We start from the raw sequence: 122438 nt of genomic DNA on the forward strand, positions 1-122438 counted from the left end.
GGCACTGCCTCCTGCCTGCCCTGGCACAGGGGGCTGCTCCTCGCCCCATCCCCGGGCATCCCCCGGCCCCGAGCAGCAGAGACCGGCCGGCTCTGCCAGGCGCAGGGCAGCCGGGGCCGCGGCCGGGCAGGGAGGCAGCCCGGGGCGTCCCGCAGCCCCACGACAACTGGAGGCGGGTTTTATTGTTTAACATTCCTGGTATTTTCTGTCAGGGCTGAACCAATTGTCCTTAATCCACCAGGCTCTGCTGGCCAAACAAGTGTGGCTGAGCCACCGGCATCCTGTCCCCACGAACAGGCCCCTTTTGTGAGGGGGATTTAGCGTGTAGCCCAGTAAATCCCGCTGGTTTCCTGAGGCAGCGTTCCCACACACCACACACGCACCCCCCTCGCCTGCCCCCCAGCCCAGCCGGGCCCTGGCGTCGCTCCCCAGCCCGGCCGTGCCCGTGGGCACCCTGCCTGCCCCAGCCCCGGGGCCAGAACCTGCCCACCCGGGGGCTGTGGGTCGCCCTCCAGCCAGGGTTCCCCCGGCGTGTTGCTGGGACGTGTCTGTGGGTCCCCGTGGATGTCAGCGAGGCTGAGGAGCTTCACGGCCACCTCCCAGCGCTGCTGGTCCGGGGTGGGGGGGATGCTGAGTCGTGGGGGAGATGGCTCTGGTCCTGGGGGAGATTCTGTGATCCCGGGGGACGTGCCAAGTCCTGGGGGGATGCCAAGTCCTGAGGGAGACGCTGAGTCCTGGGGAGATGCTGAATCCTTGGGGGATGCTGAGTCCTGGGAGAGACGGCTCCGGTCTCGGGGGAGGGGAATGCTGAGTTCTGGGGGGGTGCTGCGGCCCTGGGAGAGATGCTGTAGTCCTTATGGGGATTATGAGTCCTGGGGGAGACACAGTGCCCCAAGGGCCAGGACAGGGCTGGTTCCTCATTCCAGCCCCTGGGATGTGGCTTCCAGCCCCTTGCCCGGAGATGCCTTCACTTAACTACTCTGTTGTGGGGCCAGGAGCTGCTGTCGCCTTCCTTTTCTCCCCAAAACAAAGGCAAGGGGATTTTATCTCCGGGGAGAATCTGGCTTTTGTAAGATGCAGAAAGCCTCTGCCCCCGGGCAGGGAGGGATGAGGTTGGGGGGCTGGAAGGCACCAGGCTCCTGCCTCCCCCACCTGGCACTGCCCCTCTGACTGCTCCTGCCTGCCCGTACCCCGTGTCCTACGCCCTGCACGCCGTGTCCTTGTCCCATACCTGTGCCCCATGTGCACCACCGGTGCCCAGGCAGCAAAGGGGAGGGTCCCCATGGGCAATGCGGGCAGGGAAAGGGGGCCCACGGGCACCCACACGTGGGAGCACCCTGTGCTGCTTCCCGGGCGCAGGCTGAGGCAGGGCCCTGTCCTCTCCCACAGAGGGATCCCAACACCGGCAGGTCCCGCATCCCTGGTCGCTGCACACACACACATGCAGGCACACACACACATGCAAGCACACACACACATAGACACAGGCACACACACGCGTGCAGGCACACACACACATGCAGGCACACACATAGACGCAGGCACACACACACACATGCAGGCACACACATAGACGCAGGCACACACACACACATGCAGGCACACACACACATAGACGCAGGCACACACACACACATGCATGCAGGCACACACACACATGCAGGCACACACATAGACGCAGGCACACACACACACATGCAAGCACACACACACATAGACACAGGCACACACACGCGTGCAGGCACACACACACATGCAGGCACACACACACATAGACGCAGGCACACACACACACATGCATGCAGGCACACACACACATGCAGGCACACACATAGACGCAGGCACACACACACACATAGACACAGGCACACACACACATAGACGCAGGCACACACACACACATAGACACAGGCACACACACACATAGACGCAGGCACACACACACACATAGACACAGGCACACACACACACATGCAGGCACACACACACATAGACGCAGGCACACACATAGACGCAGGCACACACCCCCCCCCCATATCCGGACAGTCCCCCCACCCAGGCACAAGCCCCTGCACACCCACCCTGCTGTGCACAGACACACTCGCACCGCTCTGCAGGCACACACGCCCCTCCGCACACACACCTCGCCCCCCCCACCCACCCACGCACAGAAACGCTCCCCCACCCCACGCATGCATCCACCCCCCCATGCACACACGCTACATCCCGCACGCAACCCCCCCGCACATGCATACACCCCCCCACATCCCCCTTCCACGCACGCACATCCCCATGCACGTGTACAACACCCCCCCCCGCCCCCTCCGTCCCCATTCACACGGGGGCAGCCACGCACCCCCATGCATCCTCCCTGACGCACCCCCCCCGCCACGCACCTCCCTTCATGCACCCTCAGGCTCCCTCCCAGCCCCGGGCAGGCCAAGCTGGGGGTCCCAGCGAGGGCGGGCGGGGGGGCTGCCCCGCCGCAGCCCCCTCTGCAGCCCGCAGCCCCCTGCGCTCGCCCGGCCGTGGCCGGCAGCAGGCGGGCGAGCGGCGGGGGAAGCCGGGCTGCGAGCCCCATCTCCTGGCCAGCGGCAGCAGCGCCGTGCGGGGCGTGCGGGACCGGGACAGGACGGGTAGTGTGTGTCGTCCCCCCCGCTCGCTCCCCCGCTGTACATCCACGCCTTTTGGGCCGGTGACAGTGGCCTTCGCGGCAGGCCAGCCCTGGGACCGTGTTGGAGGGGTGACAAACGGCTGGGGGGGGTATCCTGGCTCCGTTCTCCATCCCATCGCCCTCACGGATGGATGGGGCTGGGAGCGGGGCAGGGCGGGGGGTTCGGGATGCAAAGCTGAGCCATGTCCCGGTGGGGATCCCGCTCGTACCCGCTCAGGGTGATGGGGACCAGCATGGGGAGGGCACCCCATGGGCGCAGGAGCCCGGTGAACCTCGGCCCTCCTTGGGTGGATGGAGCGAAGCCCAGAGGGGGCGCAGCCTCGCTGCCCAGGGCTGGGGCCCTGCACACCCCCTCGGCTGGGGACGGGGGGACGGGGGGGCCAGCATGTCTGCCCGAGGGCTGGGGAGCAGGGAAGTCCCCAAGACTGGCTGCAGCACCCAGCCGGGCACCCTGGACCCCGGGGACCATCCCCGTGCTGCACATGGCTGCTGGGGTGACAGGTCTCCAGGCAGCCCCAGCCCAGTGACAGCTCTTCCACACAGAGCCGAGGATGTGGTGGCTCCTGTCCCCAGCAGCTTGTGGTGGGGGTCCTGCCCCCCACCCACTGCCTTTGCGTGCCCCCGTGCTGCTCCCGTCCTGCCTGTCCTTGGGGCTGCCCCCTCAAGGTTTTGGGGGAGCGGTAGGACAAGGGGGGCTGCGAGGTGGGAGACCAGGGAGGCTGGGGTCACCCCAGCACGGGGAGCAGACCCCCGCGCCAGGCACACCGGCGCAGCGAGGAGGACCCCGTGGCTGCCTGCCTGCGAGCACGGAGCCGCGGGCACGGCCCTGCCGGTGCTGCGGGCGCGGAGCCGGGCTGAGCCCCGCCGGCTGCCCCGGTGGTTCTCCGCCGCTCCATCCCCTGCGGTCTCAAGCCCCGCAAGCCGCTTCCCGGCGGGAAAGGGGCCCCCGGCAAACCCTCCGGGCAGGATGCTCTCCTCTGCTCTCCTCTCCTCTCCTCCTCTGCTTCCTTCCTCTCCCCCGGCCGGGCCAGCCCCCCCCTGCCCGCCGCAGCTCCTTAACCCTTTCGCCCACGCTCCCGGCCATGCGCCAGCCCCACGGCCACGGCTCCCACCCGGCCCTTTGTGCAGGGCCCCGGTGCTGCTCCCCGGGGCTGTGCTCCCCCCGGGTCCCCCGGCATCTTCCCGTGCCCCCTGCCGTGCCCAAGTGCCTGCCGGGGGTTGGACAGCCGCGGCTGGGGGCCACTTGCAGCGAGCTCAGCCTGCCCATGGCTCCCGTGGGACCTGCGTGGGCCACGGCTTCCTCCACGTTGGGATCTGGGGCTCCCCACTGCTGGCTGTGACCCCCCCATCTCCCCCGGGGAGAGCGAGTGGCAGCCCCCGGCGCGGGGCCATGTTCTCTCCTGCATCACTGTGGTGGCGGGGAGCGGCCATGGCGGGAGCCGGGGCTGTGCATCGGGGGGGGCCATGAATTGGGTGACGGGGAGAGGGGGGACGGGGCTGCTCCCACGGGGGGATGGAGCCGGGCTGTGCACGGGGACCAGGGCCTCCAGAGGGAGCCCGCAGCGCCGTGCGGCTCCGCAGCCACCGGCCTGACCAATTCCGGAGGCCCCGGCATGCTTTGGGAAGACAGGCTTGGCCGGGGGGGCGAGCGCGGCCATGGGGTGGGGGGCTCGCAGGCGAAGCCCGGCAAGCGGGGAGGACACTCTGGGAGGCCACCGGTCGCCCGTGCTCCCTGCCAGAGCCCGCAGACAAAGCCCTGCGCGGCAGCGGCAGGGCCGGCCCGTGCTGCCCGCCATGCCGCACATCCGGGCGGGAGCGCGGCGGCGGCCGGGGTGCCATTTGCCTGCTCTTCTGCCGGAAGAGAAGGGCCGGGGAAGGGCCCTTCCTGTGGGCGCTCTCCGCGGCGCGGGGAGAGGTGACACAGCAGACGGGGAGTGCATCTGAGGGCATCCCGCCACCCCCGCCGTGCTCCTCCCTACGCCAGTAACCACAAGGCACTGGGATGTGCTGGGGGAGACACTGGGATGGGGACATGCCTGGGGGTGCCCCCAGCCACCTGGGCACCGCTGCCCACCAGTGTCCCATGGGGCTGTGTCGCGCCACGTGCCCACAAAGAGAGGGCTCAGCCCCTGGCGGGTGGCAGCCAGGGGGGGACCAGGCTGGGCATGGGGCCAGTGCCCAGGCTGGGATGTGCCCTGTCTGGCAGCCCTGCCTCTCCCTGCCCCGCCAGCATAAGGGGGCAAATCAGCAGAGCGAGGGGGGCTGGTGACAGTCAGGGACCACGTTGGGGACAGTCCTAAACCTCTCCCCGTGACAACCCTTCCTCGCTGGGTCTTGATGCCAGGCGATGGGGAGACTTGGGGCGCTCCCGCCCTGTGCAGGGCCCTGCCTGCCCCCGGGGGGGGGCGGTTATAAATAAACCATTAGCTTTATTTTGGGAACGTGGCGGAAACGTGTGTGGCAGGTTGCTCCAAGGAGGAAAGTTGGCTGCCGGGCCCCCGCCTGGGTGTGCCGGGGTGTGGCCGCTGCAGCCGGAGTCAATCCCTGGGAGATGGGCTGTGCCAGAGGTATTTCCCCGTTTTGGGGGGAACAGGGTGAGACCCCAGCCACGCCAGGTGCTGCCCCATCTCTGGGCGGGCGGGGAGGACCGCATGGACGTGAGGCCTCGGTGCCGAGTTCATACAGCGCCGGCCGTGGCGTGTCCCCAGCTCCCACGTGTCACCGCAGCACGTGGGCACTGGGCAAGATGGCCCATGGTGTGTCGGGCGCCACTGGCCGAGCCAGGGGCTGGGACCTCGGAGGTGCAAACATGTCAGGAGTAAAACCTCCGAGCGTGGTGCTTCCTGACGGGTCACCCCACCCTCCGTGGGTGTGCTGGAGCGGCGCGAGAACAAACATGGCAGCCTCTCCACGCTGGCGGCACACCAGCGCAGGGGATGACGGGTCGGGGAACCGCGGTGCGGCCCCTCTGGGGGGGACACTGGGGGAGGAATGGTTGCCCCATCGCCGGCTGCAAGACAGGGCAGGGAGGAGGCAGGGCTGCCCGCCGGCCGGGTCCCGCTCCCCACCGAGGTGCCACCTGCCCGCCGCTCCATGATGGAGTTTTCGGCAGACGCTTTTCCAGCGGGACAACGAGGGCCGGGCGCTGCCTGAGTGTGCAGAGAGGCTGCACCGGGGCCCCGGTGCGGGGGGGGACACACACCGCGGCCGGGAGCTCCCGCACGGCCGTGCCGGGGGGGGGGGTTAGAAACAAAGGGCAGCGGCGGGCGGGGGGAGCGGGTCGGCCCGGGCAGCGCCGCGCCGAGCCCCGCGGCGGCACCCAGCTCCCCGGGGGGCGGCCGGTCCTTGCCCGCCCCCCCCCTCCCGCCCCGGCCCGGGCAGCACCGCCCCGGTGCCACATCCCCGCGCTGCCCCGGCCGCTGCCCCCCGCCCGGCCGCCCCCGCCCCGTGCCTGCCCAGCCGTGCCGGTGCGGCGGCGGCGTGGCGCGGCGCCCGGACCCGCGCGGTTGGCGGCGGAGACCCCGGCCCCCATCTGGAGGTAGCGGCGGAGCCGCCGCCCGCCGCGGGGCCGCCGGCCGGCCGAGCCCGCGAGGGGGGGGAGCGGGGGGGGCGCCGATGGCGGCCCGGCCCGGCGGAGCGGGCGGGCGGCGGGGCCGGCCGCGCGCCGCTCGGCGGCGGGAGGGCGGGCGGGAGCGCGGCGCTCGCTGTCCGGGAGCGGCGGAGCCCGGCGAGGACAACCAGGCCGCGGGCAGCCGGGCGCCGCTCCCCGGCGGGCGAGGCTCGGCGAGGCACGGCACGGCACGGCGCGGCACGGCGGGGCCCCGCGGAGGGCGACTGCCCGGCCCGCCGGTGCGCGGGAGGGCGGCGGGGGAGCGCGGCCGGGGCGCCGGGCCCGGCGGACAATGGCAGGGGGTAACCCGGGCCAGGCGGGGGCGGGCGGCGGCCCGCGACCCCCGCCGCGTTGACTGCCCGCTGGGACCGGGGCCGGGACACGGGGACCGGGGCCGAGCGGGCGGTCCGCGCCGCCGGGCAGGAGCCGCCGCCCGCCCGCCGGCTGCCCCGCCGGGGCGCAGGGCCCGGCCGACTCCATTTTGTTGGCGCCCGCTCCGCCGCCGCTCGCAGGCCCGCGGCCTGCCCGCCGGCCCCGCGGCCGACGAGGCGGGGGGGCGGGGGGGGGAGAGCATCGGGGCCCGCAGGTGAGGCCCGACCGGGCTGCCCCGTCCTGACCCGCCCCATCCCGGGCCCGTCCCGGCGGGGCCGCCCGGTGCCCCCCACCGCCGCCGCCGCCTAAGATGGAGGTGGGGGCGGCGGGGCCGGGCCGCCATGTGCGTCGGGCCGGGCCGGGCCGGACCGGGCCGGTCGGCGGGAGGGGGGGAGCGGGGCCGCGGCGGGGCAGGCCGGTGGCGGCGGGGCGCACCGGGGGGGGGCAGCACTGAGCGCCCCCCTCCCCCACCCCCCCGGGGCAGGCAGAGCGCGGAGGAGGGGGGGGGCACCCGCCGGGGGGGGGGGGGGGGCGAGGGGGGGCCGCGCGGGCGCGCGCTGATTGGCCGCCGCCGAACCCCAAGAGCGGTGCGGCGGAGCGGTGGGGGGAGCGCGCGCGCGCGCAGGCGCGGGGCGCGCGCCGGCGGGATGGCGGCGTCGGGCGCGCGCATGCGGGGGAGGGAGGAGGGAGGCGGCGGAGGAGCAGCGCTGGCGGGGCCTGGCCGGGCCGGGTCGGCGCGTCTCCTTCTCGGTCCGCACCGGGGGCAGGCGGCGAGCCGGCCGCGGCGGCCGCAGGTGAGCGGCCTCCCCTCGCCCCTTCCCGCAGGGTGGCGGCGGCGGCCGGAGAAGCGGGCGGCCCGAGGCTGGCCGGGCCGGGCGGCGGGCTGCGGCCTGGGCCTAAGCGCGACGGCGGTGGCGGCGGCGGCCCCGGCGGAGCCGAGCGGGCCCCCCGGGCGCGGCTGCCATTTTGCGGCGGCCGGGCTGACCCCATTGTGCTGTGCCCGCAGGTGGATGCCCGCCGCCCGGCATGGAGCAGGCCTGCGAAGTGAGCCGGCGCAGCTGCCTCGTCCCCTTCGGCACCTCGCTGGCGGCCGCCGAGGCCAAGGGCGTCCCCTTCGGCGAGGGCCGCGGCCCCGAGCCGCCCGCCATGCAGCTGGCCGCCGCCAAGCCTGTCTACGGCCAGGACCCCTCGTCCTGCTACATCCCGCTGCGCCGGCTGCAGGACCTGGCCTCCATGATCAACGCCGAGTACCTCGGCGGCGCTGCCGACGGCGCTGAGGCCCTGCCCGACCCCGGCTCGCCGCCCCCCCGCCTCCCCGCCGCGCAGGACCCGGCGGCCGGCGCCGACGGAGCCGGCCCGGCGGCCGACGCGCCCCGTGGGGCCCTGGCCTTTCCCCTGCTCCTGCGGGACGGCGGAGAGGAGGCGGCGGAGGAGGAGGAGGAGGACGAGGAGGAGGAGGAGGAGGGCGCCGAGACGCCGGAGGAGGAGGAGGAGGACGAGGAGGAGGAGGAGGCGGCGGCCGAGGCCGGTTCGCGGAGCCGCGGCCGCCCCGGGCCGCAGCAGGGCCCCGCCAGCCCGCCGCCGCCCCGCTTGCAGCCGGCCGAGCCGGTGCCGACGACGGTGCGGGACGGCGATCCCGGGGAGAAGCCGGAGCCTTCCGCCACCGCCGCGGCGGCGGCCCTGCAGCTCGTAAGCACCGGCGGGGCGGGGGGGTGGGGTGGGAGGGAGACGGGGACGGGCGACACGCCGGGCGGGGGGCCGCTGCCATTTTGCGGCGGAGGCCGGCGAGGCGAAGCGCGGCGGGGTCGGGCCGGGCGGCCTCGCAGCCGGCACCCTGGCGGGCGGGCAGCCATCTTGCCGAGGGGACCCTGCCGGGGCGCGGAGCGGGGGGGCGGACGGCCCCGGCTCTGCCCCGCCGGCTGTCAGCGGCCTCCGCCGACCGGCCCTGCCCCGCCGCCGCCGCTCCCGCCTCTCCCCGCACCATCCCTCCGCCCGGGAACAGCGCAGCGCTGCCAAGTTGCGGTGGAGTTTTTGGGGTTGTTTCCCCCCTCCCCGTTACAAGCTTTTTTTTTTTTTTTTTCCTTCTTTCCCCCCCCCCGGAAAGGCGGGGGGGAAGATAAGGGCCGGAGCGGAGCTTTCCCCTCGCCTGCCTGCGCCGGCTTTAACGCTGTCAGACGGCTCTTTGTCTGGCCCGGCCTGAGGTACCCGGGCTGTGAGAGACTTTGGCTGTGTCATGGCCTGACAGACCTCACGGGCAGCAAACCTTGCCTGTTATTCAGGATGACTTTTTTTTTTTTTTCTTTCTAATTTACGCTCACAAATTCCTTTAGTTTGTTTTCTAATATGCTTAATAAGAAGCAAAGCTCATTGAACTTCTAGAGTTCTGGAAGGAGATAGATGCGTTCAACTTTTTTTTTGTACAATGTCCTTTTGAATGCAAGTATAATTTTTGGATGGTTTTCAGCGTGACTTCTTATTTGCAGATATGTATGTATATTTCCTGTAGCGTAGCTCTTCAGTATTTTTTTATCAATTTTTTAAATATGCTTTTGCAAACTTAAGGTGCCTTGCTGGAGGATGCTCTGGGTTTTAAGTGTTACTCGATGCAGGGTGTGAAAATTAACTCACGTGACAGCACTGACACCAAAACCATGTTGCTCTCTCTTAATTTCAGTAGAGCCGCTGTTGCCGGACAGATGCTGCTGGTGCATCTTGGGGAGCTACTGGTGCAGCACTTGGGGAGAAATACCGGCTTTCACCCGTGTCCAGTTGTGCTCTGGGAGCTGGTGGAGCACTTGTTACAGAGTGCCCGTGGAAGGGGTGATTTCAGGAAGATGCTGACAGCAGCTTAATTTGTTTGTGGCACTGTTAGGCTCAGCTCTGGATCGTGGCTCCTCTCAAGTGTTTCTTGGGAAGAATCCGTCTCCTTATGGAGACTCAGTCTTTAGCCTTTGGGGGTAAGGCTGTTGGTCTGAGGTTTGTGCATATACTTAGCTTTGTTTTGCAGAGCAAAGCAGGGATCTCTCAGCAGACATGTGCTCGGTGATGCGGTTGTGGGAGGGTCTCACTTTGTAAACAGAAGCTGGCGGAGGTACTTTCACAACACTTGCCTCTGCTATCAGTGGCTTTTACGATGTGCTCTACGGAACTGCAGCTTGTATGGTGACAAAACTCTCTTAGTGATTGAGCCTGTTATTTGAATATGCAACAAGGGGTTGACTTTTCAGTACAACTGCCTTCCTGTCTGCCATAGTATGACAGTGACCTTGCTGGTGGCTCAAAAGCATAGCTGCGTTCAGAAAAAAAAAACAGAGAAGAAACGCATTTTTTGGACAGCCTGGGATCCTTCTCTCCTTGAGGCTTGCTCTCTTCCTTTCGTAAGTAAGCGTGGGTTGTCTGAGTGGTCCTTCATTTTAGCCCGGCTGCCTATTGGGTGTGAAGAGATAGGGATTTTTCTCTGCCATGTCACCAATGAGACAATTAAGATCTTTTAATTGTTGAACATGACGTAGTAGCTAGAAATAACGAGGCTTGCTCCTCAGGTCCTGTGTTCATGTAGGCATTTTAATTGCTGTCTCATTTGTATTTGGGGAATCAACCTTTTTGAGGGCATACTAAAACTTAAACAAAAAAAAATCCTAAAACATCAACCACAAACCCCTGGGAGTTCTGCACTGCTATTTTTAGGGTGGCTTGTCATAGCTGGACTACCCTTTTGGATAATCCCTTTTACCTAGCCTGATGGTGGAGCTCCTCCACCTTAAAGCAAGACTTTCTCGGAGCTTCTGTTCTTGAAGCTCACAGCTTTGAGTATGCCCGCTGCTGCTCGAACTTCCTGTTTCGCCAAGAGGAAAGCGTGCGTGTTTCTTGCACCTCTGTGTCTGCCCCTTGCAAGTTTTGAATTTTTCCCTGGATCATTGCGAACTCTTTGAAAAGGCTGATTTCCGAAATGTCAAGAGTGCTTCCAGCAGAAGGGACAGCATTTGGTTTTGTCTTTACTAGGATGCAAAGTCTGGCATTTAAGTAACGCCTGTGGGTAGGAGGGGTATTGTTTTGCATGGGGATTTGTTAATAGCCCTGGCATCCGTTTTACTCGAGACATTGCCCCAAAGGGTGGAGGGCTTGCTCAGGTGGCATTCAGTTGTAAAGAGGGATATGCATATTCTGAAGTGAAGTTATTTTAAGTGTTGAGTTAATCTTAGTTAAGGTTGACCCGAAGCTTTCCGTGCTCCCAACAGCTCCTGCCAGATTTTGTGTTGGAGAGAAAGAAACTACAGCAGTGTTCGCTGGGTCTTGTTTCTGCTCCAGAAGTGACGATACGGTGACTGCTGGCAGCTGGTGGCTTACATCCTCGTGCACATTGCGTTAATGTTGGGTTATCACTATTTAAATTAAAAGCAATGGTTGTTTTGCAATTTCACTGTTTGTTCTGTATGGTCCTGACACGAGCTTGTCTTTAGCACTTTCCCAGCCTTGCAGGCTGTATCGGACACTGTTTTCTGGAGTTGGAGGCAGAAATGGGCCCAGGCTCCAGTGCTGGGCAGGGCACGTGCAGCCACATGAGGTCTGAGCAGCGTCGATCTTGCTTGAACTTGGTTGCCAAAGAATTGGAGCAGGTGGACGTGTTTCTGACAGAACTCTTGTGCTGAAGTTTTGCTTTTTACATAACTTCGGGTGCCGTATTACTTGGCTTTTGCTTTGCCAGTTACTGATTTTTTTATTATTTTTTTTTAATTGCTACCCACAAAGTACGTTAGATTCATTTGGTTTGCGGAGTTGAGCACTCAGAAGCTGAGAGTTCTTGTATTCAAGTACATGTGTGCCAGTCTTGCTGCATGTATGTTACGCAGCGTGTGTTCCTGGGTTATGCATTCATGAGCTATTTTTTCCACGGGACCCTGATGGCTTCAGGCTGCAGGATGTGCAGAGCTCGCGTGAGGCACTTGCTCAATGTTGCTTTTCATTCTTCTCATACTATTTCCTTGTTATCCAGCTCCGCGCTGTAGGAGTGTGATGTTCGGGTAATGGCAGTGAGGACAGGAGGCGCAGGGAAATCCAGAGCCAGATCTTTCATCACTAGGGATGGCTGCTTCCAGTGGCTGGATGTGAGGAACGGGTAGGACCTATGCATAGGGCTCCTGGAAGGTTTTTGGTTTACCGGAACCACACCATATGCGATATATTAAAAGTACGGAAGGCCAGCAAAGCCCTCTATCTAAGCCTAGAATTAATCCATGTTGAATTTCAGAGTTCTGTTGCATCTTGCAGCTGTGGGAGAGTATTCTCGTTACAAAAAGTGTTAATCTCCCTGGGTGAGAGTTACCCTGGTTCTTCATTTATCAACTGACTTGTCTAGTGCTATTTCTTCTAAAAATAAAATAAAGGAACCAGCGCCACGTGATACTTGCTACTCCTGTAAACATTTTTGAAAGAATCTGCTACTACAGACTGTTGATTTGAGGTGTAACTAACTACTGGTAACGTTATATCCCTGAGATACAATAGGCATGGCTGTGGTGTGTTTGAGCAGGGAACATAAATTTCCTCGGTCAGTTGACATCTTCCTGGTGGGGAGATGAATTCCGTTTGGCTGTCTGCGCTTCTGCGGGCACCGTCTCCTTCTACGTGCACCTGGTGAGAACAGGCTCTGCGCAGACTGCTGTCCCTGTGCGTCTGATCTCGCACACGCTCCTCCCTGCCACTGAGATTTACACTGTTTGGAAGACCTTATTTCTTCTCAGAAAGGAGCACGTAGCTGGATCTCGCCTGGCAGTGCAGTCTGCTGGCGTCCACTGGGCCCCTCTACTGAAGTGCATTCATGTCTCGAGCAGATCTAAACTTAGCCGCGAAGGACTTCAGCCGTGGTGGGAATCCAGAAGAAGGGATATTTCCACGGTTAGGGCGCTGTCCTGGGCTGTGTTACTGCTCGGCCGTAAATTTTTGCGGCCCTTAATGACTTTTAGTGCTTTCATGATGTGGTGGCGCTGCATCGCCTCTTCGTCGTGGTGTGAGTGGGTGGGTGTTAAGATGCTGTCACAGCAGGACAGTGTGTCCGAGGTGTGAGGAGCAGCTCGCTTTGAGTGACAGCAGGGTTTTTTTAACAGTCTGTAGGATTTAGAGTTCTGCACAGTGGGCTGGATCCTGGAAATAATTTATTCTAGCATTTGCTCTCTCGTTTCATTTGTATTTGTGTTTGCTCTCTTGTTTCAGTTGTATTTGTTCTCTAGTCTAGTATTGCTGGTCAGGTGCGAAATACCTGTTCGTGTGTATGATGTTACAGAAAATAATGTGGTTTCTCTAGTAAATATGGATGTTCTGGGTATCTGTCGTGCAGAGTCAAACTTGAATGATTGATGCCTTTGCAGTTCACGTGGGGCCACGCAGCTCTTTGAAGCTGAAAATGTCTGTGTGCAAATAGCAAAACCAGACGTATTTTCTTGCAGATTGGACAGTCTCAAAGGTGAGGTTTTGCTTAATATAATGGCAGAAACCTCTATGTAATTTCTGCTTTCTATATTTAAACCTTTTTTTTTTTTTTTAAAGTCTGGGTAAGAGAGACTTTGTTCAAGCGATGTCCTTGTTAACATACTGTCCGCAGTCATAAATACTTCACATCTCTAGTGAAGGCTGTTGCCAGAGGAGTGTAGACTTCACTCAGCTATTCAGCAGTGAAGTTCTGCTCCATGCAGGTGGCATGCTTAGCACATCGCCTGCTACTGCTACAGGAAAAAATGGCCAACAGTAGCAGCAAAATTGGCTTTTACAGGTGCCTTTTTAGGATGCGTGCTGCCTCTCAAGGCCTGCCACCTCTGCTAACTGTGTTTACTTGCTTTTGATTTCTTTTGTAAAAAGGCGTCTCCCAGAACTCGAACCATTTTTCCTAACAAATCTTGTATTGTTGAGAGTACAATGACTCTAGTTCTGCTGTTACAGCTGCTTCTAAGCCCTTGCCCAAATCGGCGGTAGTGGCTCGGTTTGAAGCTGTAGCAGAAGTGTGTTACTTCAGGGCAACGTAGTTCTGTTTTGCCTGAAGTCGTGGATTTGTTGATTGCCTCTCGCAGTATGGCAGCTTCCCACTGCACCTCGCTGCGCCCCGTTCCCAGAAGTGGGCTTAAACTATGTGATGCGTAACAATTATTAGTTTGGGGTTTTTTAATTTCCCGATGTTAACTGAACAAATCTGTCGCTCACTGAAGAGGTGTCAACTCTGAATATGATTAATAAGCTACTTGAGCTGCAAGGAAAAAAAAAAGTATTTTCTGAGTTATAATTGAGACTATTTCTTAAAAGGACATTCGTAACTCAAAAATCAGCATTACGGGTGACGATCAACTTTCAGTCTAGTTACTTAGAATATACTTCTGCTTTTCTTGCCTGGGACTGAGAGCTTCTTATATATAGTAATTTTGATTGTTTTTTCAGTTATTTGCTCTGACATTTAGACAGGCACAGGGAATAGAAACACCTGAAGAAAGAAACTCAGCCCTAGTGGGACGAAGGGGGGGAGCTTGTCCTGAGAGATTAAAAAAGAATAATAATCATCAAGTTACTGCCATTTTTAATAGCAGAAAAATACGACCTATGTTTTGTTCTGTCTGCACAGAGCCATCTGTGCTGTGCAATGCAGTCTTTGCTCAGTAAAATGGGAGTTAAATCCTTTATGGTGGTTAAGGCAGTGCCAGGATTTCCAAGTTAATGGGTGGAAAAGGTCTGTAAGAGAGTCTGCTTTGAATTAGAGCAGCAGTTTTCAACCTCTGTTGATTTGCGGACCCCTAAACACTTCCCAGGTGCAGACTCTTGTCTAGTGAATTTAGACCTATCAACAATAGCCTCGCTTGCTTTCATGTAACTTCATGGCATCCGAGTATTTTTCTGCGGCCGTGGGTTTGCAGGCTGAGCTCCAGAACAGGTTGCAAATGTTAGTTGCGGTGTCTGCCCTGGGTGAATTTTGGGTTGAGTCAAAACTGAGGTTGTGTTTGTGCTGTGGGTCCCTGATTTGCTGCTGTCCTGTGTTACAAGTTGATAAAAGTTGCCCTTTGCTTTGCTGAGATAGTCACTGGAAGTTTAAATGTTACTTTCGGGTGTGTTGGAGTGAGTGCTGCGTTAGGGGTTAAGGTCACGGTGATGTTGGGAACTGCAGGGTGTGGTGACATCAAAGACGTGGCTTGGTGCTAGTGCACAGGGTTTGGGGTTTTTTGGTGTGCTGTGGGACAGGACTGTGGCCATCCCACTGCTCTGTGGGGAGGTCAGAGTCGGGCGCACATAGCGTGTCCTGTGCTGCTTAGGTTTGGAGATGCTGGAGCGTGGCTCTTGCAGTTGAGCCTGGGGACTTCAGGGTCTCCTTGCTAAGTTTGCAAGGTTTGCCGGTGGTGTGGGAGCAGGGTGCCAGCAGGAGCGTTCCTGAGGACACGTGCAGGGCATAGGTGTGTGTTTGGGCTCCTGCAGGAACATGCCACACTTCTCCCAGCAGGCAGCTGCAGCAAGGGAGCCGGGTGGTAGCAGGAGGGAGTTTGTCATGCCTGCAGAGTTGTGGTGCCGTGCAGAGGCAGAGTGGGAGGTGGAGAGTTGTGTGTCCCGCTGGTTCAGTCCTGGGTAGCAGCACGGGCCTTGCTTTGGTTGATCTGAGCGGGTGCTCCTGACTCCAGTGGCCGGGAGAGGGCACGAGGCTGCCCTGTGTTGGAGGCAGAGGCTGACAGCCCTGGCAGATGCCAGCTAAAGTTCTCTGTTCTTGTTAAATTAGAAATCTGGTTTCAGTGTGCCTACTCGCAGGAGCTTTGCAGCAGTGATAAAGATGGACGTGGTGCGCGTCCATCTCTCACGTGTCCAGAAGCATTGATGAAGTCAGGAGGAGTTTCAGCAGTGTGCTTTGCCTCTACTGAAGGATGGAAAAGCACTCGTTAAAGTTGACATGCCGACTTTCTGTGGTTACCAGTAAGGTTGCACCAGTATTTATCTTACCCGGGTCTTTGGAAGAATGGCAAGAAGAAATTGGGAGAAAAGTCCTTGTGTATTACCTCTCTTTCCCAGCACTTGTGAGGGCGGGCTGGCCCTGGCCGGGCACCTTCGCTTTTGTCTCGAGCACAGCCCGAGCGGCAGGTTTGTACTAAGTTCACCCACTCAGCTGATTGCCTGGTTTGGTTGTAGCCTCGTCAGTGATGGAGCTGCACGATCCACAAATGAATGTGGCTTGTCCGGCAGCCCCTGGCACCCCCCTGCTGCCTCTTTGGGGCTGAGCTGCTGCCGTGGCTCTGTGGGAAGGCAGCAAGTCCGGAGGTGGAAGGGGCAGCGCTTGGGATGTGCCTGGCGTCGGGAGGGGAGTGGTTCGGGAGTGCTGCCGGTAAGGAGCAGCAGGCAGGGTTGCCAAGCAGAGCTTTGTTTATGTGAGTTCTTGATGGGGAACTTGTTCTGTGGGTTACGTACGGTGTTGGACAGCTGTGAGTGCTGCTGGAGATGGCACATTCGCGCTGCTGTGGTCTTCAGAAAAAAAAAGCAGTTTTATGGGTAATAAATTAGCAGTGTAACTTGTATTAATTTTCAGACACTCATCAGAACTAATGCGCTGGGGACTCATTTTTCATTTTCAGACATGCAGAATTTGACTTTTTTTGTGTGAGAAACCAGAAGTCTCGAGTTGGATAGAGCAATCCAACGGAGCATCGCATACTAGCCAAAGGACCGGGGTGCCTTTTGGTTTGGTGTTTTTTAGGGAAAAGCGAACAGAGAATTCTTTGCACAGCAGTATCTCGGCACACTGGAGACCACGTACCTCTTGTTTTGGAGAGTGTATTCATGACTTCCCTCGCACTGTCGGTGGTAAGATAGAAACCTGCCTGTTGCCTAATGTGAGAAGGGCGAGGAGCAGGGTTGTTATCTCCCTTTTAATAGTTCCTCCGCTTGCCCTGATGTTACTGTGGTGTTTGGTTTTCTCAAGCACCTGTTCAGACTTCTCACTGTTCTGGCTAGCGTGGCGACTGCCCACGGATTTCTAAGTAGCAGTAGTGAAAGAAGTCAGATTCCTCCTAATTTTGGTTGTCCCTTCTCTCGTGGCATGTGAGTGAATACGTTTAGGAAGCTGGATTCACAGCGTAAAGGTAAGGAAGCCTCTCTGAAGCATAAATTTGCAGGACCTGATGATTTAAGCATGAACCTTCCTCAGGGCATGGCTCGAAGTGTGGATATCAAGAAATAAATAAACACAAGATAAGTTTATTGCACTGCTAGTGTTCAAAAATTCTGATTTAATTTTTAGTAGGGATTCAGCAAAAGCAGTTGAAAATTTAAATGCAAATTAAAACTTAACTTTATGTGAACAGAACATTTATAATTTTTGTTTGTTTTGGAAAAAATAGTTCAGTTGGGCAGGGGGGATTTGCATGCTGAATACCACCTCATTTTCAGGAGGTTATGGTCCTGTGTAAGTGGCGTCTTTGCATTTGGACTAACAAAGTGGGATTGTATCTTTTTCTGTGGGTGAATCATAATTTCTGCAGAAGATTAAATTTGCCAGCCCTGGTTGAATGTTGGTTGCTTTTAAAGAAGCCCATGGAATTAAAAAAGCCCCAACAACCAAACCAAAGCAACCAACAAGCAAATGTTAATAGTTACCCATTGAATTCAACCCAAACTCTCGATTTTTAGCTGTTGAGGTTCTAATACGGCATTTGCTCTGCACTGCGTGTACATGCTGTTCTCTGGTGCCACTTCATTCTGGTTACAGCTTAAGCTGGAATGGATACAGTTTACATATATAAATTAGAATAGCCGAGTTTCATTTTGCGCAGTTTGAATCTGTTTTTCATCTAATGGATTTAGAAACTTCGTTTCCGAAAATGAACGTTGCATTTATCAGATGGCTTACTTGTGAACAATTTGTTTGATAATATAAAGGAGCACAAAAGTAAGGCTGAAAAGGGGAAAGATCTGATGACCTGGTTTCAGATGGGGTTTTTTTTTGCTAGTTCTCTGACATGAGAGGATAATTGTTGATATTTGTCCTTTGTGAGACTTAACAATGTTGTGGTAATGCCTGCGGTTCCTCTCTTGCTTGAAAAAAAATAGTGCTGATTAAAAGAGACAGATTTAAAGAGAACTTGATTTGTCATTTAAAATGTATGCAGATAAGCAAGCGTGAGAGTTTTTCCCTCCGCGTCAGGCTGCGGGCAGTTTGAAGTCTTCTGCGTGTTTGTGGATTTCTCTCCACTGGGGATCCGTGTGAGATCGTACCCCTTCTCTCCCGCTTCCTCCTCCTGCCTTCCCCAAATCGTGCTGTCAGGTGCGTTTCTGGTTATTAGGATGCTGAAGTGCCAAAGCTTTCTGTCACACTGCTGTTCTGTCCGATCCATAAGGAAAATGATCTCCATTAAGAAAGCAATGAAACAGAGATGCTCTTAACCAGTTACCTAGATAACTGAGCCTTTGGTCTTCTCACATCAGTCCATTCTTTGTTTAAAATCCGTACATTTATAACTCCTGAACTTGATACAGATGCTTCAGGACGTATGAATTACCCAATGCAGTGCAGTCAGCTCTCTTTATTTTAACCTTTCACGGTAGTTCGTACGTACGTAGCACCCTTTGCATTTGTAGGCTGCCGCAGCCTGGAAAAGGGTACTAAAAACTAGCCAAAGACAACAAATATCCACAGACATGTAGATAACAGAAGTTTGGCTTGTATCATAATCTCTGCTGTATTTTTTGCTAGTGAATATTTAATTAGTGAGTATTTAGCACTTCTGTGTGATAATGGTCCCAGATAAGAGGTACTGTACTTTTTCAGACACGAATGTAGGTCAGACGCCTGTTTGCTTTTTGCTGCAGTGCTGAAGCCGAAGGAAGGCTGGAGCCGTGGGGTGACAAAGACCGTGTCCCCTGGTCCCCAGCAGCGCTGGCTGCCTGTGGTTTCCAGCAGGCTTCTCAGACTCCTCTGTTTGACTTGCAGCCTGCCATGAAGTTAAGTGCCAGCGTCGTCATTATTCTGGTGAGGGGGGTGGTGGTTTCAGCTGATACGCCGTGCAGGTGTTGTGGTTTGGGTGGGTTTTTTACATACTTACTCCAGTTGGGCAGGGATTTATTCCTCTAAGTTTTCTCGTAGCGGAGCACAGGGCTGCCGCTCTGCCTGCACGAGCGCAGGTTCAGCATCGCGGCCTCTCTCGGTAAAGGCTTAAAGCTCTTATGCTTTGTAATACTACTTTATATGGAGGAAACTTTGATTGATGACCTCTTTTTGCTTGCCTTCAAATACTTCTTAAACTATGAAGTAGATACAATTTAATTTTCTTTCCATTTAATGTTTTTCAACCAATTTGGTTCTGCTTTCAGAAAAGCTCCTTTAAAACAAGAATCTTTGCTAATGAGAATTTATTTTTTGGCTTTCATCGCAAGCAGTTATTAATTTCAGTTCTTGACTTTGCTTCAGTGTTGTTCTTCATTTCATCTCCTTTTTATCTTTCCATTCACAGGCAAAGATTATTTCCCAATTCCTGTCTTCTTCCCTTCTATCTGTATGTGTTCATTTCTCAGTGTGTGAGCGTTGGAGCTGAGTGAAATGATGAGCAGCGGATCGCTTGGACTTCTTTCCATCCTCCCATTCGTAAGAGCAGGACAGTGGTAGGAGTCGTACTTTTAACTATCTCTGACTGTCAGCAGCAGTCGCTGTACCAGAGGTGCAGCCCTTGCTGCTTCACTTCACGGGAGTTAAAGGATCTGGACCCCCCAGTGACAGGGGCTGTGTGAACTCAGGACAGAAGGATAAGACTGAGGTCGAAGCTCCTCTGCTTTGTCGTAAGTTAACTCCATAAGGTTGAACTTCAGCTGGAGGGAAGCACCATCTCAAGAAAACTCTTGGAATAGCTTGCCCTTCCAGGCTAGTTCTGAGAGTGCTTATTTTTAATAGAAAAAAGTTGCTGCCCCTTCTGTGCAAGGGCAGAGGGTGAATAACCGGTGTGTGATGTGAAATGGGCAGGAGTTGGGAGTGTCATGTCCTAGGCGTGGTGCATCTGTGACACCAACCATGTGGCTCGTTGTGTTAATAGATACTACTTCAAGCAGAGTGTTTGGCCCAGGCTAATCCAGGTGCCTGAAAACGTCATCTCTCTCTCAAGTTTGCTTTGTTAGATTCCCGCCCCCTCCCCCCCGCCCCGTATGAAAAGCTGCTGGTCTTCAGCCATATCTGGGGTGGGTTAGTGCCTCTTAGGAATTGGATGAACTCCTTGTCATCTCATCTTGTTCAGGAAAAGACTAACGATCCTTGAACTTTAAGGGAAAAAAGGTGGTGGTGGGGAAGGCAGTGGACTGACCCCCCCCCGGGCTTCCAGTTCTAACTAGTAAGAAGTAGGTATTGGGAGCAGCTTGTTTGTAATCCTGGGGGTAGGTGGGCTGCAGAGAGAAGTGTGAGAGTTGCTGCCCCAGGAACGAGAAGGTTTGAAGAAAGCAGCGGGAGCGTATGGGGCAGAACTGTTGCTGCTGTCTGCGCTGGCTCGTGTGCAGGTTGTGACTTACCTGACAGCTGCTCCTGGGGTGAGATCTGCTCATGAGATATCCCAAGATATGCCGAGATATCCCATGCTCCTGCTGCAGGGCCCTGGGCAGGTATCTGCTGTGCTTCTGCCTTCCCACTCAGCGGAAAGGGCTGTTGGTGTCATTGTTTATACTCTATTGTTTAATTATCATTTGGATGTGCTGCCTCCTTTTATTTTCTTCCTTGGCTTTGATTCTGTCCGCTTCTTGCCTGCAACAGGCTTGGCAGGATCTTTTTCCATTATTCCTGGTGGTCAGTGGCTTCCTTCTTTCTTTCCTCCATCCTTCTCACACACAAATCTCTTCTGCTGCCCCAGCCTCTCCCCAAAAGCGTGTTCTGTCCCTTGCTTCATTGAATAATTTCATGTTTATAATTAAGTCAGGAATAAACTATAATAGGGCTGTTTTGGCCAAGCATTTCTGTGACGGCTTTCCAAAGCAGGTCTGAATTTGAAGTGTGCAGGGCCACGATGGCTGCAGCTCAGTGCGTAGACTCTGGACAGCTAGGCTCTTTGGGTACCAGATACTGAAAATCTTGGTCTGTAACAATATATATATCTGCCCCTTTGTGCACGGTTTCATTTTACTATGGCTCTCCCAAGATGGTTGAGTCCCGCGTCGTGCTGTTGGGGCGCACGGGGTGGCTGCAGCCGTGCCACGCTGCGCTGGAGACGACGGTGCTGCTCTGGCTGTTACACAGAGATGAGCGGTGCCGCAGGAAAGGTGCCCCCCGTGGCTACCAGCACACGTGTGTGTCTTTGTTGACTTGCACTTTGTGCCACTTCTTCCAGCAACGTTAATGGTTTGAACAGCAGCTTCAGGTGACACAGCCGAGAGTGGTTACTGCATAAGTGTTACTTTGTCACTTTTTAATGATGTGGTTATTTTAAAGGGAAGAAGATTGGTGAGAGACAGTTGAGGACTGATAGTGTGTACAGTAATAAAATCACATAGAAATAGAAGCTTTTTTTGCTTGATATGTTTCATATTTGCCTGATGGTGAGAGTTTCAGGCGGGCAGGGATACTTGCTTTCTGTTAGAAAGCCTCTTTTCACGTGAAGATGAGCACTGACTTTTGGTATTTCACTGAGCGAGCTGCAGACTGCTGTGTTTGGCAAATTCGGGAGGTGGCTTTCAAAGTAGAAGTGTTTGTGTTCTGATGCTGAACCTTGGCTTGTGAACCCTTTGTCAGGCATCAGTGGTCATTGGTGGAGAGGGTTTGATTAAAAACATCCACAACATACACTCTGGTTCTCTCCAAAAATAGCTCAAAGTGATCTGAAACGCTGTGTATTGTCTAGAGTTTAGGCTGTAGCTTGTCCCATCTGAACAGCAAATTAGTGCCAAACGGTTGGTAACAGAGCAGACAGCACTCATTCCTTTCAGGAAAACATCTAACAATGCAAAAAATGTGGTGTTGCTCACCGACGGAGCAAGGCAGAGTCTTCCCTTCCTCACTGAACCAGTCTCTTACCTGCGTTGAATTCCTTCAGTGTATCTCCACTGGAATTTCAATGCGGTACCTCCCTGGTGTGCAGTGGCTTGCAAGTTTTCTTGCTGTTTAAACACTTGAACATTTCCATGCTCTGTAGGTAAACAGTACTCTGACCACGTGTAGAGACTACATCTGAAGTTAGTTGTGTTTTAAAAAAAAACAAAACAAACCCCAAACAAACAAAAAACCAGCTTATTGCAGGGCTGAATTTTTGGCCACTGGGATATATTAGCAGCTTGATCTTGGCATAGTAAGTGTTAATTGTAATAGGAATGAAATTTGTTGTATTCTGACCCAAGAAAGTAATGCTTTGGGGCCGTAATTCTGGCATTACGCAGCAGAGTTTAGAGGAAGAGACTTGCTGTACCTGGAAATGATAATTGCTGCTTTCACTCCTCTGCTGGTGTTTTGGTTTTTTAATGTGAAGGCATCTCTGGCCGGGTGGTGGGGTTTTGGGCGGAGTGGAGAGAAAATAGTGCGAGGCAGTGACCTGCTGCAGGGTGTCCTGTCGCAGGGCTTTTCCTGGGGGCATCAGAACACAGCGATTCCTGATCTGCCTCTTCCACTCTGGTGGGTGACGATGGGGCCAAGATCTGCCTGCTGGTGCTGGGGAAGGGGGAGAGCAAACTGGGGAGGAATGAGAATAGCTGCGGAAAGAGAGGTAGCTGTTTAAGCATTGTCTGAATAGCTTTTTGAAAGCCACAGTTTTCATCAGGCGTCTGTGTGGGGTATTAGAGGGTGACAAAGAGTTGATTTAAATGCAGACTTGCCTCTAGGCAGGGGTTGTGGGTGTCCCTCAGGTGGATCGGTGTGAATGGCTTTGGCAAATCTCCAGCATAGTTTTACTGCTCCGTCCAGCTGACTGCTCAGCTGACTGCGCTCAGGTTCCCCTTGGCAGTAGGATGCACACATGGTGTGTGTACTACGTGCTGCCTTTGAGGTAATTAGTTATGATATACATATGCCCCTTAAAGCCTAGGGTTGAAAAATGTGTTTAAAAAAAAAAAAAAAGAGGCAAAAGCCACATTTACAAGAAGAACATAAGCTGGAAATGGACCAAAAAAAAAAAAAAGGGGGGGGTTTGCATCTGAAAGTGCATCTGCATTTTAAAAGCACCAGCAAAGGCAGCGCCTCTGGTTCCCGAGCTCCCGGATGCTGTTTTTGTTGCGGAAAGCCCGTGGAGGTGGCCCGGAGGCTCAGCAGGGCAGCGGCAGAGCGAGGGTCTGCAGCCCCTGCCTGGTGCTCCTGCATGTTCCCGAGCTCCTGCTCAGCGATAAGTTATTGCGTGGCTTTTGATGACTGAGTGAGAAGAATTTCAGCAATGTAGTCTGTAACGTCATTACCTGTTTTTTTTTTCCTGTAACAGAGGAGTTTATCCTTTTGTATTTTCTTTAACCACATGAAGAAAAGCCATAAAACTCAACCTGAAGCGGAATATACCTTTTACTAGAGAGGTCTGTTGGGTTTTAGTTGCTAGGATGTTGAACTGTGAATTGCAAGAGACGTGCCTCGGGAAAGGTGGTGAGCAGGACAGAGAAGTGAAGTGAGAAGGTGCGTGTTTGTGCTATGACAGCTTTAATGAGGAGCATATTGCTGATGCTTATTGGCAAGAATAATACCTGCAGCACTTCTTAGAGCTCTTAAAATGCTGAACCCGCCTGCGACAAGTGGTTGGCTGGTGCTGGTAAACAGGCAGGACAACCCCACAGCCGGGCACGGGGACTCCTGTGTCCTGTGAAAACCTATTGTACTCCCTCTTGGCTCAATTAGTCACGACGCCGGTAAGCTGCTGAATCCTCTTCTTGGCAGAGGTCCTGCTGGTAGCACACTGCCAGAGAGCGTGCATACTTAGCAAACAACGCGGGATCCGCTCTTCAATAGCGAGGCAGAAATGACATTAGGCAGCGTTAGGGTTTTGTGCGTTGAAAGATTTTGACATTCTTGTGATCGCCGCGCGGGCCTGGGAAGCGGGGTGCGTTCGGGTGTCTGTTTCCGCAGAGTCGATACTTGTGAGTGGGTTCTGGAGACAGGCGAAGTCTGTGTGTCTGTCCGTCTCCCAGAGGCGGGATGACTGCTGTTGTGCTCCCCATCTCCTGCTCTGTAGTTTTGGGGCAGAGCAATGGCAGTTCTGCTCATATAAACTAAAAATTAGGACATCAGTTGTTGGGGTTTTTTGGGTTTTTTTCTGATTGTACATGCCGTCGGTTTCAAATACTTTGATGAAGCTTTTTCCTGAGCACATCTGAGAAGCAGGGAAGTTTTTACCTTGTACATACTAACTTTTTTTTTCTCACTTGATAAATGCTTAATTTGCGGCTCTCAACACCTTCTTCCAGTCAGGAATATTTTGTTGTCTCTTACTACTACTTTTTGGTATACTGCAACCTTTGAAATGAACAAATTGGTGTTAGTGAAGTAATGGGGGCTAGTAGTGACCCAAAATATTTATCTGCTCAAATGCATGAAGCTTGAGTGCAGTCATTTACCAGAGGTCATGTTCCTTACTAAAAAAAAAAAACAACCAAAAAACACACAAAACCCCCCTCAAATCCCGGTTTATTGTTTTGTTCTTTACAAAGAATGGGGAGAACCATTGTGTTCTTTGAAGGTGTAGGAGCCACTAAGTAAAATCAGGACTTGCTTTTTAATGTAAATGTCTCTGGTGGCCAGATGTAATCTGCACACAGGGGGGAGGCAAATCTCTTTTAAAAGCATCTGGAGCTTTAGTGATTTCTTGTGTTCTGATTTTTCCCCAAAGATCCGAGCCAAGAAGAAACCTACTCCAGTGAAGTATGAAGTTGGGGATCTTGTTTGGGCCAAGTTCAACAGACGCCCATGGTGGCCATGCACAATTTGTCATGACCCAGTGCTGGACTGTCACTCAAAAATGAAAGGTACTGTATCTCCTCAGACCACAAAGTGGAGGCGTTGTGTATGGCAGGGTGCTGCAGTTTTTAATGAATTTAAAAAACATTTCTGGCCCTTGAAAGGTATGAAGAAATAGACTGTACTGTGGAAGACCTGGACCTATAAAGTAGACCTAGATCCAGGGAGGTGACAGGAGGAAGACAGGGCTGAGGCTGATGGAAGTGGCACAGGTAGCTGTTAGACATGTAGGCTTTCTTCCCAGAGCACAGGGAGGATGAGTAGTTGGGCTGAGCTCAGGGCGGTGCAGAAGAAAGAGCAGCCCCTTGAAAAAGGGATGCAGTGAAAGGGCAGAGAAAAAAAGAGTTGGATGAGGGAGATGAGGACGCAGAGGTGCAACAGGTGGGCAAGCAGAGCTGGGAAGCCTGGAGTGTGAGGACATGGAGGGTCGTCCAGGCTTGGAGAACAGGAGGCTGGAGAGGCTGAGAGGTGGGGTGTGGGCTAGCCCAGTGTAGCTGTTGAGTGCCTGAAGGTGTGGTGGAAATGTGTGAGAGGAAGTGAGATTTACTGTTTCTTTTTGGTCTTGTTTGGCACAAGGAAGCAAGGGGCTGTTTATGGGGAAATATTGGAAAAATGTGGAGATGGAGCCATGTATGTGAAAGTTTAGGGCATAGTGTGTCAGAGACAAAGAGCCAGCTGAGTCTGAGGGGAAGAGACGAGGGAAATAAGACAGAGCTGTGCATGCATGAACGTAGGGGAGAGCCAGGAATAGAGAGTCTTACAAACTTAAGGCAGGGAAGTGTAGGTGAGCGATGGAGAGAACAGTGCTTGTTTGGAAATTGCAGCTCATTTGAAGGCTCTCACAGTGCTTTTAGGATAATACTAGCTGCCATGAGGAGACTGCCACAAATAGAAAGGGTTGGTTGTTTGTTCCTGGATTCCCCTTCTGATTCTTTTTGTTCTGTAGGCAACTGGAAACCCCTTGAACCGGTGCCCTCTGCCACTGACAGCTCTGTAGACTGGTGAGGTTGCCACTCACTGATGTATTTCTCTCCAGTCTTTGTGGCCCTTGCCAGCCTAAGAACCAAGTGCTGAGAGCGAGTAGACTTTTTTCCACGTGGTCATCAACTCGGAGCCTTCTGCTGTTTCTCTAGAGACATGAAGTACCTTTTCCTGCATTGTGCTTACGTCACCCCCAAGTCTGGTTGCTGTAGTCATCCTACTTGCTATTTCTCCTCCTTCCCCTTCATTCTTTAGAAGGCGTTCATCCCGATTCTAGGTAATACTGAGTGTGCTGTTTTAAATAGTCCCTTTTGAGCTCTCACATTCCTATTGAAGGTGTTGCCAGAAGATATGCCAGACGTATATTCTCCCCCCCACCCCCCATGAAATTTTGGACAGGATTTAATGTATATAGCTGTCCAGTAATCTCCTATTAGCCTGTGTATGGTGATTATGATGATTTCTCATAAAGGAATTCTGCAGGGAGGAAACATGCTATTGACAAATTCCAGCAAGGTCTGATCTCCAGCTACGTGATAGACTCCCCCTCCCATCGTGTTTTATCTGTGTTCAAACCAATAGAGCTCTGGGGAAAATTTCATTTTCCAGTTGTGGTTGTATGTAATCTGCTCATCTCCGCTCCCCGATGCCGAGGTGGCGGAGCGGCTGGGTCTGAACTCTGGTGCTTGTGTGCCAGGGGAGCTGCTGGGGCTCTGTGTGCACAGTAGGAAGCATGGTCCTCCTGGCTTGGCTCTCCTGTTGCCAAGGGAACGAGCCCTTCAAAACAAGGCAGGTCGCTTCAAACTCATCACTTGTGCAAAAACCTCTTCTCGTGGGTTTGAGGCATGGTGTTTTGTTTAAAGCAGTTTTCCTTTTCCTGGCAAACTGTTGACTTGAAGACTTTTGGAGCTGGAAGATTGAGGCTCAGTGCCTTGAGTCCCAGTACTGCGATTGGGATGGATGAAGTCTGTCATCTTTGCCCTTCGTTTGATGTTGCCGTGGTCACCTGGGACCACCTCTCCGTGGTCTTGATCACAACGTCAGTGTTGGCAGCGCTAAATGCCAGGCTGCCGCACTGTGCTGGCACTCTTGGAAGAGGCAGCACAAGCCAACTGGGCTCTGACGTCTCGTCTCGGCTGCGTGTTCAGAGGGTGAAGGTGTTCCCAGGAGAACATGAAGCACACAGCGCAGTGAAAGGCAGGGAGTTTATATCCCTTGTTCAAGCCTCGTTTGCTCTGTTCTAATGCCTGTAACCTGTCTTTTTTTCACCAGCACACCCAGTACTGGTTCAGTTCTAATTGTACCGTGTGTGTTCAGCGTTCTTGCACAGAAAGCACCTTTGAAAATTCTTTGATTGTGCCCTTATGACTGAGTTTCTTTTGCTCTGCACCTTCGTGCCCAAAGTATGGAGATAATCATTACAACTAACACTTTGTCATCTTGCACCAGTCATTGTAGAGTGTGTGTGCTTGTGTATACGTACTTCAATGCTGCTGTTAATATTTTATGTCCTAAATAAGAGTTTGTTCAGTAACAGAGCATTGAACAAGATGCGTTATATTGTGGTGGGTGAGATTTGACCTGTGTGAGTAACTCCTATGCAGAAGGGTGCCGTTTCTGGGTGTTGCTGGCACACTGTTGCCTTTTCCCAATGGTCAAGTGAACTGGACTGTTCAGTCATAACTGGGGAGTAGCAAAGAAGAAATGTCCAGCCGAGTATGTTGTGTGTCTCAAGGAAAACAAATATTTGGATATTTTCTGCCTTTTTTTTTTTGTGTAGCCAAACTGTAGTCTTTGCTTTAGGGAGATGACCCATCTTAGACCTGTTAATCAGTTGTTTGTAAGAAAAAAAATATATATTCAGAAACAGAGAATAGCAACACAGAACATAGACAGCAGAGATCAAAGGAGCCTCTCTTAGTACTGACTAGAAATCCCCAGAACTGGCGTTCATGTGGGAATGTTATTAAGCAAAAAGTACTGGCAGATTGTTACTGCTTTCTGCGATTCTTTTTACGTGTCTTTATTCTGTTACATGCAAGGGGTTAATTTTGTTAAATTTCTCAAAATAGTTTCCAATCGGAGACCGTACCGAGAGTACTATGTGGATGCCTTAGGAGAACCTTCAGAGAAAACCTGGGTTGCTGGGAAAGCTATTGTCCTCTTTGAAGGAAGACATCAGTTTGAAGAGCTGCCTGTTCTTCGGAGAAGAGGAAAGCAAAAGGAAAAAGGCTACAAACATAAGGTGAAAGATCTGTTTTCTCTAGTGTGTTTTTTGATTCTTTGAAACTGCTCAGTGCAAAGTATTCCTTTATGCCTGGAATTGCACTCTGACAGCTTTCTTCTGTGGCAGTGACTGCAGCAACGGGGCCAGGGAAGTGGTTCTTCGCATCCTTACAACAAGCATAGTTCATAAGCTGCCAGGAGTTTCTGGGCTTTCTTTTATGTTGGGGTGTGGCCTGCTGCTTTTATTGCCCTAGACAGCTCTGAGAGGCAGAGGAGTCAGGTGTGAGATCTCTTCGGCGGCGCAGCCCTCTCCTGATGTCTATTACAGCGCTTCTAAATAGCTTCCTGTGCTCTCTGGCAGCCTCTTTTGGCTGATCTGAAGCAGAGGTGGAGTTGCACGCTTCACTAGATCACTGACTGAGATAAAGCAGGGGGGTTTTTAGCCCTGCTTCAGTAATTCTCTTTATAGAAACCTGTTAGGACTTATAATTTGACTTGGAAAACGCGTTGTCAGGGAGCCTGTGGGAGTGAGTTTTGTGGCTCGTCGCGTCATCTCCGTTTCCAAACATAACAGCCCTGAGCAGTTGTAGCCAGTATAATGTAATGTGACACGGGGGTCTGGTCTGTGTCTTAAGAAAGGGGACTGGAGAAATTAACTCTTTAGAATTGCTCAAATGAAGAAGTACGGAGGCCACTGCGTTACTGGAGGAGAGCAGACGGTCACACTAGGCGATGGTGTCTGGTTTTTCTTTTTCCAGTAGGTTTATTAGCAGTTATGTACTTTACCTGTGTTAGTGCAAAGCCATCGGATTAAACGTGCTCTTGCAGATGTGAGTCCCTGGGTGTAATGCTTCATTCGGTTTTCCAAGCCATGTTCATTATCTTCCTGAAGAACTTCTCTCCTTGGGTGTCCAGCCCCTAACAACTAGTTACATCTCCCACGGAAGTGCTGCACAGCACCTCATCCTATATGTCAGTGGAGGTGCCAGTGTGGCTGCAGTAGAGGGGAATCAAATGTTTTTTTCTTGCATAAATGTTCCGGTTTACATCCCTGGAAGCCAAGACCTGATGCGAGGCTGAGAGTATTTGGCTGGTTTGCTGTGAGGCTCCACAAAACATTTTTAACATGCTGAGATTTTGTTGGTGTGGTTTACTTTTTAAAGGAAAAGTGTCAGAAATTTGAGTTGTTCCTCCTGCCTTGGAGTTGGGTTTGATTTTTAGGAGCAGTTGTGAAGCCTTTGATTTGCTGTTGTGCAGCCAAAAACTGCACATGCAGGTAAGAAACAAGTTACTTTCTCATTTTAGATGTTAGCAGAGGTTCCTGTCCAGTACGCGTTTTTTGTTTTATATTGAAGGTACAGAGTTAAAGCTGGGAGACTTCTCAGTAATGGATGGCTTGAATTTGATAATAAGAGTACACTTTAGATGCGTGCGTATCTCATGTTTGTACTAACGTGAGTTGTTGGAGAGGGAAGACTGAATCGTGCTCTGGATTCAAAGGGGCGCAGGGAGAATCAAGAACAAGCAAAGCAAACATGTCTGCTCAATATTTTGGGGAAAATGATGCTGCATTTGCCTTGAGAGGCTTGTTGGCTGTCGCTTTGCGTTTTTGTGCCAGGGATCCATACCATATGCATTCCCTTTTACAGGCTGTTGTGTTCAGGGTGTGCTGGGATGCCAGGACATCTGGTTCCTGGGAAACCTGTGCTTGCAGGGACCTTTTTGCTGCTTTGGGAATGCACAGGGATTTTTATTAGGCTCAGCAGGAGTTCAGAGTACTTACCCAGGGGCAGTGTTTTCTGTGTCCGCTAGGCACAGTCTCTGGGAATCCCTGTGATTTGTCTTTAAGAGGCAAAGTGCAAGACTGTCACTCTGTTCTGCACCTTGAGCACCTCGGTCTCACTTCTGTTTTGTTGGTTACACACTCAAATTTGTTCTTTCTCTTTTTTTTTTTGTCTCCTCCAAATTCAAGGTTCCTCAGAGATTTATGGCTAAATGGGAAGTCAGTGTTGGACAGGCAGAAGACATTCTTCTCGGGGGGCCAGAGGATCAAAAGTGCAGCCAGAACTCCAGTGAGCTGGACAGCGAGAAGGAAGTACAGTCGGAATACTATGCCAATGGCCCTGGAGCAGAAAGGGACAGGCAGCTGAACGGCTGCTTTAAATCCTTGGCGTTTGACTCCAGACACCCGGCCAGTGAAAAAGGAAAATTGCACATTAAGCCACATATGAAAAAAAGCTCTGACAGCAGAAAAAGGACTAGAGTAAAAAAGAGTGGCGCAAGAGGGGAAGCATCTAGGGGAGAACTCAAAGAAAAAACGCCAGAGAGCATAGTTAGAAACATGATTGTTGGGGACCTACCAGATAAACACGCATCTCATGAACTTCGCCGGATTGCCAGCAGCCTAACAGCATCCAGTAGCACCAGGGAAAACCATTTGCTTTCCTCCTTTGGAGAAAGACGTTTTGAAAAGACACCTTTGAAACCAGACTATGAGAATTGTAAAAGTGATGCTCTGAAGAACACTCTCCAAGGGGATTTGTTTTCCAGCGCATCTTTAGAGAGAGAGAAGAGCTCCCTGGGCATTTTGTGCAGTTCCAAATTACAAATACACTATTCTGCATCCGATGCTGGTATTGAGAAAAAGCAAACTGAATCAGATTCATCCTCTTCCCTCTCAGACGGTGGGAACAGCGATGTAGATACCATGGACCAAAGTTCAGAGAGAGCCTCTAGTGCTCTTGAAGTTAGTGATTCTTCAGATAAAGTGGAGAAGGAATTTCCTATGACGTCAAGTGGAAACATTAAGCTTTCCATGTATCTTTCTCAGAAGAGCAACAGAAGGGCCAGGAAGAAGTCATACAGAGATCGCAAACCTCTGGGAGGTTCAGTAACCAGCAGACTTGATGCTGAATTTGCAGATGGGGAGCTTGAAGTAGGCTTCTCTGATGCTGAGATGTCATTGACAGCTCTTGAGTGTTCTTCAGATGTGAGAAATGACAATCTTTCCTTAGCAAACAAGCACACTACTCCCCAAAGTGTTTCCAAGGACAGCTCCTGGCCTGCTGTTGCAAATCAAGCGATCTTAAAACCGAAAAGCATGAAACTGCCCCGAACCAGGAGTATCAAATGCAAACATAAAGAAAAAGTTGCTGGGTTGGAGCCTTCCCTTGCAGAAGAGGAGGGTGGTGTGAATCGCTGCTCTTCTGATACCAAAGGTTTCTCTGGCCTTCAGAGAGATTCTCTTCAGAGAAGCGGAAAAGTTGACGGTCAGAAACTGTTAAACAACATGCATGAGAAAACCAGGGATTCTGCCGAAATAGAAACGGCTGTGGTGAAACACGTCTTGTCAGAGCTGAAGGAACTGTCTTACCGGTCCATGAATGATGATGCTACTGACTCTACCGCTCCAAAGGCCACAGTACCTTTACTCTTCTCTTCTGCCTCTGGTCACGGTCGTTTGCCTATTGAGCCAGATTACAAATTCAGCACCTTGTTAATGATGTTGAAGGATATGCATGACAGTAAGACAAAAGAGCAGCAACTGATGACTGGTCAAAATATAGTCCCGTTTCGAAATACCAGCACAGCTGATGGTTCTGGAAGCAATTCTGCGAGTGATCTGAAGTCCTTGTCTATTGTAGGTCCCCCATATAAACTAGAAAAAAATGGAGATTGTGTCCAGGAAACAGTAAATCCAAACTCCGCTATAAGCAACTCCTCATTTTCACGCAATCCTCCAACCAAGTTGATGGGGATTGGTACTAGTAAAAGGGAGCCTGCGAGTACTGCTGTTTCTGGGACAAACGGCACAAATTGCGTGCCCAAACGCAACTGTTCAAAATCTAAGCAGTCATCAAAGCTTGGAGATAAAACAGTTTCAAACAGAAAGGACTTAAAACCAGGAGGGCCAAGTAAGTTGCTAAGTCGGTTATCCAGAGATTCAGGAGAACGTGCATTCCGTGTTCACGGTTTGGTTACCAGTCCTCTAGGTAATGAAGCAGAAGATACTGAGAGGAAAGAGTCTGTTGATTTAACAGAACATTCAACTGATGAAGACTCTGCCTGTTTATCTGATGACAATTTAGATCGTATTGGAAGGAGACCTGAAGCTGGTAGAAATATTGAGAGCTGCACTTCTGCTGAAAATGGGGAGAGTCCAGACTTGGATTCAGAGGCAAATAGTGAGAGCTCTCTTGGTGATGAGTCTAATGATATAAATCACGTAGCACCCAAAAAGCGGTGGCAGCGTTTTAACCAAAGCAGTGCTAGATCTAATAAGCACATCAGTAGATCTAGGGATCAAGGAAACTTGGAGAGTGCCTTTGGCCTGAATTCTCGTGGCTTTTCACTGAAGGGAAATGAGTGCTTGGGACGTAGGCATTCCCCTCATTCAAAGGTGCTTGAGGGAGACCTGACAGATCAGGACTGTGAGAATCACTTAGACTTAGTTGAGAAGCGTTTGAATGTGTGTGGTAAGCCAAACAACAGTGTGATGGACTCAGAAACAGAGCTTGGCAACTTTGCTCCCCAGTCTGAATTCTCTGCACAAGGTAAGGGAGCTGGACTTGCGCCAGAGTGTGTATTTGTATACGTCTTGTACTTTTTCATTTAAAGCATAAGTTGGGGCTGTTTGACAACATGGAGATGTGTACCTCTGAGCTGAAGAAAGCGTGATACCTTTTGGGTTCTCTGTGAGCACAGAGCACAGAGGAGGAGGAGCAGTTATGGGATTTTGCTTAGCTTTTTGGTCAGAAAGTTTAAATACATCACAGGTCATGAGTTCCTCCGCAATGAAAAGTAAAATAAGCATCCTTCTGAGTTTGGGATTTTTTTCTTTTTTTTTTTTTTTAAACTTAACACCTTCATAATGTGTTGCTTAGAGCCACGTGCTTGGTGTTAGCTGGATAGATCAGCACTAGAAAGCTGTGGGAAACAGCCTCAATGGCTGCTTTTTTTTTTTTTTTTTTTCCTATTGCTGTTTGATGTTGAGTTTGTCTTTTGGTTTGTTCTGTAGGATTTCAGCAAGACAATGCATTGGGTTTTTTTGCGTTTTAGCGTGGAATTTTATTAGCTGCTAATAAGGAATTGGGGAATCCCACAGATCTAATTTCCAGCTGTGGTGTGGCTGCCTGAGGGGTGAAGGGAGAGCAGAAAAGGGGGACGCTGCCAGGGAGGCTGGGCTGGAGGTGGGTCTGGAAGGTGGCGGGCAGAAGTAAGGCAGCAGCATCACTAGAAGGGAAATGATCGAGGAAGGAGGAGTCTTCTGCGGACCAAAGGCCAGACAACCCTGCCTCTCCCAAAGAGATGGGGATGTTTGGTTAAAGTCAAAAAAAAAAAAAAGTACATGTGTGTGTAGGGAATAGGTCTGGCAGAACCACGCTCGACATATGCCATCCTCAGGCTTCTGCAAAGAATCCGGGGAAGCAAACCTGAATGATAACAACAAAATGGGTTTTTTACATAGATTTCACCAAACTAAAGTGCTCTAATGTATTGCAATGTAACAATTTAATATAACTTGACAGAATTTTGAACCTATCTGCATAAGGGTAAGGGAGCTGGACTTGCGCCAGAGTGTGTATTTGTATACATTTTGTACTTTTTCATTTAAAGCATAAGTTGGGGCTGTTTGACAACTTACCTCAGTGTGCATCTTGGTGTGTACAGTTTGCTGTTAGGGGTTGCTGGAGGTTGCCTGCCTCTGTATGTGTGAAAAAGGCAGCTCTGGGCTTAGTGGCCATAGGACCTGCCCAAGGCGAGTCACAGCAGGCACAGAAAGCAAGCCCAGGGGGTGTAAAGCACAGGGTAAAAGTTCTGGTTTGAAATCATGACAAGCTGAATCATTCACTGACTCCTCTGGCTGTAGCTGCGTGTTTTTGAGGACTTAAGCCTTCACAGCGGAGGTGAGAGGATGCTCATTGCTCTGGGGCTGTCGGGGCTCTGCGGCAGGAGCGTCGCAGTGCTGGAGGGGGCAAGTTCCTCATTTGCACTAAGATCAGCCAGTTCTCGTGGCTTCGTGGTAGTTTTTGCACTTGAAGCATCCCTGTATGTTACTGTGTAAGATGTAGATGCAAGCCTACAGAGAGAGCTAGAGAAGAAGAGCTGCTAAGAGGTAGTAATGTTAAGAGGGGAGAAGCGGCAGAGGAAGGCAGCAGGCTCCTGGGCAAGGCGGCATCGGTGGAGAGGAGCACAGCGCTGCTTGGTACTGCGCGCAGGGATGCAGCGAGGGCCTGGTTTGGTCGTAGAAGTGGCAGATCAGAAACCGCAGTGTAATCTAATTCCCCTGCCCTAAGCAGCACGTGAGCCTTGAAGTGCACCTGAAGCTTATCAATATGAACGTGCGATGGGGAGGCGCCGGAGCCCCTGCGCTATGAGGAGGAGCGGTCTGGCCGCTGTTGGACCCCCAGCACGCTGGCGGTAGCGAGTAAACCTCTAATGCTGTGAAGAGCCCATTTGTGGAAACCAGCCTTCCTTTTCCATCAGGCGAGGGCAATTACATGGAAAGTAGGATGATGCTGGAAGTTAGACTGGCTGCAGCTTACAGAAGGGGAGGGGTTGCCTCTGCCAGTGCTTCGAGAAGACGCGGCTAATCCTCGTCCGCAGCAGGCAGAGTACCAGTGTAAGAGATCACAACAGACTGCTGTCACAACTGTGTAATTTCCACTAAACTCAAACTATGTAAAGTCTTCATCGTAGTTGAATGGCAACATTTGGCACATTTTTGCTACTAACTTTGTGGTGCGAGTTAGAGCAAATAAGCCAGAAGTGAAGATCGGTGGAATTTGCTGACTTAAAATGTTTTTATAGCTAATAGTTTCATCAGGTACGTGATTTGTCACTGCCCATCAGACTGCATATGGGATTCTTGTATGGGGTTTGTTTTGGGGGAAAAAAAATGCAGTTAAGCCAGCCCTTCTGGCACACGCTGTGCTCTGCTGCGTGGCTGCGGGGCTCTAAAGAGTTGCCCGGTGAGGATGCTCAGCCTGGAACTGGCCGTGCGCTAAGTGTGCGTTTCACCCAGACACCTGTGCAGAGCGTTAATAGAGGCTGAAAATAGCTGTGTTTGAGAAAGTTGTTCCTTTCTTCTCTTTTGGCCAAGTTTGACGTTTTCGTGCTTGTTTAACCACAAAGCCACAATAAAGTGTAGCAATCTTGTCCAACATCCCTGTTCTGAAGTGCTGCACTGGAATGTTTTGTTATAAAATGTTTCCGTTTTAAAGAAGAAAAAGCCACCTCCTACACATGAAAAGAAGCAAAGAGAATATCTGCTATTTGTTCCTAAACTTCCAAGAGACCACAAATGTTTTTGTGACAGGGAGAAATCTTTTGACAATATTATTTAATAATTTTGAAAACTAATAAAGGGGAAAATTCAGCAGTATTCTGGGAAGTGAGAAAAAGAGTTAAACTGGCATCATCTTGCTTTTGCAGCTTGCCGAGCAGAGGTGACTTAGGGCATCAGGGCTCTTCTTTTGTGGCTTGCCAGGTGTTGGGGTGTTACAGCCTGGGTGGATAGGTTTAGATCGAGGAAATACCTGTTACTGGGTTTCCCCTGCGACGCTGCAGCGTTGTGCAAACAGAGACATCTGAGCCCTGAAGAGCGCGCAGTCGCTGGCGAGGACCGTTCGCTCCCTGGTCTCATTGTGGAATCTATTGTCGGGAAGCAAAGGCAATAAATGGACTTGGAGCAGCAGATGGGGAACACAAAGCTCCTGTAGTATATACAAAAACATACCAGGGAGGAGGGAAGGGAAGGAGTTAGGCTTTTATGTGTTACTCGCGGAACTAGTGACTGAACCGTGTTATGGGAAAACAGTGTTTTCCTGTGCACCTGTACTAAAACCAGAGGAGTCTGGGTTAAAGCAAAAGTAGCATGATGAGTCTTGAGTTGCTTGTGGACTTAGGTTTTGGTAAAAGTACTGCAAGAAGGTTAGATGTAGTTTGTCTACGGACACGTTGGGTCGGATTGCGGGAACCTCTCAGTCAGGTATCCAGTGTTTTTTTGATTTCTTATCTGAACTGTTTGAAGTCCCTTAGGTCCTTAAAAATCCCACCTGACATGGGAGGATTGTGGAAAATAGGAAGCTCAAAAATTATAAGGCTGTATCAAAGAGAAAGAAATATCAGGGCTCTTCCCACATGGAGCCTCTGGAAGAGAAGGCAGGAGCAACTGTTACCTACGGATCATGAGTAGAATTTTGTCTTGTGATCGTCTCAGAAACACAGTCTTGAAGCTGCTTTCCTTTTTCTTAGTACATTCAGAGAGGAAACGCCTTAGAAAGCCAAGTAAACGGCTTCTGGAATATGCAGAAGAATATGATCACTTATTTGCACCCAAGAAAAAATCAAAGAAAGGCCAGGAGCAATTGCAAAAGGTGGGTGAAGGCTGATGTGCTCTTCAGGTTATTACTCTGGGGCTCTGGTCTGTGTGCTTCTGACGTGTTCTTGCTGCGTGCGGTGCTGTGCAGGATGAATGTTTTCACCAACGTGTTTCGCTGTGCTAGGTGAATTCTGTGGTGAGGTCTGAATTTGAAGGAGGTCTTCCTGCACAATGCAGTCCTGAGAGAGACACCCAGCGGGGACAGAGTTCTTTGGTTTCAACTCCATCTTCAGCCAAAGAGTCCCCTCCCGTCCTTGAAGCAGAGTGCTCCTTTTCAGAACTAGGATCCCGTCCCACTGATCAACTTCTAGAAGGACCATCAGATTTTCCAGAGCTGGTGCTGTCTTCCTCGGATGTTTCTGAAGTTTCTGCTTCTCCAGATGCAGATGAGAGATTCCTGAAATCGGGTAAGTGGGAGGTTGTGTGATTCTGCTGCCGTAAGTGACCGTGTTAGAAGTTCAGTGGAAATGGTTGCTTTGGTCAGAGTGAAAAGGTTAGTAGCTGTTGCCTGGTTAGTTTGTTTTTGCGTTACTTCGTTCAGTGACCGTTCCTGGTGCTGGGAAGGGAGAGGGGGCAGGTGCAGTGAGTGACCCAGTGAGCTGATGATCACACTTAGGCTTTTAGCTTTCTGTACTGTATGATGGTCCTCCTTAGGTCCTGGCACCCTTTTGTCCAAATGAAGAAGGTCGCAACTCCTTCTCTGAGCCCTTGCTGTCTGTGCTTGCAAACGGTGGCGTTCCTTTAGCTTGAAGGTCTCTTGCTGCTGTTAAAACCCTTTGGAGGAACATTGCTGTGCTGCGGTTGATGCGCAAGGTCTAATCCGCATAGCTCCTTGGTGGCCTTTTGCGCTCCTGGTGAGCTCGGGGGATTGTAACACACAGATCCCTCTGGAAAAACTTTTTTTACTTGGAGGCTCTAAGCATCTCTAGAAATTGTCAGAGGCTTGTACTAGCAGCAAGCCACGGCCTTAACTTTCAGTAAGGCACAGTATACAAAGAGCGAGGGTGGTCTGACAGGCCCTGCCCCTTTCCAGCAGGGTCGGTATCGGGGTCTGCTTTGCAGTGCATTCATTCTCTGGTGGCGGCTAAAGACATGCCCAGGGTTAAAGCCCTGATGGTCTGGCTGTGCTAATTTGGAGGGAACACTGTTCCCGTTCTAAAGGGCTTATGGTCAAAAAAATTAAACCGAGCAGGCAGAGAGGTGTGGTTACTGGGAGGTGAGTTAGTCTGTTATGTTTGAGGGTAGAGGGATTGCCTTTGGGGGCTTGTGGGCGTCAGATGGAAACGGAAAGTTGGAGAGGATTAAAGGAGGAAAAACCAGGGGATGTGAACCCGAGGTTGGAGATGCAGGAGAACAGTACCGGGCCCAGCAGTGGGAGCAAACGTGCAGTATGCAGAGGTTGCACAGCTGTTCCCCCTCCCGAGAAAACTCACCTCTTGCTGAAGCACACAGAGACCAAGCTGTGGGCAGAGGCTTGCCTTGAGAGCGATGCCATGTTGTCCCTCCATTAGGTGTCTGCGTAAGCAGTGCCTGCGGAGGCGGCTGTCACAGAAAGGACACAGCCAAGGCTGATAAAGCAAGCCGATGAACAGGGTAGAACGGGTAGCTGTTCTCTGGAGTGTCTTGCACTTGTAACATCATCATTTCCTTGTTGGTTTAAGTTTATACTGTTTCCAAAATTAGTGTGAATGAGCCCAGGTCTAGCAGCTTGTTGCCTGCTGAGTGCCAGCAAAAAGCTTGAGTAGGAAATGGTGCAGGTTACAGCTAGTTTGTTTGGGGTGTCTTTTCCCAGGTAGTTTTAACCAGGAGTGTGTCCTTTAGCCTGTTTACTACGTGCGGCACGAATGCTGGCGTGGGAGTGGAAGCAGGGCTGTGTGTGTCGGTGGTAGGACTGGCTTATGCAGATCAAAGTGGTTGGGAAATTACGATCTGAACGGCACTGCCAAGATGTGTTACCTCCTGGCGTTAACTTCATAGACTGTCTTCTGTGGGTAGATTTTTATATTAAATATTGAGGTATGCCTGAAGGTCATGGCGGACAGAGGTCTGTTTTTGTGAAAGTTGTACAGAAACAGGTAATTGGCATCTCTGCCCGAGGAGCTTATGATCCCAAAGACAAGGTGAAGCAAATTGATTGTTTTGTACTGCTGGCTGGTGTTTGCTTAGTGGTCTTAGTCTGGTTGAAGAGAATAAAACCCCTGTTTAATACAAAGAGTTTCATTGCAGGAAACTTCGAAAGCAAGCGTCAAAGGAAGCCCACTAAAAAGCTCTTGGAATCCAATGATTTGGACACTGCCTTTATGCCAAAGAAGGAGGAGTGGACTCCCCCAAAGAAGGTACTTTCCTTCCAGCTCTTTTGAAAGCCAGATGGAAAATGAGCCCAGACAGCAGACCATGCTGGATGAGACGCACAATGCAGTGGGATGTGGGTTGGGTTTATTTGGCTGTGGCCCAGGAGCGAAGGTCCACCCTTCCCAAAGGTGCTGGTTGCTGTGTTATGATGAAGAAATCTGCTGCATACAGATGTGTTCCCCACCCCTCCCCACTTGTAATGGGGGATTGGATAGTTTTGGCTGGACAATCTCCTCTCTTCATTGATTTATATGGAAAAGGGAGTCATCTGGATGCTGGCTGGGAAGGCGTGAGCAGAAGTGTTCTGCGCAGAGGCTTTCTGTCACTGTGATGTTGCATTGTAGCTTGAGCTTGAACCTGAGGCTTTGTCCTTTTCCGTCAGATTTCCTCTGAGCAGTGTTTCCTTTGTTACCTTCCCAAGTGGGCTGGTGAATGGTATGTAAGTGCGGAGCTTTTACAGAACGGACGCTTGAGTTGTATCATATGTAGCATTTAGTGCTTGGCGCAGATTTTTAAAGAAAGTGCTGATGTTCCCTGCTAAAAACTTAATATTCAGTGACATGGTTTAGGAAAAAAGCAGCTTGTAAAGAATTATTTCAAGTGATGTACCTGCACAAGACTTGCTGACACTGTTTCTAAGGTTGATTAATAATAGTTTTCCTCCTTTCCTTTTTCTCCCTGTGTGGCACAGTCTTAATACAGTTATCATGGTTGCAGTAATGCAGAGGCTAGTGTATTCCAGTCTTAAGCTCCGTAAAAGTGTAAAGCCAGAAGAGAGTCTCTATTCCCAGCAGCTTACAGGGTGTTAGCAGCCTTTTTGGGAAAGCTCAGGAAACAGCGGATGGTGCTGGTGAGCACAAGACACAGCAGACTCGGCGTTCCTCCCTGCTCAGACTGACATTTCCGTGTGGGATCTATCACACTCACAAAACAAATGTTTTCTTGTAAAGTGTCTAATCACTGAAGAATTAGTGACCTGAACTGTAAGTTACTGTTGCAGTCATTTGTAAAGGCACTGAGTGGCTGAGGAATGGGCGTCTCTGATTTTCATCTGGTGACTCGACTCTGTTGTGTGTTTGTAGGGCACTGGCCCTTCGGAGAGTGACAGCTCTGAGCTCTACTCACCAGCCCACTTCTCGGACCTGGGAGAAGGTAAGTGAAGGCAGGGCTGTGGGGGTGGGCTGTCGGTGACGTTTGTATCAGTGCCTGTGGCTTTGTGCGTGAAGGCTTACGTGTCCTGGGCTCTCAGAGGGCGCTTGCCACAGCTGAGGCAGTGGCAGAAGAAACAGGTACCAAGATTGTTTACCCAAGGTACTGTTACGTCTCTGATTTCCCTATGGAAAGTGGAGATGGTGGGTTTATATTCCCGTGAGATGTTCTCTTCTCGCTCATTGTCTGGGTGCTTGAAGGAAACTCATCAGCACAGGTCCTGTACCAATATGCTGTCTTTTGCCTGATGACATGCTGTGACCAGGCTCCCCAGTGGCTGCTCTGTCCCACGGACAGTTGTGCAGCTGCATCGCACTCCCTCCCTGTCTGCCGTTGTAGCACATTGGTATCGACATGAGGAGATTTTTGGTGCAGTGCAGCGAGAGGAGGTAGTTACCAGCATTGGATTAGCAGTGTAAGCTTTGTTTTGATGGCATTTCTTCTCTTCTGCTGGGGGGCTGTCTCGGGAAAGTCAGCGATACTGTTCCGCAGCCTAGCAAAAGCAGCTTAAACCAGTGTGAGTCGGTGGTGCTCTGATGGGTGCAGGACAGGGGGCAGGCTGCCTGGAGGCTGGTATTGCCCCAGCCCGTATGCCCTCGAAGGCAGTAGGACCCAGGCTGAAGCTCTCAGAAGGGGTGTAGAACTTGCTGGTGGCACCTGTAGCAAGGACATTATTTCTGCATTTTTCTTGAGTGGTCTTTCTGTTGCATCCCAGCTTCTGAAAAGCTCTCGGAGAAGCAGCGGAAGCGGAAGAGACAGCGCCATCCCTCTGCCGCAGTTCATTCCAAGAAGGAGAGAAATGAGGAGGGGCTGGGGGAGACTCCACACTCTGAGGTACTGTTGGGTCTTCCTACGTGCTGTCGTCCCTATAACCTGTCTGCTACTTCACAGGGCACTTGGCGGAGCCTAGGCCAGGCATCTTGGGCTGGTTGGCATGTCAGTTAAGAGTTTGCCCCGCTGATGTAGTTGCTTGAGCTGGGGTTGAAGCTGAAGATAACCACCTTGATTTAGTAGCTATGTTGTGATGACTGCTTAACTCGGGATCAGTTTTTAAGCTGCTACTCAGCTAATTCTCCAGGAGAGTGGCTGTTCTGATCTGATGGAAACAGGTTTTGCTTTGCACCTCAGAAGGTCTAACTGCTGTAAAAAGTCTTCTCTGGTGGTGGTGGGAATCTTGCCCTTTTACACACCAGTATGATGCACAAGCACTAGGCTGTGGACTTCAACCCCTTCCTCCACTTGCCCCTGCGCACCAGGGTGAGACGAGAACCGCGTTGGAGGGGATGGGGGGGACTGTCTGTGACTGCTCAACGGAGCCTCTGATTACATTCTGCCATCCAGCAGAAAGGGATGATTTGGGGCAGTTTCCTTCTACTGCATCCCAGCACAGCTGACACACGAATATCCCTGACAAGCGCGTTTTGCCTTTTAGCAATGAGCCAGGTATCACCAAGTGCAGGGGAAGCAAGACTTTTCCTGGGAGAGGTGGGACACCTCTGGGCCTTCCCACCATTCATTGCCTCTTACTTCCAGTGGCCCAGGTTCGGCAGCAGGCTGTTCTGTCAGGATAGTCAGTATGTATTTCAGGAGCCGATTATAGATGTATGTTGTTAGGTTTGTTGTTATACAGCTTCCAGGAAAGCACAAACCTCACACCGCCTTGAGCAGAGCCAGTCACCCTGCTGCTACTGCTTTTTGAAAAGGGCGTTTCTGATGGGGATGATGAAGTGGGGCAATACCCGTGGGCCGTGCAAGCCTTCCTGTGATGGTGCTGGTGCTCTCTCTGAACTGTGCTCGTCTGGAATCATGTTTCGAAGAAGACTGTACAAATATCCTTGCCAGTGCTGGGGGGCAGTTAACACTGTCTGCTAGTAGGCATCCACTAAGAGACTGGCTCAGGTCTGAGCCAGCAAATTCCCTGTGAATCCTTTCTAGGGGAGTAAAGAGGGGCAATTCAGAGCTGCAAAGTAGCTAGGCCATGGCTCTGAATCCTGCACCCACCATTCACTGCAGAGGAAGCCCAGGGAGTCTTAACTGCCTCCACTCTTGGACATCTGTGTACAGTACCTGAAGTTAGGTATGGTAAAATATGCCAAAAAAAAAAAAGGGGGGCGGGGGGGAAAAAGGCAGCGCTTGGTACCTTTTGCCAGCATCTATTTCTCTGTGATTGTGTCTCTTGAGCCACTGTGGCGAGAGTATTCACCCCTTGGCTTAGGTGAGTGCGTGGGTACTGGTGAGTATTGGGGTGCTGTGGAGATGCAATTGTGCTTTCATGTGGAATTTGGAGCACACCAGTCCCTAAATGACTTACCACATGCCAGGCAAGGAACTCCACTTTGTGCTGAATGGTGCTATGAGAAATAGATGGTCTGATGGTACAGCACAATGAAGCCTTGGATGCATCCGCTTTCAGAGGAAAAGAGGGCAGAGCAAAGCTTGTCTGCCTGGGCTGAACTAAGCAGCTTTCTCTGTCCTTGCCTGTCTGTGGAGCCAGGAATGCAAGTTCACAACATCAGGGCAGCAAGAGACTGAGAGAAGGGGATGGAAAGTGCTGTTGAAATGGTTGTCAAGGTTGTGAGCCAAGGTCAGGCTGTGCCAGTGAACAGGCCGGGCTTTTGAGGATGTGCCAGATACAGCAGCAAAGATAGCTCTGGAGGAAGACCCCGGATGAGAGCCCTGCCCTCTGTAGGAGGTATGTAGTTCTGCAGCGCTCGTGCTGGGTAGGGGAAGGAGGGGGAACAGCTCTCTTGAGTGATGTCATTGAATGGCGATCCCCTTCTCCCTGTTCACAACGCACAAGTATCTGGCCTTGCCCATCCTGCCTGGTTCTGACATTCCCTTCCCTGTGAGGTTCTGGGAGCATTGATTAAAATAAGGCTAAGATCCTGGCATGCGAAACGTGCAGATCGGGCAGCTGTTTGTGGAACCAAATAGGATGGGTTTAGCCTGAAGGAGCAGGGCTAGAACATGCTGTGCCACACTGGGCAGCGTGGGCCCAGTTGTTAAGGTAGCATTGCTACCAGCAAATGCTTTCAGATCTGAAGAGGGAGTTGCTTGTTTATGTTCTACGACTCATGGATGCATTTTAGTCTCCCATTCTGTTAACATGTGAAACACGGCCTTTAGGGTTCAAACCAAGGAGTCCTAGCAGCCATGGTAGAAAGCAGCCAGAAGGATGGAAAGATGAACCAGTTCTAAACCCCTCATACCTCTGTCTGTAGCAAATATGAGCATGTTCCCCCGCCACTTCCAAAATACTATCTAGAAAGCTTAGCTACGGCAGGAAACGAGTGCCACTGACCACAGGATGGGTGGTGCTTGCTCAGCAGCACCATGCCCCTCCTCGCAGGGACCTTGGTGACCATGAGAGGGGCTGAGCTCGCTTTGTGTCTCTACAGCTGGGGCCCCAGCTTAAACAGAAGCTATAGCTGGTGGTGTTTGCGCATACCAGTAGCTGATTAACCCTGCTCTTGTTCTTCGTTACAGTGACCCCTGCAACCCTGAGGTCACTGCTGAGCTGAGCAGAAGAGGGAGCACCTCTGTAGGAATAGGAGGACCTGAGCTGTAAGCAGTCCTTGGAGCGCTGGTGGCCAGTGCTGCTCCTGGAGCACTCCGGGAGCCAAAGCGAGTGTTTGGGCCACAGGGCTGTCTTGCAGCAGGCTACAGAATTCCTAGCAGAAATACAGCTGCAGGAGCAGAAGTATCATAGCGCTTAGCTTGAGAAGATGCTGTTGCTTATAGAGGCAAAGGTGGCTGTTGTGTTCTCAGGTGGTCTTTTTACCAGTGCCGTAGAGACCTTTCCCTTCCCTCGGCCAGGGCTGTGTGGTAGGGTGGCAGCAGCTTATGTGCTCCTTATCAGTATTCCCCCAGGCTGCATCGCTGCCAGCCTTCCAGCGAGATGGGGATGATAGTCTGTGAGGCTGTACGCTGTATGGTATGTTGGACCCGCAGTAGTTTGTGGCTGGAACTTCGCTTTTTTTTTTTGTGCTCAATAAAGGCAATTTATACCCTTCATATTTGTATTGTTTGCTTTCCAGAAATGGGAAAAAAAAATACAAAACCAAAAAAACCAAACAGGCAAAGGAAGCATCACTGTCTGACCACAATACCAGCCTTAGGTCCTTCCAATGTTAAACTTCAAGAGATCTTAATGTCCCTGTTTTTCCCAGACTAATAGTGTGCTCAGAGGCCATTCAGTTGAGCTTACAAGCTGTAGTAGCACCACAGCCTGGGCTGACGCTTCCATGGAGGAGGTGGTGCAAAGCTCCCTCTTGTGATTGTTAGGTGGCCACCTGGCACTAAGTGGGCTTGAAGGTGTGAGAGTGATGGCTGCTGCTCCTGCCAGCAGTTCGAATTCCTCACAGGGTCTTTCAGGTGCACAGTTTGTGTCTGGGCATGCGCTGCGTGTGGCTTGGTGACCCAAGGAGGAACTGGCAGCTCCGCGCTGAGATCACTCTGCAAACTGCAGTGAGGTGGGATATTAAAAAACGGTAGAGTCCTTAAACATTCTTGCTCAAAGCCCTTAGCTAAAGGCGTCACTTTGCAGCATTAATGGGCTTTAGGGCTTACCCGCTCTGGAGTGGCAGCTGGGACTGGTGAGACCGCTGAAGCGTTGCCTAGACTGTACCCGAGAGGCCTGGAAGCTGGCAGAATAGCTCGTAGTTGCCTGTCATGCCAAAAATGGAGGCGGTGCTGCCGTGTGGTTGAGGACAGCAGTATCTTGTGGTAGAAACGAGTGTGTCTCAAATACCTGCTGTTCTCCTTGCCTCTAACAGCGTCTGGGCAGGTCCCACGGACACATCGGAAGGTGTTCTTCCGCCTTGGGAGGCCTTTTGGCAGGATCCCTGACTTGGCCCAAGAGGGTGCGGTTGGGCTTTTATCATTTGAAACCCACCGTCCCAGCAGGATGCGCTCTCACCAGTAGCTGTTACGGACAGTGCTGTGATGCTCGTACAGGACAGACGGTTATCAAAGACTCGCTGCCCCAGGCAGGATGGCGGTGTAGGTGCCCTGCTGCACTGTCACTTTGTTCTTGGCCGGCTGGTTCAGACTAACGCAGGTCGTGAGCCCCTCCGTGCCTGTGTTTTACATGGGTTAGGACAAGCTGAGACAAGTGTGGGGAAAAGTCTGGCTCATTTGCTGTGTGACTGCTGCAGTAAAGATTGTTTGTTTGCTGGGTGACAACTGCAATAAAGATCGTTGGAAGTTTTTTGTTTGCATTTCCAGTGCAAGCAGGTATCAGCCTGCAGGGTGCTTCGGACTGTTCCGGCCTACCTCATTTGTTTCTGTGCAGGGAAATATCTTCCTTCCTCAGAGAGGGGTTATGCACAGGAAAATAATTGTGTTGAGCGTGAACTTTTTTAACGATCTAGTAAACTAACAGCTTTTTCCTTTCCTTCCTTGTAAGTCTTTTGGTGGAACTGTGTGGGGGATGTTCTCTCCAGGGTGGGTAACACACAGACCAAACCTGTTATGGCTGAATTTGTAGTTTCCAAGGCAGGACAGGAACTACTGACAGCACTAATTCTGAATTTCTTTTTAAAGGGGGAGACATCAGTTCATGGGACTGCTGCAAGCCCCAAAGAGGGTAATGAAGAGGGGTCGGAGAACGACCATGGAGTGCCTTCATCCAAAAAGATGCAGGGGGAGCGCGGAGGAGGAGCAGCTCTCAAGGAGAACGTGTGTCAGGTAGTGTCCTTGAAGAAATCTCTTTGAAACTTTACAACTCTAAAGTTTTTTTGTGTAAGTTCTGGGACATGCTAGTGCCCTGGATAAGCCCAGGTAGCCTCAAGGTGCTTATTGTAGAATTAACCAGCTTTTTGTGTTCTGAATTGAGCCTTTCCTCTGCAATTGCCTCTGCTCCTGCTAAAGTTCACAGGTGTTAGGGAGAGGTGGCCAATGCAGGATTCATTTTAGCCAATGCGTGGTAGCAGGGACTGGATGGCAAATGGCAGTGGTGATGCACAAACCCCCTGAATTAACTGACACAAGGAAAACTTAGTGTTTTTCCAGAGGGGTCTCTGCTAGCAGTCCTGGCCAGCAGGTGGATCGGTGCTGTTTGGGATGAGCTGGGGAGGGAGGTTCCTCAGAGCTGACATTGTGCTTCTCTTTCCCTGCAGATCTGCGAGAAGCCAGGGGAGTTGTTGCTGTGTGAGGCGCAGTGCTGTGGTGCTTTCCACCTGCAGTGCCTTGGGCTCTCCGAGATGCCAAAGGGCAAATTCATCTGCAATGAGTGTTCCACAGGTACAGCAGCTTTTGTGAGCACAGAGGATGGGGTGTTTGCGGCATAATTAACTGGTCTTACTGTTGATTCAGGCACGTGGGGCGCGAAGAAGTGAATGTCCAGGATCTGATGGGAAAGAGAAGAGGAAATTCTTATCTGGGACTGGGGAGAGAGGGCTGATGGGGAGGATGAGTCTGGAGCGGGCTGGAAAGGGAGGAATATCTAAGTAGGGTTGTCGGTTTTTGTTCTTATTTTTCTCTGGCCTGAAATCACAGCTATAGTAGTATTTTTTTCCAATCTGAAGTTTTATCGCAGCTGCCGGTAAAACCAGCCTGCTGCAGACCTGTGCTCTAGGTACAGCAGGTTGGGAAATTGCGCTGTGCTAACGGGCAGCCGGGTGGAAGTGTCAGGGCTTCGTTAAGCCCTTCAGTGTGACTGGTGTTACTTCTCTTGCTCTTTCTCCAGGGGTCCATACCTGCTTTGTGTGCAAGAGCTGCGGGGAAGATGTAAAACGGTGCTTGCTGCCCCTCTGTGGGAAGTATTACCATGAAGCGTGCATACAAAAGTATCCGCCCACAGTCATGCAGAACAAGGGCTTCCGCTGCTCCTTGCACATATGCATGACTTGTCATGCTGCTAACCCGGCGAACATCTCTGCATCTAAAGGTACCAAAATCTCCTAGGGTGCTCAAGGGGATGCAGTCAGAAGCTGTTTCTTTATTTCACGACCGCAGTACAGTTATCTGGTCCTCTAGTTCTTTGTGGTGATTTTCTGTCCTTGCCACCGTGGCTGGTGTAGCTGAGGAGTAGCTTCTCTCGGGGGAGTGGAAGGGGTTGCCGCTCGTCAGCGCTCCTGATGGTCAGGCATGGCAACTGAAATGTTCTCGTCTGTCCAGACACTTGTATGCCTGCACGTCCGGCAATGCCACATGCCTCTCTGGGACTTGGAATAAATCTCTGGAGCTGTGCAGACACTCTCACGTTTCTCCTACGTACTTTTCACTGTGCCAGTGCTGCAGACGGTGCCTGCGTAGCAGTACTGTCTCTCAAGACAACGGCATAGAGAGCAGCGTAGTAAAAACTATGATATTGTGCTAGTTCTCATTTTTTTATAATGCAAACTTTCATCTTGTAGTGGTGACACCCTTGGGCTAAGCTTCTCAGGCAAATATTTGAGCTGTTTGCAGCAATACCTTGACCTTTATCTCACATGATTAAACTTAAAACTTTTATGTGATTGTATTGTATGTTTGCTTCTAAAGCTGCCTTTCTTTAAGTGCTTGGTATCTTAAGACAGCTCTGGTTTTGTCCTCAGGGTCTGTGTTGAAGTTGTCTCTTTCTTCCCCCACACATTAGTATTTGGTGTAGAAGACAACACTGAGGTCTGTAGCCTACAGCGGACCACTTCCCCCCTGAATATTCATGTTGTGTTCCTCTGGCTTCTCAGCGATCAGATTTACCCCTTTCCTCCCACCTCTTTTCCCTGTTTGTAGTCTCCTGTGAGGAACTGAAAACAGGCTGTCAAAAACCTTGGGTAAATTAGGCCTATAGGCAGTTCTGAATTCTCCGTTACGGAATTTCAGGGTAATATCTGATAAAGTGGAGAGGCAAGTGCTGATGTTTTCAGAAGCTACAGGGATTGGTTTCATTACGTGCAGCTAAGCACTTGGAACACCCCCTCTGTAATTACTGTCTGAGCTGATTTACTAATTATTTGTGTATGATAGGAAGCAGTCCCAGTCTGTGAACTCTTGAACTGTTTCTGCACAGCATGCGGGAGGTTTTTCACTTCTAAATAATACAATTTTATATTTATTATATACAAATATATATATATTAAAGATATTACTACTTTTATATATGTTTTGTTAGATTAAATAATTTGATAGGAATCTAGTGAGTATGTTGTGGACAGTCTATAAAAATTAAAGGTCAGTTTCCTTTTCCGAAGATCACCTATGGTTGCTCATTTTGAGCGTAGGTATCAATAGAGAGTAAGTTTGGCAGGAAACAAAAAATCGTCCTCCTTCAGAGGTTCACTGTGTTCCCACCACGTTCTGGTGCCAGGTCGCCTGATGCGCTGTGTGCGGTGTCCAGTTGCCTACCACTCCAATGACTTCTGCCTCGCCGCTGGGTCCGTGGTCCTCGCCTCCAACAGCATCATCTGCCCCAATCACTTCACTGCACGGAGGGGCTGCCGCAACCACGAGCACGTCAACGTCAGCTGGTGCTTTGTCTGCTCGGAAGGTGAGACGCTCTGTGCTGGGTCCCCTATCGCCAAGGAATGCCCCGACAAGAAGTCGTTAGAGCAGGCAGAAGCTTTGCCCACCCAGAGTGTGCCAGTGAGAACTGCAGAGAACAGGCTGCCTTCCTGTCCATCCCCATTTAAGTCCAACTTCAGGCTAGGGCTTTTTCTGGATCCTCAGAGGGGTTCTTTTTGCAGCATGAGTGGAGCACAACTTTTGAGAAGGGTTTGCAGGAGGTCATCGTGCCCTTTTCTCAGCTGTGTCTGTCTGAAAGTGTGGAGTCCAGGGCTTCTGTGCAGCGACTCTGATAAATTCCTCCTCCTTTTCTTTGCAGGGGGCAGCCTCTTATGCTGTGAGTCGTGCCCGGCTGCGTTTCACCGTGAGTGTCTAAACATTGAGATGCCGGAGGGAAGCTGGTATTGTAATGATTGCAAGGCAGGCAAAAAGCCACACTACAAGGAAGTAGTCTGGGTGAAAGTTGGGCGTTACAGGTAGGTGAAGGTAGAACAGACTTGTCCCCATCCCTTTTTCGTGCAGTGCTCATGGTGACTGAGGTGGGAAGGTGCTCCTCTCTGCAGGGTACAGTGCAGCAGCCTCTGGCTTTTTTGCACGCATGTAACAGCTGGTAAAACGCGTGCTTTCCTTCTCCAGTAAGCCACCAGCCTTGCTGGCAGCCCTCACATGCTTTTCCCCCATGTCTCCATGCAGCAGCACGCTTCTGAGGCAGTTGGAAGTGAGGAGGCCAGGGGTTTTATCTGCCCTTCCCTGTGTTGCAGGTGGTGGCCAGCTGAGATTTGCCATCCTAGGACAATCCCTGTCAACATCCAGAAAATGAAACATGACATCGGTGAGTTCCCTGTGCTGTTCTTCGGTTCCAAGGATTACCTGTGGACCCACCAGGCCCGTGTGTTCCCCTACATGGAAGGTGATGTCAGCAGCAAAGACAAGATGGGGAAGGGCGTGGATGGCATATACAAGAAAGGTAACTTGTCTTCATCCAGGGAGGTACTTGTTCTTTTTCTCTTCTTTTGCGTTTGGAGAAGTGGCATTCTTGTAACAGAGAAAAATGTCATCTTTGAGCTAAAGTGAAATTAAATTTGTAGAATGAGCTGCCGCTTATCTATCATCCAGCATCCTCAGAATGTTTGTTGGTCTGACTCCTAGAGAGGGAGGAGGGCGTGCAAATCTCGAATGCTTCTCCAGCTCTGACATAGCCACTCTAAATCCAAGGCAGCTGCTGCTTTATCAGCTCCCCTGTGTCTAATACAGTCTTTATATAAAAATGCACTTGAGAGTTGTGAATGCAGCTGCCTGACCCCTCTGCCCAAAAGCTGGCAAAGCTAGCTGACAGTTTGGATGCTTCATCACCTACTTCCTTACTGTAACTCCTGCGACTGCCCTACTGCATTGGCCTTTTCTTCACCCCCCTCTGGTGAACCTCTGTCTTTGAAGTGGCCATGAGCACTGGGTGGACACTGGCAGCCCAGCTCCGTGTGAGCAGGGGGAGTTCCTCGTAACACAGCCTGTTCTCTCACTTAGCTCTTCAGGAAGCTGCAGTAAGATTTGAAGAGTTGAAGGCACAGAAAGAACTGAGACAGCTTCAGGAAGACAAAAAGAACGACAAGAAACCTCCTCCCTACAAACACATCAAGGTGAGGGCAGGTGGGGGGGGACAGGTGCGGAAGAGAAGTCTTGCGCTGTTATGCGGGTGATTTACAGGTATACAGAAACATTTCTACTGTATGGGGGTGTGGCTGCATTTGAAGGTTACTTTAGGTCCTCTTGGCATCTTCAGTTATCCTCCACAGAAAGGATTCACGTATGCGCAGAGCTGTATGGAAGCTGGACACCAGTAGCAGAGGTAGTCTGACTTACTGGAGCAGATCTGGACATCTCTGTGCCGTTCCTTGTCAGTTGCGTGGTCTGAAGGAAGTGTCTCTCTGCCTTGGGGACTTAGGGGCGAGTGCTAGTGACGCACAATACGCTCAGGTACTGCGTGCTACTGCTGGCGAGGTGGGCGTCCCAGGCGGTGCAAGGTAGGAGGTGGTCAGGGTGCGGTGGAGCAGAGCTGCGTGGAAGATGGTAACCCACAGTATCTTGTTTCATCTCTGCTGTTGTTCCATATCTCTCTCTGTATCGGTTGGTGATTGAACAGAAATACTGAAGCAGATGCACATGTTGGAATACCAGCCCTTTTGCTGAGTTTTTGGGAACTCTTCACGTTTAGGGCTGTACTTTGAGGTAGAATTGGAGCAGCAATAGAAGACCTACAGGACGGAGGTGACTTGACAGGAGAGGTGGGGCCAAGCAGGTGCCTCTGCTTGAGATGTGGGTCCAGGCTGATCAGAAACCCAGTGACTCAGGGAATATGCTCTTTTTTCATTGCACCTGTCTACTCCTTTTTTTGTGTGGCCAGCTATGGAAGCTTAACTGACTGCTGGCACTTTTTGTTTCTAGCTAGGATTTCTGGGCGGGCAGGTATATCCTGCGTGAGTTACTGGACTGAATGCTGCAGCAGCAGTGTAAGGCAGCTTCAGTGGAGGAAATACAGTTTCTCATTATAGGTATTTTTAAGCCTGTCTCTGGCCGCAACATGAAGGAACTTTAGAAGCAGTTCGGAGTCTTTGAAATACCCTTTAATATAAATAATAACAGTTATGGTCATTAGCCATGGCAGCTCTTCTGAGGTCTGTGTGCAAGCTGTTTGTCTCTGTGAAAGTGAAGCAGTTTGTAGGAGCGTACGGTGAACTGGAGAAGGCTTCAGGTTGGAATGGCCAAAGCTGACTGTGTCCACTCCCATCCTGGCTAAGGAGGTCAGCACCTTGAGGTCCATCCAAAGGAGCGCCAACGTGGGAGGCTGCTGCAAAATACACTTGGGTTCTTTCATCGCATCGGGGTTTGGCTAGTCCAAGCATCACCCTGTTTTGGAGCTGGTTTTATACTAGCAGTGCCTCAGAGTAGGACAGGCCTGCTTGGCATGTGTGCGTGCTCGGACACCGGGGTCGCTCAGAGTGGCAGTGCCAGAGCCAGTATGGGCCCCTCTGTCTGCCCAGTGGTGGATGGACCTAATCTTGTGAGTCTCTTAACGAGGTGATGAGTTAACAGGCTATGAATAAGAGATTGGAAGCAGCAGAGGAGAACACAAGAGTGACAAGGAAGGTTGGAGGTGGGAGATGGTACTAGGAGGAAGGGAAAAGACTGTGTGGAAGAGATCAATCAGGGGTTTCTGCAGGGTTTGTTTTTAAACAAAGGCGGAGGATCAGGGCTAAGACAGCCTCAGGCAGGCTGCCAACAAGGAAACTTTGCTCTGTGGGTGGGACTAGATAAATTATGTGGGGGCTGGAATAGCTTTGGTAAATGATCCTCTCCTTTCGTGTTCTGGGAGAGGAAAGGGAGCGGATGGTATTGCTCACCTGGGCAAAGAACAGCAAGGAGCTTTGCTTCAGTGTCTCTCTCCACAGTCCTGACTCTCTGTTGCCTGCCTTTCAGCGTTCGCTGCCTTTAACCAAAACCAAAGGACCCTGCTCGTGCCACAGACATGCCAGTCGCTTCTCCACCTGGTGCTGCGCTCTGCTTCCTTCTGGAGCGGTTTTTAGAGAGCTCCTTGGCTTAACTCTGAGCCCCGCTTTGGGCCTTCCAACGCCAGCCTTGTCTGGTTTTTCTTTCATTTATGTCTGCAGGACAGTTGGGTAGGGAGCTAACTGCTGGTGGCCTGGTGCGTAGGTAGACCTTTCGTACTCTGTCATGGTCATGGGCATGCCAGCCTGGTTCTCCTAGTGACAGCTGAGAGCACAAAACAGCTTGAAGGTAACAGATTCAAAAACCAGGGCTATAAGGAAAAGGACCCGACACTCAGAGACTGGAGAAGGTGCTGTTTCACACAAAAAAATGGTTTGGTGTTGGTCACAGGTATGGTGTGCACCCAGCTGGAGTGCTGGGCCACCTGGGCTGGATGTAGGTACAGTGGTGATGGGAGGGGGACACTTGGCAGCCTCTCCCTGCACTGGGGTCGCAGAATACACACTGCACCAGGTGATGCTGATGGGGGACCTGCATCCTCCTTAGCTCTTTCCTCTAACCCCATATACCTCTTGAAATAGCGTGCCCAGAGTACGCGTGTGCCTGTACTTGTGTCCTTCTGCCCCTTGGTGTAACTTGCACTGCAGCCTGTCAGCTCGTAGGCAAGGGTTGAGTATAGAAGTGACTATCGTGATGACCTCTTGTTCTCGAGTAGCTAACGTCCTTCATGTGCATTCAAGGTGAACCGACCGGTGGGTAAGGTGCAGATCTTCACTGCAGACCTGTCTGAGATACCGCGTTGCAACTGCAAACCCACAGATGAAAACCCATGCGGCTTAGACTCCGAATGCATCAATCGCATGTTGCTCTATGAATGCCACCCCATGGTCTGCCCTGCTGGGGAGCGCTGCCAGAACCAGTGCTTCTCTAAGCGGCAGTATCCCGAGGTACAAATTTTCCGCACACTGGCACGAGGCTGGGGCTTGCAAGCCAAAACAGACATCAGAAAGGTACGTACTGTGTTTCTGCATGTAGTTTTCTCTTGCCACTTCTCTCTTGCTCAGTGTTGTTCTCAATAGATTTGAAAAATTAGTCTTCCGTAATTTGAAGACAACTTCTTCCCATAGCATGCCATTTAGGAAAGAAATGGATCAATTTAACTTTTCCAGTCTCCTGACAAGAATGCTTTGGTTAAGCTACCCAAGAAAATGGTTTGGATGTTGATGTCCCACAGGGTAAGAAAGATGTCTGTCTGTCTGCTTGTATGGACGGTAGGCTCTGAGTACACCAGAACACTGGCCTGAAAACGGTGCTCAGCATTTCCAGATGGGGAACAGTGGTTATACCTCCCCCCCATTCTTGAATAGCCAGGCTTTTCCAGCATGAGAATCTTGTATCAGAAACTGAAGCCAGGGCTTGGCTCTTACAAAACGGTAATGTCCTGCAGATGGGTGGTTTTATTGCTGAAATTGGCATCTCCAGCTAAAACACTTGCATATATACATTTTCAAATCCAGAGAATAGATGTTCTGTGGACACGTGCCTGTGCTGAACGAAGAAGGAAGAATGCCAAAGCTAAGAAAGGGTGAAGTGAAAGAGGGGACAATTAGCACAGCAGGAGAAGAATGTGTGAAAAAGCAGGAGTAGGGACAACATGCTGTAGGAGGGGTCTTGATAGCAGTAGGAGAGATGTGAGTCTGTCCTGTTTAGGCTTTGTGCCTGCTCTGATCCAGGTGAAAGCACCTCTCTGCCGTTCCGTGCGCCTGTTATGTTTCGCTTTCAGCTGATGGTCTGGAAACAGCAGAACTCATCTGTTTAATGGAGGCACCTGTTAGCCCCGGTGGAGCGAAGTTGGGGTTCCCTTTGAGGGTTGAAGTACGGTCTCTGCGGTACTTCATTACCGGGGAACTCCACGGATTCACTGTAGGAGCAGGTGCCCTAGGTCCATCGTGCCGCTCAGTGTGGTTGGTCCCCCAAGGGATGTTGTTTCCGGCTGGAATGCAGTTGTGCAGTGCTTTGAGCTTTGCAGCGAAGAGCTGTTCTTGTGGTTTGCTTTTATGCTGTCCCTGAATGTTAATTATTTCTGTAGCACAGAATAATCTGAGGGCCGTTTTTGCTTTATTTAATTTATTTCAAGTTATTTGTTGAGTGTGTGAAACAGATGTATGATTCAGGGCTCTTCGTGAAGAGTATAGGTCAAACTGGCTGCAAAGTACAGAGGAAGATTTTTATAGAAATTTTTTCCACAAAGGAAATGAGAACTAAGCTTTAGCACAAAGGTGGATGTCCCTTCGTACTGGAGGGAATTTGTCTCATCTTATCAGCATGGTATTTTCTCCCTGGCAGGGTGAATTTGTTAATGAGTATGTTGGGGAGCTAATTGATGAAGAGGAGTGCCGAGCCCGAATCCGCTATGCTCAGGAGCATGACATCACCAATTTCTACATGTTGACACTGGATAAGGTACGTGGAAAGAACTTGTCTTGCCAGGATCCTATACAGAAGTAAAACGATGGCAAGGAAAGCGTGATAGTGGTCTTCTACAGCAAGTAAAAAGGTGCTAAGAGTTGCTTATGAGCTGGTCTGCATTTCCACTAAAGAGAAGACTAAAAGAATGGACTTAACGTACAGGAGAGAAGTTTCAGGTTGGATATTATGATTAGGACCAAAGTCTGAACCGAATTCGTTGCAGTGTGTTCAGAAGAGGTGAGCCAGTTGTCCGAGGGCAATTGTCTGAGGATCATAGATCCTGCTTCAGCATGACAGGGTCGGTTTGGTAATGTCAGGATCCTTGCCAGCAGCTGAACCCTGGAGAGTCCAGAACTGGGCTGATGTGTGCCAGGGAATGCGTCAGCCCTCAGCTGTATCAGGCACAGTGAGACCCTAATTTAAGTTCTGATCCCAGGTCTAAGTAGAGAAGTGGAGTTTGTTAAACCCACAGAATCCTCAGCGGGTCCTGGAGGCCAGGTTGTTGGTGTGAACTCCTGGCTTTTAGAGGTAAGTGGTTTTGTCAGCTGCTTTCCACACTTTCACACTCATCCTTGAGAAGATTAGAAGGAAACCATGAAAGCAGGCATGGGAAGAAGCTTTTGAGCGTGGGACAGGATAACAGTGTGACTGCTTTCTGACTGTCCCTTCTTCTTACTGGAAATTCACACTGACCGTCTCTTGTTTTCCTGGCTAATGGGTGGGAGCAGGGACAAAACCAAGTGCTGGTATCTTCCCCGTTATTGCAAAACGAAATCTGTTGCAGCTGCCCCTCCTCTGACACATCTAACTAATGGTGGTGTACCGTACAGAAGCGTACCTCACGTGTCGCGTACGGTTCCTGTTTTCCTTCTCTACACTGATGTACAAGAAATAGGAACTGGTATTTTGCTTTTAAGCAGAAGTTGGGGTCTGGAACCGCAAGTGTTGCCTTGGAAGTGTGCTGGTGTAGTGTTTATCCGGCACTAACACCGCAGGGAGAGCGAACTTCCCAGAAAGCAGCAGTAGCGCTTTCCTGTCTGTTCGGGAGGCCGTCTGTCTTTGAAGAGGAAGATGATGATGTGCAGGAGACTGTATTGCCATTTAAGCTGCCAGCCTCGACCAGGGACATCAGCGTGTGGAAACTGGTTGGGTGTCTGTCGATTGTCCAGGCAACACAGCGACACCTGTCCCTTGTGCTTGGCTAAAACACGTGTGTGAACTGAGGTGCTTTGCAGGTGTCATCAGATGCCTCCATTGTCATAGTTATCACTGCTGATTGATGCTTTCCTGGTACCTCTGCTGCAATGGCTTGAGCAGGAAATGACACTTTATTAAATGTGGGGTTTCTTTTTTTTTTTTTTCCTGCAATTCCAGGATCGAATCATTGATGCTGGGCCAAAGGGCAATTACGCTCGATTCATGAACCATTGCTGCCAGCCAAACTGTGAGACTCAGAAATGGTGTGTGAATGGTGATACTCGGGTTGGGCTCTTCGCAATTGTAAATATCAAAGCCGGTAAGGAACCCCGCGCTGTCCCTACCTGGGTTAAAAGCATGGGAGTGTTTCTGTAAGGAGAGGGGAGGGGTTGTAGCTCCCTGGGAAGATAATTAATTTTTGTTTTCACATAGGCAGTCATGAGACTTGACACCAGCACTGACATAATGAAACGCACACCCCCATGGTATAAATGGAGGCTGAGATTTCTAATTTACAGGGTCAAGAAATGGAGCTAAGCATCTGCAGCGTGGGGTCGAATGCCCTTTTGGCTGTAGTATGTGGCAGGAGTGTGGGGTTGCACTGAATTTTCAATCCACACAGATCTGCGGGGAGATGAATAGTTGGTATCCTTCCATAGTAGGCACAGTCGTTTGTGTCGCTATATTTCAAAAGTGCTTTTACTTCAGCAATAAGACGTTCTGCCCCATAGTTCATTACAACTTTGCTTGGTTTTCATCTGCTTTTGTGCCAGGGACTGAGCTGACTTTCAACTACAATCTGGAGTGTTTGGGAAATGGAAAGACCGTTTGTAAATGTGGTGCCCCAAATTGCAGTGGCTTCCTAGGAGTTCGGCCAAAGGTATGATGCCTCCTTTAGGTCTTTGTTCTTCCAGATCACCTCTTTGCATAGATGTGTATCATTTCTTGCAGAGATCCCAGGAAGGGCAATCCGGTTTCAGCGTGGCCATGAAAGCACCACTTGAAATGAGTCGAATCCTGAAGTTTTCATTCTGAGAGCACAGATCTTAGACCTGAATTATCAGAGTTGCTATAAATAATGATAGGAAATAGTATTTTATAACAAAAGAGTAAATGAAAGATTTTTTTCTCAGAATTTTTTGCTTACTAGCGTGATAATTTCCATCATGTTGGAGGTGCAAAGGACAGGCATGGGAAAGGCTTCCATCGTATAACCAAGAAACCGCGGTGTAGTCCATTTCCCAAAGTTAAAGGCCTGAGTAAATTGGGAGCATGCACGGAAGGCCAGCAAATTCATGTTCTTTCAGACATGGAGTTGCTTTAGAGCCAGAAAGCTTCTATATTGCCATCTTTGCTGCAATAAGAAACTTCCTGGGGTTTTTTCCTTCTTTTGGTTAAGTGACTGAAGTGCATACCTCAGACAGGAATAAGAAATTTGCCATATCTGTAGTAGAAAAATCACTAGCTTTTAAACCTCATCGACTTTTGAGAGCTTCGTGTTGTAACTGTAATGTTGCGGTAACAGGAATTGATTTCAATTACCTTCTTGTGTGAGCTGGTTCTCACTGGGAAAAGGAAATAACAGGAGCGGTTGGCCGCGTTCCCAGCTGTCACCAGCTAAATCTATGTCTCAGCTGTTGGTTTGTTTCAAGAGCCTTCACCAAATCAGCCTGTAATCCCTCTGCTCTGGCGTGTGGATGCTGGCGGCTTGCCTGCCCACAGTTAGGGGTTAACAGCTCCAGCAGCACAGTTGTTACTCCCCATCGATGTATAGGGAAGGTTTTGTGAATTCTCCAGAGCGCATAGTTCCGCAGAAAAATTAACCTAGGATTAAAAAAAAAAAAGATGTCTTCAGAAGTTGACAGATGAGGTGAATTACACATCTGATGAATTTAGTTCTTTTTTGGGTTGTGATTTAAAGTTCAATTGGTTTTGTGCTGCTCCTGTGTTATACGCGGCTCGGCTGTCATTTTTGCCCCGAAATTGCAGGTTGCATGATGGAAATCAGAGAAAGGTGCCCTTTAGTTGGCATTCATGTTCCATTGTGGTGCCTGAGGCGACTCATTCCATCTTGATGAGACGGGCTAAGAAACAATACTCAAGAAAACAGTACCTTGGGGTATTTTTTTTTCAAATTCATCCCACAATAGATGTGGTTTTTAAGCTTCCTGAAGATACGTTGAGACAAAACTTTGCTGATTATATTCAAGTTCACTCTTAAAAGTGACCTTTCTAACTGGGAGTGCGGAAGAATGCTTGGGAGTCTATTGTGCTGCAGTGAGCAAGTGGGAATCGCTTAGTCCAGCTGTTAGACCTTGCTTAGACATTCAAATTAGCTGTGAAAGGTTTTTCTCGTTCCCTTTGTAATTAGATGGCCGAGGTACTAGGCGCTGAGAATAGGTGGAATGGTTTAGGTGGAGTGATTTCACTGCCTGCATTTTCAGTGATAAGAAAGGCCTGACTTGTCCCCATTGTCGATGGGGTTGATGGTACGAAACCAGAAATATCCACATGTGAAGGGGAAGGGGACAATCGAGACGTGTACCTCCCTGGTGGCAGGACCGCTGCTGAATTCTGAAACTGTAGATCTGGAGACAAAGGTTTCGGTGTTGGGTTTTTTTTCTAATATTGGTAGGAGAGTGATTGAAGTAGTACCCAATATTAATGTGGAATAAAGGATGCAAAAATCGCCTTGTAGACGTTGTCTCAGCACACAGAGATGTTCTCTGTGGAGAACGTGTATTTGGACACAAAGATATGCGGATAGTGGCATAAAAACTCTCTCATGTCTGTTTAGACAAACTAAACTGATAGCGCTTTGATAAGGTCGCTGGCAGGGGACAGCTGTCACTACCTTTGTGGCGCTGAGCGTTCGGTACAATGGGAGGCTTTTAGCCTTCGGGGATCCGAGCTAGGGGTGAGGAGTGGCCTGGGAGCCTAGCTGGGGGGGCCGGTTGGAGGAAGCCGTAGGCCAGCGAAGAGACCACTTAAGCCATTTAGGTGCCAGTCGTGGTTATTTCATTACTGCCTGTAACGCAGGCAGAATTTAAACAGAATTTAACTGTACTGGTGACACAAAGATGTCAGATGTCATTGGTGTGGGAGGATGGGGCATTTGCAAAGGAATAACTGAGTATAACTGGGAACGGGCTGGAGTTCAGAGATTCAGGATGCCATGGTACAACACCTGGAGGGTAATAGCAGAAGGAAATCTGCAGTGAGAAGGTCATGGATGAGCAGTCGTGGTGGAGAAGGAGCCGCTGTGCGGTTCAGCTGCCGCAGGACTGAGCTGCTGTGGTGAAAAAGGCAAATGCAGGCGGTGCTTTGGGAGGGATTTCCCATTCTTTTGGAGAAGCATTGATGTCGTTGTACACGGCCTGTGAGGCGTCATCTGAAGTAGCGCGTATAATTCTGTAACTTGCGTTTGGGAGAAACAAACTGGGTAGGGGCAGAGAAAAGCCATTAGAAAGATTGGGGGTGCAGACTGTGATCACAGATAAATTCAGACCGAAAATGAGGAGAGGGGTGAGGAACATCAAAAAGTGGCCTGGGAGAGATGCCTCATGAGAGTCAGGGGTGCAAGGGGACCCAACTGCTTTAACCAAGGACCCAAAGAGTCTGTGAGAGGTAGCACAAGCTCAGCAATGCCAGGCAGCCCCTGGCTCCTTGTTCTGCTGTTGGGATTGCATTGTGTCACATGTTTGGCCAGGCTCTTGTGCAGGCCTTCCAGACTTTTTCCAAAAGAAAAAAAACCTATTTGCTATAGTAAATAGATTGCCAAATACGAAGAAGCACTGTAGAGTTGTTACATACGTTGCAGGTATGGCTGGCGGTGGAGTTTTTATTTGCGGCATTGCGGTTATCTCCACCGTAGCAGGAAGGGAGCAGATGGAAGGGGCAGAGACCCGCGTTAACTGATGTTGTCTCACCCACAGAGCCAACCCACCCTCACCGAGGAAAAGTCCAAGAAGCTAAAGAGACGGCCGCAGATGAAGCGCAGGTCGCAGGCGGAGGTGATGAAGGAGCGAGAGGATGAGTGTTTCAGCTGTGGGGATGGAGGGCAGCTAGTTTCGTGTAAGAAGCCAGGCTGCCCCAAGGTGTATCACGCGGACTGCCTCAACCTGACCAAGAGACCTGCAGGTCAGTACTCCACGTGGCTGGGCTCGCTTGGGTCACAGCATTGGCTCGAGGTGTCCCAGGTGCTGCTCATCACCTTGCACTCGCTTCACAGCACCTTCTAGAAATCTTTCTCATTTGAACAGATTTTGTGGCCCACACAACGCAACCACCCTGGTTTGCACCCCCCTGGGACTGCAAAAAGATGAATTGATTGCTGAAGGGTGAGCTGGTCCTTGCCTAAGAACTGGTGCTTGTGAGCTGACTCCATCCTTGGGGCCTGGCAGAGGACAGTCACAACAATAGTTATGATATTGGTTCCTCAGTCTGTTTTCCCAAGGTTGAAGACAATTGAGTGAATTGATAAGAGTTAAGAGAAAAATGTGTTAGATGTCTTAATAGCCATGAGTTTATAGTTAAGGAACAGAACAGTATTAAAACATATCCTAATTTGTGTTGAAATGAGGACAGAAATTTCAAATAAAAAAAGAAAGAAATAGGCTCCCTGTATGAGTGATAAAACGGTTTCTGGTTCATTAGCAGCTCAGGGGCTGTAAAGTAACATTTGTTAGCGGAAAAGATTTAAGTTGCTTTTAAAAGTTTTTAAGGAGCTGGTTAAGGGGAGTGTTTCATCTGTTGTTTCGGTTTGTCTTGATTACTAAAGGAGTTCCTGGGACCTTTAATGAGTGTTCAGGTTTAACCAATGCTCAGAAAGGGAAAAAGTCTGACCTGAGTCTTGCTAGGCCAGTTAGCCCGATGTCTGCCAGGCCGGGAGGATGGAAAAGCTGATGCGAGGTCAAGTGCCTAAAGAATTAAATGGTAAGAACCTAAACAATACTAGATGACAAGTTTTTAGGTAGAATAACTCATCAAACCTAATTTAGGTGTTTTTGCTAAGATAATAAATTTGGTTAATAAAAGAAACTGCATTGAAGTAGTTTGTTTAGGGGGCTGTAAATCTTTTGATTTAATACCGTAAGCATTCCCGTAATTAGAAATTCTCTGTGCAGCTCTGTACAGTATTTTCTGAGGACGTTGGAGGCAGGCTGAGAAACGTGGAACCAAGCAGTCTCTGAAAGTAGCTGCCAGGAGAGTCACCGCGACAGAGTGTTTCTGTCAGCGCGCCAGGGGAGCCAGAACTGGGCGCTCAGCACCTCTAGCTGTAATTTGGCAGAAGGTGTAGAAGGGCTAGTAGCGCATTTTGTAGATGGCAGAAATGACGGGTGTGCGTCTGTTAAGTTTTGGGGAGAATAGGGCATTATACAGAAGACCTCGGATTGCTCATTGAACAAACGCTGTAACAGAGCAACGTGAAAGCCGACGGGAGCGCGGGTCATTCCTATGGAAACATCATCATTCAGGGTGAGGGAGTCCTGAATATCACCTTCCTGTCCATTTTTGTGTGCTAAGACAGGGTGCTGTAGCATCCTGGCAGGCTTTCCCATGCTTTAAAGTCTCCATCGAAGGAGAATCCCCTGCTTTCCATTTGAAAAGTTTCTCCTAACAGCCTGTCTTGAAAAAACAAAGGATTACTTTTGGATACCCATTTTTTTACAGGATGGGAGACTGTTATCTCCTTAATCCTTTTCCTCTTAGACAAAAACACAGCCTCTCCTTGCAGCTCTTATTTTCTAAAATTATTATTCTTGATCTGCTCTGGACTGTGTCCCACCTGCCTACACGTTTTTTAAATTGTGGTAGAGTATTTTAACAGTATTGCAGCTGAGGCCTTGCTAACACTGACAGAACAGAAGAATTGTATTTTGTGTTTTACATAACATACCTCAGGAAATGAGATTTTGCTCGTTTTTAAAAAGTAACTTTTATTATTTATGTGATGTTCGTGATTTGCCCTGTCATCCTTGAGTCCTCTTGTCTTGATCCTTTGCACATATTTATTTTTGTTTCTTCCTCCTGCAGTCCTCTGCTTTGCACTGGTCTTTATTTAATCGCATCTTGTTAGTGCCAGAGCATCTGTCCAGTTTAAATTCTGAGCCTGTCTAACCAGATTTTTGCAGTTCCTCACAGCCTTGCTGTTATCTACCTGTTTCAGTAAGAGTATTTGCCCTTCTGTTTCTACAAATTTGAAATTAAAATACAGGCTAAAATAGACTCCTGAAGGATGTCGTTGGAAATGCTCCCTCGCTTTGCCAGAAGACCATTAATAGCAGTTTCCTGAGAATGTTTTTCAGCCAATTGTAGCCATTTTACCATTTTTACACATAGGTTGTTATTTTCATAGCCCGCTCCTTAGAGTGTTGTGCAGGACATGAAAGGTTCAGCACTCTTTACTTCAAATGTTTCTTCTGCCGTGGGCATTGCTGTCAAGTAATTGGAATTTCCTGCTTGTTTGCATGTTCCTAATTGTGTGATCTTACTTCTGAAAGCTCCTCTGCTCTGGGCTGTCCCTGGAGAGGCTGCTTATTCATTAGGCCTTTCATCCTGTCAAAGACCATTAGAGTGGTTTGATAGGATTTATCCTTCCTGCAACGTACTGGCAGGTTTTGAGTTATTTCATTTTCCATCCGTACGAATGACCTCCTACAATAATAGTCACAGAGCCTTTCCAGTGGCCAAAGTGAGCGTTGAGTGTGGCGCTCTGGGTTGCTGATGGTGTGGGGAGAGCAGCAACAGCCTGGGCTGCAGCACCGCGAGCCCGAAAGACGGAAAACCATGTGCAGTGTTAAACATCCCCGCTCTGAAAAGTATGCTGAAAAGTTGGAGAAGATGCAGAAAAGCAGCGTACATATTTTGAGAGCGGAACAGAAGCCTTGGACTGGCTTCAAAGGAGGGAAGAACATGCTACATGTTGTCTTCAGCCCCAGGGGAGAAGCAGCGTGAGAGAGGGGAGTGGAAAGCTGGTGTTGCACAAGCGCGTGGAGAAATGCTCCCAGCTGCTCAGTGCCGTGCTGCAGCCGTGCTCCCTTCCAGCCTCCCTGGAAAAGAGCTGGTAGCCAAAGCCACAGATGTGTGGGCTTGGTTCAGGGAGGCTGGGAAGTGCTCTGGCCCGGCTGGTGTCTGTGGTTGCCTTCCACAGACAGTCAGGGGACATATTTGGAGAGGCAGACGTGCTGGTCCTACGGTGAGAGGTCAGGGACTCAGCATCGTGTATCCTGGGTGCAAATGGTCTCACTGTTCCTTGTGTCCGTGAACCGGTGAGAAGACAGCGGCGGCAGCCTTGGCTGGGGGAGCAGAGGGTTGAAGCAGCGAGGTCATCTATAAGTGAAAAAAGCAGCAGTCTCTGAAGAGCAATGTTGCTTTTTTTCCCTCCGTGTTGATATTGATGGCGAAGAGATTCAGTGTGGACACGGAGCTCCTCGGGGAGAAGCTCTGCTTTGCAATAAGCAGTTTTTTTATCACGGCCATGCACAGAGGTTATGGAAGATGCCTTTGGGTACAGAGACAAATAGAAACTTACTCCCTTGTGACCACTGCACTCTCATTTCCCCTTTCTAATAAAGGGGAAGGGAGGTTGTTGGCCCAGAATTAACAGAGACTTGGATGAATCTGATGCATCTACTTAAAAAGTCCATTGGGTGTGTTATACATGGATACCACGGTGGTCGTCTGTGGAAATCAGAGCCACAGGGACGTGCAAGCTGGGGGTGTCTGCTCCTCTCTAGGTGCCTGTATTGGTTAATGTCGTGCTGGAGCTAGATGGGCTTTTGGTCTGACCTGGCGTGGCTTGTGTTTGTCATGATTATCATTGCCCTTGTTGCTTCTGAGAAAGCAGGTTCCTTTTAACTGCCCGTCGAGCCTGGGAGCTATGGCAGAAGCTGAGGAGGACATGTAGAATTGTATGGAAGTATCACAGGCGTGTTCCCCCTCTCCCTTGAACGCCCTGTGCAGCAGGCCTTGTCTTTTCCCCTTGTACCACTCCTAAGGTATGTCTTTTCTCCTGTGTCTGTGCTGCAGGAAAGTGGGAGTGCCCGTGGCATCAGTGTGATATGTGCGGTAAGGAAGCAGCTTCCTTCTGCGAGATGTGTCCCAGGTCTTTCTGCAAGCAGCACCGGGAAGGCATGCTCTTCATCTCCAAGCTGGATGGACGTTTATGCTGCACGGAGCACGATCCCTGCGGGCCTAACCCTCTAGAGCCGGGAGAAATTCGTGAGTATGTGCCTCCCATAGAAGCCCTGGCTAATGGCGAGGACACCCAGCCAGCGGAGCAGCCACCTGCGGACACAGACCTGAGCGTTCAGCCTCTGGACAGCCTACCTCAGTCTGTGGCCCTCAGACTGCAGTCACCAGAAAAGCCCCCCGCCACCCTAGCGCTGAGGCTGCCGCCATCAGACAAGCCCCCCACCACCCTAGCCCTGAGGTTGCAGCCATCAAACAAGCCCCCCACCACCCTGGCCCTTAGGCTGCCTCCACCAGACAAACCGCCCGCCACCCTGGCGCTGAGACTGCCACCGTCAAATAAACCCCCCACCACCTTGTCACTGAGGCTGAAGCCATCCAACAAACCCCCCACCACCCTCTCGCTCCGGCTGCAGCCTTCGGACAAACCTCCCACCACCCTGTCGCTCTGCCTGCAGCCGTCGGACAGGCCCCAGGCTGCCCTGTCCCTCAGGCTGCAGTCAGAGAAGCAGCCCATCATCGTAGCGCTGAGGCCTCAGCAGTCCGACAAACCTCCCACCAACGCGGTGCTGTGGCCACTGGATGAGTCCTCCAGTGACGCCTCGCAGCCTCATCTGCCGAGCAAATCTCCTCCGGGAACTCCACCGTCGTCGGACGAGTCGCTTGTTACTGCTGGTGCCCTGCAGCTCCAGCTGTCGGATGAGCCTCCTGCCACCCCTGGGGTTTTGGGGTTATCGGACAAGTCTCTCATTGACACCAGGACCCAGCAGCCTGAGCTGCTGGATGAGTTCCCAGCGAAATGCCTGCATCCTCAGCTGTCGGACAGAGTCCTCGCCACGGCGGGGACCCTGCAGTCCCAGCCGATGGACGAGCCTCCTGGGGCCGATCAGCTTCAGCTGTTGGACAAAGCTTCTGCCCAGAGTCCGCAGCCACAGCCTGTGGAAAAGGCTCCCAGTTCTGTGGTGCCGCAGGTCCCAGCATCAGAGATGGCTCCCAGTCCTGGGGTGCTGTGGCCTCTGCCCATTGAAAAAGTCCCTGGCTCCCCGGTCTCACGGATCCTGCCCATGGAGAAGGCTTCTGGATTGGCTGTGCCACGGCCCCCGCCTACGGAGAAGGCTTCCTTCTCCGGGTCAGTGCGGGTCCCAGCCACAGAGAAGGCTCCCAGCTCTGGGACACCCCGTCCCCTGCCTCCAGAGAAGGCTCCTGCCTCAGTTATGCCACGGATCCTGCCCACAGAGAAGGCTCCCAGTTTAGGGACGCTGCGGCCCCTGCCTCTGGAGAAGGCCCCTGGCTCCCGGTCACCTCACATCCTGCCCATGGAGAAGGCTCTTGGCTCAGGGGCCCTGCGGATCCCACTCACGCAGAAGGCACTCGCCCCCGGTGTGCTGCGGCCCCTGCCTCCGGAGAAGGCTGCCGACTCCGGGGCCTTGCGGGTCCTGCCTCCAGAGAAGGCTCTCAGCTCCGTGGTGGTTCGACCTCAGCTCTTGGAGAGGTCTCTCACTCTTACAGCCCCATGGCCTCAGGCATCGGACAAGCTGGCTACTGCCGTGGCTCCTCGGCCTCAAGCCTTGGACAAGCCTCCGGCTACGTCGGCTCCGAGGCTGTTGCTGTCGGAGAAGGCGCTGCGGCCCGTCGACCAGAACGCTCAGCCCAAGGAGAGAGGAGCCCCAGCCATGGAGCTGAGTCCCCAGCAGAAGGAGAGGACCATGTTAGCTGGCGAGCAAATCTCTTGGTCTGCTGGGAAGGTGGTGACACATGTCGGTCAGGTACCTTGGCCTACGGAGAAACTACAGACGCATGAGCAAACCCACTGGCCCACCGCAAAAGCCCTGACGCCTGCAGAGCAGTCCCCCCGGACAGCAGAGAAACTACCGGAGCCGACCCTCCAGCCCGGCTGGGAAGTGGCCTCAGCCCCCGCAGAGCAAAACCCTTGGACATCAGAGAGATTGCGTGCGTTTGAGCAGACCCCTCGGCCAGCCAGGGAAGCGCCGGTGCCCCCGGAGCAGATGCAGTGGCTTGTAACAAACATTCAGACAATTGACCAGATTACTTGGCTGAGTGGAAAAGCACAGACTCCTCGGGGGCAGGACCCTTTGCCTGAACAAAACACAGCGCTAGCCCGTAACCAGGATTCTGTCTGTCGTGAGTTGGCCGACTCAGAGCCAAAGTGAGGTTGGTGAATATGGGAGGCAGGTTTCAGTCTTTTAATGTTTAGGGAGGGGGAATCTTTGTTTTGGTTTTTTTTTTTTTTTATTCACTTCCCTGAGCCCAGCCCCTAACCCATGCACATCCCATCCATATTCTCTCGTGACATGAGCAAGGACATTCACTTAAGTCTGAGTGTGGCCCAGTCGAAGGGAGAGAGCATCCGTGACCTTTTCCTCTTCCTTTTGCAAATGGTAAAGCTGAAATAAAGAGTCCACTCTGGGTAAAAATCTCCAATTCCATTGAAATGGTCACATTACTGATCCAGCGTGTTCGAGCTCCAGGTCTGATTTGTAGGCGGGTTCCCAGGTACAGCTAGGGGCCTCGCTCTTGCTACCGTATGTAGAGGAAGCAGCTCAGTCAGGCTGCCCGGGGACTGGAGATGTTCCGGGGGTCAGGCGGTGAGCAGTCAGGTGTACGCCCTTGCTGGACCCTGTGGAAGCAGGGAAAGGGTTTGTCTGTCATCTGCCCAGGTCTCTGTCCCTGCAGGGTGTTGCTTTGCGAGGTTTGTCCGTACGTTCGCTGGGACGTGCTGTGTGTGTGGTTCACTGACGGACAAGTATCATCTCCAGCTGAGCTGGGAGAGGAGCCTGCTGCACGCGCTCGGTGCAGTTTTCTCCAGCAATAGGTAATATCCGTTCAGGCTCCTTTGTACAAAGCTGCGACTGGCCAGGCCCGAGAAACGGGGAATCTGAAGGAGGTCAGGGAAAAGAGAGATCTTGGAAGAAGCCATCTGGCAGTTTTTTACATTCTTGTGTCTTAATCCTTTAGCACAGGACACGCGGGGTGTTTCCTGCACTTGAAAACGTGGTGACCTATAAAGCAGCAATAGCAGAGCAGGGCTGAGTGGATTTCCCCAAGGTGCTGAGCACCGCCCTGGCAGGGTGGCGGTGCTCCCTTTCAAATTTCCATCCAGTCTCTTCTTGACTTCTGTCGTTACCGTGAGCCAGCAGACTGAGCAGTCTTTTCTCCCCCTGCCTCAGATGTGTTCAGTACGTGTTCGCACCATACCTGGTCTTCCCAGCAGCGGGACGCGCTGACGAGCTGCAAGCTGAAGCCTGTACCGCTCGCTGCGCAGCGCGGAGGCGAGGGTGCCGGAGCTGTATCGGGACCCATCTCAACACCTTCCCCTTGGGTAGCTTCTGGCTTAACTCTTCTACAACCAAAGGAGACTTGAATTAACTGGACTGTGTTGGTGTGCGTGTGTGTGTGTGCGCGCGCGTGTGTGTCCTTCCAACTGAATAGTAGTTCTCACACTGGAACACGGTGGGCTCCAGCAGCTGGCTGGCTTTCTCTTTTCCTCTCCTCCCTTTTCCAGTTAAGGAGACGTTTAGTACCCGGTGGTCGTCAGGCTGGCGTTCAGACTAAGCCTGCTGAAAGCCGTTTACTCAAGTGTTGAGGCAGAAGTTCACTTGGCCATGGTACTTCTGGGGCAAGCGGTAGATTCCCAGGGACCTGCAGGAGCGGCGTCTTGTGACCACCGTCACCCTCGCAGGCAGGAGGACGACGGGCGTCCCTGGGCGGCGCTGCCCGGGCTGGATGGGGTCGGTATCCTGCCAAGGAAGCGCTGCTGACCAGCACACTCTCCCACTCTCACAACACATTACCTCTGTGGTTTGCCTGAGCTCCGTCGATCCGGGTGCCACGGCCTCGGATCTCCGTGCCCGCCATCAGACCCTTGCGCAGCTCCAGCGTATCCTCCTCCTTCCAGGTAGATCCGCGGGTCCCTCCCCGCAAAGGGAGCATTCAGCTCCAGGCGGACCCTCTCCCTCTGACGTGGGAGCAGGTCGTTGTTCTCACCTGGCTTGCAAGTGCCTGCTGCTCCCAGAGCAGACGGTCGTGAGCTTTGCAGTTTTTCTATGAAGGGAGGCAGACACTTGTACTGAGACTAATCCTGATCCATTCTCCTTTCCTCACGTACGCACCCCAAGACGACGTCCTGCTGTAAAGGCCAGGTGTGCTGGGCACGAGGGGACATTATCAGTGCTATGGTGCATCTCTTCTCTAGTCCGAATCATTTCAGATCCTTTGTAGAATAGCTAGCGACTTCAAAAAGCTTTATGGCTTATGGAAACTTACTGTTTAATGTTGTTTTTTTCCGGGAAGACTGGCAGGTCAGTTCCTGCTTGCTGCTGAAACTGGGGGAATGCAAGCAGCTTGTGTTTCTGCGCGACTCCTGCACAAAGGGAATCAGGACAACTCCTCAGAACCATTGAGACAGAAAATAATCTAAGGGCATTCATTAACTTTTTTTAAACAAAATTTAAAAAATGGTAATGAGGTTCAGTATATTAAGTATTTATCATGTGTGAGAAGGAAAATAAATCGTGAATTTACATTTATAGGCCTTCCCATGAGCTGGACTTAGTCATGTAGATTGTGTAAGTAGGGTTGCCTCCGTGCCAGCCGCCCGGCCAGCTACAGCTGTAACCAGAAAGGTGTCTGCGCTGCTCTGTCCACCTCCGCTTCGCATTGTCACGTGTTAACTAGTTACTTGTTTCATGAAAAATAAACTGTGAATATTTTTGGTGCAGGCTTTTTTAAATCTGTAAAATGGAGAAGTTCTCAATGAATTCTCGTTAAGTGCAGGTTTGAAAAAATCACTTCTATAAATCGTGTGCTCACGTAGTAAGGTGAGGTTCGCGGCAGCAAAAGCCTTTCACACAGCAGGCTTTCACCCAAAAGCTTGTTCTGAACAGTGAGCTTGGATTGAACCGTTGCATGGCATTTTAAACTCACAGCCTTATTCCTTGCATCTGAGCGTACCCCACCTCTCTTCTTGTCTCCTTTCATGCCTTTTCCACAAGGATCCAGGTTTCTGGCTTGGTATCTTCCAGCTACGTGCTAGAAAGTGGACTTCAGCATAGCTGGGAGGCTGCTCAGTAAGGTTGGTGTTTGGAAATGCCATTGAAGGAGGAAGCCACCGAGCTGCTCTTCCCTCCTCGCCCTCATGGGGCTCCTGGGCGATGCTCTGTCAGATCGGGATGGCTTTTCAGACATGTGTGGGGCTTGCAGAGGGAGTTGTGGGGCCATTAGGAATTGGTGGCTGTGCTGGATCACTTCAAGAAGACAGCAAGGCCTGACCAGGTGTGGAGATAGGTCCCGGCAGCCCTGCCCTGCCCAGCCTGCCCTCATCGGCTGTGAGCGGTGGGAAACAGCTACGGACAACACAACCCTCACGAAGGAAATAGGGGCCTTTTCAGCACTTGAGGAGACTCTGGCTGTTGGTGGCAGCTGGTAGCGCTGCTTTGGAGGAGGAGGAGGAGGAGATGTCTGTACGGAAGTACTCTGGTTCATTTTATGTGATTGCTGCCTTCAGAGTTCAGCCAGTTTGTATCGCTTGGGTTTTGCTGTGGCTGAGGCCACAAGTGCTTTTTGACTGTGTTGGAGGGATCCGATCACCTGGCCACTAACAGTCTCGGGTCAGGCGTAATTGCGTCCAAGGTGGGTGAGAGGCGACTCTTGATGTTGATCCACTGCTGTAGAGAGTTGTAGAAGCAGAATCAAGGGTGTAATTATTTCTGCTTAGAGCTTTGTCCCTTTCCCTGCTGTCCCAGGGAGGCTCACGGGAACTTCCCAGCATCATGAGCCCGTTCCCACTTGTAGGAATGGCTCCCCCTTCCGAGTTGCAAAGGTGATGAAGGTTTTGCTCCCGTACAAATGCTTTGCTGGTCGAGATCCTTGCCGCCCGCCTGCCCCTGCTCAGCGCGGTGGGCTGGGGTCCCCAGCTGTGGCCTCCGTCCCGCGGCGGGACCTGCTTCAGCGGTGGGTTCCCAGGACGGGCAGGAGAGTCACAGCTGACCTTTGGCGGTGGAGGAGCTTTGGTGAGGGGTAACAGTGTGGTGAGGGTCTGCCTCGGTCAGCTGTACCTCGGCCTGCCTGGCCAGGAGGGGAGTGGGCACTGCCCACCGTCCTGCGTGGCTCATCCCATCCGCACCCGCTCGCTGGGCTGGTGCCCGCTGCCAGCCCGGGCTCTGGTGAATCGAGCAGAAAAGCAACCACCGTAAGGGATGCTCCCCCGCTGCGCATCCGCAGATCCTAACTAGCTCACGGTAGCTTGCTTTATTGCTGTTCTCGAGTTAAAACTTTTCCTATTTAACAAAAAAAACCCAACAAACCTGCAAGAACCAGGTTCACTTCCATGCACAAAGTGTCCGGGTGGTACTGTGGGAGCATGCGGCGTAATTCAGGGTTAAACCCCCCACAGGCACAGGCTTCGCTTTGAAGGTGTGGTGGCTGTTGTTAAAATCCAGGAGGTGAGAGAGGTGGTTGATTCCGAAGGACAGCAATGTGCTAAGGCGAGACGATGCGGATTGAGGGTGCTAGAAGAGCTTCAGCTCAGTTTCACAATAAAAAAGGAAGCAAAAGAAAGAAAAAGCAGCAGCCCTAACCCTGATGTGTCTCAGCAGCAGTTGAACCTGAGCATGCCGTGGATGTGTGCTGCTCCCGCCTGGGCGCCGCAGCGTTGCCACAGGGCAGGGGGAGCTTGTTTGAGAGACCTCAGACCTTCAGCACCTTCCGTTTACTTTTAATTTCAGCCTTAACTTCTGATTTCGCTTGATGTTTGGAATAACCGTAATTGTAACCTGCTTGTAATGTGCTTTGCCCTAAATTACTGATGAGGCTTTCAGACTTTGCCAGCCAGGGAGTGCTAAAGCAAAGTGGCAAACCTTGCAGCTACTCTGAAAGTACAGGGGAGGCCGGCGAGGGCTTGCGCAGTGTTTGATCACCCAGGCTTTGTCCGCGCTAATTACTCTACTCCCCTGTGATAGTGATAACGCCGTGGCAGGCTGCGCCTCTCGCAGTGGCACGGCCGGGCTGGTGGGTGCTCGGGGCTCCCAGGGCCTGGGAGACGGGATGCTGGAGCTCGGGGACCGCTCCGCCGCTTGCCTGGCTTCAGCGGGAGTCTCGCCTGCGGGGTGGCGGTGCCCTCGCTTAGCAGGAGGTGGGAAAAGGTGAAATTTCTGCTCCGGGTCCTCCAAAAGCGACCTAAGCCAAGTGCGTGAGCTTGGGCTAGGGAAGTGGCGGTGATGGACAGTCCCTACAGCACTGAATCTACCTCCTAGGGAAATCTGAGAAATGGGTGTTGCTATGTCCTATTTCAAGGTAAAAGTTTTAATCAGTTTGCCCTTGGCAAAGCACTTGGGCTATTGTGGTGCTATTGTAAACCGTTTGGCAGCTTAGCACAGTAGGGCTGGACTCACGGCTCCTGGCCCATGGGCTGGAGGTTTCTTCGCTGGCTGAATCCCGTCCCCTGATAGCTGGGGCTGGGCTTCGGCACGTGTGGCAGAAACAGGACGAGGCGTGACTCGGTTCCTTTGATTTATGATGCTTTTGAGACTCAAACCAGTATGCCAATGGGCCCTGAGGGCGTAGGGAGCGAGTGGAGCCACGTGAAGCAAGGCAGGCGTCCGCTAACTGCATGTTCTTTGTGTCCGTTTGGTACTGAGCTGGTTTCAGTTTTTGGGATTTTTTTTCTCTGATGTTTCCGCGTTGTTGACTTCAAGGAACTGGGTTTTGTGTATTTTTTTAGACACTGGGATCTCATTAAAAGGAAAAGCAGCAGCACCGGGAGGCTCAAGGTGGAGTGTGGCTGGAGCTGAGGGGGGCCCCGGCCGAGGCGGGTGGGAGGTCAGATGTGTCGGCAGCGGCAGGCAGGAGCAGGCAGGGAGCAGCTCTCCCTGCCACGGGCAGGAGAGGCCTTTCGGCAGCGGCGCTCCCGGCCCTGCTTAACCATGGTGCCGAGTTCACCGCCCCGCCAGCCTGCTCGCCTCCCAGACACCCAACGTGTCAGATACATGCCTGGCTTCGAACATTCTCTGCCACCCCCTGGTGCCACGTGCTCTCAGCTGGGGTCCTGGCTGCCGGCCAGGCTGGGGGTCCCGGGGAGCGTGGCCCCGGCTGCCCGCTCCCCCTTCCACACTGCCCGGGGGTGGGGAGGGACGCGCAGGGGACCACCCTGTGTTGTGCTGAAGCCCTCAGCGGGAGGTTTGCTCGGAGGGGAGGGGGGGAAGCCTTGGCATGAGCAGCCCCATGCTGCGTTCTGCCCCCCCCGAGGTCTGCTGCCTGTGGGGTGGTGGCGGAGGGGTGTCCCCGCAGGGTCCCCTCCCGCAGGCTCGGCGGGAGTCGGGGCGAGCGCTGTGTGGGGGACGCGTGGGTGCTCGGCCCTGGCCAGGACTCGTCTGTCAGTTCTAAGCAGGGATGCCGGAACGGGTGAGAGAAACCTACATATTTCCAGCATGTATATTATTTTTAGAAGAGAGAGAGGGGAGAGTCTTGGACCATTGATGACTTTCATTTTGCTCCCCTTAGACTGTTGGCTGTGTATGTGAAACTTATAAAGAAAAGAGGGTTGCCCTGCCCAGGTGCTCCCAGAACATGTACTGTAATTCTTTGTATATAGAAGAAAAATTACTGTAAAGTAAAGTTTAACTTTACTCTCGATGTCCTCTTGTGGTTTGTCTTGCCGAGCGGCGGGGAGGCTGGCTGTGCCCAGACACGGGAGACCCCTGACAGCGGCGCAGGCAGGGGGACGGCTCAGACCACAATGCGCTTTATTTACATTGCACACCTCGAGAGAAGACGCTTAAATAAATCTGCAAAGAATCGGGCAGCATCTCCGCGAGAGAATAAGTTAATGGCCACTGCTGGGACACAGCGCTGCCTCGGGGAAGCAGCTCCCGCAAACACCAGTTGGCACGGAGAGGGGTCCCCAGGGGTGACAGCCCGTGGCTCCCAGCAGCACGTGGCAGCCTCTGCCGCTCCGCAGGCCGGGAGGAGAGCAGTCCGCAGGGCCCGTTGCAGACGGGCCCGTACAGCTAAAACACAGCAGGTAAAAAACTGGAGGAGCCCGGTGCGTGCCGGCTGCCCGGCCAGCAGCGGCGGTTCCCTTTTGGCAGGAGATCTCAGTGGTGGCAGCAGCTGTAGAAGTACGCACTGCTCCTCTGGCCCAGGTCCACGCCCTTCTCCTCTGGAAGAGAGCAGGGACAGCAGGCTGCCGCATGGCCGCACCACGATGCCATGTGGGAGCCCAAAAGCTGGCAGGGCCCGGGCGGGTCCCCTGGGGAGGGGGTTGGTGTCCCCGTGAGAAGCGGTGGGGCTCATGGCCACGGCACGGCCCAGGGCTGGAGGTGCAGCCGGGCTGAGCACGCCTGGACAGGCCGGGTGCAGAGCCGAGAGCCAGTCTGGCAGCTGGGCAGGGCTCCTGGTTGCCCGTTTGCCAAAGGCCACTCGTGGCCCAGTTGGGCCGATGTGCTGAGCCCAGCCCGAGTAGGGATGAGGACACTGTGATGGGACCCAAGCTCTGCGGGAGAACCCCTGGCAAAAAGCTGCGTTGACCCCCCCAGTTCTCATCCTCTGCACCCCCTGGCATGGCAGAGGGTGCTGGGGAGGGAAGCATCCGCCCGCTCACCTGTCATCACCTGGAAGGCGCTGAAGTGGACGTAGTCCTCGGCCACCTTCTGGAACAGCTCGTCTGGGGGTGGAGAGCGGGCAGGGTGGGTGCGGGCAGGGTGGGTGCGGGCAGCCCTACTGCCAGGCAGAGCCCCCTGGCGGGGGCAAGGCCAGTGGCGAGGGGGGCTACTACTCACCCACGCTCTGGCCCGTCTTACTGGAGGTCTCAAAGAGCTCGGCCTTGATCTCTGTAACGAGAATCCTGGTTAATGCCTGCGGGACACGGCTCCCCCAGAGTCACCCCTTGGCACGTCCGGTGACAGCGGGCTGGCCCTGCTGGCCCTGAGTCAGGACATGCCGTGCCCTGGAGAGGTCCCTGGCAGTGGCAGAGCCGGTGCCTCACCGGGCAGGGAGTCCCCCCGTCCCCGGCGCTGCCCGTACCGTCGGCGTAGTCCTGCACGTCGTGGAAGTCGACCCCGCGCTTCCTCCGGTCCTCCTCCAGCAGGTCGCTCTTGGTGCCGCACAGGTAGATCCGGCAGCCCTGCGGCGGGCAAAGCGGCGGGAGGGACATGCCTGTCACCGGCTCCCGGTCCCCCCCCGGTAAGGCTCCGCGTCCCTCCCGGGTCCGTCCCTGTCCCCGTCCGCCCCCGCACCCCCGTACCTCCTCGCAGTTCTGCAACTCGTTCACCCAGAACTTGGCTCGCTGGAAACTGCTGCTGTCGGTGAGATCTGGGGGAGAACGGTCAGGGTCCGTCCCCCTCCACCCTCACTCCCCGCCGGTACCGGCACCGGCGGCCCCTTCCCCTTCCCGCCCTTACCGAAGCAGACGACGGCGGCCCGCGCCCCGCGGTAGTAAATGCGGCTCATGGCCTCGTAGCGCTCCGAGCCGGCCGTGTCCTGCGGGCGGCAGGGAAGCGCTCAGCCGGTGCGGGGTGTGGGGGGGTCCGTACCGGGTTCCCCGTACCGGGAGGGTGGGTGACACCGGTAGGGGGAGGGATATCACAACCCCGCGCTTACCCAGATCCCCAGGGTCACCATCTGCTCCCCCACGGACATCACCTTGGCCACGAAGGCGGCGCCGATGGTCTGGAAGAGAAGCAGGAGGAGCGGTGGGGGCCGGCCCGGGTGGAAGGATGGGGTGGGCGGGAGGCTGCAGGCCCGGTGCCCGGTGACTCACGTTCTGGTAGGGCCCGGGCCGGAACCGTCCGTGGGCGCAGCGCTCCACCAGGCTGCTCTTGCCCACCCCCTCCTGCCCCAGCAGCACCACCTTGGCGTCCACCCGCCGCCCGCTCATCCTCCGCCGCCGCCGCGGGGCGGGGCCGGTACCGGGCGGGGCGGGGCGGGCGCGGCGGAAGTGAGATTAGCGGAAGTGCGTAGAGGGGAGAAGCGGAAGTGCGCGGCGGGGCGGGGCAGGGCGGAAGGCCGCATGGCGGCCGCCCAGCAGGCGCTGGCCGGAGCGGGCGCGGCGGGGCGGGCCTGAACGGCGGCGACGGCGGCCCATGGGGAAGTACTGCGCCAGCCTGGGCGTCCTCAAGGGGCCCTGGGACCAGGTGTTCGCCGCCTTCTGGCAGCGCTACCCCAACCCCTACAGGTGCGCCGGGGCCTCCGCCCCCACCACCCCGCCTCAGGGCTCCCTCCCGGGCCCGCCCCTCCGAGGGGTTCTCCGGGCGTCCTGTCCTCTACCCCGCTCCCCCGATCCCTTTCCCCTGGGGTCCCACGGGCCAGGGCCCTCTGCTCGCCCCCCCCACCAGAGTCTCCTGGGATGGATGCCCCACACCGTCAGCTCCCAGGGGGCTGCTGGTTCCTCCTCTCACGTAGATACCACAGCCCCCTTCCCCGTCCCTGCAGAGCCTGGTGGTTCACAACCCCGGTAGCAAGGCCTGATGTTTTCTTCCCCGTTTTAGCAAACATGTCCTGACCGAAGACATCGTGCACCGGGAGGTGACGGCAGACCACAAGCTGCTCTCCCGGCGGCTCCTGACCAAGACCAACCGGATGCCCCGCTGGGCGGAGCGCTTCTTCCCGGCCAATGTCGCCCACTCCGTCTACATCCTGGAGGACTCTATCGTGGACCCCAAGAACCGAACCATGACCACATTCACCTGGAACATCAACCACGCACGTCTCATGGTAGGTGCCCGTGGGCAGGCGGGTGTGTAGCCGTGTGGCAGGCGCCGGGCAGTGCCTACAGCCGGGTTGTGCCTTGTGCAGGTGGTGGAAGAGCGCTGCGTGTACCAGGTGAACCCGGAGAACAGCAACTGGACCGAGGTCAAGCGGGAAGCCTGGGTCTCTTCCAGCCTGTTTGGCGTCTCCCGCGCCGTCCAGGTGAGTGCTCAGGCAGCACTGTGTACCCTCTCTTTGGAGAGGCCTTAAAGCTGTTGCTCCCCCCTGCTCTACCCCTTCCCTGTGCTGTTTTTTCCACCCTTTCCCTTTGTTTCCCCCATCCTCCTGAGCTCTTGGGGCACTCAGAACCATCACTGCTGGTGGGCATGAGCTCACCAGATGTTTGCGACTGGTCAAGCTGGGGCAAAGCCCTAGGGGCTGTGTGTGACCAGGGAGCTGGGCTTGCACCTTCACTGATTTTTCCCTTGCAGGAGTTTGGTCTGGCCAGGTTCAAAAGCAACGTGACCAAGAGCACCAAGGGATTTGAATACGTGCTAGCAAGAATGCAAGGTGAGTACACAAGGGCAGGCACGTGCTCACCAGGATGGGTCTCTTGGAGTTACAGGTCACACTGGGAACACACCAGTCCAGAGGCAGGTCGTGGCTTGAACTAGTCTGACTGTGAAATCCTCCTCCCTTGCCTTTGCCCCCGTGCCTTGGCACAGCCGGCTCTTCCTGAGCGGAGCAACCAAGCAGCACTTACAGGGCCGGGCAGGGGTGGAGCGCGGGCAGGAGGTGGATGTAATGCAGCAGCAGTCACGTGCCTGCAGTTCCCCTTCACGACATGCCCTGACACATGGCAGTCAGGAGCGCTGGGCTCAGCTTCCCGCTGCATGGGGAAATTGCCTCCGTCCCAAGGTGACGGGGCCGGGGCTGGTCTAACTTGCATCAGCCGGCACTCCTGTGCCGGGGCAGGGCGGGGGCCAGCTGGGGCTGGGCTAACAGCTTCTGTGTTACAGGAGAAGCTCCGTCCAAAACTCTGGTGGAGACAGCCAAGGAAGCAACCGAGAAAGCCAAGGAGACAGCTCTGGCTGCTACAGAGAAAGCCAAGGACTTAGCGAGCAAGGCAACCACCAAGAAGAAGCAGTACGTGTGAGGGGCCAGGCACAGGCTGCACCGGAACAGATAGGAGCCTCCTTAGATTTTATATTTTTAAAGAAACTGTACAAGTCTGACAATCAGCTGCTGTTAGACCCTTTCTGAGATGTAATTATCATTAAAGAATCTACTCCCACCTCTGATTTGGCCGGGGCTGGCCTGGCTGGAGCAGACTCCAGCACTGTCCTCCTCTCCAGGGGTCCAGCCCACTACCAGGGGTCTGGGCTCGCAGGCACAGCACAGGCAGGAGTTTCACCAAGTGCCTTTACTAGAATAGTGTTGGGTATGTACAAGGGGGGGAGGGCGCTGCGGGAGCATGAACGCAGGTCACTTAATGCACTTGTTTCCCCTTCCTGGCTTTCCAGGGGTGGCAGAGCCCCTCTGTAGCCATGTCTGCTGGGGACAGCGCTGCCCTGCACCCATAGCAGGCAGCCCTCCAGGCCCCAGCCTGGCCTGGAGGAGGCGGAAGGATGTCCCCATGACAGCTGGGCCTTCTTCCAGCGCCTCTTGGAGTGCATTGCAGTGCAGAGCAGGTGCCGTGGCGTCGTCCCAGCCCTGTGCGTCCAGCGCCACGGCCAGTGCCACTCAGTGGCCCAGCAGCAGGGGACCAAGCTGGGCGCTTGCCTCCAGTCATGACCGCTTACCCAGGCAGCCGTGACGACGCCGGCAGAGGCTGCAGTTCCAGCAGCAGCAGGCAGGGAGGAGGCAGGCAGGCAGTGCAGGGAAGGCAGCGGGTGCCATCAGGACGCAGGGCTGCGTGGGCTGGAGTAGCTGTGGTCCCTCCCGGTGCCGAAGCCGGGCAGCAGGCCCCCGCCGAACACCACACCATCCACCTCTATCTCCACATCCTCTGGGTGCCATGGGGGAGGCTGGGTCAGGCCCCGGCAGCCTCCCCTTCCCTGCCCACCCTCTCCCCTCACTCACCGGGCTCCGAGAGCTGGGACGAGTCCAAGCTGTCAGCCCGTGCCCGTTCCCCGCCGGTGGGCGACAGCAGCAGCTCCAACCGCTGCTGTAGGTTCCGCTGTTGGTTCTGCAGACGGTCCTTGGCTCTCCGCGCCCTTAGCTCCTGCTCCTCCAGCCTCTGTGGGGATCCGGTGAGCCATGAGCAGGGTGGCCCTGTTGCTGCTTGGGGCCCTCCGGCCAGGGCCCTGGCTGGAGGGCCCCAAGCAGCAACAGGGCCGCCCCCCTTCTCACCTGGATGTGTAGCCGGGCCCGGTGCAGGAGGCTCAGTGTGGTGGAACGAGCCGGCCCGGTGCCCACCGGCACCTGCTGCTTCAACCGCTCCAGGCAGCACCGGAGCTGGGCTCGCCTGCGGCCGTGGGGGACAACACGCCGGTCACCCCTGGGAAACGGCCACCCCCTGCCCCACCACTTCAACCCCCTCCCACCCGAGCCCCAGTACCTGTGCTTCTCCAGCGCGTTGTGCACCGACCTGCGGGAGAAACCCCCACCGCGGTGATCAGAACCGGTGCCACCGGATGAAGCTATCCCCCGCCCCGCCCCCGGCCTTTCCCCGGCCCCGCCGCTCACCTGACGCTGCCCGCGGCCCGGCGGGACCGTGAGGCGTAGCCGTGCTCGGCCTCGGCCGGGTACCGGGCACCGGCGGCCCCGCGCTCCCGCCGCTCCAGGAACTCGGCCGCCTGCAGCAGCACCTGAATGCTGGTGGCCGCCGGCTCCATGGCGGGAGGGCGGGTGCGGAGCCGCTCTCTGATTGGCTGACGGGCGCTGACGTCGGCGCGGCGGGGAAACAAATTCGGGCGGGAAAGCGCGTGCTTCAAATTTGAATCGGCGGGAGGGGCGGCCCGGGCCACACCCCCCGGGCGCCGAGCCACGCCCCCAGCCTCTAGACCACGCCCCCTCTGCCTCTAGACCACGCCCCCGGGGTGTGCGCCCCCGCGTGAGTCTCCCCCCGCCCACCGACGGCGACCGCTGGCCCCGGCCACTCGCCCCCCTCCACCCCCCCGCCGCGCAACCGCCGCGTACCCGGCGACATCGGGCCCAGCCAGGCGGGTTTATCTCTTTATTAAAAACCCCTCTCGGGGTGGGGAGGGGCAGCACCGGGCCCCGGGGGCGAGGGCCAGCCCTCCCCCGGGCGCGGCCCGGCACGGCCCCGGGGCACCCGCCGTCATGTGAGGGCTGTTTGCACCGTCTCAGGCCAGGGCCCGGGGGCGGGGGATGGCGGAGACTCTGCCCCGGGCCCGACAGCAGCCAAAGTTCACCTGAAATAAAATAAAAAAAAAACAACGACCAAACCACAAAAAACCCACCACGAAGCACATTTCCAGCCGGGGGGAGGCGGGCGCACGGTGGCACAGGCACACCGGGAGCGGGGCTCGGCCGCGGCGCACCGGGTGAGGCGGTCCTGCGCCCACCGACGTGGGGCACCGGCTGCCGCCGTGCGGGGGGGGGTCCTGCCGCCGTGCCCACCCCGAGGGGAGTCGCGGGGCCATGGAGCCGCCCAGCAGCCCCCGAGTGGCCATTTGTGCCCCCGCTCCATGTCCTCCTACGGATGCGGATCTGGCACGGGGGGGGGTCTCTCACTGGCTCCGGGCACGGCGGGGCGAGAGGTGCGCGGTGTAGCAGTGTGTGCAGACGCGCACGGGTTTCGGCTGGCCGTAGTGTGGCAGCGCGGCGGTGTGCGGCGAGCAGCGGGCACAGAAGATCTGCCGGGAGAGGGTCGGAGCGGGGCTGAGCACAGCCAGCTCCCCCGAGGGCCCCCGCGCGCCCCAGCCCGGACCCCCTCCTACCTTCCCGCAGCTGCGGCAGTGGTGCCGGCGGCGCAGCAGGGTGAAGGGCGAGCGGCAGGCAGAGCACTGGCTGCACGTGCTGTCTGGAACCCACTCGGGCAGGCGGCGGGGGGCTGCTGGGCACAAAGCGACAGTAAAAGCCATGGGGGTCCCCTCTACCCCGGCCCCAGGAACGTTCCAGGCCCCCTGGATGGACCCATGCTCCCGGGTGTCCTGGGGCTGCTCTGCCGAGCCAGCACCAGGCAGGACATAGCAACTGTCCCGTGTGCCTGGGGCTGCCCAGGGCAGCCGGACCCCCCCCCAGAGCGGTGGCACCGCGGGCAGCCCCTTACCTGCCCTCCGGAGCCCGGCAGCCTCCGCAGGGCTGGGGCACAGGGGACAGTCGGCCACGCGAGGAGCGTCTGCCGCACACGGGTCACCGTCCTCTTCCTCTGCGGGGACAAGGGCTGTGGTGGTCCAGCCAAACTGGGGCTGGGCACGATGGCCACATCGCCCCCATGCCTGGGGCTGGGGCCTCTCTCACCGGGGAGGGAGGACCTGCAGGGCAGAGGAGCCGTCCCTCGTGTCCCTGGGGGTTACTCACGGCTGCCGCTCGGCTCCTCCAAGGGCTCCGCCTGCGAGGCGACAATCTTGAAGACAGTTTTCAAGATGCTCCGCAGGTCACTGGCAAAGTTGGTCTGGAGCTGATCGGCCACCCCTGCAGCAGGAGGGTGGGGGGGTCAGGGTGCTGGGGGGGTCAGGGTGCTGCGGGGGGCGGCGAGGGGGTCACTCACCTGAGATGCAGACGAAGAGGGTGTGCAGCATGTCCTTGGTGCTGCTGTAGCGGGAGCGCAGCTCCCAGCAGCGGGCAACGGGGGTGGCGTCGTCGAGCCCCGAGCTGCTCCCAGGGGGCTGGGGGCTGCACAGGGGGGAGGTGACGGTTACCCCGGGGGTGGCACAAAAAGTCCCCGTCCCAGCGGGCAGGGATCTGCCAGCCCGGCCCCGCTCCCTCCCTGCCACACACCCCCACTGCCGGTCAGTGCCCAGGTCATCCGCCACGCCGGGGGGTCCCAGCCGTGCTGTGCAGGTGGGGGGTGGTGGGGTGGCACGGGGGACCTCCAGGAGACCCCAGGGAGCCAGGGGATCCGCTCTGGGCATGGCTGCCCCCCAAGCCGAGGGGGTGGCCGGACCGCAGGGATCCTCTGATTCAGCTGTGCACAGGCTCCTCTCCAGCAGGCAGAGCTCCTCCGCCGACAGCACCCGCAGCAGGTCCCTGCAGCGAGGGAACGGCGTCAGCCCCACATCCCGGCCCCCCTGCTGCCCCACAGCCCCACCCATGCACACCCGTCATCACCCCTGCCACATACCTGATCTTTTTCAGGAGGTTGTAGAAGGGGCTGAAGACCCGGGACATCTGCTCAGGGCTCTGCTCCAGGCTGAGGGGACCCTCAGGGTAGATGAGAAGGCCACTGCGAGGGGACAGAGCGCGGCTCACATGGCGGGGGCTGCCCAGGACCCCGACTCCCTGAGGGGGGAAGGGGTTCGTGCAGGGTGGGAAGCACCCAGTCACCCCCCAGGGGGCTGCACCCACCTGATAATGGCCAGGCGAGGGATGGTGAACATCAGCAGCGGTTCGTAGCCATCGATCATCTCCTGGGTCAGGTAGCCCAGGCGCAGGGCTCTGGGGGGGGACACCCTTACAACTGGGCCGAGCCCTGGGACGCTGCCCCATCCCTGGGGCTGGGGTCCCTGCTGCCCCCCGCTGGGTGTGCAGAACCCCTCACCTCTCCACTGTCTCGCAGAAGAGCACGATGATCTCCTGCTGCCTGTAGATCTCCTCGGGAGACTTCACCGCCACCAGCGAGGACACGTAGCTGGAGAGCCGGGGGCACCGTGAGGCTCCTCCAGCCCTGGCGCACACCCCCCCACTCCCCCAGCACCCCAAGCCCGGCCCCCACCTCAGCTCGAACTCTGCGAAGAGCCGGTCAAACTGGACGAGCACAGCCCGGACGGGCTCCGGGTAGGAGCCGGGCTGGCTCAGGCTCTGCTCCCGCAGCACCGTCCGCACCAGCTCCAGGCTGCACAGCAGGTTCCTGGCCTGGGGCCGCAGCTGCGCCCCGTCCGCCTCCTCCACCTCCAGGAAGGTCCCAGCCAGGAGACACTGCCGGGACCGGGGGCCGTCAGGAGCCAGCGCCTGGGGCAGCACAGCCCCTACCCCCGGGGTCAGCTCATGGTGGGGTCTGGCACCCTGGCTGGCACCCATCACCCCCCAGCCTGGGGGAGCTGGACGCCATCGCCCACCCCGGGACAGCATCCCCAGGCTCACCTCGGCGGCAAACAGCATGTGGTTCCCCAGGTTGTCCACCAAGAGCTCCTCGGGGAACTTGACCAGGTAGTCGCGGCTGTGCCGCTGCGTGGGGATGCACTCCTCCATGATCCGCTCCAGGATGGCCAGCAGGTGAGCCTGGGGAGGGCAGGGACGTCACCCACGGCCACCCGGGGGGACCAGGGTCACACCAGGGCCCAGGCTGCCCCCGTACCTGGCTGAGGTGGAGCTGGTTGAGGAGCACCAGGTACTGCTGCGGGTCCAGCTCGGCATCCAGCCCGTTGATCTCGGCCACCACCTGTGTCACCCTCTCATCGGCAAAGAAGAACTGGGAGAGCAGGCGGGGGTCGGAGCGCTGCGGGGAGAGCAGAGGGGGGATGGCGGGAGCACCCCACGGCTCGGGGGGCTGGGCCAAGGCGACCCCAAATCTCCCGTGCCCGCAGCCAGGCGGGGCGGGGGCTGCTGGGGTTGGATCCAGTCCCTGTGGTGGGGCAGCCCCGGGTCCATGATCACCCACTCGGGCAGGTACGTGGGATCCCCATGGTGGCTCCGGCTCGGCCGAGCTGTGCCGGGGGGAGGCAGGCGGCCCCCAGCCGAGCCCGCCCGGGGAGCGCCGCCGACCCCACCCAGCCGTGCCTCAGTTTCCCCAGGGGCAGAGCAGGATGAACAAGCTCGGCCGCATCCCGGCAGCGTGGGCACGGAGCCGTGCGCGGCTGTAAACACCGGCTGAGGTGAAAGGTCCGCGGGGAGCGGGCAGCCGGGAGGGACGCTCCTCGCCCCGTCTGTCCCCCGGACCCCCCCCGGGGCCGGAGGGATGGAGGGGGCCGGGGGGCCGGAGGGGGATCTCCTCGCCCCGGGAGCGGGCGGCGCCGGGACGGGCTCTGAGCCGCCCGGTCCCGCCCGCGCCCCCGCCGCACCTCCAGCCCCGGGGCCGGGCACCGCTTCCTCCTCCCGCTCCGCCCCGGAGGGGCCCCCACCGCCCCGGGCGCCCGCTGCCGGCGGAGCCCCTCGGGCAGCCCCGACGGGACGGGGGGCGGCCCCGGCGCGACCCCCCCGCTCTCACCTTGGGCCGGCGCAGCCAGCGGCGGAGGGCGGCGGGCAGCATGGCGCTCCCCGCAGCTCTGCCGCCGCCCGGCTCCCCGCGCCCGCCGCTCGCCGACGGGGCGGGCCGGCACCGGGCACCGCCCGGGGGCGGACCGGGGAGGTGTCCGCCCAGCTCCCGCACCGGGACGACCTGGCGGACCGGGCCCCCGCACCGCCCCGCCCGGTCCCGCGGCGGGACCCGGGGCTTTCCCGCTGCGGGGTGGCGGGACGCGGCCGCCGCTCGACGGACCGGTTCTTTGCGGCGGGGCGGACGAGGGCGGGTCCCCCGTGGGACGGGCAAGGTGCCCCAGCCGGCTGCCCCGGCTCCCCCCCTTCCCGGTGCCGCCCTCCGGGCTCGGTTCTTGGCTCCAATTCCCGACTACAACCCCCAGGCTCCCGGTTCTCCCCTCCCGGTGCCCGGTTCTCCCCTCCCGGTTCCCGGGCTCTTCCCTCCCGGTTCCCCTCTACCTGCAGCCCCCGAGGCCCAGGTTTCCGGGGTCAGGGACACCCCAGAGATCCGGCCCCACAGCCCCCCTGGGCATCCCCGGGCTGGTGGGGGGGCACCGGGAAGAGGCACCCGCAGGCACCTGCCTGCTCTCTGCTGCGGGGGCTGTGCAGGGCATGGGGAGCAGAGAGGGGTGCTGCAGTGGGAGCGGGGCAAAGCAGCCCCTCGGTGGGAGCAGAAGGGGCCGAGTGGCCAAAGAGGGGTCCCGGGGGGTGCTCAGGGCTCTGGGCACAGCAAACCACCCCAGCCGTGCCAGAGGAGGCGGCTGCTCCTGCGTTGCGCCAGGCCTGGCACTGCTGCCCACAGGATGTGGGCGCCGATAATTCAGGTGGCTGAAAGCCTAATGGGGTGGATTCACAGGTAAAAAATCCACCGAGGACGATTAAATAAACATGGCGGCACCACCTCGGCTTGAGGAAGTCCCTGAGTCACGGCAGCCCTGCGGCACCCAGGCTGAGCCACCCGGGTGCGGGGCTGCCCCCGGCACTGGGGCTCTGCGTGTCCCCATGGGCTCCGGCTCTGGTTTCGGCCGGGCAGCGTGTCCTGGGGGTCCGTGTGGCACAGTGAGCCTGGAGCCCTGCCTGTCCCACAGCTGCGGGCAGCGCTGCCACACCATTTTTTGGGGCACAGTGGGCTTTCCTTGGTGGCCAAGTGCTCCATGCATCCCCGTGTCACCAGCCCCGCGCTGTGCCCCACCACAGGAGGGCAGCTCCGGTGACACCAGGGGTGGTACGGAGCGAGGCCCAGCCTCATGCAGACCAATGCCACGACGGGGGGTTCTGGGGTGATGTGTGGCACCGAGGCTGGCAGGAAAGTGAGGGGCTGAGCTGGCCCCCAGATCTCTTGGGGGGCGGGGGCAACCTGGGGGACACCTGGCAGGACCTGGTGCACTGGGACTGCACAGAGGGGCAGCAGACCCCTGCGGGCAGCCTGGGATCAGGCTGGGGCAGTGGGCACGGCGCTGCACGGGGGGAGTCCTGTGCTGGGACCAGGGCATGGCGGGGGGGTCCCACAGCTCTGAGGATGCCGTGGTGCTGAGCACGGCGCTGCACATCCAGGAGGCACCCAGGGTACCGGGAGAGCATCAGCATCGTTACACGGGGATGGGTGCACAGGGGCTGGAAACCTCCCCACCAGTGGGAAGGCTGGAGTCAGTGTGCTGCTCACCCAAACCACACCGGGGGTAGCCGTGTGCCGGGATCCGAGCGCAGGGCAGCTGCAACCCGTGTGTGGGTGCGGGGCTGTGTGTCTGGGGTCATGCCATGGTGCCGAGCACGGCACTGCACAGCTGGGGTGCACCCGGGCTACCGGGAGAGCGTTGTTCCACAGGGATGGGGTGCAGAGGGGATAGAAACGCACGTGTGCACCCCGGCGTCACACAGGAAGGCCAGGGCAGTGTGCTGCACATCTGCAATGGCCTGGGGGTACCAGTGAGCCAGGACTGGGCTGCGGGGGAGCTGCAGTGTGTCTGGGGCTGAGGACGCTGCGGTGCTGGGATGGACCCTGGGGTACCGAGAGCTGGGTTACGCGGGGACGGGGAGCAGGGGGGCTGCTGGAACCCACGCGTGCCCTGTAGGGTACCGCACCCCCGGGAAGGCCGGTAGCTTGCTGCTCGTCCTCACCGCGGGTACCGGGACGCCAGGGCCGGGGCGCTGGGGAGCGGTGTCGGCGGCCGCGACGCCCCCGAAGGCACCGGCGCCTTTTAGGACCCGGGGGAGCCGCGTGTCTCGGCGGCACCGCTACCTCCCCGCCGCCAGGTGGCGCTGTGGGACGCCGCTGCCCTCTCGCAAAATGGCGGCAGCGGCTTCACTTCGCCCGGGCCTTTCCCCCCTCCCTCCTTCCCCCCGGGCAGGGGCCGGACGGGCCGCGCCGCCATATTGGCTGTTGTCCTGGCTGCGGCGGGCGGCGGGCCGTGCTCGCCATGACTCGCAGGCGGAATAAGGCGGCGGCGGCGGCGGCAGCAGCAGCAACGGCAGCAGCAGCAGCAGCAACAACAACAACAACGGTGGCGGGTGGCGGCTCCGGGCCTCGCCGTGAGAGGGTGGGGGGTTCCGACACCGGTCCTCCTCCCCCTCCTCCGCCACCGCCGCCGCCACCGGAACCGCCCGCCCCGCCTGAGGTGGTGGTGGCGGCGGCGGGCAGCAGCGGGGAGCCGGGCAGAGCCACCGCTCAGGTACCGGGTTAGGCCCTGCGGCGGGAAAGGGGCCATCTCTGAGGGGATTTCAGTCGGTGCGGGGATGGGGCAGGGCCCGGGGGGGGCCTGAGGCCCCCCCCGGGCCCTGCCCCATCCCCGCACCGACCCCGGCCTCTGAGCATCCCTGAGGCATCCCATCCCTGAGGCCCTGGTGCCCCTCATCTCCCTCTTCCCGGTTTTGGAGGGTCCTCTGCGCTTTGGCGGAGTGGCGGTGGGGAAGCCCTGGTGGAGCCACGCTGCTGGGGTGCCACCTTGATGTGTGTGTGGGGACAGCCCCTCACTGAGGCGAAGCCTAAGCCCGTCTCTGGGGGAGCTTGGCTGCCTCGAGGTGTGGGAGCCACTTTTTACAGCATCGATGGGTGCGCGGGCAGGGGCCCTGCCCTTGGCTTTGCTGGGCTGGGTGGTGGAGCCGGCTCGTGGCCTTGGGTTGCGGATGTGCCGAGCTGCAGCAGGACTTTGGGGTGCCTCTGGCAGATGGCTGGGGTGCTGGGGGCTCCCACTGGTGTGTAACATTCTGTGGGGCTCATCTCTCCCAACAGTTAGGGAAAGCTGGTCTCAGCCTTTGCTGGGGAGGGTGAATCGGCTGCCGAGCCTGTCCCCCACCATTGCACGCTACTCCCCCTGGCATGACCAGCAGCATGAGAGCAAAGGGCTCTTCCAGCCCTTGGGTCTGTACGCCCCTTACTCCATCCCTGTGTGCAGGGGGATCTTGCACATGCTCAGGAGACCCATGTGCGCTCTGGAGGGCAGATCCCCAAGCTCAGGGACAGGGCGTACTTGCCCGGATGGCGTGGCGTGCTTCAGGGGGTGTTCCCACAGCTCCTTCATGCGGGAGGGTCCAGCCCTGCCATGGGGCGATGGCAGGTGGCTCGAGCATCTGCTGAAAAGGCTGCGGGCCGGCTCCCGCGCCTCTCGCTTCCTGACATCCCTTGATGTGCCTGGCTGCTGCTGCCTGCTCTGGGTTGTGGGCAGGGGCCCCAAGGGTGGGCCCTGTGTCCAGATGCGCTGGGTGGGTTGGGGGGAGCCGTCCTCCTGCCTGTTGTGTGCGGTGCTGGCCTCGTCTGCTCCTGCTGAGACACAGGGTGGCCTGGGAGCTCCCTCCTCCCCATGGCCGGGTGGGCAGGGGAGCTGTGCCCCCCCTCTGCTCTTCTTGGCCTCTGACCTTTGCTTCACCTTGAGCCTGGGAGACGCCATCTGTTTCGCAGCAGCAGTTCACTGTGCGGCTCATTGTCGCGGGGCCCCGCCACGGCAGCAGACAATGGGGGCCCCCTCGCCTGCGCCACGCTGGGCTCGTCACGGCTGTCAGGCCTCCGGCGAGGCTGCAGGCTGCGGCCCGGCTCCTGCCGCAGCACCGGGCGGGAAGCCCCAACCTGGCCGACCCGTGCGGGGAGAGCGCGGAGCAGCGCTGGGGGCTGCACCCCACCCCGGCGCATCTGCGCCACCGGCTGTGTAGAACAAAGAGGCGGATGGGAGGGCCTGGGGCTCTTGGGTAACATGGTGGGGGGTCTGCGATGAGCAAGGAAGGGGGGTTGTGGCTGCCGGACCCCCTTTTGTATCCTTGTGTGGTGATTTCTGTGGGTCTTGCTTTGCCCTGCCAGTCCGTTTGGTCCCACTGTACTAGAGGTGATAGTGGGAGTTGCTGGTGGCCTCCCAGACTTGCTTGGTGGTGTGGCTGGCTCTTTAGCACGACGTGAGCTTCCCAAGGGTCCAAAATGCTCCCAGATGGCACATGGCAGGCTGGCAGCAGCTGGGCAGTTGAAGGCTGCTCTCCAGTGGGAGAAGGTGCCATCCCATATGTAGCCTACTAGAAGTTCTCTGGTTTGGTGTCAGTGTCCTGAGGTCTCATTTCCTGGCTCATCTGCCCTGCGCCTGTACTGACTTGCGGCCCTGCTGTGCAGCAGCTCACACCTGGGGTGACTCTGTGTGTCCTTCTGCAGGTGCTGCCCACTGCCAACCAGTCAGTGCAGACATGCTGCCTGCTCTGTCACCGGGAGCGCAAGGACTGGGGAGGGCCGTCCCACAATGGGCTGGTTTCTCCGGGCGAGAGGCTGCCACCGGACTTCGTGCCAACGCTCGTGCAGAACCTCCTGGGAGAAATGCCACTGTGGATCTGCCAGAGCTGCCGGAAGAGCGTGGAGGAGGAAGAGCGGCGGGCGGTGCAGGAGCAGGCCCTGGCAGTAAGCGGTTATGGAGGTGGGGTTGGAAAGGCCGGGGCTGTAGCTCCTGGGACCGCGGTGTCGACCGCGCTATGGTGCTGGCTGAGTGTGCAGGTCCCCTCCTCGCTCAGAGCTGAGCGCCTCAGGCATCCCAGCCTCGCTGCTCCCTGCAGCCGTGCTGCCCTCCCTGGGCTGCTGCTGGCTCCTCAGGGAGGGACTGTGGTGGGGCAAAGCGTGGTGCTGTGGAGGCTTGTCCGGCAGCCTGTCTTGGGCTGGAGCCGCCTGCCTGGCGAGGCCAGCAGTGCTGCTACTTCTCTGCCAGCCCTGCTCCACTGTGCATTGTGCCGCATCTTCCCCTGGCCCCAAGGCTGCTCCTTGCCACTAAGCTGGGTCTGGCAGCGTGTGCTAGGGCAAGCGCTTGCTCGTGTGTGGTCCTCAGGGGAAGAGAAGCTCCGTCCTGCTTGGCTTTATTTAGGCCTGGCCTGGTTTGAGCAAGACCAGAGCAGGTGTGTGGCCCTTGGCATGGCCTGGCCGTGCTGGTGAGTGCCCTGGGAGCCAGGCTGTCTTGCTGTTGGATGGAGGAGCTGTTTGCCACCCCTGAGAAAGTGACAAGAGCAGTTCCTGTGTGCTGAGCCCCTGCCTCAGGGCAGTGGAGGGGGTCTTGGTGCCAATGCCCTGGGGACAAGGGCCTCCCCTCCCAGCCAGCTGCTGCTTCACTCTGTGTTTTCCTTGCCAGGTCTCGTTATCCCACACATCGTGCAAGTCACAGTCTTGTGGGGGTGGCTCCCACTCCTCTTCCTCCTCCTCCTCCTCTTCTTCCTCCTCGTGCCACGGGAACTCAGGGGACTGGGACCCCAGCTCTTTCTTGTCTGCTCACAAACTCTCGGGCCTCTGGAACTCACAACACACCAACGGGGCCACGCAAGGCAGCCCCCTCGGGGCCTCTCCTGCTGCACTAGGTGAGTTGAAGCTGGTCGTGGGGTTGAGCAGAGCTTTCTGCTTGGACCTTGGCTTAGGTGGTTTCCTTGTGGGCACCCAAGTGGTGGGCAGGGGCAGGCAGGCTGGGCCTCTGAATGCCAGTGCCAATGGGACACCTGGGTCCCTTTGCAAAGGGAGGAGGTGCTGGGACCCAACCTTAGCTCTGCTTTCCTTCCAGGTGACAAGCACCCCAGCCTCGCTCTCTCTCCGGAGTGCACCAGCCAGGTGCCTGCCGTGGCACCGGGGCTCAAGGCCTGTCCCTACAGCCACGCAGCCTCCCCCACCTCCAGCAGCGCTGCCCCAGGCTCACCTCTGCCTACCTCACTCGACTTCTGCAAGACGCTGCCGAAGCAGTTTAAAAGCATGTGCCGGAGGGCCACCCCGCCAGGTGCGTGCCCAGGGGCAGGGCCAACCTTCTTCTCCCAGCCCGCTGCTCCGTGCAGCCCTTGCTGCTCCAGCACCTTCCCCTTGCTCTACTCTCTGTGAGGCAGAGCTGAATCCTGTGGGGGAGACGGGGTGCTGCTGAGGTCCATTGTGAGCAGGGATGGCTTCCAGCCCGAGTGCCCTGCGCCCTGGGGGGAGGTGGGGTTTGTCCCATGGAGAAGTGGCCCGTGCAGAGGTGGTGGGTGGCTCTGAGTGTGGTCCTGGGCCACGTGGAACAGTTAGTGTCTGACTGTCTCTGCTTCTGCCCCTCTGCAGGTGAGGCCTTCCACTCCTCAGAGCATCATCAGCACTCGGACCTCACTGCTCCTCCTAACAGTCCCACCGGCCTCCCCTCCCAGCCGCCAGCGCTGATCCCCTCCAAGCAGACACCTGCCCATCCGGGGCCCTTTGGCTCCCCCCCTCACGTCCCGCTGGGCACCTCCCCACAGGCTGCGCTCTTCCCTGCGCCCAGCACGCAGGTGGCAGCCCCGAAGCCGGCGTCCGAGTCCCCTCCCGCTGGCACGGTCTCACACAGCACAGGGTCATGTAAGAGCCCTCACCTGCCCCCTGCCAACATGCCGCTGCTGAAGATGCCGCCTCCGCTGTCGGGCTGCACTCATCCCTGCAACGGGCACTGCAGTACTTCGCTCATCCCTCCTCCCGCCTCCCACCAGCTGCCCAGCACGAACAGGTGAGTAGAGGAGCCCTGCCTGCTTCCAGCCTCCTTCCTCGCTGGGCAACGCGCCCTTTCTCCCACCCCCGCCCATGGATGTGCTTTTCCCTGCGGAGGGACCGGCTGCCCGGTCGTGGTGGTGCAGAGAGCCGCTGTGTTTGCGGGCCATTTCCGCTGCTGCAGACCCCTGGTCTCTGAGGGTTGAGCTCTTTCTCTCCTCGTGTTTCTTCTCCCTGCGGTTGTCCTTTAGTACTGTGGTGCAGAAGAGACTGTGCTTGCTCCTCCTCCAGCTAAAAGACCCAAAGGAACCGCCTGGTCAACCTGCTGTTGGCCAACAGGGCCTTTGTCAGTGAGACCCGTCGGGCAGCTGTGGCACTGAGCAAAGGTCCTCAAGAAGATGAAGCCTGTGGACTTGTGGTTCTGCTCGCCTGCTCCCCTGGCACTCTCTGGGCTGCCTGTGCCCTGGAAGAGAGCACGCTGAGTTGCGGGTGCTGGTTCCTCTCCACTGATTAGTGCTCCCTGCAGAGGGCCAGCCAGGTCCCGAGCTGGAGCTTGAGGAATGGTGCTGTGGGCCGTGCCCTGGCCTCCCTGTCTCTGAGCTGGGTAGTCTGTGCCTGTGGGAGCCGGGCCTGCCTGCACGTGGGGATGTCTGGCAGCTGCATGCGGTTCCAGTGTTTCTCACCTGTGCTACCTGCCGCCCCCAGTGAGTACCGCTCCCTGCCCTGGAATCAGCTTGTGGCCTGGCAGGGGGACACTGCTTTTTGGAGCTCTGGTGCGCCAGCCTCCTGCCTGCCAGAGGCCCTGGGGGGCGAGGAGCTACAGATGTCTTCTGCCGTGGGCTCCTCTGGCATCTCCCCTGGAGGAGGAGGATGCGAGGGAGGGGGTTTGTCTGCCCTGCAAATCCTTCTGCTTGGGCACGGGCTGCCCTGGGAGGGGTGTTCCTACACACGTAGTGTGGGTCAATTTTGAGACCACTTGGCTTCTGCTCACCTCTTGCCCCTCTCCCTTCTCCTCAGGGACCCCTCTTGCAAAGGTCACAAATTCCCAAACGGTACCAGCTGCCACCCGCCGCAGCCGTGCGAGGCAGATGAGGGGCTCGGGGAGGACGAGGACAGCAGCTCGGAGCGCAGTTCCTGCACCTCCTCCTCCACCAACCAGAAAGATGGGAAGTTCTGCGACTGCTGCTACTGTGAGTTCTTCGGCCACAACGCGGTGAGTGAGGGGCTGGTCTGCAGCCACCCCTGGTCCTTGCACTCTCCTCTGCGGTGAGATGTTAACGCGGTCCGTGTGCCAAGAGTGCAGAGGTGGGCAGGTCTGGCCACGGCTGTTCCCTGACGGCGTGTGCGGCCCCCCCTTTGTTTGCATCCTGCCTCGTCAGCCCGCTGGTCCCCTTGCTCCCGACTCGCAGCCGCCTGCCCAGCCCTGGGGCTTGGCGCAGCCAGCCAAAGCCTGTGGCTTCGCGGTGGAAGAGTTCGGCGGGGGCTGTGCCGACTTGTCTCGCTGAGACCTCGGGGAAGGGAGCGGTGGGGGAGGTCGGTGGGGGACTGGTGGGGGAGCCAGGGCCACCTGTGCGTCACGCTGGCTTCGCATGCCTGGCCGGCTGACAGTGCTCACCTTCCACAGCCCCCGGCCGCTCCCACGAGCCGCAACTACGCCGAGATCCGGGAGAAGCTGCGTTCGCGCCTCACCAAGAGGAAAGAGGAGCTGCCGCAGAAACTAGGGCACAACAGCAGCTCAGGAGAGCCCGCTGTGGACCACCGCAATGTGGACGAACTGCTGGACTACATCAACAGCACAGAGCCCAAGCCCTTGAACAGTGCCAAGGCGGCCAAGCGGGCACGGCACAAGCAGAAGAAGAAGGTGAGGCTGGGCAGAGGGAAGCGCTGTCTGGGGCAGGCTGCAGGAGGGAGGTCAGGGCAAGACTGTGCTCCTCATACGGCTTTGCCTTCTCTTCCTCACAGCCGTTTGGTTTCTTGAATTCTGTGTCCTTTGCTGCCCTGTCCCATGGGGTGATGGCAGTGCCCGGCACCGTGCAGGGCTTCCCCTGCCTCTGTTCCCACAGAGCGTGGCCAGCCCTCCTGGGCGCTCTGGGCTGCGCTGTCCTACCTGCTCATTGCCACAGCTCTGACAAACACCGTGCGTCTGTGGTGGGGAGAAGCAGTGCCATGATGGCTTGTGCTGGTGCCTCGTGCCCAGAGAGAGCAGTGTCCCCTGTGCAGTGTGGTGGCTGTTGTGGTGCTCGTGGAGGACAAGTGACAGTTTGAGGGCTGTAAAGACATGAGGTGGCCGTGTGGAGCGCTGGCCCTTGGGTTTGCTCCCTGACAGAGCTGGTGCGCAGCTAGCCCTGTGGCTCTGTGGCTAACCGATCCTCATGGCACCCGTGTTGCAGGAGAAGGAGAAAGCCCAGCTGGAGGCGGAGGCCCAGAAGCGGGCAGAGCGTGCCCCTGCAGCCAGCCAGGCCAGGGAGCCGGCTGAGGAGAAGCTGCTGGAGTGGCCGGAGCTGGAGCTGGAGCGGGTGAACAGCTTCCTTAGCAGCCGGCTGCAGGAGATCAAGAACACCATCAAGGACTCCATCCGGGCCAGCTTCAGCATCTACGACCTCAACCTGGATGTCAACGACTTCCCCAAGAAGGCAGCTGTCCTGGAGCAGAAGAACCTGCTCTCCCACCTCAACGGCTCCTCCGACCTGCAGGACATAGACCTGGCCCTGGCCCCGCTCAGCCTGGGCCCTGCCAAGAGCCACGCGCTGCTGCGGGGTGAACTGGGCCCCCGGTGGGGCGAGGGGCCTGGGGAGCCGCCACCAGCCCCGGCGGCCGAGAACGGCGTGGTGAAGCGCCTCAGCGCTGTGCCCAGCCTCTCCCGCATGATCTGGGTGCAGTCCAAGGCTGCGGACTCTGCCGTGGACGGCAGCGGGCTGAGCCCGGAGCCCAAGGAGGGACTGCAGCCCAAAGGGACAGAGCCGCAGGAGCCGGTGCCCCCCGCTGGGAGCCGGCAGCGGAAGAACAAGCGTCAGAACGGGCAGGCGAAGAAAGGGGAGGCTGCTGCTGCGGTGCCCAGCAGCCAGGCCCGGCTGGAGAGCCCTGGTGTGAAGGGGCAGGTGCTGGGAACCAAGCACCATTCCAAGGCCGGTGCCCTGGAGCCGCAGCGGGCGGGCGGCTGCGCCGAGGTGGGGGAGAGTGTCAAGGGGCAGCCCTGGGGCTGCAGCGGTGGCAGGCCGGAAAAGGAGAGGAGCGGCGAGTGGAAAGGCCGGCGGGGAGAGGGCAAAGCAGAGCTGCCGGAGCCGGCACAGCAACAACCGCCTGCCCCGGCTGCGGGAGACCGGCAGCTGCCTGCCCCCCCGGCGCTGGGGGGCTCCCCGCAGCCCAAGGGGAAGAGCAGGAAGAGCCGGAACAAGGTGGAGAAATCCAATACCTCGATCGGTGAGTGCCAGGAACGCCACTCTGCTGGCGGTGGCCCCTTCCCCAGCTGCCAGCCCCTCTGGCAGCGCTTACCCTCTCGCTGCTCCTCTGCTTTCCCAGATGACGTGTTCCTGCCCAAGGACCTGGACGGGGCAGAGATGGATGAGACCGACAGAGAAGTGGAGTATTTCAAGAGGTGAGGGAGCGGCCCCGGGGGGGCCCAAGCCCTGCTTGGGGGTGGGATGCAGAGCGGCTGGAGGCTGACGGGGGGCTGTCCTCTCCCTGCCAGGTTCTGCCTGGACTCGGCCAAGCAGACGCGGCAGAAGATGGCGGTGAACTGGACCAACTTCACCCTGAAGAAAACCACTTCCAGCGCAGCCCAGTGAGGTGCTGGGGGGGGAAATGGCCGCCTCCCCCCACCCACCCACTCACCCGCCCACGGCCGCTCGCCTCTCCTCACTGTGCCCCCCGCCCGCGGGCCCCCGCCTTGCCTCGGTGGGGTCCCCTCCTCCGCGGGGGGCCCCGGTGCTCTCCTGCCCCGCGGGGGGCCCCAGGGCTCCCCCTATCCTCCTTCTGCCCCCCTTCCCCTCCCCCCCCCCGCGGGGTCACCCCGGCCGTCCTGTCCCCCTCTCCGCGGGCGCCCGCCTCCCCGCGCCGCGGGGAAGGACCGTGCTGGACCCAATAAAGAACTTTTTAATTTTTTATTTTATTTAAACCCCGCTGTCTGCTGCTTTCTGCCGCGACGGGGGCTTGGGGGGAACCGCCGTGCGCCTTCTGCGCAAGTTTGGCCGTCGGGGCGACCCGTCGGGCCCCGGCTCCCGCGCGTGGAAGGAGGGCGTGGCAACGCGTTGCTAGGCGACGGCGCGCGTAGCCGTCACTTCCGGCGCGCCGGATTTACATCCGGGGCGGTGCGGCTGTTGCGCGGAGACGGCGCCATGGAGGCCGCGGCCGAGCGGAAGGTAGGGCCGGGCCCGACCAGGCCGGTACCGACGGCCACAGGGGGGCCGGGCGGGGCCGGTGCCGCCTCGGGCCGGCCTCACCTCGCGTCTCCCCGTAGAGACAGCGGGAGGAGGCGGCGGAGACGTCCGACCTCTCCGGGGAGGAAGATGACGACTACGTGCCCTACGTGCCCGTTAAGCAGCGCAAGCAGCAGATGGTAACGGGGCCCGGCGGTGCCGGGGGAGGGCTCCGGGCGTCCCTCCCGGCGCGGGGCCTCTCACTCCGTCTCCACTCGCTTCCTTTCAGTTGCAGAAGCTGCTGCAGATGCGGCGGAAGGTGGTGTCGGAGGAGGAGCAGCGCGACAGCGGGAGCGAGCAGCGGGGTGATGAGGATGACATCCCCCTGGGGCCCCAGTCCAACATCAGCCTCCTGGACCAGCACCAGCACCTCAAGGAGAAGGCGGAAGGTAGGGGACCGGCTGGGGGTAGGGCCGGGTGGCTTTTGGGACGGACTGAAACCTCCTCGCTGATTCCCTGACTCTCCCCCCAGCTCGGAAGGAGTCAGCCAAGGAGAAGCAGCTGAAGGAGGAAGAGAAGATCCTGGAGAGCGTGGCAGAGGGCCGAGGTGAGTGGTGGGAGCTCTGTAGCTCTCGGACCTGTCTCTGGAGCTGTTAGGGCAGCAGTAGGAGTATTACTTGCCTCACAACACTGGGGGATATTCATAGCTGGGATTGGGACAGGAGATCACAACAGGACCCCTTGGTTGGCATCCGTTTGCCTGGTTTAGCTGGGACATTGCTGTGTCAGGCCCCTGGGCACGGCAGGCTGCACCACTTGGTGTTCCTGTGTCCAGAGGGGCTGTCGGGGTGGTGCTGCTTTTCCTCCTCTCTTTCAGGGCACAGTCTCCCAGGCTGTTTGCCTGAGTAGTTCTCTGCTGAAGTTATGCACGTCTGGATGTGGAGAGCTTGTGCTGACCTGATCGGCTTTGTTCTTGCAGCTTTGATGTCAGTGAAAGAGATGGCAAAGGGCATCACCTACGATGATCCGATTAAAACCAGGTGCGTTTCACAGTAGAGAATTGTCTTCCTGAAAACATCACTTCTATGCGGCTGAAGAGAACTAGAAGCCGTGCAGCCTAGCAGGAGGAGCACTGGCTTCTCTCTTGCTCTACTGCCTGGCTTTTTACTGCTGTACATAAGATCAAAGGCTGTTGAGTCACCTTGGATGTTGTTTTATGTACAGTTAAGATTTTCTAGAGTATGTTTATGTTAATCTTGAAGGCTTGAGGTGGATCTCCAGATCTTGGAGGTGACTAAGCTAGAGAAAGAGACTGGGTGAGCCCACAGAGCAAGCGCTGCTTGAGGCAGTGTCAGAGAGATCATTGAGATGTTTCCAAAAGATTTTGGCATGTTCCGTCCACTCTCTGTAGACTGTTCTCAGCTGTGAGCTTGGGACTTACTGAGACTCTGGGGAAATGTTTAATGCAGTGAACTGGCTTGGATCTGCCCCTGTGCTCACACTGTGAAGCCCCTTGGGGTTACCTGTTTTCCCTGGTGGGATATTGGAACCCGGCAGGGAGTTGCCCTGGGCCTCTGTGGGGGCTGCTGGCTCTGGAGCCCCAACCTCGTTCTGCACCATGACCTTTCTCTGTTGGCTTTGCAGCTGGAGAGCGCCTCGGTACATCCTGGGCATGTCGGAGGCACGGCACGATCGTGTGCGGAAGAAGTACCACATCCTGGTGGAGGGGGAAGGCATCCCGCCCCCCATCAAGAGCTTCAAGGAGATGAAGTTCCCAGCAGGTGGGTCGGGAGAGGAGCCTGGCAGAGCCGGGGGCAGCATTCTCCTGGGAAACGCGCATCAGCAAGCGAAGCTGTCGGATCTTTAGTGCTTAGTGTTAGTGGGGTCGCAGCTGAAATTCCCGACGGTGGCTGTGTCACAGAGCTGCTGGCCCAAGGGGTGTTGGTCACTGGTGGAAGAGCTGCTGCTGGGACATGAATAGGAGGGAGAGCGGGGGAAGACTTCAGGTCATGAATGTGTGTGTCCCTTGTTCTCTCACAGCTATCCTGAGGGGCCTGAAGAAAAAAGGGATCCAGCAGCCAACACCCATACAGATCCAAGGCATCCCCACGATGTGAGTGCTCTGTCGCCGTCCCAGAGTAGGGAGCGGTTGCTCCCTAGAGCCCACCCAGCGGTGCGCACCGGGTGCTCTTCCCTGATGACAGATGTGCCCCATGACCTTGCTTAGCCCTGGAGGTGTGAGCCATTCTGTGATGCTCCTCCTCACCGTCGGCCCTATTTCTCTGCCAGCCTCTCGGGAAGGGACATGATTGGCATTGCGTTCACTGGCTCTGGGAAGACCTTGGTGTTCACTCTCCCAGTGATCATGTTCTGCCTGGAGCAGGAGAAAAGGCTGCCATTTTCCAAGCGAGAGGGACCCTACGGACTCATCATCTGTCCCTCGGTGAGTGTCGGGGGCACAGTGACCTGTGGGAGGAAGCATTGATTGATGTTCAGTGGCAATCCCGGATCCTCCCTGGACGGAGGTCTAGGAATGAGTAAGTTTTGTCTCTGCAGCGGGAGCTGGCCCGGCAGACCCACGGCATCATTGAGTACTACTGCCGCCTGCTGCAGGAGGACGGCCTGCCCCCGCTGCGCTGCGCCCTCTGCATCGGGGGCATGTCTGTCAAGGAGCAGATGGAGACAATCAAACAGTAAGACCTTCTATGGGGCGGCTTGTGGGGCTGGAGCTGTGCTCTGTTTTCTGGCAGGGGACTTAGGGGTGGCACCCTGGCTGGATGGCTTCAGGAGGATGTGGGGGTGAAGGTGACATGCCAAGTGTGTGTTACCTTCCTTATGTGTCACTGTGTGGGGCAGAAATCTGAGTGCCTGACTGTGGCCACCTCTCATCCCACAGTGGTGTACACATGATGGTGGCAACCCCTGGCCGCCTGATGGACCTGCTGCAGAAGAAGATGGTGAGCCTGGACATCTGCCGTTACTTGGCCTTGGATGAGGCTGACAGGATGATTGATATGGGCTTTGAGGGGGACATCCGTACCATCTTCTCCTACTTCAAGGTACTGAGCTGACACGATATGAGCACCCTGAAGCTCAATCCCTGCACTTGCCTGGTCGGGTGAGTGCTAAATCCTTGCCCGCACTCTGTTCCCCGCGCAGGGCCAGCGGCAGACCCTCCTCTTCAGTGCCACAATGCCCAAGAAGATACAGAACTTTGCCAAGAGTGCCCTGGTGAAGCCCATCACCATTAATGTTGGGCGAGCGGGTGCTGCCAGCCTGGACGTTGTGCAGGTGAGGTAGCTGGGTGCTCCCCCATGCCCGTGTGGGAGGCCAGCATAGTTCATGAGGGCACTTGAGGCATCCCTTGTCGGGGAGCTGGGGCTCGTGGCCCTCCTTCCCAACAAGTTAAGGGATACCGAGCAACGGCAGTTTCTTTGCTGCCTGCCTGACACATCCCTGTGCTTGTTCCTAGGAGGTGGAGTATGTGAAAGAGGAGGCCAAGATGGTGTACCTCCTTGAGTGCCTGCAGAAGACTCCGCCACCTGTGAGTAGTGTGCTCCGGCTGCTCTGGCAGCATGGCTAGGGGCAGCGCGGGCACACCGTAGCCCTGGGGCACGGGTGGAGCTGGCAGTGAGGACACGGCTGCGATGCCGCAGGGCTCCGCTGTGCGTGGGGTAGGCGTGCGAGCGAGCTGTGCTCCACGTACAAGCAGGTCCTGGCCCTGGAGCCGTTGTGTGCTCTGCTCAGCAAGAGGGAGGAGGGAAACCCATCCCCAGGGTTTGTGCTGGTGCCAGCCCGCAGAAAGGCAGCTCTTCCGTGATGTCTGTGCTGCGCAGGTGCTGATCTTTGCGGAGAAGAAGGCAGATGTCGATGCGATCCACGAGTACCTGCTGCTTAAGGGTGTGGAAGCTGTGGCCATCCATGGAGGCAAAGGTCAGTGGGGGTGTCGGGGAGACCTGGGCTGCAGTGTGGCCCTGCCTGACCCCGCTCCTGCCGGGGTGGTATGTGGCCACGGGAGGTCCCAGAGCGCAGCAGTTTGTGGTGGTGTGAGGAAGGGCTGCGCCAGCGTCAGGAGCAAATGCCACGTTGTATGTAGCAGGCGGAAATACAGTGCAGATCCCTATGGGATCTAGATGTCCCTTTGCTGCTTCCTTTGGGGAAGGGCTGCATAGGTCCTCTCACTGGGGCAGCCCCGGTTGAGCGACGCATGGCTTTGAGGCCATAGCGGTTGCTGCAAGAGGTAGGACTGGGAGTGCTGCCCCTGCTGATCTTCTCTGCTGGGCCTTTGCAGATCAGGAGGAACGGACCAAAGCCATTGAGGCCTTCCGGGATGGGAAGAAGGATGTCCTGGTTGCTACTGACGTTGCTTCCAAGGGCCTGGACTTCCCAGCCATCCAGCACGTCATCAACTACGACATGCCGGAGGAGATCGAGAACTACGGTGGGGACTGGGCCCCGTGGGGGACCGATGAGGGCATGCTGGGGTGGGTGCAGGGGCCAGCAAGGCTCTGCGCTTGTCTCTGCAGTGGCTGGGGGCAGAGGTGGTCTGTCACGTTGCATTCGCCCAGGCCTGATTCTGTCTCTTTCTCCACAGTTCACCGTATTGGGCGTACAGGCCGTTCGGGCAACACTGGCATCGCCACCACCTTCATCAACAAAGCCTGCGGTGAGAACCAGCATGGGTCTGGGGGCTGCTGGCTGGGGGGGTGCAGCTGTAGGAGGCAGCTGGGTGATAAAGCTGCCTCTGCCTTGGCAAGGGGGATATTCCCGAACAAGCAGGGACGAGTCACAGTGGCCCATGGAGGGGAGATGGTGGTGTGGGGTGGTGGCCCCCACCCCTGCTCAGGCTGTGTCTGATCCCTGTCTCTGCCCCCAGATGAGTCGGTGCTGATGGACCTGAAGGCCCTGCTCCTGGAGGCGAAGCAGAAGGTGCCACCTGTGCTCCAGGTGCTGCACTGCGGGGACGAGACCATGCTGGACATCGGAGGTGAGAGACCCCGGGCTGGCACAGGGACGTCCCACAGGGCTGTTGAGAGACCTGGGCTAAGGACAGGACCCCAGTTCCCATCGCTCCAGGCTCTCGGGGCAGTTCCTGCCTGCCTCGGGGCTGTTGTTGCCTGGCCCTGCAGGCAGCCCGGTGCCGTGGCGGCGGGGGGAGATGCTGGTGTAGCCCCTCTGCTTGTGGGGGGGGGGGCTGCTCTCCTGGCATGGCGCGGCTCCCCCTGACCACCTCCCTCCCGTTGCAGGCGAGCGGGGCTGCGCCTTCTGCGGCGGCCTGGGCCATCGCATCACTGACTGCCCCAAGCTGGAGGCGATGCAGACCAAGCAAGTCAGCAACATCGGCCGCAAGGACTACCTGGCCCACAGCTCTATGGACTTCTAGCCTGGGGAGCGTGCTGCCCCGTGCTCCCCCTGCGCCGGCCTCGGTTCCCTTCCAGCCGGGGCAGCACCCCAGCTGCCCTCACCTTTCCCAAGCCCAGGGGCCTCTCCCACACTGCTGTGGCCCCTTTTCCAGGCATTTGGCCACTGGGGCTGTTGCCAGTTCAGCCCGCGAAGCTCCTGGCCCGGGAGGAAATGTGTGGAGCTGTGCTGTAACAGCCCATTATGGCAGCAGCAAGTCGGGCAAGCAGGTAGCGATGCCTGAGGGGAGGAGGAAGCCCCAGGTGCAGTGGCTGCTCTGTGGCCAGCTGCCTGCTGCCCCTACCAGCCCCCTGCATTGGTGTGGCCAGGGTCTTGCATCGCTCCCAGGCAAAGCCCCTCGATCCCTCCAGGACCATCCCCCTTACCGGGTTTTGTGCCTCCTCAGCTGGTGGCTGTTCCCGTGTCCCCCAAACGCTCTGATGCAGGCGGCGCGTGCTGCGCTCCTGGCGGGCAGTCCCCTCGGTGCTTCCTGTGCTCTGCCTGCGCGCGTTCTGCCCCACTGCCCCTCTGCGAGGGGGAGGGCGGACAGACGGACACCTCCTGTGGCCCAGCCTCTGCCCCTCATCCCACACACCGAAAAGGGGAAGTCGCTGAGAGAAGGAAGTCTGCCCCATGCATTTGCTTCGGCTGTAGCAGTCACATTTCCTCTGCTGCTGGTAGCCCAAGTCCTCGATCCTTGTGCTGGTTGCCAGGGCGGCGCTGGGCTCATGGAGAGACCCGTGAAGGATGGGATCCTCTATGTGCAGCACTGCAGATTTGGAAAGGTAAAGGATGGATTTGGGGCTGGGTACAGGGTTTGCCCTGATCTCTCTTGATGCCAGGCCTGGGGCCGGGCCCTTGGCAACCTGGGGTGGGGGGCACTGGAGCCAGACCCCTTGGAGCTGCCGCTGGGGGGTCCTGGGCTCGGCAGCCCCCGGAGTGGGGCTCTCCCCCTGCTGAGGGGACTCATCCGTGCAGGCACCTGCTGGGGCTTGCCCCTGCGCGTGGGGTCCCTCTTCTCGCTTGGTCACCGCGCGATTCGCGATGAAACAATAAACGTGTGTTAATGAGGCGCAGCTCCAGCGCGTGTGTGGGAGCGGGGCAGCGCGTGGGACGTGGCCCTGTGCCCTGCCGTCCACGAGCCTGGCCTTGGGGGGGCCACTGCCATCTGTATGGCACTCCTTGTGGCTTGGCCTGCTGCCCTGGGCCCTCGGGCTGGGCACCGAGTGCCGCAGCTCTCTGGGTACGGTATGGGTGATATGGTGGGATCCTCGCAGGGTCGAGCCAGCTCTATGGAGATGGGTGTTGGCAAAGCAGGTCCCGCTGGCACGCTGGCCATGCTTCAGTGGCATCCCCTCTGCCGCCGCAGGGCAGCCGTGTCCCCGCGGGGGGCTCGGTGGACGTGCCGGGGCTACCATCACACTCCCATCTCCCCACTGAGGGAGAGTGGAGTCCTGGAACCCAAGCGGGCAGGCTCTGCGTGCGCGGGGCCGGTGCCCTGCTGCGCGTAGGAGGCAGGTGGGTTGGCAGCAGTGGGTATTTTGGGTGCTCAGCTGCATCTGTTTTCTGCAGGGCGGAGGCTCTGCTGCGCTTTTGAGGTGCGTGGGGGCACGAGCCCCCTTTATCCCATGACAGGCTGGGAAGGTGCTGGTGCCGCAGACCTCCCCTGGGAGGAAGCGGGCTGCGAGCTGCAGGGCCCGGCCCTGCTCGGCAGATGTGAGGCTGCCAGCAGGAGCCTCAGCAGCTCAAAATGGCTTTAATTTGCATCAGGGTCTGTCCTGAGAACAGCTCGAGAGCTCAGCTGCAGCGGCGGCAGGCCGGTACTTGCAGCGGGGAACAAAGAGCAGGACCCGGTGCTCGGCGAGCCGGGAGCGAGCGTGACTCACCCAGAAAGCCGTGCTGAGCTCGCTCGGGGAAAGGTCCCCCCTCAACCCAGCTTTGGGACTGCCCTGCCTGGCATCCCCCGGGGGTCTGCGCTGCTCTCAGCTCTCCGTGTCCTCCTGCGGCACCCACCGGCTGTGGGCAGGGACCCCCTGTGCCCCCTCCTGCCCCCCACGGCTCTTCCCGAGCACTGCTGGCCCTGCACGGAGTGCAGCGCTGCGAGGACGCAGCAGGCAGCTCCTTGCTGACCCTTTTTTTTTATCTCCCTGCCTGTGCCCTTCCCACGCCGCAGAGGTCCTGGAGGAAGATGCGAGCCCAGCTCTTCGCTGCCAGCCCCTCCGGTGTGGCCCGCATGGAGAACTTCGATGTGCGGGATGATGGCACGGCACTGGAGAAGACCTCCCTGCGGCGGTGTGCCCGCCGGGTGATCCGCCTCTCGGACTGCGTCTCTGTCGGCCCAGCAGGCACCGAGAGCTGCCCCAAAGCCACCGCCGCCTTCTACCTCACCACTACGGAAAAGAGCTACTTGCTGGCATCCGAGCAGCGGGATGAGTGGATCACCCAGCTCTGCCAGTTGGCCTTCCAGGTACCGCAGGGTCCAGCACAGCCGGGAGCCCTCACCCTGCTCCTGGCCCGCGTCAGCCCCAGGGACTCTGGTGTGCATGGGCAGCCAGGGGGGCTCGTGCTCCCCCAGTCCAGGAGCTGTGCTCACATCCCTCTGTTTCAGGGTGCAAAGGAGACGACGCAGAGCAGCAGCGGGACCCAGGCCAGCCCCGCTGTCCCCATGGAGGAGAACTCCCTCTACTCCTCCTGGCAGGACCGTAGGTGCAGGGGTGGTGGATGGGGCTGGGCTGAGCTCCAGCTCGGTGCCAGGGTGCTGACCCCCGCCTTGCTCTGCTCCTGTAGTGACCGAATTCCCGGTGCTGGTGGTCCGGACGGATGCAGCCACCCGCTGTGGTCTGCACGGGCACTACCTGCTCTCAGCCCTTCCCCAGAGCCTGACACTGAAGGACCCGCAGTCCCGGCAGCCCCTGCTCACCTGGCCCTACCCCTTCCTCCGCAAGTTTGGCCAGGATCAGGTGTGTGTCCCCCTCCCTCCTTGGGGCTGCTGGCTCCCCAGGGCGGGTGCCAGCCCCTCATTCTGCTCTCTTGGCCCCACAGACTGTCTTCTCCTTCGAGGCCGGCCGCCGCAGCGACTCTGGCGAGGGCACCTTCACCTTCAGCACCCCGCGGGCACCAGAGCTCTGCCGGGCTGTGTCTGCCGCCATCGCCTGCCAGCAGCAGGGCAAGGATGCCCCCGATCCCCGGCTCTTCTGTGCCCCAGACCCCCAGCCCCCTGCACAGGGCCTCAAGCCCCAGCCCTGGGGCCCCGGGGCCGAGGAGCCCCAGCCCAGCCCCCCCCCGGGGGGGGTACAGCCTCCCTCCCACCCCCCCCCCACCCTCCTTCACTTCCCCCCACCCGAGACAGAGGCCACAGGCCCTATCGTTTATGCCTCCATTGCCCGGGGCCAGCAGCCCCTCTTTGGGCCGGGGCCACCAGGTCCTGGTGAGCCCTGGGCTGCAGGGAAGCCACCCCCTGAGCATCTCTACGAGAACATCTTCACCACAGAGGCGGGTCCTGCGGGGGCAGAGGAGGAAGAGGAGGAGGAAGAAGGGCAGTGGGAGCTGGAGTGCCGGCAGGCACCCGAGGGCCACAGCAGCGAGGCGGGCCCCCTCTATGACAACCGGGCTGCCCTGGCCCAGCTGCCGCGGGGCAGCCCCCAGCCCCCCGAGCAGCGCTGGGGCCGCGGGGGGCAGGAGGTGCCACCAGCGTGCCCTGGGCACAAGCCCCAGAGCAACCTCCGGGCCAAGCTGGTGCGGCTGCTTAGCAGGGAGACCCCCGGCCGGCGGGACTGGGCCTGAGCCCGGCTCGGATGCCATTCGATGGTGCGGTGAATAAACAGCTTGGACCGGACTGGGGTCTGCCGGTGCTGCGGGGGCGGGCGGGGGTCGGTCCCGCGGCCGGGATCGGGGCCGGGCGGGGGCATCGTGCCTCTCCGCCAGGGGGCGCCGTGGTGCCCGCCCCGCCAAGCAGACGCACGCGCTGATTGGCCGGATCGCCTGTCGGCTCCGCCCCCCCTCCATCCTATATAAGGCGGGGCCGGGCCGGGCGGGGGCGGTGCCCGCGTTCGAGTCCCGCATCCGCCGGCACCGTTCCGTTCCCAGCTGCGGCGCCGCCCGCTCGGCCCCGCTCCGCCGGGGGCCCGGCCGGCCGCGGGTGAGTGAGTGCGGGAGGGCGGGGCCGGGGGTCTCTGTCCTCTGCTGGCGGCATGGGGTGGTGGGGGGGGGTAGGGCTGGGGCCTGGGTCTGAGGGAAGGCGGTTGGTCGGGGAGGGGCAGGGCCGGGGTCGCCGAGCCCGGGGAAGGGAGCTGTGTAGGGTGGGGTGGGAAGGGGAGCGGGGCCTGGGGGTTCCCGTGGGGCAGGCAGCCCGGGGCCTGCTCCTTTAGGAGCTGGAAGGCTCTGCAGCCTGGGGCTACCGGGGACCCCCAGCCCCGCGGGGGGCTGCCTGCCCGCCCCGGTCCCGGCGCCTCGCTGGGGCTTGCGCGGCTGCCGGGCGCCGGGAATGCCTGACACGCAGCCTTCCCCCGGCCCTCCCGAGCGGGGAGCGGGGCTGGTGTCGTCTTACACGCCTTATATAGCCCGCACCGGGCCGGGGAGAGCGGGGGCACGCTGGCCCCCAGCCCTGCAGCCTCCGCTGCCTCCCAGCCGGGAGCCCGCCGTCCCTTGCCAGGGCTGGGGAGAGCCCCGGGCCCCCGGAGCTGGCCCCGTCCCCCGCCCGGCAGCGTCAGGAGGAAGGTCACGGCGGGGGGGCGTCGCAAGGGCCTGGTGGCACCTTCCAGGTGGCCGGGAGGCTGAGGCTGGCCCGTCTGCCCGGAGCCTTGGCCGGCTGACAGCTGTCAGCGCAGCCCTGGCAGGCAGGGGAGCGCCGGGATCCCCTCCCCGCCGAAGCCCCGGCCCTGCGTGCGGAGATGGGCTGGCTCCCAGGTAGCATCTGCTCGGCCGGCTGCCGGAGTGCCAGCCTGGCTGCTCTGCCAGGCGCCTCCGGTGGCGTCAGGCAGCTCCTGGGATGCTGCTGATAATTCACCTGGCAAAAACGCTTCTGGTTCCCATCCTTCCCTACCTGCTGCCGCTTCTCTGCTGTCTGAAACGCTCTCAGCTTTCAGCAGTGTGAGTTTCTGGGGTGCTGTAAGGGAGAGCATGTCCTGGGTTTGGGAGAGGGAGTGGAGCCTGTGGGCGCTCGGCTGTGGGTGGCAGGGGGCTGTACCTGGCTCCCTGACACTAGTCAGCATTAGCCTGGGCCCCTCGGCTCTGCCGCTGCAGGAGGGGATGCTGATAGATTTGGGGTGCGTCTCTAACCACAGTGTAGGATAGTCAGGGTGGAGTTACCACTGGAAGTGTGACCTGTCTCCTCCTGCCCCATCCTGCCAGGCGCCGGGCCCCCTCCTCGCCTGCTCTCCCTGCGTTGTTTCCGTGTTCCCTAACACCAGGATCACACCCTCTTCCCTTGCAGAGATGGGCGACATGGAGTCCTACAAGGTGATGCTGAATGGGCCGGCACCCTGGGGCTTCAGGCTGCAGGGAGGGAAGGATTTCAGCATGCCCCTCTCCATCTCCAGGGTAAGAGAAGCCAAGACCAGCAACACCCATCCTTCCTCTGCCTCTGTGGGTGGGAGCCGTGGTGGCTGCATCCAGGTGGCTGAAGCACAGCCATACGGGGGATGCGGACGAGCTGGGGCCCCCGCATCCTGCCCTGCCTGGCTCCACGTAGCCTCCTTGGAACCTTATCAGCTGCAGTCCGGCATGGGGGTGTTCCGGGCAGAGGACCGCAGCAGGGATGTGAAATGTTGCGCAGCTTCTGCGGAGTCATTCTGGCTGCTGGGGGGGGCAGGGGAGGCCCCTTCCGGACCGTGCCCACCGCAGGGGGAGGGGAGCCGCTCTCACCGTCTCTGAGCTATGAGGCTCAGTCCACATTGTAACACCGGGCTCAGCATCCCGGGACCTGGCTGGTGCCCTCTTGCTCTCCCTCCTGCTGGGTGATTCCCAGCTCCGCACCTGAGCTGGCCCCTGGAGCAGGCAGGGAGGGGAGGAAACCTGTGCTGCTGCCCATACTGCATTGGGATTTGGCTCCCTCTGCAAAACCAGCCTGTTTCTCCAGCATGAGCGAGAGCCGTTGTGCAAGCTGCTCACAGTATGATGCTTGCCCAGGCCAGGTCTGGCCCTGGGCATGTGTGGGTCCCTGTCCGCAGATGGCCTCCGGATGGGTGCTGGCCACAGCTCCGGCCACACAATTGCCTTATAAGCCTTGGAATGTGACTGCATCGCCTGTGCCGCTGACGCTCAGCGGCTGGCACGGAGGCTGCTTCTCAAAGGACAGCTTTGCTCGTGGCACCGAGTGCTGTGTGGGGACCTGCCCCCGGCACGAGCCCGGCACCACGCGCCTGCCCCGGAGGGCACGGGTCTCCACGGCATCCCAGCACAGAGCATGGACCCTGAGGGCACAGTGCGAGGCTGGAGTCTCCAGCGCCGCTGCCCTGGGGCCTGCCGATCTCTGCCGAGCACGCAGAGACGGCTTCAGCGAGTTTATTCTCTAAAAAATGTTTCTCTTGGCTGCGAGCCAGCGCTTAACAAAGGGTCTGGTCGGATGGAGGAGCCTCCCAGGGCCCAGGGCAGGGGCCTCGTGAAGCAATGGCTCTGCTGTTCGAGCAGGCCAGCGCTGCCCTCAGGGCTTGGGACACACTGCTGTCCTGGGCAGGGCAGGCAGGGGCAGTGAGGACATTCCTGGGGACATAGCCAGCTTTGGTGGGGGGGTCTCTGGCCAGGCTGGGCTGTGTGGTGGGGCAGCAGGCCCTTGTCTGATGGTGGGGGGTGACCCTGTGCTGCTCTGCACCCCAGAGGCATCCCCAGCCCTAAATGCTCCTGCCTGGAGCGTGCTGCTGTCCTTGGCCACCGCTTCCCTTGAGCAAGGACGAGCAGGCTGTCCTGCCAGGCCTGGGGCTGCTGGAGCGGGCTGGAAGGAGGTGTGTCCTGCCCCGGCTTTGGGGGCTGCCATGGGGTCCTGCTCTCTGCAGCCGGGGAGCACAGGGTGAGAGCAGCACTGGCACATGCTTTGGCTCTTGGCTGTGTCCATCGTTGTGATGTTACTGGGCGAGCTGGAAAGCTGCTTCTGCTCCATGGTCACGCAAAAGAGATGCTACCCTGGTCCTCTCGTGGCAGGGGGCTCTTGCGGGGGTCCTGGCACCTTGGCTAGGCAAGCTGTGAGACTCTGGTCCTGAGCTGCCTGCAGTGGAGCCAGGGTAAGGGATGGTGTCTGGGGGGCTGGATGCTGTGTGGCACGTCCCAGCGTCTGGTAGCTGGGGAAGAGGAGAGACCCTCGGTGCTGCTGGGGGATGCTGCTTGGGCCCTTGTGTGGGTGCCTGACTCCCCTCCATGCTGGCTGAGAGTGTTCTGGGTGCCGAAGCCCTGGAACGGGGCGGCCAGCGGGCACCTTGCTGGGTGCGGTGATGGAGGCACGGGGAACAAAGGACTGCCTGGGCAGAGAAGGGAGGAAGGAAGCCCTGGTTAGCAGGGCCGGGTGGGAAGCGGGAGAGCTGGCACTGCCACGGCTCCCGGCTGAGCTGGCACCTGCCGAAGGGGTTTCCTGGTGTGCTGGCGCGGAGGGAGAAGGGGAGCGTGGCGGTGCTGGCCGGGCTGGGTGCGGCTGCGTGACGCAGCTTGCTGTGCTCTCCCCTTCCCGGGCAGCCGTGTGAAAACCTCTCCCAGCTCCCACTCCTGCCTCCAAACCCACGCAGCCGCCCTGCGCCTTCCCCAGACCTCCAGGGCAGCCATCCAGGGCTTGTAGCAGTGTGGCCAGGAGCCGGCCAGCGCCACTTGCCACCCAGGGCACCCTCCCGTGCCGGGCAGGAGGAGCGGGCGCTGGGCAGTGTGGGGTCACCGGAGGGGTGCCCATGTGCCACCAGGGATGGCAGTGGGATGCAGGCGGAGCCGGATTGCGTCCAGCCCGGGTGTGGGGTTTGGCCTCCTGTGGAGGGCTGGTGCTGGCGCGGGGAAGGGGAGCGTGGCTCTGGGGCGAGCTGGGTCCTGTGCACGGGCAAGGAGGGGCCGGGGCTCGGCGGCAGGGATTTTTCAGCCCTCTGACGGCGCTGGGAATCTGGCTCGCTCCTTTTATGTTCATGTCGAACAGGACTTGAGGAAATACTTGGTCTGGGTCCAAGCGCCTCGAGTTCTTCCGTGCTGGAGGAGCAGGAATGGCTGTAGACTGTCTACGTCTGTCTGTCTGTCTGTCGGTGCCTGGGAGCTGTGTGCAGCGCTCGGGGCCCTGCTCGCCGTTGGCTGTGCATCCCTGGCGGGAGGGGAGGGCAGCCTCTGCTTCCCGGCACAGACCTGACGTAGAGCCGTGCCGTAGAGCCGCGCTGGGGACAAGGTGAATCCCCGGCACCGCGGCCATGCTCCCGGCTGCCCCGGCAGGGTGAGGGCTGGGGGAGCAGCGTGGGTGGGGGCAGGAGTCTCCCTGCCCCCGGGGGGGCTCCCGCTCCCCTGCAGGGATGAGGTAACGTCTGTGCCTGCCGGCACCGGGAGGGGAACTGGACGGGAGCGTGGGTGGCTGGCGGGGAGTGCCCGGGGGTGCCTCTCCTGTCCCCTCCCCGCGTCCCAGGCGAAGGGCTGGACATGCCTGTGGTTCACAGCCAGACGTGGGCTGCCCGACGGGCCCTGACTCACCGCGCTCCCTTCCCACCGCGGGGATGGCTCCGAGGGGCAGCCAGGCCTCCTGACGAGGCCGAGCCATCGCCGCCTCCGCTGTTTGGTGTCATGGGGACGGGCGCCAGGGTGCTGGCATGGACCCCGGCCGTGCTAGAGGGCAGGGGCTGGCAGTGCCCCGGGGTAGTGCTGAGCCCTCCACTGCTGCGGAGGCGAAGAGGCTGCTCTGGGCGAATATGCTGGGAAACAGGGGGTGATGCCGGAGTCCCTGCCTCCCCCTGGGTCAGATCCGTATGGTGTCCTGTGCCGGGCTGGGCCTTGCATGAGGGAGCCTGGGCCCCGGCAGACCCCTGCCCTCGGAGGGATGACGGTGTCCCTCTGCTGCCGCGTCACCCCTCGGCCGGCCCGGCTCTCCCTGACTCTCTCTGTCCTGCAGCTGACGCCGGGCGGGAAGGCGGCCCAGGCCGGCGTGGGAGTGGGCGACTGGGTGCTGTACATCGACGGGGAGAGCACCAGCTCCATGACGCACATCGAGGCCCAGAACAGGATCCGCGCCTGCGGGGACAGGCTCTGCCTCACCCTGAGCAGGTAGGGTTGGCGGCTCCTGCAAACCTGGGGTCCTGGTGTGGCTGGAGCAGAGCCAGGGCCCTCTGCCCAGTGCCGTCTCCTGGCGTCACCACTCCTTTCTCGGAGCCTGGCAGCCCCTGGCTAGCTCCGAGGGCTCTACTTAGCTGGATGAGGCTTAGCCTGTCTGCCAGCCCTCACCTGCAAGCCACAGGGCAGTGCCAGCCATCCGTGGCTCCTCTTGGGCGGGTGTTGCATCCCGGGGGTACGAGCGTTCCGGTGGTGGCTGGGCTGGTTCTAGCACCTGCCCGGTTGTCTCCTTTCTTGCAGAGCCCAGAACCACCTGGGGAAGCCGCAGAAGGTACGTGTCGCTCCTGGCGCTGCAGCCGCAGCTCACCCTCTTCTCAGGGGAGGGGAATCTCTGAGCACAGATGGACAAAGGGACTTTGTTCCTGGGGCCCACGGGCTTCTGGGGGACCGGGGTGTGCTTGGAGGGCTGGAAGACTCCTCGCTGGAGGAGCAGGTCTGGCCCCCGGCACTACAGGGGATCGGAGGGAGCAGGGTCTGTGCCCCTGCGGTGCCAGGTGTGGGCAGGGGTGCGGAGAGGCCAACGCAGGGGAGGAGGCCGGGCAACCGCAGCACAGCCTTGGGGCCCCGTGTTTGCTAGTGCTGGGGAGTGCCCTGGCGTGGGGAGGCAGGGCTGGGGCTGGTGACCGGTGTCTCCTGGACGGAAGCCACCTGCATGTGTTCAGCTTTGTGCCGCGGGACGGTTGTGATCGGCGTGTGTGCATGCACCGCCTTGCCACGGGCAGCAGTGAGCGTCCAGGGCACTTACTAATCCTCCAACAATCCTCGTGCAGGGCTCATGGCCTGCTGTTGCTGGGCTGGGTGCCCTGCGGAGAGAGGTGCCAGCCTGGCAGAGCCCAGTGCCCAAGGTGCACGTTGTGTCCGGCTTTCCTACCTGGCTGCCTGCTGCGCTGCCTGGCCCGGGGCTGCCCCTTGCATGCCGCTTGACGTGTGAGCCCGTGTCTGTGTGTTTTGTCTCGCTCAGGACTCACTCCCCTGCTCTGAACCCCTGAAATATAACTTCGCTCCCAGCACCGCCCTCAACAAAACAGCTCGGCCCTTCGGGGCCGGCTCGCCTCCGAACCCACGGCCCGGGCTGGTGACGAAACCCGTGACGTACGCGCCCCTGGCGCCCACCTCTACCCCCCAGCACAATGGGTATGTTGCTGTCTGTCCTGCTCCCCGAAGATCGGGGGGAGCCCGCTGCCCGGCCCTGCTGCGCCTTGCATGCCAGGCACCATGGGTGGGAGCGGGCGACGGTGCCTGTGCTGGGATCCCCCGATGGCTGGGGTACCTGGCACAGCAGGAGTGTCCCCACATGCGTGCTGGTCCCTCGCCCGGGGATGTACCAGCTCATGGGGAGTCCTGCAGGGCATGGCACAGCGGTCGTAGCAGGACACTTGCTGGCATCTGTGGCAGCAGGGAAGCAATGGCTGCATTGTGGCTACCAGCCAGCTCCTGCCTGGGGTCGTCCTGCCAGTCCCCTGGCTGCTGGGATGGGCTGGGCAAAGGGAAGACTTGAGCCCTGCGCAGCACCGTCCTCGCCCTGCTCACAGGGAAGGAGCTTCTGTCCCTGCAGGCTGCCCGCCCGGCTGCTGCCGGTCCCTGCCCCTCCTGCCAAGAGCTACCTGCCGTGGCACCTCGCCATTAGGCCATGGACGGGGAGAGGATGTGGCCCTGGCTGCCCTGGGCACCCAGGACTGTTTTGGGGGGCTGAGGGAGGCATGGTTCTGGTCTCTTGGTGTCTGCTGCTGCGGCCCAGTGTGCTCCCAGCCCTGGGCGAGCTGGGCATGGGTCGTCCTGGGGAGTTGGGGGACTGGTGCAGGCCATAGGTGAGCTCTGGAAGCTTCTTGGGTGCTGCGGGTCTAATTTCACTTTCCTTTTTCTTTCTTTCTCTCCTCCCTTTCTCTTTCCCTCTCCCCTACAGGTGCTGAGCCTTGACAAGTCAGTAAGCCTTTTGCCTGCTCTCTCTGTCCTCCCTGCATGCCTCTTCCCTGCTAGTGTCCCCCTCTCCGGGGCAGGGTTGGCCTGGGGACAGGCGGCACACGCTGCTCTGCCCGCGTGGGTGGGTGGTTCCTGGCAATAGACTGTCCTGACCCTGAAAGGCGAGGGCTGCCTGTCTCTGCCGGGGCCCTGGAGTGTCCTTGCGTGTGGTCCTTTCCCTTCTCCCCAAGATATGGTTTGGCTGGGTAAGGGCTGCTGGGCTGCCCAGGGTCAGGCAGGTGGTTGGCACCGCCGTCGGCACCGCAGTTCTTCACTGGACTCTCTTGTAGCTCCCCTGCCAGTGATTTTTTGACCTTGGCTTATTCTTGCTGTGCCCTTTTCCTTCCTAGCCCTTGGGGCCAGTCTCAAACTGCCAAGGATCGACAGTCAGTCCTGAGTCAGTCCTTAATGGGCCCTTCCTATGTGGAGGAGGAGCAGAGCTTGTGGGGAGGAAGGCAATGTGTGGTGTCTCATGTACGGATGTGCCGCGGTTCTGTGCCAGAGGAGCTGTGGGGCAGCCCCAGGGAGGTGATGCAGCAGGGATCTGTCAGATTTGACAGGCGCTGCTGTCACTCGCAGGCAGCCCCCGAAGCTGCTGGAGACCCCCACCACCCCTGTGTTTGACCCTGAGAAGTTGCGGCTGATAGAGGACGCTGAGGACTGGCAACCCCGTGCCACCAACACCCAGTCCCGCTCCTTCCTCAAACTGGCCCGTCTGACGGGCACAGACAGCAGTAAGTTCCCGCAGGGCCCAGTGCTGCCTGGGGGTGCCCAGCTTTGCTGGAGCAACTGGAACCAGATAAAGGCTGGGATGTGTCGTGGCAGCAGAGCTTTGGTTTTGGCCCCGTCTGTCCCCTCGGGGGAGGCTGAGCTGGGGGGTTTTACCCAGGGCTGTGCGTGGGATGATGGTGGAGCCACTGGGCTGGGGCCGTGCTCTGCCCCGTGGCCGGGCAGGGCTGTGTGTTGCGCAGGAGGATGGTGGGAGGAGAGGTCGGTTTTCCTTCCTTTCCCTCCCTTTCCCGCTGTCCCTGGGCCTTGGTTGCTGCAGACTGACCCTGTTTCCTCCTTTCTGTCCTGCTGCGCTCAGTGGAGGATCATGAGGATGAGCTTGTTAAAACGCCCAGGTAAGGGGCGAGGGTCCCAGGGCGGCAGCAGGAGCCACAGGGGTGCCCACCCTGGGCTTGGCCAACCTGGAGCTCAGCCCACCCGGCTGGTTCGCCCTCGCACTCACTGCTTGCGGTGACTCTGGGAAAGCACTGTGCCCTGTTGCTCTGACTTCTTTTTCCCTTGCTTTCTCCTCCGTCCTCCCGTTCCCCCTCTGTCCTCTCCCCGTAGCCGAGCTGTTGGCGGAGCCGCAGAGCCCGCCCTGTGCTCGCCCTGCGATGGGCACCACCAGCGCTCAGCCACTGCTCTGACTGTCACCACCGGGAGGGTCCTGCCCGGGCACGCGCCTGCCAGGCAGGTTGTCCCCAGCTGGGGTGTCCCTGTACCGGGCAGGACCCGCTGGGCACTGCTGACACAAGCTGGGGAGCCTGAGCTGCGCTGTCACTTCTTGAGCCAGTGGGATCTGGAGGAGGCTGGTAGCACTGGCAGCACCTTGCTGGGGGTGTGAGGAGGTGCTGGGCAGCGCCTGGACCTTGGGCACGATGTCCCGTGAGCCTGCGTGGGGCTGCAGGGCAGCCGGGCAGAACTGGGTGAGTGTTGCAGGCTGCTCCGTGGGGCTGGGGATGCACACAGCAGGGATGCAATGACCCACGGATCAGACATTGACTGTTGTGCCGCCGTTTTTTTTGATGCCACAGGGATGCCCGTGAGTCCAGCTGGGGCACGGGGCAGCAATGGTGAGTGCTGGGGTCTGGAGAGGGGGTCCACGTGTGTGAGGGCGCCTTTGGGAGCGCTGCCCTGTGCCATGGTGCGGGCAGGGTCCATGTGTGCTGCGGGCTGAGCGCCTGCCCTGTGTCACTCGCAGGCAGCCCCCGCAGCCACAGGAGCCCCCCAGCACCCCTGCGTGTGACCCCGGGAAGTTGCGTCTTATAGAGGATGCTGAGGGCTGGCAGCCCCGCACCGGGACCTCCCAGTCCCGCTCCTTCCGCAAACTGGCCCGTCTGACGGGCACGGACGGCAGTAAGTTCCCGCAGGTCCCGGTGCTGCCTGGGCGTGCCCGGCTTTGCTGGAGCAACTGGAACCAGATAAAGGCTGGGATGTATCATGGCAGCGGAGCTTTAGTTTTGGCTCCTCTGTCCCCTCGGGGGAGGCTGAGCTGGGGGGTTTTACCCGGGGCTGTGCGTGGGATGATGGTGGAGCCGCTGGGCTGGGGCCGTGCTCTGCCCCGTGGCCGGGCAGGGCTGTGTGTTGCGCAGGAGGATGGTGGGAGGAGAGGTCGGTTTTCCTTCCTTTCCCGCTGTTCCTGGGCCTTGATTGCTGCAGACTGACCCTGTTTCCTCCTTTCTGTCCTGCTGCGCTCAGTGGAGGATCATGAGGATGAGCTTGTTAAAACGCCCAGGTAAGGGGCGAGGGTGCACCAGGGCGGCAGCAGGAGCCATGGGGCTGCATCCCGGGCATGCCTCTGGGCACTGAGCTGGGGATGCCAAGCTGCACCTCTTGGGCAAATGGGGAATGGAGGAGGCTGGTGGCACTGGTACACTGTGCTTGGTGTGTTGGGAGGTGTTGGGCAGTGCCTGGGCCTTGGCTACAAGAGCCTGTGAGCCTGCCCTAGGCGTGCGGGGTGGCTGGGCAGAGCTGGGCGAGATCCTTTGGCTGATTCACCCTCGGGCTTGCTGCTTGCAGTCACTGCGGGGAGGCTTTTTGCCCTGTTGCTGTTTCTTCTCTCCTTCTCCTGTGTCCGCTCCCCATAACTGAGCTGTTGGCAGAGCCGGCCCTGTGCTCGCCCTGCAGTGGGCACCACCAGCACTCAGCCACTGCTCTGATCGTCACCCCGTGAGGGTCCTACCCGGGCACACGCCTGCCAGGCAGATTGTCCCCAACTGTGGTGTCTTTACAGTGGGTTGTCCCTGTGCCAGGCAGGACCCCCTGGGTACCACTGGCACCGAGCTGGGGAGGCCAAGCTGCACCGAGGTGACCCAGACACAGTGGGTAGGGGTGGCTGGTGGCACTGGCAACACCTTGCTGGGGGTGTTGGGAGGCACTGGGCAGCGCCTGGGCCTGGGGTGTGATCTCCCATGGGGCTGCAGAGCGTCTGCAAGGCTGGTTTGGAGTGAATGCTGCGGGCACCTTCATGGGGCTCATTCCTCTGTGGGTCCGAGGGTGCAAACGTGAGGGATGCGCTGAGCCATGAATCAAACACTGACTGTTGTGCCGCCGTTTTTCCAATGCCACAGGGATGCCCGTGGGTCCAGCTGGGGCACGGGGCAGCAATGGTGAGTGCTGGGGTCTGGCAAGGGGGTTGGCATGTGTGAGGGCGCCTTTGGGAGCGCTGCCCTGTGCCATGGTGCGGGCAGGGTCCATGTGTGCTGCGGGCTGAGCGCCTGCCCTGTGTCACTCGCAGGCAGCCCCCGCAGCCACAGGAGCCCCCCAGCACCCCTGCGTGTGACCCCGGGAAGTTGCGTCTGATAGAGGATGCTGAGGACTGGCAGCCCCGCACCGGGACCTCCCAGTCCCGCTCCTTCCGCAAACTGGCCCGTCTGACGGGCACGGACGGCAGTAAGTTCCCGCAGGTCCCGGTGCTGCCTGTCTGACGGGGGTTGCTGGACTTTGCCAGTGTACCCAGAACGCGGTGGAGGCTGTGGGGTGATGTCGCACCAGGGTCTTGATTTTGGCCCTCTGTGGCCCCTCTGTGCAGGTTGAGCTGGTGGGGTTTACCCGGGGCTGTGCGTGGGATGGGGCCATGCAGGTGCCGCTGGGCTGGGGCCCTGCTTTGCCCCGGGGCCGGGCAGGGCTGTGTGGCTGGGGCATTGGGATGGGAGTTCTGTGGGACAGGAGGTCGGTTTTCCTTCCTTTCCCTCCCCTTCCCGCTGTCCCTGGGCCTCGTTTGCTGCAGACTCACCCTGTCTCCTCCTTTCTCTCCTGCTGCGCTCAGTGGAGGATCGTGAGGATGAGCTTGTTAAAAAGCCCAGGTAAGGGGAGCGTGTGCCAGGGCGGCAGCAGGAGCCACGGGGTGCCCACCTGGGGCTAAGCCCACCCGGCTGGTTCACCCTCGCGCTCACTGCTTGGGGTGACTCTGGGAAAGCTCTTTGTCCTGTTGCTCTTTCTTCTCTCCTCTCCTCCTTCTCCATCTGCCTGTTCCTTCTCTGTCCTCTCCCTCTCCTCAGAGCCGAGCTGTTGGCAGAGCCGGCCATTTGCTCGCCCCGTGACGGGCACCACCAGCACTCAGCCACTGCTCTGACCATCACCTCGTGAGGGTCCTGCCCGGGCAGGTGCCTGCCAGGCAGGCCGTCCCCCACCTGTGGTGTCTTTCCAGTGGGTTGTCTCCGTGCCGGGCAGGACCCAGTGGGCACTGCTGGCACCGAGCAGGTGAGGCCGAGCTGAACCAACATGACACAGTGGACAATTGTCCAGTGTGGGTTGTTGGGATCACTGTCCGGTTGGGGACAGCCTGCCTGACAGCCGGCTGGTGGCACTGGCAACAAACACCTTGCTGGGGTGCTGGGAGGCGCTGGGCAGTGCCTGGATCTGGGGCACGATGTCCTGTGGGGCTGCGGGGTGGCTGCAAGGCTGGTTTGGAGTGAATGCTGCCGGTATCTTTGTGGAGCCATGCCTCTGTAGGGCCGGGGGTTGCGTGTGAGAGGGATGGACTGAGCCATGAATCAAACACTGACTGTTGTGCCGCCGTTTTTCCAATGCCACAGGGATGCCTGTGGGTCCAGCTGGGGCACGGGGCAGCAATGGTGAGTGCTGGGGTCTGGAGAGGGGGTCCACGTTGTGTGAGGGCGCCTTTGGGAGCGCTGCCCTGTGCCATGGTGCGGGCAGGGTCCGTGTGTGCTGCGGGCTGAGCGCCTGCCCTGTGTCACTCGCAGGCAGCCCCCGCAGCCGCAGGAGCCCCCCAGCACCCCTGCGTGTGACCCCGGGAAGTTGCGTCTGATAGAGGATGCTGAGGACTGGCAGCCCCGCACCGGGACCTCCCAGTCCCGCTCCTTCCGCAAACTGGCCCGTCTGACGGGCACGGACGGCAGTAAGTTCCCGCAGGTCCCGGTGCTGCCCGTCTGACGGGGGCTGCTGGACTTTGCCAGTGTACCCAGAACGCAGTGGAGGCTGTGGGGTGATGTCGCACCAGGGTCTTGATTTTGGCCCTCTGTGGCCCCTCTGTGCAGGTTGAGGTGGTGGGGTTTACCCGGGGCTGTGCGTGGGCTCGTGGTGGAGCTGCTGGGCTGGGGCCGTGCTTTGCCCCGTGGCCGGGCAGGGCTGTGCGTTGGGGGTAGGTGGGCGGCAGGAGGAGAGGTCGTTTTGTTCTTCCTTGCCCTTCCCTTCCTTTCCCGCTGTCCCTGGGCTTTGGTTGCTGCAGACTGACTTTGTCTCCTCCTTTCTCTCCTGCTGCGCTCAGTGGAGGATCATGATGATGTGTTTGTTAAAAAGCCCAGGTAAGGGGAGCGTGTGCCAGGGCGGCAGCAGGAGCCACGGGGCTGCAGGCCTCCGGGTGCTGCTGGCACTGAGCAGGGGATGCCATGGTCTCCCGGACACAGTGTGGGGGGAGGCTGGTGGCACTGGGAAAACCTGGCTGTGGGTGTTTGATGTTTGGGCAGCATCTGCACCTGGGGCGCGATGTCCCATGAGCCTGGCGTGGGGCTGCGGGGTGGCCAGGCAGAGCTGGGACAGTGCCGCTGTCTTCTCCGTGGGTGCCTGGCCCTGCGTGGAGCCAAGGAAGGGAGTCGAGAGCGGTGGCCATGCCTTGCCCCAGGCAGTCCATCAGGGTTACGCACAGCTCCTTTTCCCATTGCCTCTCCCTGATGCCTCCTGCCCCGGCACTGTGACCGCTGCGTCCCAGCTCTTCCCGGTTTGCTCTGACGCAAGTAAACGCTCCTGTATTTGTAGCCATCTGCTTCTCGCCTTCGCCCTGCAGAGGCGCAGAGCCGCCGGCTCTCCCTCTGTCCCTGTCCCCTCTCAGGTGGGCTGCGTCTCTCTGGCCCTGGCTTGCCCTGCCTGCTCCCAAGCCCAGTGCTGGCAGCCTGTGGGGGCAGCACAAGCCTTGCCCCCGCCCCAGGACCAGCCTGGCCCTGCCTAGCCGGAGGGATGGCAGAGCCCTGCCTGTCCCCAGCTCTGCCAGAGCTGGACCTGGGGGCTTCCTGCACAGGGTCGGGTCCAAGCCCCTCTGCACCCCAATGAGGCTGGGGGCAACCATGGTGTGCGAGTGGGCAGCCGGGGTCTGCATGATCCTGGGGTCCCTGGTCAGCCCAGAGCTGGCAGCGGGGCCCTGGCAGGCCTGCGCTCCCTCCCACCGCTCCCCAGACCACCATGATATCTGCCAGAGACCCTGGAGTGCTGCGTCTCTGCAGGGCTGAAGGTGCTTGGCTGGTCCCCTGTCACCAAACCAGCTGCTGGCTGGGCACGGGGGCTTGGCCGGCTCCTGCCTGCTCGTTGGGGTGGGGGGGCCCTGCCTGCACACACAAGCCCGCCGGGCAGAGGGGGCGAGCAGGGCAGCCTGGATTAACTGCTTGTTCTGTAGCCAGGTCTCCGTGCTGGACCCGTCCCCAGGAGCAGCGATGAAGACGGAGCCAGGACTGGGTGAGCAAAATATTTCTTCTGGTCTCGGGGGAAGTGGGGCGAGGGTGCCGGGGGGATGCTACTTGCCCAGCTGTGGGTGCTGGGAGGGGGCTGCCAAGGGATGAGGAGCACCATCCTGGAGACTTGTATGTGCGCGCAGCCGCCAGGACCCCTGCTGCCACCCCCGGCCCTGCCAGCCGCCCGCCCTGGGCTGTGGACCCCTCGTTCGCTGAGCGCTATGCCCCAGACAAGACGAGCACGGTGGTGAGCAAGCACAGCCAGCCGGCCACGCCGACCCCCATGCAGAACCGCAGCTCCATCGTGCAGGCGGCGCAGCAGGCCCCCGAGGGGCCCGGCCGTACGCCCCTCTGCTACAAGTGCAACAAGGTCATCAGGTGAGCCCTGGCCACCACGGCCGCCATGCCACCGTCCTGGGCCACAGCGTGGCTGACGTGGCTCTGTCCTCCTGCAGGGGACGCTACCTGGTGGCGCTGGGACATTATTACCACCCCGAGGAGTTCACCTGCTGCCAGTGCAGGAAGGTGCTGGATGAGGGTGGCTTCTTTGAGGAGAAAGGCTCCATCTTCTGCCCCAAGTGCTACGACACGCGCTACGCGCCCAGCTGCGCCAAGTGCAAGAAGAAGATCACTGGGGTGAGTGTCCCTCAGCCTGCCCCATACCTCCTGTCCCTGCTCACCTGTGGGTCCCCAGCTCTGTCCCTTCCCATCTTGATCCCATCCCCAGGGATCCCTTGTCCCTTTCTGCCCTGGGAGGGGGTCCCCCGCGGCGCAGGGTGGTCCTGCACCTGGCTGACAGCCGTTCCCCTCCAGGAGGTCATGCACGCGCTGAAGATGACCTGGCACGTGCAGTGCTTCACCTGTGCTGCCTGCAAAACTCCCATCCGCAACCGTGCCTTCTACATGGAGGAGGGACAGCCCTACTGCGAGAGAGGTAGGACCCGAGGACCCCACATGGCCCCAGGCACTGCTGGGGCTCAGCACCTGGCCGAGGGGGTGGGGGGTGAGCCGCCCTGTGCAGTGGGGCTCTCCCCACGCCATGGAGAAGGCAGGGACCCTGCTCCTGTGGCCCCTGAGCCCTCCATCCCGGTCCTCCGAGGCTGCTGGGTAGTGCCATCACTCCCACGTTGCCATGGCGATGACGGAGGATGTACATCAAAGGCGAGTGCTGCATCCTGGGAGATGAGGTTTGCCTCCTCCCTGCCACCCGGTGGCGGCCGGCCGGGGCCACCCCGCATGCACAGGCATCTCGCCAGGCTGTCTCGGGCATCGTCCCCCGGGCGCTGGAAGCAGATTCTCCCCAGGCTGTGCCTGTGGGATCACAGCTGTGCTGCAGCCCTGCTCCCCTGGGACGAGGGGCTGCGGTCCAGGGAAACACTGACCTGGGCTCTGCCTCTCCTCGCAGACTACGAGAAGATGTTTGGCACCAAGTGCCGCGGCTGCGACTTCAAGATTGACGCTGGGGACCGGTTCCTGGAGGCGCTGGGGTTCAGCTGGCACGACACTTGCTTCGTCTGTGCGGTGAGCCATGCGCCTTCCTCCCCGGCTGCTGGTGGGGACCGTGGCTCTCCCTGGCAGTCGTGCCCTGCGTGGGGTGCACCAGCAGCGTGGGGTCCCTGCTGCCACGAGGTTTTTCCCCACTTGGCTCTGCGCTGGTGGCTTGGGCCCCTGCTCTGAGCCTGCTGCTCCCTGGCACCTGTGCGATGCTGGTGCTGAGCCCTGGGTCATGGCCGGGGGGGGGACCCGGGGGCTGGCTCAGCCCTCCTGACCGGAGTCCCTGTGTTCTTCTCCCCAGATCTGCCAGACCAACCTGGAAGGGAAGACGTTCTACTCCAAGAAGGACAAGCCGCTCTGCAAGAGCCACGCTTTCTCCCACGTGTGAGGGACGGGAGTTCAGCTGTGCCCACGCGTGCCCCTGGCCCTGCATGCTCCTCTCCCCCTCCCCTGCTGCCCCCAGGGAGCCAGGCTGGGCCCTCACCCCTTCCCCTTGCTCCTGCCTCTTTCCTGGCAGCTCCTGGCCCAGCTCCAGCCGGAGGTGACACTGGGCCCAGAGCCCCTTATAGTCGGGTGGCTTCTTCAGTGTCCCCCGGCTGGCCCCAGGAGCCCCAGGAAGGAGACGCTGCATGGATCTCCTGCCCCTGAGCCACACAGCATGGTGGCCATGGCCGAGCCTGGAGTCAGGGTGGGTCTAGCACAGCAGACTCCATCGTTCGGCTGGGGCCCGGCTGCCTGGCAGCTCAGTGCCGGGGCAGGGATGCTCCTGGCACATCCCTGAGCGGGTGAGGACCAGCTCCCCAGCCCCCTGCCACGCTCTCCCCCACCTTCCCCGCTGTGTGCTTAGTGCATAGGGCTGGAGACCCGGCCCCGCTCCCCTGCCAGGGTCCTGCCCATGGCAACCCCCTGGCCACCCTGCAAACGGCTGCGGTGGCTTCCTACCCCGGCTGCGTGCCAGGGAGGGTCTGTACCTCGTGTTCCCCCACCCCACTGGCCTGCTGAGCTCCTGGGGCTGGTGTGCGGCAGCACTCCCAGCCTGGCCATGCCGGGAAGCAGGGCAGCGTGCCAAGCCCACCCCAGCCGCGGGCTAGCAGTGTGTGCTGGTGGCTGGCCGGCCCGCGGGCTCCCACAAGGCTTGGGAACAGCTTCCTACCAAAGAGCGCCTGCCACTGCTGTCCCAGGCCGGTAAATGCCTCTCCCAAACCCACACTCTCCAGTTGGGCTGCTGCTGATGTAGCCACGGTGCTTTTAGTGCCTTTAATAAACACTTCTTCACAAATGCCGGTTGTCTTGGGGCTTGTGGTTTTGCCGAGAGAGGTGTGGCTGGCTGGGAAGGTCAGACTCGGCCCCCCTGGGACCTGACTCAGCTCCCTCCAGCTTTCTGGGGGAAATCTTGGCCTCAGATTTCTCCTCCTCTGCCTTTGTCAGCCCAGGCTGGACCCCTCATGTCACCTGGGTCATCCCTCTCTCTTAGTAGCAGGCAGGACCGCTAATTAATCCAGGGGACAAAGCTGCAGCAAGGGGAGATGGGGCAGATGTCCAGCCCTGCAAGGGAGTCCCCGCTTACCCGGCGGTGTCCCCTGGTCCCTGCTGTGCCCTGGCCCCGAGTCCTGTGCAGGGGATGAGAAGTCATGGGGCACGCGTGGGCCACGTGCACCGGCTCTGGGCGCGCTCCGGCGTAGAGCAGCCAAGCGTTCGCTCATGCGATGCAGCTGCTGTCCCGAAGGACGGGTGCGAGGCCATGCCGGCACCTCCGGCTGGAACGGGCTCGGGGGCAGTGGGTGTGGGGAAGAGCCGCTCCTCCCGCTCTGGCAGCTGGAATGGTCATTAATAATTGCAGCTCTTACTGCGATGAGCAATTGTAAGGAAAATTGTCTTGCTAATCTACTGGAAGGTTCTGCCGGGGGCAGGAGCTGGCTGCAGGGAGCCAAACGCCTCCCGGCATCACCCAGAGCTGGCCTGTGGCTGCGGTGCCACATCCCCCCGGGGCCACGTCTCCCCGGTGCCAGCTGCAGGAGCGCGAAGCCACATCAAAGGTGGGGAGGGGAAAGTGGGAGCGATGGAGGCAGGCTGGGTGCTCAGGCTGGGGCGCATGCGGGCGACGGGACGGTCACGCAGAGGAGCAGCAGGAGACGGCTGCGAAAAGGGACAGAAACAGCCGGCGCCTGCCTGGCAGGGCCAGAATGAGCAGGGATGTGGTAAGTGCCCAAGCTTGGTCCCAGCTGCGCAGCCAAGGTCAGGGGAAGTGCAGGGGAAGGTGAGGTGACCGTGGCCCCACGTGAGCAGCCACCGAGCCAGCCCTGGCTCAGCCGGGACGGCATCCCGTGAGCGGAGGGCAGGGAAGGGGCAGGGGGAGGCAGCCGTGCGGGACGGAGCCTGATGGGGTAGCGCAGCCTGAGAACAGGTTGTGCCAGCTCAGCCCCGGGGTACCCGGCTTTGGAGCAGGGCCAGGGGCAAGAGCAGCGGGAGCCGAGCATCTCCCTTCTGCTGTGCAAGGCCTGCACCCGCTGAGGGCTCAGCCCCTTCTGGTTGGCACCCTGTTGCCTCTGGTCCCTACTGATGACGTCTCTTACCACCCAAGGTGCCTCCACGCTCCGCCGGGAGCTGCTCTTGCCCACCAGCTCTGCGCACCATGCGAGGAGCTTGTGCAGAGGCAGCGGAAGGAGGGTCTCGGGTGGGCTGCGGAGGTGGAGCCTGGGGAGGGGCCGCTGCCGCCCTGCTCGGAGAACAAAGCCTGGCGGCGGCAGGCTTAGGGCTCCCACCATGTCCCTGAGCGGGGTCCCACCACATCCACCCCCAAAGCCGCCTGAGCTGCTTGTGGGGTGCCTGACGCAGCCCCGGCCCCCGCGCTGGCCCCGGCAGCTGCTCCACAGCTGTTCACAAACTCTTGCAGCCTCTTAGGGCGGCTCCGGCTCTGGCCTGGCTCGGAAATGTGGCTGCAAGGAGGGTGTGCAGGCGTGGGGGGAGCAGGCAGGGCCCGCAGCACCCTGTCCTGCATCCCACTGATCTCGGGGGGGCTCATCCACAGGCTGCTCTGAAGGGCTTGGTTCGGGAAGAGCCACCAACCTGCGGGGATCAGGCCCTGCACACTCCCCACTGCCACTCCGGCATGGAGATGCCTTCGGCATGGTTCTGGTCCGGGATGTGTCGGTGATGGGGGTTGGGGGGGCAGGGAGGGGCAGGGTGATGCTGCCCTGGACCCAGCTGGGAGCCCCCGCAGAGCCCTGCATGGGTCAGCGCGAAAGCAACGTTGTGGGTTCACACGGAGGCAAAAACCTCCTGGAAAAGGTGCTGTCGTGCACAGCCTGGCGGGTCCTGAGGAGACCGGGGGGGGGTTGGGAGCGGCGGGGATGGAGGGACAGGCGGGCAGCAAAGGGGTCCCTACAAAGGCAGCACCCACAGACACCTCGTGCAGCAGCAGGGGCGCGGCTGGACGTGACGGTGCCATGCCCTTGGAAAAGAAACCTCAGGGCACCGGGTCTTGGGGCAGAGGGGAGCTGAGGGCACAGGGTTCCAGACGCACTCTGTCCCCAGGGTGGAGGGGACACAGGGCAGGGGGGGGTCTGGGGTGCAGAGGAGCACCCAGCATGCGAGGTCCCAGGGGTGCAGGGTCCGCGGGAGGGGGTAGCACAGGACCCCCAGGGCAGAGGGGGGAGCCCAGGGTGCCGAACGCCCCGGGGTGCAGGTTCCCAGGAGGCGGCTGAGCCGGGGCACGGGTTCCCGGGGTTCGGGTTCCCCGCGGCGGGGGGCGGCCCGGGGTGCGGGGGCAGAGCGGAGCCCGGGCTGCGAGATCCCGGGGGCGAACCGTGTGCGGGGGG

General features: G+C 57.7%; 9 protein-coding genes across 28 annotated transcripts; 6 read left to right on the plus strand and 3 right to left on the minus strand.

Moving 5' to 3' along the window:
• Positions 1 to 6190: 6190 nt before the first annotated feature.
• NSD1 (nuclear receptor binding SET domain protein 1) lies at positions 6191 to 72199 on the plus strand. Of its 6 annotated transcripts, none has more exons than XM_063348768.1 (23): positions 6191 to 6212; positions 7663 to 8345; positions 24425 to 24560; positions 27606 to 27778; positions 29732 to 32312; positions 36016 to 36137; positions 36267 to 36549; positions 38369 to 38478; positions 39577 to 39646; positions 40419 to 40537; positions 45248 to 45391; positions 45823 to 45946; positions 46392 to 46592; positions 47994 to 48173; positions 48507 to 48663; positions 48949 to 49154; positions 49712 to 49824; positions 52432 to 52701; positions 54038 to 54154; positions 55535 to 55676; positions 56131 to 56237; positions 59293 to 59497; positions 63389 to 72199. In XM_063348768.1, the coding sequence occupies exons 2-23, from the start codon at positions 7683 to 7685 to the stop codon at positions 65719 to 65721; spliced, it is 8556 nt and encodes a 2851-aa protein (XP_063204838.1). In that variant the 5' UTR covers positions 6191 to 6212; positions 7663 to 7682; the 3' UTR covers positions 65722 to 72199. The 6 variants fall into 6 exon arrangements, with proteins under 6 accessions (XP_063204838.1, XP_063204836.1, XP_063204837.1 ...); XM_063348766.1 differs by lacking the exon at positions 6191 to 6212 and adding an exon at positions 6351 to 6462; XM_063348767.1 differs by lacking the exon at positions 6191 to 6212 and adding an exon at positions 6416 to 6523.
• A 93-nt stretch (positions 72200 to 72292) lies between these two features.
• RAB24 (RAB24, member RAS oncogene family) lies at positions 72293 to 74488 on the minus strand. The gene is made up of 8 exons (XM_063348775.1): positions 74325 to 74488; positions 74165 to 74233; positions 73966 to 74044; positions 73809 to 73876; positions 73589 to 73688; positions 73345 to 73395; positions 73167 to 73229; positions 72293 to 72725 (listed from the first exon to the last, which is right to left on the minus strand). The coding sequence occupies exons 1-8, from the start codon at positions 74439 to 74441 to the stop codon at positions 72661 to 72663; spliced, it is 612 nt and encodes a 203-aa protein (XP_063204845.1). The 5' UTR covers positions 74442 to 74488; the 3' UTR covers positions 72293 to 72660.
• Positions 74489 to 74525: 37 nt separating this feature from the next.
• Positions 74526 to 76551, plus strand: PRELID1 (PRELI domain containing 1). Its single transcript, XM_063348774.1, has 5 exons — positions 74526 to 74738; positions 75052 to 75277; positions 75359 to 75472; positions 75742 to 75820; positions 76270 to 76551. Exons 1-5 carry the CDS (start codon positions 74647 to 74649, stop codon positions 76404 to 76406), a joined length of 648 nt encoding a protein of 215 aa, XP_063204844.1. The 5' UTR covers positions 74526 to 74646; the 3' UTR covers positions 76407 to 76551.
• Positions 76552 to 76658: 107 nt separating this feature from the next.
• MXD3 (MAX dimerization protein 3) lies at positions 76659 to 78273 on the minus strand. The gene is made up of 5 exons (XM_063348776.1): positions 77939 to 78273; positions 77811 to 77840; positions 77603 to 77717; positions 77333 to 77489; positions 76659 to 77258 (listed from the first exon to the last, which is right to left on the minus strand). Exons 1-5 carry the CDS (start codon positions 78085 to 78087, stop codon positions 77149 to 77151), a joined length of 561 nt encoding a protein of 186 aa, XP_063204846.1. The 5' UTR covers positions 78088 to 78273; the 3' UTR covers positions 76659 to 77148.
• Positions 78100 to 82651, minus strand: LOC134521806 (lateral signaling target protein 2 homolog). 4 transcript variants are annotated; one of them, XR_010072878.1, is made up of 14 exons: positions 82524 to 82651; positions 81675 to 81815; positions 81461 to 81598; positions 81093 to 81295; positions 80919 to 81008; positions 80726 to 80815; positions 80502 to 80603; positions 80159 to 80407; positions 79929 to 80053; positions 79739 to 79852; positions 79488 to 79586; positions 79156 to 79271; positions 78392 to 78627; positions 78100 to 78133 (listed from the first exon to the last, which is right to left on the minus strand). XR_010072878.1 is itself a non-coding variant. In XM_063348773.1 (13 exons), the coding sequence occupies exons 1-13, from the start codon at positions 82563 to 82565 to the stop codon at positions 78559 to 78561; spliced, it is 1578 nt and encodes a 525-aa protein (XP_063204843.1). In that variant the 5' UTR covers positions 82566 to 82651; the 3' UTR covers positions 78140 to 78558. The 4 variants fall into 4 exon arrangements, 3 of the variants coding, with proteins under 3 accessions (XP_063204843.1, XP_063204841.1, XP_063204842.1); XM_063348773.1 differs by lacking the exon at positions 78100 to 78133 and having other exon boundaries at positions 78140 to 78627; XM_063348771.1 differs by lacking the exon at positions 78100 to 78133 and having other exon boundaries at positions 78140 to 79071.
• Positions 82652 to 84839: 2188 nt separating this feature from the next.
• On the plus strand, positions 84840 to 93580 carry FAM193B (family with sequence similarity 193 member B). The gene is given in 11 exon segments (XM_063349346.1): positions 84840 to 84863; positions 84865 to 85221; positions 87180 to 87419; positions 88135 to 88357; positions 88555 to 88764; positions 89076 to 89490; positions 90489 to 90684; positions 91096 to 91332; positions 91862 to 92891; positions 92991 to 93066; positions 93160 to 93580. Coding segments are annotated over 11 exon segments (3105 nt in total). The 3' UTR covers positions 93257 to 93580.
• Positions 93581 to 93753: 173 nt separating this feature from the next.
• Positions 93754 to 99802, plus strand: DDX41 (DEAD-box helicase 41). Its single transcript, XM_063349347.1, has 17 exons — positions 93754 to 93829; positions 93928 to 94026; positions 94116 to 94275; positions 94359 to 94433; positions 94806 to 94866; positions 95471 to 95607; positions 95867 to 95939; positions 96116 to 96269; positions 96383 to 96519; positions 96723 to 96885; positions 96986 to 97117; positions 97299 to 97370; positions 97663 to 97759; positions 98118 to 98267; positions 98421 to 98492; positions 98703 to 98813; positions 99073 to 99802. Exons 1-17 carry the CDS (start codon positions 93806 to 93808, stop codon positions 99207 to 99209), a joined length of 1854 nt encoding a protein of 617 aa, XP_063205417.1. The 5' UTR covers positions 93754 to 93805; the 3' UTR covers positions 99210 to 99802.
• On the plus strand, positions 99463 to 103061 carry DOK3 (docking protein 3). Its single transcript, XM_063349348.1, has 5 exons — positions 99463 to 100011; positions 101400 to 101693; positions 101835 to 101928; positions 102014 to 102186; positions 102269 to 103061. Exons 1-5 carry the CDS (start codon positions 99463 to 99465, stop codon positions 103007 to 103009), a joined length of 1851 nt encoding a protein of 616 aa, XP_063205418.1. The 3' UTR covers positions 103010 to 103061.
• A 132-nt stretch (positions 103062 to 103193) lies between these two features.
• On the plus strand, positions 103194 to 119894 carry PDLIM7 (PDZ and LIM domain 7). 12 transcript variants are annotated; one of them, XM_063349349.1, is made up of 13 exons: positions 103194 to 103364; positions 104658 to 104764; positions 108279 to 108430; positions 108737 to 108767; positions 110400 to 110416; positions 111035 to 111189; positions 111543 to 111579; positions 117072 to 117130; positions 117270 to 117504; positions 117582 to 117762; positions 117940 to 118060; positions 118532 to 118647; positions 118922 to 119894. In XM_063349349.1, the coding sequence occupies exons 2-13, from the start codon at positions 104660 to 104662 to the stop codon at positions 119006 to 119008; spliced, it is 1296 nt and encodes a 431-aa protein (XP_063205419.1). In that variant the 5' UTR covers positions 103194 to 103364; positions 104658 to 104659; the 3' UTR covers positions 119009 to 119894. The 12 variants fall into 12 exon arrangements, with proteins under 12 accessions (XP_063205419.1, XP_063205420.1, XP_063205421.1 ...); XM_063349350.1 differs by lacking the exons at positions 110400 to 110416; positions 111035 to 111189; positions 111543 to 111579 and adding an exon at positions 109458 to 109630; XM_063349351.1 differs by lacking the exons at positions 111035 to 111189; positions 111543 to 111579.
• Positions 119895 to 122438: the final 2544 nt, after the last annotated feature.

The sequence above is a fragment of the Chroicocephalus ridibundus genome, chromosome 11 (assembly GCF_963924245.1).
Source record: "Chroicocephalus ridibundus chromosome 11, bChrRid1.1, whole genome shotgun sequence".
Lineage (NCBI taxonomy): Eukaryota > Metazoa > Chordata > Aves > Charadriiformes > Laridae > Chroicocephalus > Chroicocephalus ridibundus.

Bases quoted from the DNA above. Each gene is read 5' to 3' on its own strand.
- NSD1 (XM_063348768.1), top strand. From the start codon at position 7,683: ATGGAGCAGGCCTGCGAAGTGAGCCGGCGCAGCTGCCTCGTCCCCTTC. The intron at 49,155-49,711 runs GTAACTTGTCTT...TCTCTCACTTAG, and splicing joins GGATGGCATATACAAGAAAG to CTCTTCAGGAAGCTGCAGTA. The intron at 49,825-52,431 runs GTGAGGGCAGGT...TGTGCATTCAAG, and splicing joins CTCCCTACAAACACATCAAG to GTGAACCGACCGGTGGGTAA.
- RAB24 (XM_063348775.1), bottom strand. From the start codon at position 74,441: ATGAGCGGGCGGCGGGTGGACGCCAAGGTGGTGCTGCTGGGGCAGGAG. The intron at 74,234-74,324 runs GTGAGTCACCGG...CTTCTCTTCCAG, and splicing joins GGCCCGGGCCCTACCAGAAC to ACCATCGGCGCCGCCTTCGT. The intron at 73,230-73,344 runs GTGAGTAGTAGC...CTCCACCCCCAG, and splicing joins TAAGACGGGCCAGAGCGTGG to ACGAGCTGTTCCAGAAGGTG.
- PRELID1 (XM_063348774.1), top strand. From the start codon at position 74,647: ATGGGGAAGTACTGCGCCAGCCTGGGCGTCCTCAAGGGGCCCTGGGAC. The intron at 74,739-75,051 runs GTGCGCCGGGGC...TCCCCGTTTTAG, and splicing joins CGCTACCCCAACCCCTACAG to CAAACATGTCCTGACCGAAG. The intron at 75,278-75,358 runs GTAGGTGCCCGT...TGCCTTGTGCAG, and splicing joins TCAACCACGCACGTCTCATG to GTGGTGGAAGAGCGCTGCGT.
- MXD3 (XM_063348776.1), bottom strand. From the start codon at position 78,087: ATGGAGCCGGCGGCCACCAGCATTCAGGTGCTGCTGCAGGCGGCCGAG. The intron at 77,841-77,938 runs GTGAGCGGCGGG...TTTCTCCCGCAG, and splicing joins CGGGCCGCGGGCAGCGTCAG to GTCGGTGCACAACGCGCTGG. The intron at 77,490-77,602 runs GTGAGAAGGGGG...GGATCCCCACAG, and splicing joins GGGCCCGGCTACACATCCAG to AGGCTGGAGGAGCAGGAGCT.
- LOC134521806 (XM_063348771.1), bottom strand. From the start codon at position 82,565: ATGCTGCCCGCCGCCCTCCGCCGCTGGCTGCGCCGGCCCAAG. The intron at 80,816-80,918 runs GTGAGGGGTTCT...GTCCCCCCCCAG, and splicing joins TTCTGCGAGACAGTGGAGAG to AGCCCTGCGCCTGGGCTACC. The intron at 79,072-79,155 runs GTAGGAGGGGGT...CTCTCCCGGCAG, and splicing joins ACTGCCGCAGCTGCGGGAAG to ATCTTCTGTGCCCGCTGCTC.
- DDX41 (XM_063349347.1), top strand. From the start codon at position 93,806: ATGGAGGCCGCGGCCGAGCGGAAG. The intron at 97,118-97,298 runs GTGAGGTAGCTG...GCTTGTTCCTAG, and splicing joins CCAGCCTGGACGTTGTGCAG to GAGGTGGAGTATGTGAAAGA. The intron at 97,371-97,662 runs GTGAGTAGTGTG...TGTGCTGCGCAG, and splicing joins TGCAGAAGACTCCGCCACCT to GTGCTGATCTTTGCGGAGAA.
- DOK3 (XM_063349348.1), top strand. From the start codon at position 99,463: ATGCCTGAGGGGAGGAGGAAGCCCCAGGTGCAGTGGCTGCTCTGTGGC. The intron at 100,012-101,399 runs GTAAAGGATGGA...CCCACGCCGCAG, and splicing joins AGCACTGCAGATTTGGAAAG to AGGTCCTGGAGGAAGATGCG. The intron at 101,694-101,834 runs GTACCGCAGGGT...CCTCTGTTTCAG, and splicing joins TCTGCCAGTTGGCCTTCCAG to GGTGCAAAGGAGACGACGCA.
- PDLIM7 (XM_063349349.1), top strand. From the start codon at position 104,660: ATGGGCGACATGGAGTCCTACAAGGTGATGCTGAATGGGCCGGCACCC. The intron at 104,765-108,278 runs GTAAGAGAAGCC...TCTGTCCTGCAG, and splicing joins TGCCCCTCTCCATCTCCAGG to CTGACGCCGGGCGGGAAGGC. The intron at 111,580-117,071 runs GTAAGGGGCGAG...CTTGTTCTGTAG, and splicing joins GAGCTTGTTAAAACGCCCAG to CCAGGTCTCCGTGCTGGACC.